General features: G+C 54.0%; 9 protein-coding genes across 16 annotated transcripts; 5 read left to right on the top strand and 4 right to left on the bottom strand.

Moving 5' to 3' along the window:
- Nucleotides 1-4,872: 4,872 nt before the first annotated feature.
- On the top strand, nucleotides 4,873-13,020 carry MKRN2OS (MKRN2 opposite strand). Its single transcript, XM_032958165.2, has 5 exons — nucleotides 4,873-4,983; nucleotides 9,723-9,963; nucleotides 10,074-10,123; nucleotides 10,514-10,745; nucleotides 11,385-13,020. Exons 2-5 carry the CDS (start codon nucleotides 9,746-9,748, stop codon nucleotides 11,869-11,871), a joined length of 987 nt encoding a protein of 328 aa, XP_032814056.2. The 5' UTR covers nucleotides 4,873-4,983; nucleotides 9,723-9,745; the 3' UTR covers nucleotides 11,872-13,020.
- A 160-nt stretch (nucleotides 13,021-13,180) lies between these two features.
- On the bottom strand, nucleotides 13,181-21,979 carry LOC116944482 (alpha-N-acetylneuraminate alpha-2,8-sialyltransferase ST8SIA3-like). 3 transcript variants are annotated; one of them, XM_076068442.1, is made up of 7 exons: nucleotides 20,819-21,930; nucleotides 19,766-19,855; nucleotides 18,727-18,889; nucleotides 18,175-18,356; nucleotides 17,795-17,958; nucleotides 15,779-15,911; nucleotides 13,181-13,631 (listed from the first exon to the last, which is right to left on the bottom strand). In XM_076068442.1, exons 1-7 carry the CDS (start codon nucleotides 21,040-21,042, stop codon nucleotides 13,319-13,321), a joined length of 1,269 nt encoding a protein of 422 aa, XP_075924557.1. In that variant the 5' UTR covers nucleotides 21,043-21,930; the 3' UTR covers nucleotides 13,181-13,318. The 3 variants fall into 3 exon arrangements, with proteins under 3 accessions (XP_075924557.1, XP_075924555.1, XP_075924556.1); XM_076068441.1 differs by lacking the exon at nucleotides 13,181-13,631 and adding an exon at nucleotides 14,815-15,397 and having other exon boundaries at nucleotides 20,819-21,979; XM_076068440.1 differs by lacking the exons at nucleotides 18,175-18,356; nucleotides 18,727-18,889; nucleotides 19,766-19,855; nucleotides 20,819-21,930 and adding an exon at nucleotides 13,730-15,397 and having other exon boundaries at nucleotides 13,447-13,691; nucleotides 17,795-17,933.
- Nucleotides 21,980-42,532: 20,553 nt separating this feature from the next.
- Nucleotides 42,533-64,195, top strand: SGPL1 (sphingosine-1-phosphate lyase 1). Of its 2 annotated transcripts, none has more exons than XM_032958129.2 (14): nucleotides 42,533-43,042; nucleotides 45,880-46,066; nucleotides 47,499-47,566; nucleotides 49,601-49,748; nucleotides 50,799-50,878; nucleotides 51,171-51,299; nucleotides 53,161-53,249; nucleotides 53,920-54,028; nucleotides 55,052-55,150; nucleotides 58,130-58,276; nucleotides 58,885-59,123; nucleotides 60,323-60,469; nucleotides 62,356-62,476; nucleotides 63,129-64,195. In XM_032958129.2, exons 1-14 carry the CDS (start codon nucleotides 43,022-43,024, stop codon nucleotides 63,267-63,269), a joined length of 1,725 nt encoding a protein of 574 aa, XP_032814020.1. In that variant the 5' UTR covers nucleotides 42,533-43,021; the 3' UTR covers nucleotides 63,270-64,195. The 2 variants fall into 2 exon arrangements, with proteins under 2 accessions (XP_032814020.1, XP_032814021.1); XM_032958130.2 differs by lacking the exon at nucleotides 42,533-43,042 and adding an exon at nucleotides 44,631-45,773.
- A 1,160-nt stretch (nucleotides 64,196-65,355) lies between these two features.
- TMEM17 (transmembrane protein 17) lies at nucleotides 65,356-70,401 on the bottom strand. Its single transcript, XM_032958172.2, has 4 exons — nucleotides 70,211-70,401; nucleotides 67,362-67,465; nucleotides 66,593-66,706; nucleotides 65,356-65,782 (listed from the first exon to the last, which is right to left on the bottom strand). Exons 1-4 carry the CDS (start codon nucleotides 70,326-70,328, stop codon nucleotides 65,534-65,536), a joined length of 585 nt encoding a protein of 194 aa, XP_032814063.1. The 5' UTR covers nucleotides 70,329-70,401; the 3' UTR covers nucleotides 65,356-65,533.
- Nucleotides 70,402-75,625: 5,224 nt separating this feature from the next.
- Nucleotides 75,626-80,081, top strand: LOC142925548 (uncharacterized). The gene is made up of 2 exons (XM_076068439.1): nucleotides 75,626-77,455; nucleotides 78,667-80,081. The coding sequence occupies exons 1-2, from the start codon at nucleotides 76,704-76,706 to the stop codon at nucleotides 78,737-78,739; spliced, it is 825 nt and encodes a 274-aa protein (XP_075924554.1). The 5' UTR covers nucleotides 75,626-76,703; the 3' UTR covers nucleotides 78,740-80,081.
- A 4,230-nt stretch (nucleotides 80,082-84,311) lies between these two features.
- On the bottom strand, nucleotides 84,312-94,371 carry LOC116944343 (uncharacterized). The gene is made up of 9 exons (XM_032957904.2): nucleotides 93,899-94,371; nucleotides 90,968-93,089; nucleotides 89,026-89,199; nucleotides 88,105-88,263; nucleotides 86,815-86,941; nucleotides 86,473-86,585; nucleotides 86,133-86,286; nucleotides 85,694-85,876; nucleotides 84,312-84,890 (listed from the first exon to the last, which is right to left on the bottom strand). The coding sequence occupies exons 2-9, from the start codon at nucleotides 93,086-93,088 to the stop codon at nucleotides 84,676-84,678; spliced, it is 3,246 nt and encodes a 1,081-aa protein (XP_032813795.1). The 5' UTR covers nucleotide 93,089; nucleotides 93,899-94,371; the 3' UTR covers nucleotides 84,312-84,675.
- Nucleotides 94,372-94,442: 71 nt separating this feature from the next.
- On the top strand, nucleotides 94,443-121,367 carry HPDL (4-hydroxyphenylpyruvate dioxygenase like). Of its 4 annotated transcripts, none has more exons than XM_032958155.2 (11): nucleotides 94,443-94,528; nucleotides 105,253-105,395; nucleotides 105,779-105,857; nucleotides 106,529-106,636; nucleotides 107,358-107,457; nucleotides 112,495-112,631; nucleotides 112,934-113,055; nucleotides 114,457-114,596; nucleotides 114,736-114,887; nucleotides 120,191-120,315; nucleotides 120,418-121,367. In XM_032958155.2, exons 2-11 carry the CDS (start codon nucleotides 105,262-105,264, stop codon nucleotides 120,599-120,601), a joined length of 1,281 nt encoding a protein of 426 aa, XP_032814046.1. In that variant the 5' UTR covers nucleotides 94,443-94,528; nucleotides 105,253-105,261; the 3' UTR covers nucleotides 120,602-121,367. The 4 variants fall into 4 exon arrangements, with proteins under 4 accessions (XP_032814046.1, XP_075924553.1, XP_032814045.2 ...); XM_076068438.1 differs by lacking the exon at nucleotides 94,443-94,528 and adding an exon at nucleotides 96,322-96,393; XM_032958154.2 differs by lacking the exon at nucleotides 94,443-94,528 and adding an exon at nucleotides 97,326-97,566.
- Nucleotides 121,368-121,551: 184 nt separating this feature from the next.
- On the bottom strand, nucleotides 121,552-127,277 carry LOC116944487 (transcriptional adapter 2-beta-like). The gene is made up of 3 exons (XM_032958128.2): nucleotides 127,028-127,277; nucleotides 124,892-125,259; nucleotides 121,552-124,433 (listed from the first exon to the last, which is right to left on the bottom strand). Exons 1-3 carry the CDS (start codon nucleotides 127,224-127,226, stop codon nucleotides 123,255-123,257), a joined length of 1,746 nt encoding a protein of 581 aa, XP_032814019.1. The 5' UTR covers nucleotides 127,227-127,277; the 3' UTR covers nucleotides 121,552-123,254.
- A 283-nt stretch (nucleotides 127,278-127,560) lies between these two features.
- On the top strand, nucleotides 127,561-138,037 carry DNAAF2 (dynein axonemal assembly factor 2). 2 transcript variants are annotated; one of them, XM_032958107.2, is made up of 6 exons: nucleotides 127,561-128,230; nucleotides 129,804-129,901; nucleotides 131,515-132,059; nucleotides 133,095-133,177; nucleotides 133,394-133,565; nucleotides 135,062-138,037. In XM_032958107.2, the coding sequence occupies exons 1-6, from the start codon at nucleotides 128,073-128,075 to the stop codon at nucleotides 137,174-137,176; spliced, it is 3,171 nt and encodes a 1,056-aa protein (XP_032813998.1). In that variant the 5' UTR covers nucleotides 127,561-128,072; the 3' UTR covers nucleotides 137,177-138,037. The 2 variants fall into 2 exon arrangements, with proteins under 2 accessions (XP_032813998.1, XP_032813997.1); XM_032958106.2 differs by having other exon boundaries at nucleotides 131,515-132,071.
- The last annotated feature ends 928 nt before the right edge of the window (nucleotides 138,038-138,965 follow it).

Below are 138,965 nucleotides of genomic sequence, written 5' to 3'. Positions count from 1 at the left end.
TGTGAGGAGTGAGAGGAGTGAGTGGAGTGTGAGGAGTGAGAGGAGTGTGAGGAGTGTGAGGAGTGAGTGGAGTGTGAGGAGTGTGAGGAGTGAGTGGAGTGTGAGGAGTGAGAGGAGTGTGAGGAGTGAGTGGAGTGTGAGGAGTGTGAGGAGTGAGTGGAGTGTGAGGAGTGTGAGGAGTGAGTGGAGTGAGTGGAGTGTGAGGAGTGTGAGGAGTGAGTGAAGTGTGTGGAGTGTGAGGAGTGTGAGGAGTGTGATGAGTGTGTGGAGTGTGAGGAGTGTGTGGAGTGTGAGGAGTGTGAGGAGTGTGAGGAGTGTGATGAGTGAGTGGAGTGTGTAGAGTGTGAGGAGTGTGAGGAGTGAGTGGAGTGTGTGGAGTGTGAGGAGTGTGAGGAGTGAGTGGAGTGTGAGGAGTGTGAGGAGTGAGTGGAGTGTGAGGAGTGAGAGGAGTGAGTGGAGTGTGAGGAGTGAGAGGAGTGTGAGGAGTGAGTGGAGTGTGAGGAGTGTGAGGAGTGAGTGGAGTGTGAGGAGTGAGAGCAGTGTGAGGAGTGAGTGGAGTGTGAGGAGTGTGAGGAGTGAGTGGAGTGTGAGGAGTGTGAGGAGTGAGTGGAGTGTGAGGAGTGTGAGGAGTGAGTGGAGTGTGTGGAGTGTGAGGAGTGTGAGGAGTGTGATGAGTGTGTGGAGTGTGATGAGTGTGTGGAGTGTGAGGAGTGTGAGGAGTGTGAGGGAGTGTGATGAGTGAGTGGAGTGTGTAGAGTGTGAGGAGTGTGAGGAGTGAGTGGAGTGTGAGGAGTGTGATGAGTGAGAGGAGTGTGAGGAGTGAGTGGAGTGTGAGGAGTGAGTGGAGTGTGAGGAGTGTGATGAGTGTGATGAGTGTGAGGAGTGTGAGGAGTGAGTGGAGTGTGAGGAGTGAGTGGAGTGTGAGGAGTGTGAGGAGTGAGTGGAGTGTGAGGAGTGAGTGGAATGTGAGGAGTGAGTGGAGTGTGAGGAGTGTGAGGAGTGAGTGGAGTGTGAGGAGTGTGTGGAGTGTGAGGTGTGTGAGGAGTGTGATGAGTGTGAGGAGTGAGTGGAGTATGAGGAGTGTGAGGAGTGTGATGAGTGAGTGGAGTGTGTGGAGTGTGATGAGTGTGTGGAGTGTGATGAGTGTGATGAGTGTGAGGAGTGTGAGTGGAGTGAGGAGTGAGTGGAGTGTGAGGAGTGTGAGGAGTGTGATGAGTGTGATGAGTGTGAGGAGTGTGAGGAGTGAGTGGAGTGTGAGGAGTGTGAGGAGTGAGTGGAGTGTGAGGAGTGAGAGGAGTGAGTGGAGTGTGAGGAGTGAGAGGAGTGTGAGGAGTGTGAGGAGTGAGTGGAGTGTGAGGAGTGTGAGGAGTGAGTGGAGTGTGAGGAGTGAGAGGAGTGTGAGGAGTGAGTGGAGTGTGAGGAGTGTGAGGAGTGAGTGGAGTGTGAGGAGTGTGAGGAGTGAGTGGAGTGTGAGGAGTGTGAGGAGTGAGTGGAGTGTGTGGAGTGTGAGGAGTGTGAGGAGTGTGAGGAGTGTGATGAGTGTGTGGAGTGTGAGGAGTGTGTGGAGTGTGAGGAGTGTGAGGAGTGTGATGAGTGAGTGGAGTGTGTAGAGTGTGAGGAGTGTGAGGAGTGAGTGGAGTGTGTGGAGTGTGAGGAGTGTGAGGAGTGAGTGGAGTGTGAGGAGTGTGATGAGTGTGAGGAGTGTGAGGAGTGAGTGGAGTGTGAGGAGTGTGAGAGTGAGTGGAGTGTGAGGAGTGAGAGGAGTGCTGTGGAGTGTGAGGAGTGAGTGGAGTGTGAGGAGTGTGAGGAGTGTGAGGAGTGTGATGAGTGAGTGGAGTGTGTAGAGTGTGATGAGTGTGATGAGTGTGAGAAGTGTGAGGAGTGTGAGGAGTGTGAGGAGTGGGTGGAGTGTGAGGAGTGTGAGGAGTGTGATGAGTGAGTGGAGTGTGTAGAGTGTGAGGAGTGTGAGGAGTGAGTGGAGTGTGTGGAGTGTGAGGAGTGTGAGGAGTGAGTGGAGTGTGAGGAGTGTGATGAGTGTGAGGAGTGTGAGGAGTGTGAGGAGTGAGTGGAGTGTGAGGAGTGTGAGGAGTGAGTGGAGTGTGAGGAGTGAGAGGAGTGAGTGGAGTGTGAGGAGTGAGTGGAGTGTGAGGAGTGTGAGGAGTGTGATGTGTGAGTGGAGTGTGTAGAGTGTGATGAGTGTGATGAGTGTGAGGAGTGTGAGGAGTGTGAGGAGTGGGTGGAGTGTGAGGAGTGTGAGGAGTGTGATGAGTGTGAGGAGTGTGAGGAGTGAGTGTGAGGAGTGTGTGGAGTGTGTAGAGTGTGAGGAGTGAGTGGAGTGTGAGGAGTGTGATGAGTGAGTGGAGTGTGAGGAGTGTGAGGAGTGTGATGAGTGTGATGAGTGTGAGGAGTGTGAGGAGTGAGTGGAGTGTGAGGAGTGTGAGGAGTGAGTGGAGTGTGAGGAGTGAGAGGAGTGAGTGGAGTGTGAGGAGTGAGAGGAGTGTGAGGAGTGTGAGGAGTGAGTGGAGTGTGAGGAGTGTGAGGAGTGAGTGGAGTGTGAGGAGTGTGAGGAGTGAGTGGAGTGTGAGGAGTGAGAGGAGTGAGTGGAGTGTGAGGAGTGAGAGGAGTGTGAGGAGTGTGAGGAGTGAGTGGAGTGTGAGGAGTGTGAGGAGTGAGTGGAGTGTGAGGAGTGAGAGGAGTGTGAGGAGTGAGTGGAGTGTGAGGAGTGTGAGGAGTGAGTGGAGTGTGAGGAGTGTGAGGAGTGAGTGGAGTGAGTGGAGTGTGAGGAGTGTGAGGAGTGAGTGGAGTGTGTGGAGTGTGAGGAGTGTGAGGAGTGTGATGAGTGTGTGGAGTGTGAGGAGTGTGTGGAGTGTGAGGAGTGTGAGGAGTGTGAGGAGTGTGATGAGTGAGTGGAGTGTGTAGAGTGTGAGGAGTGTGAGGAGTGAGTGGAGTGTGTGGAGTGTGAGGAGTGTGAGGAGTGAGTGGAGTGTGAGGAGTGTGAGGAGTGAGTGGAGTGTGAGGAGTGAGAGGAGTGAGTGGAGTGTGAGGAGTGAGAGGAGTGTGAGGAGTGAGTGGAGTGTGAGGAGTGTGAGGAGTGAGTGGAGTGTGAGGAGTGAGAGCAGTGTGAGGAGTGAGTGGAGTGTGAGGAGTGTGAGGAGTGAGTGGAGTGTGAGGAGTGTGAGGAGTGAGTGGAGTGTGAGGAGTGTGAGGAGTGAGTGGAGTGTGTGGAGTGTGAGGAGTGTGAGGAGTGTGATGAGTGTGTGGAGTGTGATGAGTGTGTGGAGTGTGAGGAGTGTGAGGAGTGTGAGGAGTGTGATGAGTGAGTGGAGTGTGTAGAGTGTGAGGAGTGTGAGGAGTGAGTGGAGTGTGAGGAGTGTGATGAGTGAGAGGAGTGTGAGGAGTGAGTGGAGTGTGAGGAGTGAGTGGAGTGTGAGGAGTGTGATGAGTGTGATGAGTGTGAGGAGTGAGTGGAGTGTGAGGAGTGAGTGGAGTGTGAGGAGTGTGAGGAGTGAGTGGAGTGTGAGGAGTGTGAGGAGTGAGTGGAATGTGAGGAGTGAGTGGAGTGTGAGGAGTGTGAGGAGTGAGTGGAGTGTGAGGAGTGTGTGGAGTGTGAGGTGTGTGAGGAGTGTGATGAGTGTGAGGAGTGAGTGGAGTATGAGGAGTGTGAGGAGTGTGATGAGTGAGTGGAGTGTGTGGAGTGTGATGAGTGTGTGGAGTGTGATGAGTGTGATGAGTGTGAGGAGTGTGAGTGGAGTGAGGAGTGAGTGGAGTGTGAGGAGTGTGAGGAGTGTGATGAGTGTGATGAGTGTGAGGAGTGTGAGGAGTGAGTGGAGTGTGAGGAGTGTGAGGAGTGAGTGGAGTGTGAGGAGTGAGAGGAGTGAGTGGAGTGTGAGGAGTGAGAGGAGTGTGAGGAGTGTGAGGAGTGAGTGGAGTGTGAGGAGTGTGAGGAGTGAGTGGAGTGTGAGGAGTGAGAGGAGTGTGAGGAGTGAGTGGAGTGTGAGGAGTGTGAGGAGTGAGTGGAGTGTGAGGAGTGTGAGGAGTGAGTGGAGTGTGAGGAGTGTGAGGAGTGAGTGGAGTGTGTGGAGTGTGAGGAGTGTGAGGAGTGTGAGGAGTGTGATGAGTGTGTGGAGTGTGAGGAGTGTGTGGAGTGTGAGGAGTGTGAGGAGTGTGATGAGTGAGTGGAGTGTGTAGAGTGTGAGGAGTGTGAGGAGTGAGTGGAGTGTGTGGAGTGTGAGGAGTGTGAGGAGTGAGTGGAGTGTGAGGAGTGTGATGAGTGTGAGGAGTGTGAGGAGTGAGTGGAGTGTGAGGAGTGTGAGGAGTGAGTGGAGTGTGAGGAGTGAGAGGAGTGAGTGGAGTGTGAGGAGTGAGTGGAGTGTGAGGAGTGTGAGGAGTGTGAGGAGTGTGATGAGTGAGTGGAGTGTGTAGAGTGTGATGAGTGTGATGAGTGTGAGAAGTGTGAGGAGTGTGAGGAGTGTGAGGAGTGGGTGGAGTGTGAGGAGTGTGAGGAGTGGATGAGTGAGTGGAGTGTGTAGAGTGTGAGGAGTGTGAGGAGTGAGTGGAGTGTGTGGAGTGTGAGGAGTGTGAGGAGTGAGTGGAGTGTGAGGAGTGTGATGAGTGTGAGGAGTGTGAGGAGTGTGAGGAGTGAAGTGGAGTGAGGAGTGTGAGGAGTGAGTGGAGTGTGAGGAGTGAGAGGAGTGAGTGGAGTGTGAGGAGTGAGTGGAGTGTGAGGAGTGTGAGGAGTGTGATGAGTGAGTGGAGTGTGTAGAGTGTGATGATGAGTGTGATGAGTGTGAGGAGTGGGAGTGTGAGGAGTGAGTGGAGTGTGAGGAGTGTGAGGAGTGTGATGAGTGAGTGGAGCGAGGAGCGGAGCGCGCGGCGCATTTGATTTTTGGCGGGAACTGCACACGGGTCACGTGATCGGGGACAGTGAACCGCGGCCGAGGGCCGGTGGCAACAACACGGCGCGTGGAGCGTGGTGCGGGTACAGTGAGTGGTGTACCAGTGGGTGGTGTACAGTGCGTGGTGTACAGAGTGTGGTGTTCAGAGTGTGGTGTTCAGAGTGTGGTGTACAGTGGGTGGTGTACAGTGCGTGGTGTTCAGAGCGTGGTGTACAGTGAGTGGGCACAGTGAGTGGTGCGCAGTGCGGTGGTGTGCACCGCCTATTCAGCTGTGTGGGCGAGTGGTGTGTATGATTGTGTTTGTGGTGTGTATGATTGTGTGGTGGTGTGTATGACTTTGTTGTGGTGTGTATGATTGTGTTTGTGGTGTGTATGATTGTGTTGTGGTGTGTATGATTGTGTTGTGGTGTATATGACTGTGTTGTGGTGTGTATGACTTTGTTGTGGGGGTATGATTGTGTTTGTGGTGTGTATGACTGTGTTGTGGTGTGTATGACTTTGTTGTGGTGTGTATGATTGTGTTTGTGGTGTGTATGATTGTGTTTGTGGTGTGTATGATTGTGTTGTGGTGTGTATGACTTTGTTGTGGTGTGTATGATTGTGTTTGTGGTGTGTATGATTGTGTTGTGGTGTGTATGATTGTGTTGTGGTGTATGTGATTGTGTTGTGGTGTGTATGATTGTGTTGTGTGTGTGATTGCGTTGTGGTGTGTGTGATTGTGGTGTGTGTGATTGTGTTTGTGGTGTGTCTGATTGTGTTGTTGTGTGTATGATTGTGTTGTGTATGATTGTGTTGTGGTGTGTATGATTGTGTTGTGGTGTGTATGATTGTGTTGTGGTGTGTGTGATTGTGTTGTGGTGTGTATGATTGTGTTGTGATGTATATGATTGTGTTGTGGTGTGTATGATTGTGTTTGTGGTGTGTATGATTGTGTTGTGGTGTGTATGATTGTGTTGTGATGTGTATGACTGTGTTGTGGTGTATATGATTGTGTTGTGTATGATTGTGTTTTTGGTGTGTATAATTGTGTTGTGGTGTGTATGACTGTGTTGTGGTGTGTATGACTTTGTTGTGATGTGTATGATTGTGTTGTGTATGATTGTGTTCAGGTGTGTATGATTGTGTTTGTGGTGTGTGTGATTGTGTTGTGGTGTGTGATTGTGTTGTGGTGTGTATGATTGTGTTGTGATGTGTATGATTGTGTTGTGGTGTGTATGATTGTGCTGTGTATGATTGTGTTTGTGGTGTGTATGATTGTGTTGTGGTGTGTATGATTGTGTTGTGGTGTGTATGATTGTGTTGTGTATGATTGTGTTGTGATGTGTATGACTGTTGTGGTGTATATGATTGTGTCGTGGTGTGTATGATTGTGTTGTGGTGTGTATGATTGTGTTATGGTGTGTATGATTGTGTTGTGTATGATTGTGTTGTGATGTGTATGACTGTGTTGTGGTGTATATGATTGTGTTGTGGTGTGTATAATTGTGTTTGTGGTGTGTATGATTGTGTTGTGGTGTATATGATTGTGTTGTGTATGATTGTGTTTGTGGTGTGTATGATTGTGTTGTGGTGTGTATGACTGTGTTGTGGTGTGTATGACTTTGTTGTGGTGTGTATGATTGTGTTTGTGGTGTGTATGATTGTGTTGTGGTGTGTATGATTGTGTTGTGGTGTATGTGATTGTGTTGTGGTGTGTATGATTGTGTTGTGTGTGTGATTGCGTTGTGGTGTGTGTGATTGTGGTGTGTGTGATTGTGTTTGTGGTGTGTCTGATTGTGTTGTTGTGTGTATGATTGTGTTGTGTATGATTGTGTTGTGGTGTGTATGATTGTGTTGTGGTGTGTATGATTGTGTTGTGGTGTGTGTGATTGTGTTGTGGTGTGTATGATTGTGTTGTGATGTATATGATTGTGTTGTGGTGTGTATGATTGTGTTTGTGGTGTGTATGATTGTGTTGTGGGGTGTATGATTGTGTTGTGATGTGTATGACTGTGTTGGTGTGTGTATGATGTGTTGATGATTGTGTTGTGTTTTTGGTGTGTATAATTGTGTTGTGGTGTGTATGACTGTGTTGTGGTGTGTATGACTTTGTTGTGATGTGTATGATTGTGTTGTGTATGATTGTGTTCAGGTGTGTATGATTGTGTTTGTGGTGTGTGTGATTGTGTTGTGGTGTGTGATTGTGTTGTGGTGTGTATGATTGTGTTGTGATGTGTATGATTGTGTTGTGGTGTGTATGATTGTGCTGTGTATGATTGTGTTTGTGGTGTGTATGATTGTGTTGTGGTGTGTATGATTGTGTTGTGGTGTGTATGATTGTGTTGTGTATGATTGTGTTGTGATGTGTATGACTGTTGTGGTGTATATGATTGTGTCGTGGTGTGTATGATTGTGTTGTGGTGTGTATGATTGTGTTATGGTGTGTATGATTGTGTTGTGTATGATTGTGTTGTGATGTGTATGACTGTGTTGTGGTGTATATGATTGTGTTGTGGTGTGTATAATTGTGTTTGTGGTGTGTATGATTGTGTTGTGGTGTATATGATTGTGTTGTGTATGATTGTGTTTGTGGTGTGTATGATTGTGTTGTGGTGTGTATGACTGTGTTGTGGTGTGTATGACTTTGTTGTGGTGTGTATGATTGTGTTTGTGGTGTGTATGATTGTGTTGTGGGGTGTATGATTGTGATGTGTATGATTGTGTTTATGGTGTGTATGATTGTGTTGTGGTGTGTATGACTGTTGTGGTGTGTATGACTGTGTTGTGGTGTGTATGATTGTGTTGTGGTGTGTATGATTGTGTTTGTGGTGTGTATGATTGTGTTGTGGTATGTATGATTGTGTTTTGTGTTGTGGTGTGTATGATTGTGTTGTGGTGTGTATGATTGTGTTGTGTGTATGATTGTGTTGCGGTGTTTTTGATTGTGGTGTGTATGGTTTTGTTGTGGTGTGTATGATTGTGTTGTGGTGTGTATGATTATGTTGTGGTGTATATGATTGTGTTGTGGTGTGTGATTGTGTTGTGGTGTGTGTGATTATGTTGTGATGTGTGCGATTGTGTTGTGGTGTGTAGGATTGTATTGTGGTGTGTATAATTGTGTTGTGGTGTGTATGATTGTGTTGTGGTGTGTATGATTGTGTCGTGGTGTGTATGATTGTGTTGTGCTGTGTATGATTGTGTTTGGTTGTGGTGTGTATGATTGTGTTGTGGTGTGTATGATTGTGTTGTGTATGATTGTGTTGTGATGTGTATGACTGTTGTGGTGTATATGATTGTGTCGTGGTGTGTATGATTGTGTTGTGGTGTGTATGATTGTGTTATGGTGTGTATGATTGTGTTGTGTATGATTGTGTTGTGATGTGTATGACTGTGTTGTGGTGTATATGATTGTGTTGTGGTGTGTATAATTGTGTTTGTGGTGTGTATGATTGTGTTGTGGTGTATATGATTGTGTTGTGTATGATTGTGTTGTGGTGTGTATGACTGTGTTGTGGTGTGTATGACTTTGTTGTGGTGTGTATGATTGTGTTTGTGGTGTGTATGATTGTGTTGTGGGGTGTATGATTGTGATGTGTATGATTGTGTTTATGGTGTGTATGATTGTGTTGTGGTGTGTATGACTGTTGTGGTGTGTATGACTGTGTTGTGGTGTGTATGATTGTGTTGTGGTGTGTATGATTGTGTTTGTGGTGTGTATGATTGTGTTGTGGTATGTATGATTGTGTTTTGTGTTGTGGTGTGTATGATTGTGTTGTGGTGTGTATGATTGTGTTGTGTGTATGATTGTGTTGCGGTGTTTTTGATTGTGGTGTGTATGGTTTTGTTGTGGTGTGTATGATTGTGTTGTGGTGTGTATGATTATGTTGTGGTGTATATGATTGTGTTGTGGTGTGTGATTGTGTTGTGGTGTGTGTGATTATGTTGTGATGTGTGCGATTGTGTTGTGGTGTGTAGGATTGTATTGTGGTGTGTATAATTGTGTTGTGGTGTGTATGATTGTGTTGTGGTGTGTATGATTGTGTCGTGGTGTGTATGATTGTGTCGTGGTGTGTATGATTGTGTTGTGGTGTGTATGATTGTGTTGTGTATGATTGTGTTGTGGTGTGTATGATTGTGTTGTGGTGTGTATGATTGTGTTGTGGTGTGTATGATTGTGTTGTGGTGTGTATGATTGTTTTGTATAGGATTGTGTTGTGGTGTGTGTGATTGCGTTGTGGTGTGTGTGATTGCGTTGTGGTGTGTGTGATTGCGTTGTGGTGTGGGTGATTGCGTTGTGGTGTGTGTGATTGGGTTGTGGTGTGTGTGATTGCGTTGTGGTGTTGTGATTGCGTTGTGGTGTGTGTGATTGCGTTGTGGTGTGGGTGATTGTGTTGTGGTGTGTGTGATTGTGTAGGTGGTAGTGGGATGTGCGTGTTGTCATGTTGCAGTGATGTGGTGTGTGTAGTGTGGTGGTTGTGTTCTGACGTGGTGTTGATGTTGTAGTGTAGGTGGTGGTGTTGTGTGGTTATGACGTGGTTGTAGTGTTGTGGTTGTGACCTGGTGGTTGTTGTTGCATCGAGGTGGTTGGGACGTGGTGATTGGTGGTTGTGTTGGTGTGTGTAGGTGGTTGTGGTCGTGTTGTGTGGTTGTGACGTGGTGGTGGTTGTCGTATTCTGGTTGTGACATGGTGGTTGTGTCGAGGTCGTTTGTGACGTGGTGGTAGTTGCGTGTGGCTGGTTGTGGTAGTTGCGTGTGGCTGGTTGTGGCAGTGTTGTGTGGTTGCGACGTGGTGGTTGTTGCGTCGAGGTGGTTGTCACATGGTGATGGTGGTTGTGTTGTTGCGTGTAGGTTGGTTGTGGGGGTGCGCGGAGATGTCGGCAGGACCCCCCCCGAGTCTCGTGGTCTTCTCCCACTGCGGCCCCCGCGTGGTGGTGGGGGTGCGGGTCCCCCCGCTGTGTCCGCTCTGCGGGGCATCCCTCGGGGGGGTCCCCCTCTCCGAGCCCCCCGTGAGCCTCCGAGCCCCCCTCTCCAGCGCCCACAGCTCCCCACATCAGCTGGCCGTGCGGCCCACGCGGGGGGACTTCCTCACGTGAGCCACAGGGGTGGAGAGGAGGGGGGGTGATGCTTACGATGATGCCGTTGACATTGTTGGTGGTGATGATGATGCTATGTTGATGGCGATGTTGATGTCGTCCACAGTGATTACCACGAAGGAGTGGATCTGCACGTTGGCATCAGCGACTCCCAAGGTGCGACGGGTGATGATGGTTGAAATTAATGATTGTGATGGTGGTGATGAGTGGTGGTGGTGGTGGCCTTATCAATATTTTGCTCCTATAAATTTGTTACACGATAATCCACTTTGTTGAGCTATCGTTTGTGGCCAGGTCGCTTCTGCAAAAAGAAGTGGGATTTACCTGTTAAGATACAAAAACATGTTTAGTTTTATTTGCCTTTTTTTACGATTTGTTTACCTTTCCGAAACTCTGCACTCCGTGTTTTTGTTCTGTTGTTGGAGCGTTCTGACCCCGTGGCCCTCCTGGACATGTGTTCAAAAGAGCTTTATAGCTCACCGGATTCCTCCTGCAGTGATGACGATGTTGCTGCGGCGTTGTTATTGTTGTCGATGTCGTTCACAGGTGGGGTGTTCCACTTCTGGGAGGGGGGCGTTTCTCGCGATGCCTGTGGATGGGGGTCCTGCGTCTGTGTGCCCCTGCTCGATTGCATCGCACCCCAGGGGTCTGAGGAGCCCTGGGGTGGAGGGTGGGGGGCTTGGGGGTGGGGGCTCGGGGGGGGCTGGGGGGCCGGTAACCCCCTCTGGGACTCGCATTTGGAGGCCATGGCCCAGAGCGTGGAGTGGAGCAGCGAGAGGTAAACACTCACGATGCGTGTGTGTGCACACGTGTGTGCGTGTGTGCGGTGAGTGGGGAGCGTTAGTGTAGCGGTTAGCGCACTGCACTATGAACCGGGCAAACCGGGCAAACCGAGTTCGATTCCCGCTCATGGACAACACCAGTGACAATTACTTGAATCGGTTCCAGGCCGCCCCAAGGTCGACCCACCACTGGGGAGACAAAGGCGGCCGGGCGTCGTGTTGGCCACCCACCTCCTTGTGTGCCAGCCTTCATAAGTGCTCGCTAAGAGCACTTGCCCCAACAGTCTGTCAAGGCTATACATGGAACCTTTGCCTTTGTGGTGAGTGTAGGGAGCGGTGGTGTGGCGGTTGTACTGCGCTACAAACCTGGCGACCCGGCCACGACCAGTGACAATTATCTGAACCACTCCAAGGCTTCTCCTAGGTCAACTGGGCCTCAAATGAGTGCCTGGTGCGGTGTCTAAACATGTCTAACGGCAGCCGGGCGTGGCGCTGGCCACCCACCCCCTTGTGTGCCGTGCCGACCTTCGGAGGTGCTACTCCTCGCTAACACCACTTTCCCCAAACAGTCTGCGAAAGGCTACACGGGGGCGGGGGGGGGTGCCGGGGGGAATCTTTGTCTTTGTGGTGAGCAGCTACGAGGAGCTCGCCCACAACTGCTTCGACTTCGCCGTCGCGTTCCTCGCCCTCGTGCAGCAGCGGCTGGCGCCGCCCGCGAGGGGCAGCCCCACGGAGCCCACCACGGGACGCACACAACCCACATCGCGAGAGAGGTGGCGAGAGAGGTGGCGAGAGGAGGAGAGTGGAGGGAGGGGGGTGAGGAGGAGGAGGAGGAGCGAGGAGGGAGTGAGTGACTCGGCGAGTGTGTCGGCGAATGATGCGGCGAGTGACGCGGCGAGTGACGGGGCGAGTGACGCGGTGAATAACACAGCGAGTGGCTCTCTGAGTAACTCTGCGAGTGACTCCTCTGCGAGTGTTCCGGGGAGGGAGCGAGCCAGGCTACGGCTGGTGGAGCGAGTCCTCGTGCCAGCGACACGCCGCGTCTCCCGCTACCTCACCGTGCTCGCCCACGTGCTCGCCCACGGCTACTACCTCGCCTCGGAGCTCCCCCCTGACACGTAACCCCCTGACCCAACCTCCATCCCCCCCCCCCCCCCATCGTCTCCTGTCTCTCCCTCTCTTGCTCTGCACGCGGCGCAAGACCCAGAATTCCCGTCTTGTGTCAGACTTGTTCCCATCTCGCGCGATTTTGCAGGTGAAATGTGAAATTTTGTGAAAGTAAAACAAATGAAACCGCTAATAAGGATGATGATGACCACGATGATAGTAAGAATGATGATGATCATGGTGAGAATAATGACGCATTGGCGAGGTTACTTGACTGAGCGCTCTTTAATCAGACAGCTGCTGTACACGACGAGGAGAGGGCCACAAAAAACCCCCACGCAGCCAAGCCCCCCCCCCCAAAGCTATCCACAGAGTGGGGGGGGGGGGGCAGATGGCGAGCTTGTGGAGGGGGTTGTGCTGCCTCTGCTCCACCCCAACCGTTGCTGCGCAACAATCCATTAAATAATTGGGTGGGGGGTGGGTTGTTACTATCGGTGCGTACAAAAGGAATTGCGATTGGTGAGCAATAGTTAAAAACGCCACCACTACAGCTGTGCCCCCAGGTTGCCCTGGGTAAGCACCCCCCCGCCCCCGCTTCCACGGCCCCCCACAGCCCTGCCCATAGCCCCTGCCCCCCCCCCCCCAGCAGCAGTGTGAATGAATGGCTTTCACCGCAGTGAAGTTTGATCGGCAGGTCCGCAGTATTTGGTCTACTCTTCCACGCCGGCCTAGCGAGTCTCGGTAAAAAGAGGCGGGGAGTTAGCCATACTTGATCCCACCACACGATGGCCGCATGGTGGGATAAAATGTGGGTAACTCCGTGTCCGTGCATCTTTTACCGAGACGCGCTGGCCAGAGTGGAAGAGTAGACCAAACAGCGCTACTCCAGAGGGGCTGTAGAGAGCGACTTGTCTGACGGCGGTGTGTGAGTGCGCACGACTGCGCCTTGCGATCGGTAATTGCGCCCTTCCCTTAGAACAATACAAAATATTCACACCAGCAACACCACATCCAGTATCCAGACTCTCGCCTACAGCTGTGGCTACTACTAATCCAGCCTCGCATCGACCACCCCTCCCCTAGCGGCTCGGCGCTTCACGGCCGCGTCCACGATGGCACGATCCCTAACCCCATGGACTCGCGCGTCCAACCTGCTTCTGCGCTGAGCTTCGCAAAAATTCCACCTCTTAAGAATTAAAATACCGTCGCGCGACGGGGCACCACTCTCGTATGGCAGGGAGCGTGGGTCAGTGCCGCTCTCTGCTGCGTGTGGAGCAGAAGACGCCGGAAGAGAGATCTCGGAGGTAGCCCTCTGATATCCGCTTCCACGGGTTATGTCCTCGAATAACTTTGAGAGGAGCTGCACCGCCGCCGCCGCTGTCCGTGCGAGATTCCCGAATGGATTCCTCGTCCCGTGATGCCGCCGGCCCCCCCCCCACGCCACCGGACTCCTCAGCTGGGTTTAGGAGCCCCCCCCTCGCGCCGCAGGGGGTTGGGCGCAGGCCTCGAGGCGCAGGCGGAGGGCCCCGTGGGCGTGCAGGGAGCGCAGGAGTTGAAACTCGAGGGGCAGCTGGTGCGACTCCTGCCAGCGCGTGCTGAACTTGGCCCCTGGTGCGTCGTAGTAGTGGTAGGGGATGGGGCCACCGGTGCGGGGGTCCCAGGCGAAGGGCCAGAAGCCGTAGAGGTCGGTGCGGTCGCAGAGCGAGGCGCACAGCGACGCCATGAGCAGCCCCGTGCTCAGCCGCTTGGGGGACAGCCCCTTGGTGCGCCAGAACCTGGGACGCGAGGGGAGACACGCGGAGACGTGGGGACAGACGCCCTTGGTGCGCCAGAACCTGGGACGCGAGGGGAGACACCCTTGGTGCGCCAGAACCTGGGACGCGAGGGGAGACACGCGGAGACGTGGGGACAGACGCCCTTGGTGCGCCAGAACCTGGGACGCGAGGGGAGACACGCGGAGACGTGGGGACAGACGCCCTTGGTGCGCCAGAACCTGGGACGCGAGGGGAGACACGCGGAGACGTGGGGACAGACGCCCTTGGTGCGCCAGAACCTGGGACGCGAGGGGAGACACGCGGAGACGTGGGGACAGACACCCTTGGTGCGCCAGAACCTGGGACGCGAGGGGAGACACGCGGAGACGTGGGGACAGACGCCCTTGGTGCGCCAGAACCTGGGACGCGAGGGGAGACACGCGGAGACGTGGGGACAGACGCCCTTGGTGCGCCAGAACCTGGGACGCGAGGGGAGACACGCGGAGACGTGGGGACAGACGCCCTTGGTGCGCCAGAACCTGGGACGCGAGGGGAGACACGCGGAGACGTGGGGACAGACGCCCTTGGTGCGCCAGAACCTGGGACGCGAGGGGAGACACGCGGAGACGTGGGGACAGACGCCCTTGGTGCGCCAGAACCTGGGACGCGAGGGGAGACACGCGGAGACGTGGGGACAGACACCCTTGGTGCGCCAGAACCTGGGACGCGAGGGGAGACACGCGGAGACGTGGGGACAGACGCCCTTGGTGCGCCAGAACCTGGGACGCGAGGGGAGACACGCGGAGACGTGGGGACAGACGCCCTTGGTGCGCCAGAACCTGGGACGCGAGGGGAGACACGCGGAGACGTGGGGACAGACACCCTTGGTGCGCCAGAACCTGGGACGCGAGGGGAGACACGCGGAGACGTGGGGACAGACGCCCTTGGTGCGCCAGAACCTGGGACGCGAGGGGAGACACGCGGAGACGTGGGGACAGACGCCCTTGGTGCGCCAGAACCTGGGACGCGAGGGGAGACACGCGGAGACGTGGGGACAGACGCCCTTGGTGCGCCAGAACCTGGGACGCGAGGGGAGACACGCGGAGACGTGGGGACAGACGCCCTTGGTGCGCCAGAACCTGGGACGCGAGGGGAGACACGCGGAGACGTGGGGACAGACGCCCTTGGTGCGCCAGAACCTGGGACGCGAGGGGAGACACGCGGAGACGTGGGGACAGACGCCCTTGGTGCGCCAGAACCTGGGACGCGAGGGGAGACACGCGGAGACGTGGGGACAGACGCCCTTGGTGCGCTAGAATCTGGGAGACGCGGAGACAAGGGGGGACACACCCTTGGTGCGCCAGAACCTGGGACGCGAGGGGAGACACGCGGAGACGTGGGGACAGACGCCCTTGGTGCGCCAGAACCTGGGACGCGAGGGGAGACACGCGGAGACGTGGGGACAGACGCCCTTGGTGCGCCAGAACCTGGGACGCGAGGGGAGACACGCGGAGACGTGGGGACAGACGCCCTTGGTGCGCCAGAACCTGGGACGCGAGGGGAGACACGCGGAGACGTGGGGACAGACGCCCTTGGTGCGCCAGAACCTGGGACGCGAGGGGAGACACGCGGAGACGTGGGGACAGACGCCCTTGGTGCGCCAGAACCTGGGACGCGAGGGGAGACACGCGGAGACGTGGGGACAGACGCCCTTGGTGCGCCAGAACCTGGGACGCGAGGGGAGACACGCGGAGACGTGGGGACAGACGCCCTTGGTGCGCCAGAACCTGGGACGCGAGGGGAGACACCCTTGGTGCGCTGGAATCTGGGAGACGCGGAGACAAGGGGGGACACACCCTTGGTGCCCCCAGAACCTGGAAGATGCAGAGGACACGGGGGGGGTGGGGGCACAGGGAGACGGGCCGTCGGGGCGCCAGAACCTGTTAGTAGCGATGTTGATGTTGGTGACGTTGATGGTGGAAGTGACGGTGGTGATGGTTATCTCAGTCGACCCGTGGCACCTGCTGGGTCTGCCCCCGTGACCTCCTGCCAGCGGGCGTTCGACACTTCACGTGGCCTCAACGCGCACGTGGTCTGGCACAAGCGTCGTGGCGACGTCACCGCCACTTAGTGGCGAATGGCGGTTGTTGGTGTTGATGGGACCGTACCGGGTGATGTTGGTGACGATGTCGCCAGGCCAGGCGAGGCGAACCCGAATGACGTCTGAGTCGGTGTGGTTGTGGCCATCGTCCGCATCGTCGCCCTGCTGCTCCCCGTCTCCATCGTGAATCTCTCTGTGGCCTGAGTCACACCAGAGAACGTAACTCACCAAAAACAACCACCACCACCACCAGCACAACTGCAACAACCACCAGTACAAGCACAACATCGCGAGCAACAACAACAACCACCAGTACAAGCACAACATCACGAGCAACAACAAGCACAATATCGCCACCACCGACACAACTCCAAGCACAACTCATTCCAATCTACGTGTGGCGAGTGAGTGATGTGGTGAGTGACGTGCGAGTGACGTGCGAGTGACGTGACGAGTGAATGATGTGGTGAGTGCGTGGTGAGTGTGTGGGTGGTGAGTGACGTGGTGAGTGCGTGGCGAGTGAGTGATCTGGTGAGTGAGTAGTGAGTGACGTAGTGAGTGAGTGACGTGGTGAGTGAGTGAGTGAGTGACGTGGTGAGTGAGTGAGTGACGTGGTGAGTGAGTGAGTGACGTGGTGAGTGCGTGGTGAGTGAGTGACGTGGTGAGTGCGTGGTGAGTGAGTGAGTGACGTGGTGAGTGAGTGATGTGGTGAATGCGTGGTGAGTGAGTGACGTGGTGAGTGCGTGGTGAGTGCGTGGTGAGTGAGTGACGTGGTGAGTGAGTGCGTGGTGAGTGAGTGACGTGGTGAGTGAGTGTGTGGTGAGTGAGTGACGTGGTGAGTGAGTGAGTGACGTGGTGAGTAATGTGGTGAGTGCGTAGTGAGTGCGTGGCGAGTCAGTGAGTGACGTGGTGAGTGACGTGGTGAGTGCGTGGCGAGTCAGTGAGTGACGTGGTGAGTGCGTGGCGAGTCAGTGACGTGACGTGATGAGTGAGTGGTGAGTGCGGAGTGAGTGAGTGACGTGGTGAGTGAGTGACATGGTGAGTGACGTGGTGAGTGAGTGACGTGGTGAGTGAGTGACGTCGTGAGTGCGTGGTGAGTGACGTGGTGAGTGAATGACATGGTGAGTGCGTGGCGAGTGAGTGAGTGACGTGGTGAGTGTGGTGAATGAGTGAGTGATGTGGTGAGTGCGTGGCGAGTGAGTGAGTGACATGGTGAGTGACGTGGTGAGTGCGTGGTGAGTGACGTGGTGAGTGCGTGGTGAGTGCATGACGAGTGTGACGTGGTGAGTGAGTGACGTGGTGAGTGAGTGACGTGGTGAGTGAGTGACGTGGTGAGTGCGTGTTGAAGTGCCCGGGTGGCGTGGTGAGTGGGCGGAGTGCGGCGCTCACCGGGCTCTAGGAAGAAGTCGGTGAGTGCGTGGTGAGTGCGTGGTAAGTGAGTGACGTGGTGAGTGAGTGACGTGATGAGTGAGTGAGTGACGTGGTGAGTGCGTGGTGAGTGACGTGGTGAGTGCGTGGTGAGTGAGTGAGTGAGTGACGTGGTGAGTGAGTGAGTGAGTGACGTGGTGAGTGATGTGGTGAGTGAGTGGTGAGTGTGTGGTGAGTGACGTGGTGAGTGGCGTGGTGAGTGAGTGACGTGGTGAGTGGGCGGAGTGCGGCGCTCACCGGGCTCTAGGAAGAAGTCTGTGAGTGCGCGGGTGACGTGGTGAGCGAGTGACGTGGTGAGTCACGTGGTGAGTGATTGAGTGACGTGGTGAGTGAGTGAGTGACGTGGTGAGTGGGCGGAGTGCGGCGCTCACCGGGCTCTAGGAAGAAGTCTGTGAGTGCGCGGGTGACGTGGTGAGTGAGTGACGTGGTGAGTGACGTGGTGAGTGAGTGACGTGGTGAGTGAGTGAGTGACGTGGTGAGTGAGTGACGTGGTGAGTGGGCGGAGTGCGGCGCTCACCGGGCTCTAGGAAGAAGTCTGTGAGTGCGCGGGTGACGTGGTGAGTGAGTGACGTGGTGAGTGACGTGGTGAGTGACGTGGTGAGTGAGTGACGTGGTGAGTGAGTGACGTGGTGAGTGGGCGGAGTGCGGCGCTCACCGGGCTCTAGGAAGAAGTCTGTGAGTGCGCGGGTGACGTGGGCGCTCGTGTGGAAGAGGAACGCCGGCACCCACAGGAGGGCGTGCCCCAGCGCCGCCAAGCGCGAGCGGAACCGAGCGCGGTCCGGCTCCGTGAGCAGCCCCCCGTAGGCGGTCTCCAGGATACTGAGGAGGGGCCGGCGGGCGTGGGCCGGTGGGGGGGGGCATCGAGGGCGGGGGGGGGGGCATCGAGGGCGGGGGGGGGGGCATCGAGGGCGGGGGGGGGGCGGCCGAGGAATGGGGGGAGTGCAGAGAGTCGTGATAGAACACAGGGAGAAGACGACGCGGAGAAGGCGGCCGGTGAGCGGTGAGCGGTGAGCGTGCCAGAGGTTGGCGGCTCACCTCGGATTGAAGGTGGTGAGGTTGGTGAGGTTGCCCACGTCCGGGCCATAGCGGATGCCCCCCGTCGGGGCAAAGTTGCAGCGAATCACGAAGGTGTGGGCGTCGATCTCGCGACCGCAGCCGCTGCCCCGGAGCAGCCCGCTGCTGCCCACCACGGCGCACGAGGGCAGCCGCCCACACGCCTGCACGCGCACACAGGCACAGTGAGTGGGCGGGCGGGTGGGTAGGTCAGTGGGAAGGTGAGTGGGTAGGTGAGTGGTTGAGAGGGTGAGTGGTTAGGTAAGTGGGTGGGTGAGTGGGTGAGAGGGTGAGTGGTTATGTGAGTGGGTGGGTGATTGGTTGGGTGAGTGGGTAGGTCAGTCGGTAGGTGAGTGGTTGGGTGAGTGGGTAGGTGAGTGGGTGAGAGGGTGAGTGGTTAGGTGAGTGGGTAAATGAGTGGGTGGGTGAGTGGGTAGGTGAGTGGTTGAGAGGGTGAGTGGTTAGGTGAGTGGGTGGGTGAGTGGGTGAGAGGGTGAGTGGGTAGGTGAGTGGGTAGGTGAGTGGGTGGGGAACCTGTAGCGGGGGAGTGAGGGGGAGCAGGGAGCGCAGGGCCTGGGAAGCGGGGTACACGTAGCGGGGAGGGGAGTAGGTGAAGTGCAGGAGCTGCCCCTCGCTCACGTCGCCACGCGTTAGCGAGAACCCCCGCACCGCGTCCACGAAGTGAGACAGCTCCTCCCTGGGGGGGGGGCGGGGGGAGGGGCGGACATGTGTGTTGTGGTTGGTGGCTGTTGTGGTTGAAGTTGAGTGCAATGGTGACTGACATATGTAGTGTGGTGGCTGTGTGGTGTGGTGGTGGCTGTGTGGTGTGGTGGTGGTAGTAGTGTGTTGTGGTTGTGTGTAGTGGTGGCTGTGTGGTGTGGTGGTAATAGTAGTGTGGTGTAGTGGTGGTTGTGTGTAGTGGTGACTGTGTGGTGTGGTGGTGGTAATGTGGTGGTGGTTGTGTGTAGTGGTGGCTGTGTGGTGTGGTGGTGATAGTAGTGTGGTGTAGTGGTGGTTGTGTGTAGTGGTGGCTGTGTGGTGTGGTGGTGGTAGTGTGGTGTAGTGGTGACTGTGTGGTGTGGTGGTGGTAGTGTGGTGGTGGTTGGGTGTAATGGTGATGGTGGTAGGAGTGTGGTGTAGTGGTGGTTGTGTGTAGTGGTGGCTGTGTGGTGTGGTGGTGGTAGTGTGGTGTGGTGGTGACTGTGTGGTGTGGTGGTGGTAGTGTGGTGGTGGTTGGGTGTAATGGTGATGGTGGTAGGAGTGTGGTGTAGTGGTGGTTGTGTGTAGTGGTGACTGTGTGGTGTGGTGGTGGTAGTGTGGTGGTGGTTGGGTGTAATGGTGATGGTGGTAGGAGTGTGGTGTAGTGGTGGTTGTGTGTAGTGGTGGCTGTGTGGTGTGGTAGTGGTAGTAGTGTGGTGTAGTGGTGGTTGTGTGTAGTGGTGACTGTGTGGTGTGGTGGTGGTAGTGTGGTGTAGTGGTGACTGTGTGGTGTGGTGGTGGTAGTGTGCTGGTGGTTGTAGTGGTGATGGTGGTAGGAGTGTGGTGTAGTGGTGGTGGTGTTGTTGTGTCTCACCGGAGTTGTTGCACCGCCTGGGGGCTGTGCTGCCAGGGTCGCGGTCTCCGCGCGTGCGGAGTCTCCCATGGCCCCAGGGACATGTGCGGCCTGGGGCATGGGTCACGGCGTGAGGTCAAGGTCAGGGGTCACAGGGTTTGGCTCAGTGTTCACTAATTTTCAGAGGGGGGGGGGCACTTTCGCCGATGAGACATCAGTGCGAGGGCCGCCACACATTTGAAACCATTGTGTTTGACAGCACGACGATGATGGGGGGGTGGGGGGAGGGGGTTTCACATCTGTTTATTGTCGGGGGCCGCATGTCAGTGGCCGCACTAAAGGCCACCAGGGGCCACCAGTGGCCCGCAGGCCTTGCAGTGAAGAACACTGGCCTGGACAGTCTCCGTGGGTTCGTAATGTCTCTCTCTCCAATGGGGATTTTGTGAAATGTTGGTTTCTGCCCCAGGGTTTAAAACCTCCTGGCTTCAACAACAACCACGATAACCAACAACAGTGGGTGCCACGGTGGCAGGATGTTAACTACCTCGCCTGGTACACAGCTGGTTGTGGGGTCCATTCCAACCCTGACACCTGCTGTAGATTTGGAGTTTGCGTGTTCACTCTCCCCGTGGTTGCATGGATATTTCTCCGGGTCCTCCAGTTTTCTTTGCCTTCACATTTAGAAGCATGGGTTTAGAAACATGCTTGATAAGCCACTTCGTTGAGCTATCATTTGTGGGCAGGTCGCTTCTGAAAAAAAAGAGCTGTATATCTCCAGTGGGTTTTTACCCGCTAAAATTTGAAATATATAGTTTAGTTTAACAACCACGACGATAACCACAGCACCACAATGGGTTCCTCCACTCGAAATATTGGGGGGCAGTGGGCGTGGCTAGTGGTTCGGTGGGCGGGGTTATGTAAAAAGTTGGTAGGGGGAAGGGCTGCCAAGTCCACACCACTTGGCCACTGTTGAGCCTCCCAGAAATCCGGAATCTTTGAGGTTTACGACGCTGGGAACGAGGTGATGGGGGTCAGAGGTTGGCGCCATGAGAGGTCAAGTTCACGGCGACCCACCTGAACCCGGAGTGCAGCGCGTAGAGTCGAGAGGCGCGCCCTCTGTGGGGCCCCCCCCCTGCCCCTCCGAGGCCCCCCCTCCGGGCGCCTCCCCCCGGGCCCCCCCCGCCGCCCCTCCGCAGGGCGCCCCCGGGGGCCCTGACGCGCACGTAGGAGACGAGGGAGAGCGCGAAGAGGGCAGCGGTCAGCACCATCACCCCGAGCACGCAGGGGCCGCGCGTCATGGCGCGGGCGCGCGGGCGGCGCCGCTCGGCGGCCGGCGGCGGCGTCGTCGCGGCGGTGGCGGTGGCGCCGCGCGGCGATCCGAACGCGTCCGCGTCTCCGCGAGAGCCGAGTCCGATTCGCCGCTCGCGGCCGACCCGCAAAACGGCAGCGATTGTCTGAACCCGGACGCCGGGCCCCGCCTCGGTCGGCGCGGCCTCAAACGAGCGCCCGGCGCGGTGCGTAAAGCGTGGCCGCTGGGGAGACAAAGGTGGCCGGGCGTGGCCCTGGCCACCGACCCCCTTCGCGCGCCGTGCCGGCCTTCATAGCCGCCGCTCGCGAACGTCGCTCGGCACAAAAGGCCGTGAAGGCTACACGGGCCGGGGGGAATCTTCGTCCCGTGAAGTCACGGCAGGCGGGGAGCGGGTCGGCGTGACCTCGTCGCGGATGCACCGCGGTTTCGCTGCAGGTGGCGACGTCGCTGCGGCTGCGATCGCGGGGGGGGCTTCGACCGAGGCCATGGGAGGACGTAAGCACGTGTATGTATTTGCACGTCGAACCTCTTCTGCACCATACGTAGCCAACCACGCTAATCGGAGGTGCGGCGGCGGGGGGGGGGGGGGGAAGGACCTCGTCGCTCCGCTCGCCCGCCCGCGACTTGGCCCCAGCTCTCTACGCCCCACGAACGATGCCAGGCGGCAAGGCGCTCAGGAGCTCGATGCCAACGTCGAGCTCTGCTGTCACGAGAGGGCTTCCGTAGAGAGAGACAGTCCGTGGCGTTTTGCTGTTCCTCCTCCTCTTCTGTTGAAGGGGCGCAGCGCGCAACGGTTAACCACGCGGGTCCACAGCGAATGTCTTCACGCGACGTCACAACGCGTGAGCAGCGGCGCGTTGGCGTCACGCGCTCATGGGTGACGTCATCGCGGTGTGAGTCTCGGTATGACGTCGCAAGCCTCCCTCCGTGTCCTCCCCTCCCTGGCTCTGTGGTTCCTTACGCTGCCTCACATCCTGCGCTGTGCGGAGGCGTGGGGAGAGACACGGAGAGAGACAGAGAGAGACACAGAGATACACAGACACAGAGATACAGAGAGACACGGAGAGACACAGACACACACAGAGAGACACGGAGAGAGACAGACACAGAGATACACAGATACAGAGAGACACGGAGAGACACAGACACACACAGAGAGACACGGAGAGAGACAGACACAGAGATACACAGAGAGAGACACAGACACGGAGATACACAGAGAGACAGAGAGAGACACAGAGAGACAGAGAGACACGGAGATAGACAGAGAGACACAGAGAGACACAGACACGGAGATACACAGACACGGAGATACACAGAGAGACACAGAGATACACAGAGAGACACAGAGAGACACGGAGACACACAGATACAGAGAGACACGGAGATACACAGAAAGACACAGAGAGACACAGACACAGAGATACACAGAGAGACACGGAGACACAGAGAGACACAGAGACACAGAGAGAGACACAGACACGGAGATACACAGAGAGACACAGAGAGACACGAAGACACACAGAGAGATACAGAGAGACACGGAGATACACAGAGAGACACAGAGAGACACAGACACAGAGATACACAGAGAGACACGGAGACACAGAGAGACACAGAGAGAGACACAGACACGGAGAGACACAGAGAGAGACACAGTGAGACACAGAGAGACACGGAGATAGACAGAGAGACACAGAGAGACACAGACACGGAGATATACAGACACGGAGATACACAGAGAGACACAGAGAGACACAGAGACACACAGAGAGACACAGAGATACACAGAGAGACACAGAGAGACACGGAGACACACAGAGAGATACAGAGAGACACGGAGATACACAGAGAGACACAGAGAGACACAGAGAGACACGGAGACACAGAGAGACAGAGAGACAGAGATACACAGAGATACACAGAGAGACACAGAGACACAGAGAGACACAGACACGGAGATACACAGAGAGACACGGAGATACACAGACACAGACACAGAGAGACACAGACACGGAGATACACAGAGAGACACGGAGATACACAGAGATACACAGAGAGACACAGACACAGAGATACACAGAGAGACACGGAGAGACACAGACAGACACGGAGACACACAGAGAGACACAGACACGGAGATACACAGACACAGAGAGACACGGAGATACACAGAGAGACACAGAGATACACAGAGAGACACAGAGATACACAGAGAGACACGGAGACACACAGACACAGAGATACACAAAGAGACACAGAGATACACAGAGAGACACGAAGACACACAGAGAGATACAGAGAGACACGGAGATACACAGAGAGACACAGAGAGACACAGACACAGAGATACACAGAGAGACACGGAGACACAGAGAGACACAGAGACACAGAGAGAGACACAGACACGGAGAGACACAGAGAGAGACACAGAGAGACACAGAGAGACACGGAGATAGACAGAGAGACACAGAGAGACACAGAGAGACACGGAGATACACAGACACGGAGATACACAGAGAGACACAGAGAGACACAGAGACACACAGAGAGACACAGAGATACACAGAGAGACACAGAGAGACACGGAGACACACAGAGAGATACAGAGAGACACGGAGATACACAGAGAGACACAGAGCGACACAGAGATACACAGAGAGACACGGAGACACAGAGAGACACAGAGAGACAGAGATACACAGAGATACACAGAGAGACACAGAGACACAGAGAGACACAGACACGGAGATACACAGAGAGACACGGAGATACACAGACACAGACACAGAGAGACACAGACACGGAGATACACAGAGAGACACGGAGATACACAGAGATACACAGAGAGACACAGACACAGAGATACACAGAGAGACACGGAGAGACACAGACAGACACGGAGACACACAGAGAGACACAGACACGGAGATACACAGACACAGAGAGACACGGAGATACACAGAGAGACACAGAGATACACAGAGAGACACAGAGATACACAGAGAGACACGGAGACACACAGACACAGAGATACACAGAGAGACACAGAGATACACAGACACAGAGATACACAGAGAGACACAGACACAGAGATACACAGACACAGAGATACACAGAGAGACACAGAGATACACAGAGAGACACGGAGATACACAGAGAGACACAGACACAGAGAGACACGGAGATACACAGAGAGACACGGAGATACACAGAGAGACACAGAGAGACACAGACACAGAGATACACAGAGATACACAGAGATACACAGAGAGACACAGAGAGACAGAGAGAGACACAGAGAGACACAGACACAGAGATACACAGACAGACACGGAGATACACAGAGAGACACGGAGAGACACAGACACAGAGATACACAGACAGACACGGAGAGACACAGACACAGAGATACACAGACAGACACGGAGATACACAGAGAGACACAGACACAGAGATACACAGACAGACACGGAGATACACAGAGACACAGAGAGACACGGAGAGACACGGAGATACACAGAGAGACACAGACACAGAGATACACAGAGAGACACGGAGATACACAGAGAGACACGGAGATACACAGAGATACACAGAGATACACAGAGAGACACGGAGATACACAGAGAGACACGGAGATACACAGAGATACACAGAGATACACAGAGAGACACGGAGATACAGAGATACACAGAGAGACACGGAGATACACAGAGAGACACAGAGAGACACAGACACAGAGATACAGAGACAGAGATACACAGAGAGAGACAGAGATACACAGAGAGACACAGAGATACACAGAGATACACAGAGAGACACGGAGATACACAGAGAGACACAGATACACAGACACGGAGATACACAGAGAGACACAGAGAGACACAGACACAGAGAGACACAGAGAGACACAGAGAGACACAGACACAGAGATACACAGAGAGACACGGAGATACACAGAGAGATACGGAGATACACAGAGAGACACAGAGATACACAGACAGAGAGAGACACAGAGAGACACGGAGATACACAGAGAGACACAGAGAGACACAGACACAGATATACAGACACAGAGATACACAGACACAGAGATCCACAGAGAGACACAGACACAGAGATACACAGACACAGAGATACACAGACACAGAGAGACACAGAGAGACACAGAGAGACACAGACACAGAGAGACACAGAGAGACACAGAGATACACAGACACAGAGATACACAGACACAGAGATACACAGAGATACACAGAGAGACACAGAGATACACAGAGAGACACAGAGAGACAGAGAGACACAGACACAGAGATACACAGAGATGCACAGAGAGACACGGAGATACACAGAGAGACACAGAGATACACAGACACAGAGATACACAGAGAGACACAGAGATACACAGAGAGACACAGAGAGACACAGACACAGAGATACACAGAGTGACACAGAGAGACACAGACACAGAGAGACACAGAGAGACACAGACACAGAGATACACAGAGAGACACGGAGATACACAGAGAGATACGGAGATACACAGAGAGACACAGAGATACACAGACACAGAGAGACACAGAGAGACACAGAGAGACACAGATACACAGACACAGAGATACACAGACGCAGAGATACACAGACACAGAGATACACAGAGAGACACAGACACAGAGATACACAGACACAGAGATACACAGACACAGAGATACACAGAGAGACACAGATACACAGAGAGACACAGAGAGACACAGAGATACACAGACACAGAGATACACAGAGAGACACAGAGATACACAGAGAGACACAGAGAGACAGAGAGACACAGACACAGAGAGACACGGAGATACACAGAGAGACACAGAGATACACAGACACAGAGATACACAGAGAGACACAGAGATACACAGAGAGACACAGAGAGACACAGACACAGAGATACACAGAGAGACACAGAGAGACACAGACACAGAGATACACAGACATAGAGAGACACAGACACGGAGATACACAGAGAGACACAGACACGGAGATACACAGAGAGACACAGAGAGACACAGACACAGAGATACACAGAGAGACACGGAGATACACAGAGAGATACGGAGATGCACAGAGAGACACAGAGATACACAGACACAGAGAGACACAGAGAGACACGGAGATACACAGAGAGACACAGAGAGACACAGACACAGAGATACACAGACACAGAGATACACAGACACAGAGATACACAGAGAGACACAGACACAGAGATACACAGACACAGAGAGACACAGAGAGACACAGACACAGAGAGACACAGAGAGACACAGAGATACACAGACACAGAGATACACAGAGAGACACAGAGATACACAGAGAGACACAGAGAGACAGAGAGACACAGACACAGAGATACACAGAGATGCACAGAGATGCACAGAGAGACACGGAGATACACAGAGAGACACAGAGATACACAGACACAGAGATACACAGAGAGACACAGATACACAGAGAGACACAGAGAGACACAGAGAGACACAGACACAGAGATACACAGAGAGACACAGAGAGACACAGACACAGAGATACACAGACACAGAGAGACACAGACACGGAGATACACAGAGATACACAGAGAGACACAGAGATACACAGAGAGACACAGACACAGAGATACACAGACAGACACAGACACAGAGATACACAGACAGACACGGAGATACACAGAGAGACACAGAGAGACACAGACACAGAGATACACAGAGAGACACGGAGATACACAGAGAGACACAGAGATACACAGAGAGACACAGAGAGACACAGAGAGACACAGACACAGAGATACACAGAGAGACACGGAGATACACAGAGAGACACAGACACAGAGATACACAGACAGACACGGAGATACACAGAGAGACACAGAGAGACACAGACACGGAGATACACAGAGAGACACAGAGAGACACAGACACAGAGATACACAGACACGGAGATACACAGAGAGACAGAGAGACACAGACACAGAGATACACAGACAGACACGGAGATACACAGAGAGACACAGAGAGACACAGACAGACACGGAGATACACAGAGAGACACAGAGAGACACAGACACAGAGATACACAGAGAGACAGAGAGACACAGAGATACACAGAGATACACAGAGAGACACAGAGATACACAGAGAGACACAGAGAGACACAGACACAGAGATACACAGACAGACACGGAGATACACAGAGAGACACAGAGAGACACAGATAGACACGGAGATATACAGAGAGACACAGAGAGACACAGACACAGAGATACACAGACACACACGGAGATACACAGAGATACACAGAGAGACACAGATACAGAGCTACACAGACAGACACAGAGAGACACAGACACAGAGATACACAGATAGACACGGAGATACACAGAGAGACACAGAGAGACACAGACACAGAGATACACAGACAGACACGGAGATACACAGAGAGACAAGGAGAGACAGAGAGACACAGACAGACACACACAGAGATACACAGACAGACACGGAGATACACAGAGAGACACAGAGAGACACAGACACAGAGATACACAGACAGACACGGAGATACACAGAGACACAGACACAGAGATACACAGACAGACACGGAGATACACAGAGAGACACGGAGAGACAGAGAGACACAGACAGACACACACAGAGATACACAGACAGACACGGAGATACACAGAGAGACACAGAGAGACACAGACACAGAGATACACAGACAGACACGGAGATACACAGAGAGACACAGAGAGACACAGACACAGAGATACACAGACAGACACGGAGATACACAGAGAGACACGGAGAGACAGAGAGACACAGACAGACACACACAGAGATACACAGACAGACACGGAGATACACAGAGAGACACAGAGAGACACAGACACAGAGATACATAGACAGACACAGAGATACACAGAGAGAGACAGACACAGAGAGACACACACAGAGATACACAGACAGACACGGAGATACACAGAGAGACAGAGAGACACAGACACAGAGAGACACACACAGAGATACACAGACAGACACGGAGATACAGAGACAGACACAGAGAGACAAGGAGATACACAGAGAAACGGAGATACACAGACACGGAGATATACGGAGACACACAGACAGACACGGAGATACACAGACACAGAGGAACACAGACAGACAGACACGGAGAGACACGGAGAGACATGGAGAGACACAGAGAGACACAGAGAGACACAGACACAGAGATACACAGACAGACACGGAGATACACAGAGAGAGACAGAGAGACACAGACACAGAGAGACACACACAGAGATACACAGACAGACACGGAGATACAGAGACAGACACAGAGAGACACGGAGATACACAGAGACACGGAGATACACAGACAGACACGGAGATACACAGAGAGACACGGAGATACACAGAGAGACACGGAGATACACAGACACAGAGGAACACAGACAGACAGACACGGAGTGACATGGAGAGACACGGAGAGATATGGAGAAACACGGATATACACAGAGAGACACGGAGATACACAGACACAGAGGAACACAGACAGACAGACACGGAGTGACATGGAGAGACACGGAGAGACATGGAGAGACACGGAGATACACGGAGATACACAGACAGAGGAACACAGACAGACAGACACGGAGAGACATGGAGAGACACGGAGAGACACGGAGAGACACAGAGATACACAGACAGACACGGAGATACACAGAGAGACACAGACACAGAGATACACAGACAGACACGGAGATACACAGAGAGAGACAGAGAGACACAGACACAGAGAAACACACACAGAGATACACAGACAGACACGGAGATACAGAGACAGACACAGAGAGACACGGAGATACACAGAGACACGGAGACACACAGACAGACACGGAGATACACAGAGAGACACGGAGATACACAGAGAGACACGGAGACACACAGACACAGAGGAACACAGACAGACAGACACGGAGAGACACGGACAGACATGGAGAGACACGGAGATACACGGAGAGACACGGAGATACACAGAGAGACACGGAGATACACAGACACAGAGGAACACAGACAGACAGACACGGAGTGACATGGAGAGACACGGAGAGACACGGAGATACACGGAGATACACAGAGAGACACGGAGATACACAGACACAGACAGACAAGAGATACACGGAGACACGGAGAGCCGGAGAGACTGAACGAAACAGTGATATGGAGACAGACGCGGAGACGACGCCAAGATATGAACACGGGGCACTGTGAACGCCCCGTGTCTCTGTGTCTCTGTGAACGCCCCGTGTCTCTGTGTCTCTGTGAACGCCCCGTGTCTCTGTGAACGCCCCGTGTCTCTGTGTCTCTGTGAACGCCCCGTATCTCTGTGTCTCTGTGAACGCCCCGTGTCTCTGTGTCTCTGTGAACGCCCCGTGTCTCTGTGAATGCCCCGTGTTTCTGTGAATGCCCCGTGTCTCTGTGTCTCTGTGAACGCCCCGTGTCTCTGTGTCCCTGTGAATGCCCCGTGTCTCTGTGAACGCCCCGTGTCTCTGTGAACGTCCCGTGTTTCTGTGTCTCTGTGAATGCCCCGTGTCTCAGTGTCTCTGTGAATGCCCCGTGTCTCTGTGAATGCCCCGTGTCTCTGTGTCTCTGTGAATGCCCCGTGTCTCTGTGTCTCTGTGATTGCCCCGTGTCTTTGTGAATACCCCGTGTCTCTGTGTCTCTGTGAATGCCCCGTGTCTCTGTGTCTCTGTGAATGCCCCGTGTCTCTGTGAATGTCCCGTGTCTCTGTGAACGCTCCGTGTCTCTGTGTCTCTGTGAATGCCCCGTGTCTCTGTGTCTCTGTGAACGCCCCGTGTCTCTGTGTCTCTGTGAACGCCCCGTGTCTCTGTGAATGCCCCGTGTCTCTGTGAATGCCCCGTGTCTCTGTGAATGCCCCGTGTCTCTGTGAATGCCCCGTGTCTCTGTGTCTCTGTGAACGCCCCGTGTCTCTGTGTCCCTGTGAATGCCCCGTGTCTCTGTGAACGCCCCGTGTCTCTGTGAACGTCCCGTGTCTCTATGTCTCTGTGAATGCCCCGTGTCTCAGTGTCTCTGTGAATGCCCCGTGTCTCTGTGAATGCCCCGTGTCTCTGTGTCTCTGTGAATGCCCCGTGTCTCTGTGTCTCTGTGAATGCCCCGTGTCTTTGTGAATGCCCCGTGTCTCTGTGTCTCTGTGAATGCCCCGTGTCTCTGTGTCTCTGTGAATGCCCCGTGTCTCTGTGTCTCTGTGAATGCCCCGTGTCTCTGTGAATGTCCCGTGTCTCTGTGAACGCTCCGTGTCTCTGTGTCTCTGTGAATGCCCCGTGTCTCTGTGTCTCTGTGAACGCCCCGTGTCTCTGTGAATGCCCCGTGTCTCTGTGAACGCTCCGTGTCTCTGTGAACGCCCCGTGTCTCTGTGTCTCTGTGAACGCCCAGTGTCTCTGTGTCTCTGTGTCTCTGTGAACGCCCCGTATCTCTGTGTCTCTGTGAATGCCCCGTGTCTCTGTGAATGCCCCGTGTCTCTGTGAACGCCCCGTGTCTCTGTGTCTCTGTGAACGCCCCGTGTCTCTGTGTCTCTGTGAACGCCCCGTGTCTCTGTGTCTCTGTGAACGCCCCGTGTCTCTGTATCTCTGTGAACGCCCCGTGTCTCTGTGTCTCTGTGAACGCCCCATGTCTCTGTGTCTTTGTGAATGCCCCGTGTCTCTGTGTCTCTGTGAATGCCCCGTGTCTCTGTGAATGCCACGTGTCTCTGTGAACGCCCCGTGTCTCTGTGTCTCTGTGAATGCCCCGTGTCTCTGTGTCTCTGTGAATGCCCCGTGTCTCTGTGAATGCCCCGTGTCTCTGTGAACGCCCCGTGTCTCTGTGTCTCTGTGAATGCCCCGTGTCTCTGTGTCTCTGTGAATGCCCCGTGTCTCTGTGTCCCTGTGAATGCCCCGTGTCTCTGTGTCTCTGTGAATGCCCCGTGTCTCTGTGTCTCTGTGAATGCCCCATGTCTCTGTGAATGCCCCGTGTCTCTGTGAACGTCCCGTGTCTCTGTGTCTCTGTGAACGCTCCGTGTCTCTGTGTCTCTGTGAATGCCCCGTGTCTCTGTGTATGCCCCGTGTCTCTGTGAACGCCCCGTGTCTCTGTGTCTCTGTGAATGCCCCGTAAATGGCCCCTCACCTCGCGGGGGATGAGGGTGCGGCTCCCGAGGGGCGATTCATTCCTCCCCGTGTCGATCACGGCAGCTCAACATCACTCAACATTACCGCTCTCATCATCCCATCACCACGACATCAACACAACCACCCACATTGTCTACAGACTCTACAACTTCATCACCATCACCACCACTAGACATAGAGACACAGAGAGACACAGTGAGACACGGAGACACGGAAACAGAGAGACACGAAGAGACACGGGAGACACAGAGAGACACGGGAGACACAGAGAGACACGGAGACACAGAGAGACACGGGAGACACAAAGAGACACTGAGACACAGGGACACGGAGAAAGACGCAGAGACAAAGGGAGACGATGCCAATATATGACTCATTGGGCGGAGATGCGCATTAAGGGGCATTGTGAAAGCCCCGTATCTCCGTGAATGCCCCGTGACACCGTGAATACCCCTGTGATTGCTCCATGCCCCTGTGATTGCTCCATGCCCCTGTGATTGCCCCATGCCCCTGTGATTGCCCCATGCCCCTGTGATTGCCCCATGCCCCTGTGATTGCCCCATGCCCCTGTGATTGCTCCATGCCCCTGTGATTGCTCCATGCCCCTGTGATTGCTCCATGCCCCTGTGATTGCTCCATGCCCCTGTAATTGCTCCATGCCCCTGTGATTGCTCCATGCCCCTGTGATTGCTCCATGCCCCTGTGAATTCCCCGTCTCTGGGTGAATGTCCCGTGTCTCTGTGAATATCCCATTGCCCCGTGAATACCCCGTGAATGCTCCATGCCCCTGTGAATGCCCCGTCTCTGGGCGAATGCCCATGTGAATGCCTCGTGTCTCTGCGCATGCCCCGCGTCACTGCGAATGCCCCGCGTCCGTGTGAAATCGCCGTGTCTCTGTGCGTGCCCCGTGAATGCCCCGTGTCAGGGTGAATGCCCCGTGTCAGGGTGAATGCCCCGTGTCAGGGTGAATGCCCCGTGTAAGGGTGAATGCCCCGTGTCAGGGTGAATGCCCCCTCACCTCGCGGGGGATGAGGGTGCGGCTCCCGATGGGCGATTGATTTCTCCCCGTGCCGACCTCGGAAACAACGTCAATCACCATCACTGCTCCCATCATCCCATCACCACGACATCACCACATCATCCACATCGTCTACACAGTCACCATCATCATCATCACCACCACCACGCATAACATCATCATTCACACCATCATCATATCGTCGCATTGATGCATCGCCGCTTTCATTACTCGCATCATCACCACCACATCGTCATCACCACCATCATCACCACCACATCATCATCATCATCGACCACATCCTCATCAGAAGCAGCAGCAGCAGCGCGTTACGAGTGGGGATGGCGGAGAGAGCAGCGCGCATGCGCAGGGGAGAAGGGAGACACGGGGAGGGAGACACGGAGATGGAGACACTGAGATAGGGATACACGGGGAGACTGGGAGACACGGGGAGGGAGGCAAGGGGATACAGGGAGACACGGGGAGGGAGACACGGGGAGACTGGGAGACACGGGGAGACTGGGAGACACGGGGAGACTGGGAGACACGGGGATACAGGGAGACACTGAGATAGGGATACACGGGGAGACTGGGAGACACGGGGAGACTGGGAGACTGGGAGACACGGGGAGACTGGGAGACACGGGGAGACTGGGAGACACGGGGAGGGAGATACGGGGATACAGGGAGATACGGGGATACAGGGAGATACGGGGATACAGGGAGACACTGAGATTGGGAGACACTGATATTGGGAGACACGGGGAGGCACAGAGAGGGACGACACGCCGAGGCGGGGAGACAGAGAAACGGTGGAGACGCGGGGAATACAAAGAAAAACAGGACACACCGGGAGACACAGATACACTGGGAGACACAGATACACGGGGGAAACAGACACACTGGGAGACACAGATACACTGGGAGACACAGATACACTGGGAGACACAGATACACGGGGGACACAGACACACTGGGAGACACAGATACACTGGGAGACACAGACACACTGGGAGACACAGACACACTGGGAGACACAGACACACTGGGAGACACAGATACACTGGGAGACACAGATACACTGGGGGACACAGATACACTGGGGGACACAGATACACTGGGGGACACAGACACACTGGGAGACACGGAAACACCGGGAGACACGGACACACGGGGGACACGGACACACTGGGGGACACAGACACACTGGGAGACACAGACACACTGGGAGACACAGACACACTGGGAGACACAGATACACTGGGAGACACAGATACACGGGGGACACAGACACACTGGGAGACACAGACACACTGGGAGACACAGACACACTGGGAGACACAGACACACTGGGAGACACAGATACACGGGGGACACAGACACACTGGGAGACACAGACACACTGGGAGACACAGACACACTGGGAGACACAGATACACGGGGGACACAGACACACTGGGAGACACAGACACACTGGGAGACACAGATACACTGGGAGACGCAGATACACGGGGGACACAGACACACTGGGAGACACAGACACACTGGGAGACACAGACACACTGGGAGACACAGATACACGGGGGACACAGACACACTGGGAGACACAGACACACTGGGAGACACAGATACACTGGGAGACACAGATACACGGGGGACACAGACACACTGGGAGACACAGACACACTGGGAGACACAGACACACTGGGAGACACGGACACACTGGGAGACACAGACACACCGGGAGACACAGATACACTGGGAGACACAGACACACTGGGAGACACAGACACACTGGGAGACACAGAGACACTGGGAGACACAGATACACTGGGAGATACAGATACACTGGGAGACACAGACACACGGGGGACACAGACACACTGGGAGACACAGACACACTGGGAGACACGGATACACTGGGAGACACAGACACACTGGGAGACACAGACACACCGGGAGACACAGACACACTGGGAGACACAGACACACTGGGGACACAGACACACTGGGGGACACAGATACACTGGGGGACACAGATACACTGGGGGACACAGACACACCGGGAGACACAGACACACTGGGAGACACGGACACACCGGGAGACACGGACACACTGGGAGACACAGACACACTGGGAGACACAGACACACCGGGAGACACAGACACACTGGGAAACACAGACACACTGGGAGACACAGACACACTGGGAGACACAGAGACACTGGGAGACACAGATACACTGGGAGATACAGATACACTGGGAGACACAGACACACGGGGGACACAGACACACTGGGAGACACAGACACACTGGGAGACACGGATACACTGGGAGACACAGACACACTGGGAGACACAGACACACCGGGAGACACAGACACACTGGGAGACACAGACACACTGGGGACACAGACACACTGGGGGACACAGATACACTGGGGGACACAGATACACTGGGGGACACAGACACACCGGGAGACACAGACACACTGGGAGACACAGACACACTGGGAGACACAGACACACCGGGAGACACAGACACACTGGGAAACACAGACACACTGGGAGACACAGACACACTGGGAGACACAGAGACACTGGGAGACACAGATACACTGGGAGATACAGATACACTGGGAGACACAGACACACGGGGGACACAGACACACTGGGAGACACAGACACACTGGGAGACACGGATACACTGGGAGACACAGACACACTGGGAGACACAGACACACCGGGAGACACAGACACACTGGGAGACACAGACACACTGGGGACACAGACACACTGGGGGACACAGATACACTGGGGGACACAGATACACTGGGGGACACAGACACACCGGGAGACACAGACACACTGGGAGACACAGACACACTGGGAGACACAGACACACTGGGAGACACAGCCACACTGGGGACACAGACACACTGGGGGACACAGATACACTGGGGGACACAGATACACTGGGGGACACAGACACACCGGGAGACACAGACACACTGGGAGACACGGACACACCGGGAGACACGGACACACTGGGAGACACAGACACACTGGGAGACACAGACACACTGGGAGACACAGACACACTGGGAGACACAGACACACTGGGAGACACAGACACACTGGGAGACACAGACACACGGGGAGACACAGACACACCGGGAGACACAGACACACCGGGAGACACAGAGACACTGGGAGACACAGACACACTGGGAGACACAGATACACGGGAGACACAGACACACTGGGAGACACAGATACACTGGGAGACACAGACACACTGGGAGACACAGATACACGGGGGACACAGACACACTGGGAGACACAGATACACGGGGGACACAGACACACTGGGAGACACAGATACACTGGGAGACACAGATACACGGGGGACACAGACACACTGGGAGACACAGACACACTGGGAGACACAGACACACTGGGAGACACAGACACACTGGGAGACACAGACACACTGGGAGACACAGACACACTGGGAGACACAGATACAGGGGGGACACAGACACACTGGGAGACACAGACACACTGGGAGACACAGGGACACTGGGAGACACAGACACACTGGGAGACACAGACACACTGGGAGACACAGACACACTGGGAGACACAGACACACTGGGAGACACAGATACACTGGGAGACACAGACACACTGGGAGACACAGACACACTGGGAGACACAGACACACTGGGAGACACAGACACACTGGGAGACACAGACACACTGGGAGACACGGATACACTGGGGACACAGACACACTGGGAGACACAGACACACTGGGAGACACAGATACACTGGGAGACACAGATACACTGGGAGACACAGACACACTGGGAGACACAGACACACTGGGAGACACGGAGGCGATACCGACGAGGCATCAGAGAGACAGAGACACGAATGGACACCGATGCTCCGACAGAGAGACACGGAGAGACACCATCATCACCAACATCAACAAACTCATTACCAGCCACGTTCTATCAACTGCTGGATGGAGATCAATGGGACACCTCTGAGCTGCAATGCGATGTCCTCTCATCCGCCTGTCTCCTCCTCCTACTCGCGTCTCGCAGCTCAATCCTCGTGTCTCGCACCACAGTCCTCGCGTCTCGCAGCACAATCCTGTGTCTCGCAGCTCAATCCTCGTGTCTCGCACCACAATCCTCGCGTCTCGCACCACAATCCTCGCGTCTCGCACCACAATCCTCGCGTCTCGCACCACAATTCCTCGCGTCTCGCACCACAATCCTCGTGTCTCGCACCACAATCCTCGTGTCTCGCAGCTCAATTCCTCGTGTCTCTCAGCTCTCTCCACGCTCTGGCGCGCTCTCGCCTTTGCCTGCCATTCACCACCTGGTGGGCAGGAGGGGGGGGGGGTGTGGAGTGGGGTAGTGTGGAGTGGGGGGTAGGGGGTAGTGTGGAGTGGGGTAGTGTGGAGTGGGGGGGTAGTGGGGGGGGTAGTCTGGAGTGGGGGGGGGGGTAGTGTAGAGTGGGGGGGCGGTAGTGTAGAGTGGGGGGTTAGTGTGGAGTGAGGGGCTTGCGTGGAGTGGGGGGCTATAGTGTGGAGTGGGGTGCTTGGTTGGAGTTTGGGGATATAGTGTGGAGTGGGGGGTTAGTGGGGAATGGGAGGCTAGGGTGGAGTGGGGGGCTTGCGTGGAGTGGGGGGCTAGGGTGGAGTGGGGGCTAGGGTGTGGAGTGTGGAGGTAGGGTGGAGTGGGGGGTTAGGTTGGATTGGGGGGCTATAGTCTGGAGTGGGAGACTATGGTGGAGTGGCGTGCTATAATCTGGAGTGGGGGGCTAGGTTGGAGTCGGGGGCTAGGGTGGAGTGGGGGGCTTAGGTGGAGTGGGGGGCTATAGTGTGGAGTGGGGGGCTAGGGTGGAGTGGGGGGCTAGGGTGGAGTGGGGGGCTTGCGTGGAGTGGGGGGATATAGTGTGGAGTGGGGGGCTAGGGTGGAGTGGGGGGTTAGGGTGGAGTGGGGGGCTAGGGTGTGGAGTGTGGAGGTAGGGTGGAATGGCGGGTTAGGGTGGAGTGGGGGGCTCGAGTGTAGAGTGGGGGGCTTGGGTGTGGAGTGTGAGGCTAGTGTGGAATGGGGGGCTAGAGTTTGGAGTGGGGGGGAGGGCTAGTGTGGAGTCTGGGGCTGGAATGTGGAGTGTTAGAGTTTTGAGTGGGGGGCTTGGGTGTGGAGTGGGGGGCTAGTATGGAGTAGGGGGCTATAGTGTGGAGTGGGGGACTTTAGTGTCCAGTGGAGTTCTTTAGTGTGGAGTGGGGGGCTAGTCTGTGGAGTGGTGGGCTACTGTGGAGTGGGGGGGATACGGTGTGGGGCTAGGGTGGAGTGGGGGGCTAGTCTGTGGAGTGGTGGGCTACTGTGGAGTGGGGGGATACGGTGTGGGGCTAGGGTGGAGTGGGGGGCTAGTCTGTGGAGTGGTGGGCTACTGTGGAGTGGGAGGCTATGAAGGAGTGGGGGGCTAGTGTGGAGTAGGATGCTCGTGTGCTTCGTGGGGTGCTAGGGTGGAGTGTGGGGCTAGGGTGTGGAGTGTGGGGCTAGGGTGGAGTGGGGGGCTAGGCTTTAGTGGCGGGCTAGGGTGGAGTGGGGGGCTAGGGTGGAGTAGGATGCTAGGGTGGAGTGGGGTGCTAGAGTGTGGAGTTGTGGGCTTGGGTATGGAGTGGGGGGCTAGAGTGTGGAGTGGGGGGCTATGGTGAAGTGGGGTGCTAGTGTGTGGAGTGAGGGGCTAGTTTAGAGTGAGGGGGGTAGTTTGGAGTGGAGAGCTATAGTGTAGAGTGGGGGCGTAGAGTGTGGAGTGGGGAGCTAATATGGAGTGGGGGGCTAGGGTGGATTGGGAGGATATAGTGTGGAGTGGGGGGCTAGGGTGGATTGGGGGACTATAGTGTGGAGTGGGGGCTAGGGTGGATTGGGAGGATCTAGTGTGGATTGGGGGGCTGGTGTGTGAAGTGGGGGGCTAGTGTGGAGTGGGGGGTTAGTGTGGAGTGGGGGGCTAGGTTGGATTGGGGGGCTATAGTCTGGAGTGGGAGACTATGGTGGAGTGGCGTGCTATAATCTGGAGTGGAGGGCTAGGTTGGAGTCGGGGGCTAGGGTGGAGTGGGGGGCTTAGGTGGAGTGGGGGGCTATAGTGTGGAGTGGGGGCTAGTGTGGAGTGGGGGGCTAGGGTGGAGTGGGGGGCTAGGGTGGAGTGAGGGGCTTGCGTGGAGTGGGGGGCTATAGTGTGGAGTGGGGGGCTATTTTGGAGTTGGGGATATAGTGTGGAGTGTGAGGCTAGTGTGGAGTGGGGGGCTATGGTGGAGTGGGGGGCTAGGGTGTGGAGTGTGGAGGTAGGGTGGAGTGGCGGGTTAGGGTGGAGTGGGGGGCTCGAGTGTAGAGTGGGGGGCTTGGGTGTGGAGTGTGAGGCCAGTGTGGAGTGGGGGGCTAGAGTTTGGAGTGGGGGGGGGCTAGTGTGGAGTCTGGGGCTGGAATGTGGAGTGGGGTGTTAGAGTTTTGAGTGGGGGGGTTGGGTGTGGAGTTGGGGGCTAGTGTGGAGTGGGGGGCTAGTGTGGATTGGAAGGATATAGTGTGGAGTGGGGGGCTAGTCTGTGGAGTGGGGGGCTAGTCTGTGGAGTGGTGGGCTACTGTGGATGGGGGGCTATGAAGGAGTGGGGGGCTAGTGTGGAGTAGGATGCTCGTGTGCTTCGTGGGGTGCTAGGGTGGAGTGGGGGGCTAAAGTATGGAGTGTGGGGCTAGGGTGGAGTGGGGGGCTAGGGTGTGGAGTGTGGGGCTAGGGTGGAGTGGGGGGCTAGGGTGGAGTGGGGGGCTAGGGTGGAGTGGGGGGCTACTGTGGAGTGTGGGGCTAGGGTGGAGTGGGGGGCTAGGGTGTGGAGTGGGGGGCTAGGGTGGGGTAGGATGCTAGGGTGGAGTGGGGTGCTAGAGTGTGGAGTTGTGGGCTTGGGTATGGAATGGGGGGCTAGAGTGTGGAGTGGGGGGCTATGGTGAAGTGGGGTGCTAGTGTGTGGAGTGAGGGGCTAGTTTAGAGTGAGGGGGTAGTTTGGAGTGGGGGGTTAGTATGGAGTGGGGGCTAGGGTGTGGAGTGGGGGGCTAGGGTGGAGTGGAGGGCTAGTGGGTGGAGTGGGGGGCTAGGGTGGATTGGGGGACTATAGTGTGGAGTGGTTGGGCTAGGGTGGAGTGGGGGGCTAGTGGGTGGAGTGGGGGGCTAGGGTGGATTGGGGGACTATAGTGTGGAGTGAGGGTCTAGGGTGGAGTGGGGGGTTAGTATGGAGTGGGGGCTAGGGTGTGGAGTGGTGGGCTAGGGTGGTGAGGGACTATAGTATGGAGTGGGAGTCTTGGGTGGAGTGTGCCGCTAGTATGGAGTGAGGGCTAGTGTGGAGTGGGGGGCTAGGGTGTGGAGTGTGGGGATAGGTGAATTAGGGGGCTAGTTTGGAGTGGGGGGCTAGGGTGGTGGGGGCTAGTGTGTGGAGTGGGGGGCTAAGGTGGAGTGGGGGGCTAGGGTGGAGTGGGGGGCTACTGTGGAGTGTGGGGCTAGGGTGGAGTGGGGGGCTAGGGTGTGGAGTGGGGGGCTAGGGTGGGGTAGGATGCTAGGGTGGAGTGGGGTGCTAGAGTGTGGAGTTGTGGGCTTGGGTATGGAGTGGGGGGCTAGAGTGTGAAGTGGGGGGCTATGGTGAAGTGGGGTGCTAGTGTGTGGAGTGAGGGGCTAGTTTAGAGTGAGGGGGTAGTTTGGAGTGGGGGGTTAGTATGGAGTGGGGGCTAGGGTGTGGAGTGGGGGGCTAGGGTGGAGTGGAGGGCTAGTGGGTGGAGTGGGGGGCTAGGGTGGATTGGGGGACTATAGTGTGGAGTGGTTGGGCTAGGGTGGAGTGGGGGGCTAGTGGGTGGAGTGGGGGGCTAGGGTGCATTGGGGGACTATAGTGTGGAGTGAGGGTTAAGGGTGGAGTGGGGGGTTAGTATGGAGTGGGGGCTAGGGTGTGTAGTGGGGGGCTAGGGTGGTGGGGGAATATAGTATGGAGTGGGGGTCTAGGGTGGAGTGTGGGGCTAGTATGGAGTGAGGGCTAGTGTGGAGTGGGGGGCTAGGGTGTGGAGTGTGGGGATAGGTGAATTAGGGGGCTAGTTTGGATTGGGGGGCTAGGGTGGTGGGGGCTAGTGTGTGGAGTGGGGGGCTAGGGTGTGGAGTGTGGGGATAGGTGAATTAGGGGGCTAGTTTGGAGTGGGGGGCTAGGGTGGTGGGGGCTAGTGTGTGGAGTGGGGGGCTAGGATGTGGAGTGTGGGGATAGGTGTATTAGAAGGCTAGTTTGGAGTGGGGGGCTAGGGTGGTGGGGGCTAGTGTGTGGAGTGGGGGGCTAGGGTGTGGAGTGTGGGGATAGGTGAATTAGGGGGCTAGTTTGGAGTGGGGGGCTGGGTGATGGGGGCTAGTGTGTGGAGTGGGGGGATAGGTGAATTAGGGGACTAGTTTGGAGTGGGGGGCTAGGGTGGTGGGGGCTAGTGTGTGGAGTGGGGGGCAAGGGTGTGGAGTGTGGGGATAAGTGTATTAGGGGGCTAGTTTGGAGTGGGGGGCTAGGGTGGTGGGGGCTAGTGTGTGGAGTGGGGGGCTAGGGTGTGGAGTGTGGGGATAGGTGTATTAGGGGGCTAGTTTGGAGTGGGGGGCTAGGGTGGTGGGGGCTAGTGTGTGGAGTGGGGGGCTAAGGTGTGGAGTGTGGGGATAGGTGTATTAGGGGGCTAGTTTGGAGTGGGGGGCTAGGGTGGTGGGGGCTAGTGTGTTGAGTGGGGGGTTAGGGTGTGGAGTGTGGGGATAGGTGAATTAGGGGGCTAGTTTGGAGTGGGGGGCTAGGGTGGTGGAGGCTAGTGTGTGGAGTGGGGGGATAGGTGAATTAGGGGGCTAGTTTGGAGTGGGGGGCTAGGGTGGTGGGGGCTAGTGTGTGGAGTGGGGGGCTAGTGTGTGGAGTGGGGGGATAGGTGTATTAGGGGGCTAGTTTGGAGTGGGGGGCTAGGGTGGTGGGGGCTAGTGTGTGGAGTGGGGGGCTAGGGTGTGTAGTGTGGGGATAGGTGTATTAGGGGGCTAGTTTGGAGTGGGGGGCTAGGGTGGTGGGGGCTAGTGTGTGGAGTGGGGGGCTAGTGTGTGGAGTGTGGGGATAGGTGTATTAGGGGGCTAGTTTGGAGTGGGGGGCTAGGGTGGTGGGGGCTAGTGTGTGGAGTGGGGGGCTAGTGTGTGGAGTGTGGGGATAGGTGTATTAGGGGGCTAGTTTGGAGTGGGGGGCTAGGGTGGTGGGGGCTAGTGTGTGGAGTGGGGGGCTAGTGTGTGGAGTGGGGGGATAGGTGTATTAGGGGGCTAGTTTGGAGTGTGGGGCTAGGGTGGTGGGAGCTAGTGTGTGGAGTGGGGGGCTAGGGTGTGTAGTGTGGGGATAGGTGTATTAGGGGGCTAGTTTGGAGTGGGGGGCTAGGGTGGTGGGGGCTAGTGTGTGGAGTGGGGGGCTAGTGTGTGGAGTGGGGGGATAGGTGTATTAGGGGGCTAGTTTGGAGTGGGGGGCTAGGGTGGTGGGGGCTAGTGTGTGGAGTGGGGGGCTAGTGTGTGGAGTGGGGGGATAGGTGTATTAGGGGGCTAGTTTGGAGTGGGGGGCTAGGGTGGTGGGGGCTAGTGTGTGGAGTGGGGGGCTAGTGTGTGGAGTGGGGGGATAGGTGTATTAGGGGGCTAGTTTGGAGTGGGGGGCTAGGGTGGTGGGGGCTAGTGTGTGGAGTGGGGGGCTAGGGTGTGGAGTGTGGGGATAGGTGTATTAGGGGCTAGTTTGGAGTGGGGGGGCTAGTGGTGTGTGACGTCACTCTGTTTATTTAAATCCACTTCCGGCCGGTTTCCTACGTCCGCCTTTTAAAACCCGGCTCGTGGGAATCCATTTTGGAATCGACTCATCCCAGAATCGAATCCGCACACCTCCGTGCGCGTTTAGGTGGGTGCCGGGAGTGAATCGCCCACGGGAATCGTCATATAACCGAAAACTGAAAATCGATTCTCCTGCCGGCGTCGACCCCCGCGATTCGCGTGCAGCTGGGCAGGAGTGGGCAGAGGAGAGTCGTGGGGAGGAGAGTCGTGGGGGGTAGAGTCGAGGAGGGTAGAGTCGAGGGGGTAGAGTCGAGGGGGTAGAGTCGTGGGGGGTAGAGTCGAGGAGGGTAGAGTCGAGGGGGTAGAGTCGAGGGGGTAGAGTCGAGGGGGGTAGAATCGAGGGGGGTAGGAGAGACAGAGTGGAGGTGTAGCGGAAGATAGAGACGAGGAACTAGGAGTGTCGAGGTGAGAGTGCAGCAGCAGCAGGAGAGTGCAGCAGGAGAGTGCAGCAGGAGGAGAGAGCAGCAGGAGGAGAGTGCAGCAGGAGAGAGCAGCAGGAGGAGGGTAGAGCAGCCCGAGAGTGCAGCAGCAGGAGGAGGGGAGTGCAGCAGCAGGAGGAGGGGAGTGCAGCAGCAGCAGGAGAGAGCATCAGCAGCAGCAGGAGAGTGCAGCAGCAGCAGGAGAGTGCAGGAGTAGAGTGCAGCGGCAGGAGGAGGAGAGTGCAGCAGGAGGAGGGGAGTGCAGCAGGAGGGGAGTGCAGCAGCAGGGGAGTGCAGCAGCAGGAGGAGGAGTGTGTGGGCGTGAATAGAGGGAAGTGGAGGAGAGGTCAGCAGCGTGTGGAGAGAGAGACCTCATCAAGCACTTGCCATGGAACAGCTTGTGACGCGGGTGAGTGTGAGGCGGGTGAGTGTGAGAGGGTGAGGGTGAGTGTGAGAGGGTGAGTGTGAGAGAGTGTGAGGAGGGTGAGTGTGAGAGTGTGAGAGAGTGTGACGCGGGTGAGTGTGAGGGGGGTGAGTGTGAGAGAGTGTGAGAGAGTGACGCGTGTGAGGGTGAGTGTGAGAGTGTGAGGGGGGTGAGTGTGAGAGAGTGTGAGAGAGTGTGAGGGGGGTGAGTGTGAGAGAGTGTGAGAGAGTGTGAGGGGGGTGAGTGTGAGAGGGTGAATGTGAGAGAGTGTGAGGGGGGTGAGTGTGAGAGAGGGTGAGTGTGAGAGAGTGTGAGGGGGGTGAGTGTGAGAGGGTGACGAGTGTGAGGGTGAGTGTGAGAGAGTGTGAGGGGGGTGAGTGTGAGAGAGTGACGCGTGTGAGTGTGAGAGAGTGTGATGGGGGTGAGTGTGAGAGGGTGACGAGTGTGAGGGTGAGTGTGAGAGTGTGAGAGAGTGACGCGTGTGAGCGAGAGAGTGACGCAGGTGAGTGTGAGAGAGTGTGAGGGGGGTGAGTGTGAGAGAGTGACGCGTGTGAGTGTGAGGGAGTGTGAGGGGGGTGAGTGTGAGGGGGGAGTGTGAGAGAGTGTGAGGGGGGTGAGTGAGGGAGTGTGAGATAGTGTGAGGGGGGTGAGTGTGACGAGGGTGAGTGGGAGAGAGTGACGAGTGTGAGGGTGAGTGTGAGGGAGTGTGAGGGTGAGTGTGAGAGAGTGTGAGATAGTGTGAGGGGGGTGAGTGTGAGAGAGTGACGCGTGTGAGGGTGAGAGAGGGTGCGGGTGAGTGAGTGTGTGAGTCTGTGAGGGTGAGTGTGGGAGTGTGATGGTGAGGGTGAGAGAGTGAGGGGGGTGAGTGTGAGAGAGTGTGAGGGTGAGTGTGAGTCTGTGAGGGTGAGTGTGATGGTGTGGGTGTGTGATGGTGTGGGTGTGTGATGGTGAGGGTGAGTGAGAGTGAGGAGGGTGAGTGTGGGAGAGTGTGTGAGTCTGTGAAGGTGAGTGAGAGTGAGGGTGTGTGATGGTGAGGGTGAGTGAGAAAGTGAGGGGGGTGAGTGTGAGAGAGTGTGAGGGTGAGTGTGAGTCTGTGAGGGTGAGTGTGAGTCTGTGAGGGTGAGTCTGTGAGGGTGAGTGTGGGAGTGTGATGGTGAGGGTGTGTGATGGTGAGGGTGAGAGGGTGATGGTGAGTGAGAGAGTGAGGGTGAGGGTGTGAGCATGTGTCACTGTGAGGGTGTTGTCTCTGAAGGTGTTGTCATTGTGAGTGTGAAGGTGTTGCCATGGTGAGTGAGGGTGTTGTCTGTGAAGGTGTCACTGTGAGGGTGTTGTCACAGTTAGGGTGTTGCCACTGTGAGGGTGTTGTCACTGTGAGGGTGATTCCACTGTGAGGGTGTTGTCATTGTTGAGTGTGAAGGTGTTGTCATGGTGAGTGAGGGTGTTGTCTGTGAAGGTGTCACTGTTAGGGTGTTGTCACTGTGAGGGTGTTGTCACTGTGAGTGTGTTGTCACAGTTAGGGTGTTGTCACAGTTAGGGTGTTGTCACTGTGAAGGTGTTGTTTGTGAAGGTGTTGTTTGTGAAGGTGTCACTGTGAAGGTGTCACTGTGAAGGTGACACTGTGAGGGTGTTGTCACTGTGAGGGTGTTTGTGTGGCTGTTGTCAAGATGTTCCCCATCGGGTGTGATGTTTTTGCTTCTGTTGGAGGGTTTTTGTCGTGGTGGTTGTGTTGAGGTTTATTTGTAATTGTTTGTTCTGTTGTCGTGGTGGTTGTGTTGTGATTGTTGTGCGTTGTGTTATTGTAGCATTGTCATGTGACGTGTTGTGTTGTAGTCGTTGCGATGTGCGATGTGCTGGGTTGTTGGGCGGTGGTTGTTGTTGGTTATATTGCCGCATTGTGTAATCTAATAGGTTGTGTAATGGGTTGTTGTGGTGGTTGTGTTTATTAAGTTGTGTTCTGGGTTGTTGTGTTAATTGGTTATCATGTTCTGTGATGTGTTGTGCAGTGTAATGAGTTGTGGTGGTTGTGTAATGTGTAGTGGTGGTTGTATAGTGTAATGTATAGTGGTGGTTGTGTTGTGTAATGTGTAGTGGTGGTTGTGTTGTGTAATGTGTGGTGGTGGTTGTGTTGTGTAATGTGTAGTGGTGGTTGTTTTGTGTAATGTGTAGTGGTGGTTGTGTTGTGTAGTGGTGGTTGTGTAATGTAATGTGTAGTGGTGGTTGTGTTGTGTAATGTGTGGTGGTTGTGTTGTCTAATGTGTGTTGGTTGTGTTGTGTAATGTGTAGTGGTGGTTGTGTTGTGTAATGTGTGGTGGTGGTTGTGTTGTGTAATGTGTAGTGGTGTTTGTGTTGTGTAATGTGTAGTGGTGGTTGTATAGTGTAATGTGTGGTGGTTGTGTTGTGTTGTGTAATGTGTAGTGGTGGTTGTGTTGTGTAATGTGTAGTGGTGGTTGTGTAATGTATACTGGTGGTTGTGTTGTGTAATGTGTAGTGGTGGTTGTGTAATGTGTAGTGGTGGTTGTGTTGTGTTGCATAGTTGCTATGCTCTCTGGCCAGTGACGTGGCTGGGCTGGCAGCAGCTGCTGTTATTGTTGTTGTTGTGTAAACCGCGGTGTGTCATCGTGAGACTCATCCTGGCAACAATCGCGAGAGAGGCAACCACTAACCGCAACAACTAACCACGACCACCACATCAGTAACCACAACCACAGGTGTAGAGGTACATAGATGTATAGTGTACACACGTCCCCGCCCCCAACCCATTTTTCCTTGTGTCTCAGTGTTTCATCTCCCCGTGTATTTGTCCCCACGTGTGTCCTGTTTAGGTTTGGTCTCTGCTGGAGGCCACGGGCCTGGGCCCCCACGTGCTGCACATCACCGCGCTGGGCCACAGGGTGCTGGAGGCCGTCGACTCTTCGTGCGCGGACCTAAGGCCTTGGCAGCTGCTGCTGGTGTCGTGCGTGTGCACGCTCGTCCTCGTGCGCGCTTACAGGATAGTCCACCAGCCTGAGAGTGAGTGAGCGTGGGTGCGAGCGGGTGTGAGCGATGGGGTCAAATGGGCACGGTACGGGCTGGAGAAGAGATGGAGCTGATGCGGTTCAGGAGGATGTGGAACTGAGTGGATTTGCCCATGACCGGTACCAGCGGTGTCAAGATCGGCCTCTGTGGAGGATGTGCGTGAAGGATGCTTCTGGGCCGTCGGCGGCAGTCGCCTTCCAACAACAACAACAACAACGGAGAGCGGAGGAGCGATGCTCACAACAACGAGCGGAATGGCGGGTGGTTAAAATACCGCAAGGTGGCACAGTGGGGAGCACAAGTGGGGCATCTATTGGCCAGTCATCTCAGTCAGTCAACCCACAGCACCTGGGTCTGCCCCGTGACTTGCCAGCGAGCCTTTGACACTTCATGTGGCCTCCACGTGCACCTCTCCCGGCACAAGTGCTGTGTTGACGTCACCGCCACTTATTGGTGAATGGTGGCTGTTGTTGTTGTGCACTGTGCTAAAACCCCAGAGTTTGTTTCCTGCTCATGACCAATAACAGTGATAGGGAATATTTGAACCGGTCCTGGGCCTCCCTTGGGTGTACTCAGCCTTAAAGGAGTATAGTACCCGGTGCAATGTATAAACATCAGCATTGGGGAGACAAAGGTGCTGTGCTGGCCTTCATGGGTGCTATTCACTAACACCACTTTCCCCAAGTCAGTTAAGGCTCTATGGGGGGGGGGTGGTCTTTGTCTTTTGTATGACTGAGGTCTTGTGGGAGGGGTAACCCCTCAGCTCAGATAACATCAAGGTAGGGATAACCCTGCTGAGGCTACCGTGCCTCAAATAATATAAGTAGTGGAACCACCTTGTGAGTGGCTGGCTGACGTGCCATCTGCTGAGGAAATTCAGCGAGCGATCCACAGCCTGAGCCCAGGTAAAGCGAAGTGCTGAGGGAGGGTGACGTTTGTGTGCAGGCTGCCCGGTATGATCTCATCATCACAGCCGACTGGTGCTGCCCAGAGGCGTGCTTCGCAGCTATTGGAAGGATGCCCCGGTTGTGAGAAAGGGGGGCCACACTGATTGTAAACAACAACTACAGGGTGGGATCTCCATCCTCAGCGTGCCGGGGGGAACAAAAAAAAAGGCGTGTCTAGGATTGTGTTCCACGGTTGTGACTTGGGCCTGCTGCCGTGCAGATTTTTTACGTGCGGGCATGCCAATCCTCACATGCATTACTCATGTTCCCCTGCAATCAGGTTACCGGTTCCTGACTTGAGAAAACGGTATCCGGTTCACACCAGCTACTATGTAATGGGATTGCACTGCGCCCGTTTGCTCTCGATCAGGTCACTTGGGGCCTATTGATGTGCAATCGGATTACACGGGAGATGGAAGGGGGTGTGGTGGGAGGGCGCACGTGCGAAGTCAACGGATTTGGCTGCGTGTGCCCCGCAGGTCTCCACTCCAGGGTGAAGAAGGCGTTCTTCCGCATGGTGCGTCGCCTGCCCTACCTGAGCACGACCGTGAGTCCACCCACAGCTCCACCCAATACACCCAGAGCTTCACCTACTCCACCCACAGCTCCACCCACTCCACCCAGAGCTCCACTCAATACACCCAGAGCTCCACCCACTACACCCAGAGCTTCACCTACTCCACCCACAGCTCCACCCACTCCACCCAGAGCTCCACCCAATACACCCAGAGCTCCACCCACTACACCCAGAGCTTCACCTACTCCACCCACAGCTCCACCCATTACACCCAGAGCTTCACCTACTCCACCCACAGCTCCACCCACTACACCCAGAGCTTCACCTACTCCACCCACAGCTCCACCCACTACACCCAGAGCTTCACCTACTCCACCCACAGCTCCACCCACTATACCCAGAGCTCCTCCACCCACGCTGCAGTGTGGTGGTTGAACACGGCCAGTGTCTGGCATAGAGTGAGTGCTGAACACGGGCAGAGGAAGGTGATAGGATCTGTAACCATGGTGGCTGTAGCGGCGGCGAATAAAGCTGTGATTAGAATGATTGAAGGGATCTCGGCGGTAGCTCTGTGATATCCTCTACCACGGGTTTTCCGCTCTCTAATAACATGGAAGGTTGCAGTTAACCGCGGGAAATCGGCACGGACAACAAATTAGTTGCCGCGGTTACCGATCTCGGAGGCGTGGCGTTAATGAGTGAGTGACGCCTCCCGGCCTCCGTGTGGGGCCGAAGTCACCACGGCGACCCCGTGCCTCCACGTGGCGCTGCCATCACGACCCCGTTATCTCTCCTCTCTCCCCTCGTTATCTCCCCCCTCGTTATCTCGTCGCTGTGTTATCTCGCCACATTATCAATCGCCCTCTACCCCCTCACCCACCAACACCACCGTTAGCTCGCTCCGCTAGCTGAACTTCGCTCTACGAGAAACTGCAACATCAAGTGTCCCCTTTGCACTTGGACCCATGACCCCCCTCCTGGGACGACGGTGGTGACACAGTGGCCCAATGGTAGCTCAACGGTGGGCCAGTGGTGGGCGAGCGGTGGGCGAGCGGTGGGCGAGCGGTGGGCGAGCGGTGGGCGAGCGGTGGCCCGGTGGTGGCGCGTTGTCCACTTGTTGTGCAGGCTCGCGGGTCGAGTCGGGCGGTCGCCCGGGTTAATGCTGCGCTCGTGCGCGGCACTAGCCGTGACAGTGCCACTGCGCACAGTCTGCTTCACTTGCAAAGAGGAGGCCTTTGTGTGCCGGCGTCACGAACCAGATTTTCCAACATTTTAAAATTTCCACTGCACGCACAGCAGCAGTCATCGCTCCACCCCCCCCCCTGTACTGGCAGCAGACTCATGCCCCCCCCCACTACCAGACCCCACCCCCCACCCCCCCCCGTCCACTGTCGGGGTCCGTCGGGGCCCATCGGGTTCAGGTGGGGTCCAAGCCACAGTTGCGTGTCCTTACTGGGTGGTCCTGACCGTGCTCTCGGCGTCGTGACGCGGTTTACCCGGCGAAGTCTCCTGACTTTTTTTTTAAGGAGGTTCATGGCAAGTGTTTGTCCCAACAGTCTGTGTGGGCTACACGGGGGATCTTTGGTACATCCAGGGCCGTGTGGAGCACATTCTGTGTGGCTGTGTGTTCATGTGGTGGTGAGGTCATGATAACGCGGTTGTGGTGGTTGTGGTGCTTGTGATGATGGTGGTGGTTGTGGTTGTGGTGGTGGTTAGATCCAGGGCTGTGTGGACCACGTGTGTGTACGTGGCTGTGTTGGTGTGGTGGTTAGGTAGTGGTAACACGGTTGTGGTTCTGGTGGTGGGGAGCGGTAGTGTAGCAGTTAGTGCGCTGCACTACGAACCCGGCAACCCGATTTCGATTCCTGCTCACGGCCAACATCGCCAACAATTATCTGAATCAACCATGGGCCTCCTCCTAAGTCGAATCGGCCTCAAATGAGTGCCTGGTGTGACGTGTGAAACTTTGTCACTGGGGAGACAATGGTGCTCGCTAACAGCACTTGCCCCAACAGTGTGTTAAGGTTATACGGCGGATCTGTGTCTTTGTTTGGTGGTGGTTAGATCCAGGGCCGTGTGGACGACGCCCTGCACGAGATGTCCAAGTCGCTCGTCTCCCTGCCGCCCGGCAGCTCCTACCTCACTCGGCTGCCCGAGCAAGGCCTGTCAGCGGAGGCCGTCATCTCCGCCCTCCGCCCATACAAGGAAATGGGTGCGGGTCACCGGGGTCACTACGTCACCCGGTCACTACGTCACCCGGTCACTACGTCACCCGGTCACTACGTCACCGGGTCACTACGTCACCCGGTCACTATGTCACCGGGGTCACTACGTCACCAGGTCACAGTATTGACAGGTTACTGGGTCATGGGGCTACCAGGTGGTGGAGTCACAAGGTTAGCTGGGTCACTGGGTCGCAGGGTCATCGCAGCGACTAGTTACGGTGTGTTGTACGTACCGCATTGTATATAGCATGGTGTATGTACCACGTCTCCTTGTCGTACTCCCCTTCCGGGGTGGAATATGTGGTATATTTTTCCATGTGTTCTCAATGTACGTGTGTTTGCAGTCTGTGTGTGTGTGTGTACATGTGTAGGGTAGTGGTAAGCACCCTGCGCTATGAACCCGGCAACCCGAGTTTGATTTCCGCTCACGGGAATCACCAGTGACGATTATCTGAACCGGTCCTGGGCTGACGAGGCCGACTCGGCCTCAAATAATACGTGGTGCGATGTGTAAACATTGCTGTTGGCGAGACAAAGGCAGCCGGTCATGGTGCTGCTGGTTAACCACCCCCTCGTGTGTCATGCCGGCCTTCATAGGTGCTGCTCGCTAAAAACACTTGCCCCAACAATCTATGCTATACGGGGGATTTTTGTACGCACATGCACCTATCTTTGTATATGTGTTTATGAGTGTGTGCGTCTACGCCTCTTTGTGTGTGCGTGTGGGGAGCGGTGGCACGTTTTTAGCGCGCTGCGCTATGAACTCGGCGACCTGAGTTCGATTCCCGCTCACGGCCAACATCGGTAAGAATGATCTGTACCGGTCCTGGGCTTCCCCTAGTGTCGAATCAGCCTCAAATGAGTACCTGGTGTGATGTGTGAAACATCGGCACTTAAGAGACAAAGGCGACTGGGCGTGGTGCTGGCCACGCACACCCTCGTGTGCCATGCCGGCCTTCATAAGTGCTCGCTAACAGCACTTGCCCCAACAGTATGTTAAGGATATACGGGGTATCTTTGTTTGTGTGCGCACACAGGCAACGCTGATTGGAAGCAGGGCTTTGTGTCCGGCACTGTTTACCATGGGGAGGATAAACTCACAGAGCTCCTAGTCAAGGTGAGTGCATCAGTGCTACCCGTGATGAGTGGTTGACGCATTGCCGTGGTGCCTGGTTGCCATGGTGAATGGTTCTGGCGATTTAGTGGTTGTCATGGTTACATGTTGTCGTGATGATGAGTCATTGCCGTTGTCATGGTGAGGGATTGCACTGGTGAGTGGTTGAGGCACTCCCATGGTGACTGTTACCATGGCAACTCATTGCTGCGGCAAGTGGTTGTCGTGGTGGGTCGTTGCCATGGAGGGTGGTTGCCGTGGTGAATGGTTACCATGGTGACGTGCTGGTTGCTAGGCGTACGGGGAGTTTGCGTGGTCCAACCCGCTGCACCCGGACGTGTTCCCGGGCGTCCGCAAGATGGAGGCCGAGATCGTGGCCATGAGCCTCGACTTGTTCCACGGAGGGCCCGAGGCCTGCGGCACGGTACCCTCCCCCGCCCTCCCCCTCTCTCCCCTGCACTTGCCTGCACTCCCCCACTCGCACTCCCCCACTCGCACTCCCCCACTCGCACTCCTCCACTCGCACTCCCCCACTCGCACTCCCCCACTCGCACTCCCCCACTCGCACTCCCCCACTCGCACTCCCCCACTTGCACTCCCCCACTCTCCCCTGAACTCCGCCACTCTCCCCCACTCACACTCCCCCGCTCTCCCCCTCTCTCCCCCGCTCTCCCCTGCACTCCCCCTCTCTCCCCCACTCACACTCCCCCGCTCTCCCCCACTCACACTCCCCCACTGTCCCCCACTCACACTCCCCCAATCTCCCCCACTCACACTCCCCCACTCACACTCCCCCGCTCTCCCCCACTCACACTCCCCCGCTCTCCCCACTCGCACTCCCCCACTCTCCCCCACTCACACTCCCCCACTCACTCTCCCCCACTCACACTGCCCCACTCTCCCCCACTCACACTCCCCCACTCACACTCCCCCACTCTCCCCCACTCTCCCCCACTCACACTCCCCCACTCTCCCCCACTCACACTCCCCCACTCACACTCCCCCACTCTCCCCCACTCACACTCCCCCCACTCACACTCCCCCACTCTCCCCCACTCACACTCCCCCACTCTCCCCCACTCTCCCCCACTCACACTCCCCCACTCACACTCCCCCACTCACACTCCCCCACTCTCCCCCACTCACTCTCCCCCACTCACACTCCCCCACTCTCCCCCACTCACACTCCCCCACTCACACTCCCCCGCTCTCCCCCACTCACACTCCCCCACTCTCCCCCACTCGCACTCCCCCGCTCTCTCCCTCTCTCCCCTGCACTCCCCCGCACTTGCCCGTTCTCCCCAGCTCCCCCCTCTCTCCCCTCTCTCCCCCGTACTCGCCTGCCATCTACCGTGACGTCACCGCACCTGGGAGCGAGCCTGACGCCATGCCCGCCACTAGTACCTCTACATAAGTACCTGGTGTGGTGTGAGTCGGGGACGTGCGGTCAGGGGAGGCAGGGGAGAGGCAGAGCCTCACCTGTCATACTCCAATGAAAATAGCTGTTACGAAAAGTAAAAAATAATGAAATAAAATATTTTTTTCCACTGATCTGTGTCATAAATGTAGTTTCTGTACGATTCCAATAATTTTTTGCCAAAATCGCCAGATTTGCAGAGCTCTGCTGCAAATAATGCAGGAAGAGACGAGAGGTGAGGCAGCGACGAGCTCAGCCTCCCCTCTGATTGCGCAACGCCTCAGTAACTGGATGGAGCGCGGGCAATAAACGCGTGCCTGTTACTATCTCTCTGTGTGATTACATTGGTGACATATTTTGGCTATAAAAATGATTGGAATGATACAGAAATTACACAACACACATCAGTGGAAAAATCTGAATACAGTAAAACCTTGGATTTCGAGGAGCATAGTTCGTTCCGGAAACGTGTTTGTAATCCACAGCACTCGTATACCAGTTGTGATCACGTGACGCTCGGCAGATGAAGCGTATACGTACACTGCTCGTATTGCAAGACCCTCTCGCTCGTTTATCAAATTAATATTTATTTAACATTTTTGCTCGTCTTGCAAAACACTCGCAGACCAAGTTACTCGCAATCCAAGGTTTTTATTTGTGTAATTTTTTCATTGCAGTATGACAGGTGAGGCTCTGCCTCCCCTGCCTCGCCTGACCGCACGTCCCTGGTGTGTGAGCAATAGCACCAGGGAGACAAAGGCGGTCCGGTGTGTCGCTGGCCACCCCACCCCCCTCATAGGTGTATCACTTGCTCCAACAGTCTTGCTTGGGCTACACGGGGGACCTTTGTCTTTGTCTGTGTGTGCAGGTGACGTCAGGTGGCACCGAGAGCATTCTCATGGCATGCAAGGCGTACAGAGACATGGCGCTGGCACGCGGGGTCACCCAGCCCGAGATGTACGGCAACAGCGGCGCTTGTGCCAGGCTAGGTGCACTTTGAAGCCATCACGTGAAGTGTCAAAGGCTCGCTGCTGGCAGGGGGTCACAGGACAGACCCGGGTGTCATGGGTTGACTGAGACAACTTGCACATGTACCAGCTGTGCCCCCTACTGTGCCAACTTGCTTCGTTTTAGCCCACCCCGTGCTCTGATCGTTGTTGTGAGCATCGCACCTCCGCCCTCCGTTGTTGCTGAGGGCGACTGCCTCCAACTGCCCAGCAGCGTCCTTCACGAGCCGCCTCCTCCATAGAGGCCGATCTTGACACTGCTAGTACCAGTCATATGCAGGTCCACTCAGCTCCACATCCTCCTGTACTGCATCAGCCCATCTCTTCTCTAGCCCATGCCACGCTCATTTAGCCCCAGCTCTGCAGTCAAACAGAAACTCCTTAGGCATGTCGTGGCTGGACATGCGAGTTACGTGACCGAGCCATCGCAGCCTCACCTACAAGAGGAGCCCACCAATGATGGGACTGTGTCTCTGCCCTGTGTGGTGTGTGTGGTGTGTACGTGGTGTGTGTGTGTGTACGTGGTGTGTCTGTGTACGTCGTGTGTTGTGTACATGGTGTGTGTACGTGGTGTGTGTGTACGTCGTGTGTTGTGTACATGGTGTGTGTGTGGTGAGTAGTGTTGCCCCGGAGAGCTGCCATGCTGCATTCAACAAGGCCGCTCACTACTTTGGGATGACGCTGAGACACGTGCCCCTCGACCCACGCACCATGCAGGTGGACATCAGGGTGAGCACAGCAACCACCACGGTGTGCGCGGTGGTGATGGTTGTGATGATTGTGCTCTCGATGGTGACGGTGGTGGTGGTGATGTCTGGTAGTGATGATGGTGGGTGATGTATGTATCGAACTATGCTAATCGGAGGTGCGGGGAAGGACAACAAGCTAAACACACGAAGCAGTACGAAAGACATTAGTTTACAATCTAGATGATTAAAGGGCATAACTCTTCCTGTGGCTTCATAATATCGGAAGGAAGATCATTCCGGAAGGCTGGCCAAAAAAGCCGCTGCGAGGATGACCTAAGTTCCCTTGATGGTTTATGCCCCTTGACGAGATCGGCAATGTATTGTGGGTCATTTATGACAAGCACAGTGTGTCATGAGTGCGACCTTATAATGCAGATCTGAGTTACACAAGCATGTTTACGTACGGCGCGGTATGGATGGCGAGTATCGGTGGTGTGTTCGTTACTTGGGGTGCGTGCGTTACTCGCTACGGCAGTGAGGAGCCGGAGCGAAAACGTACACGCAAACCGTGACGACGTTCTTTCGCGAACAGACTTCAAGGGTTACTGTTATTGCGCTCATTCGCCCAGGGAAACCTCGCCGAGTCTCGTGGCTCTCTGTCAGGAGGGCCCTGCCGTGTGTTCACGGCAAGGAGGCGATGCTTGCTGTTGTGCGTGCGATCACAATTGAGTACATTTGCAATGTCACAGAAACAAAAATTTACATTCTTGATGCTGGCACGCAATGGCCTACTCGCGCAAATGACGTCACGGGATCTTTAACATTCCCGATTTTTTTGCAGTTAATTTGGACCGCGGCATTATTAACCAAGGTGGCCGCTGGGATTGAACCGCTAACCTCTGCAACGAGCGGCGAGCGCGATGTTGCCGGGCTACCGTGTCACCGCGCTTCATGGCAGTGGCGGCATTTGTGTTGTAGTTGTGTTGAAGATGTTGTGTGCTGTTGGTGGTTGTGTTTTGGTGGTGGTTGTAGTGGTGGTTGTGGTGGTGTTGGTTGCGTGCAGGCTATGCGGAGAGCTATCGGCAAGAACACGGCCATGCTGGTTGGTTCAGCTCCGCAGTTTCCGCACGGGATCATCGACCCGATTGAAAAGATCTCTGCAGTGCGTGAATACACACAAACACACATGTATACGCGCAAAACAACAACAATCGCCATTCGCCACTAAGTGGCGGTGACGTTACCACGACGCTTGTGCCAGGCTATGTGCACGTTGCGGCCACGTGAAGTGTCGAACGCCCGCTGGCAGGAGGTCACGGGGCAGACCCAGGTGCTACAGGTCGACTGACTGAGATGACTGGCTGATGCACCACCTGTGCCCCCTACTTGCTGTGGTTTAGCCACCTGGCGCTCCGCTCGTTGTTGTGAGCGTCGCTCCTCCTCCCTCCGTTGTTGTTGGAGGGTGACTGCCTCCAACTACCCAGTAGCATCCTTCACAAGCCTCCTCCACAGAAGCTGATCTTGACACCGCTAGTACCAGTCATTAACAAGTCCACTCAGCTCCACATCCTCCTATACCACATCACTCCATCTCTTCTCTAGCCCATGCCACGCCCATTTAGCCCCATCTGTCCGGCCGAACAAAAGCTGTTTCGGCATGCGGTGGCTGGGCATGCGGGCTACATGACCTAGCCAACGCAGCCTTGTTTGCCGGAGGGGCTCACCGATGGGACTTTGTCCAGATCTTTCAAGGATATGTGAGCTCCTCACACAATGCAGCCTGGTTAAAACCAGGATTGATCATAGGCAGGCCAGCCTAAATGTTTCTATCTGGCGAAGATGTAAGCGTAGAGAAGGGAGGGAATGACTGTGGCCGAGAAGACCTGACGCTTCGTGTGGAGTGACAGACCAGGTAGCTTCCACGCAGCGCTACGCAACCGGTGAAAAGATAATGCCGCTCGACTGATTCGGAGTGAGACATGCTGTCAAGCCGGAGCCGGTCATGAGCACACTGCCCAGGTATGGGAAACTCTCCACTCTCTCCACAACTACCCTATCACCAATTTGGAGTTGTGGCGGTGGAGTGTCCGATGGTACAAAATTCCCAGGCAGGTGCTTAGTTTTGGTGGGGCTGATGGTAAGTCCCCACCTCTTAGTGGCAAGCTCCAGGTTCAGCAGCAACTCCTCCTCTGAGGGAGCAGTAATTACCAGATCATCGGCATACATAACGTGGTTGAGCAATAGGGAGCCATTCCTTGACCGCACCGGGGCATCGATCAGCCTCCCATTGTATCTGTACCAGATGGAAATTCCTCCGGTACAGCTATTGGAGGCTTCGCGAACTATGTGGACGAAATTGATATTCTTGGTTTTTTCGGTTTTGTCACGTAGATAGAAAACAAAAATCAAAATCGCAACACAACCGGTCTTCGTCAGGTGGAGAGAAAAGAGGGGGCAAGCCTCCAAATGTAGGCGCTTAAAAGTGCTCCAGAGTGAGTGGGCGGGGGAAAGGGCTGCGCAAGAGACAGGGGGAGAGAGATGGGGTGGGGTAGAGATGGGAGGAGGGAGGAATTGCACCTCGGTACACCCATCAGACAATGAGTGGGGAGGATTGGTGATACACAACTCCAGAGTGAGTGGGCGAGGGAAAGGGCTGCTCACGCAGGGGGGGGAGGAATGGGGATACACAAATTCCAGTGCTCCAGAGTGAGTGGGCGATGATGAAATTCTCGCTTCCAACATTCATCAGCTAGCTGAGACCATGCCACTGGGTTTGAATGGGGTCCTGGGTGTACACCCACCACCAGAGTGGAAGAATGGCAGGCGCATCTTTCAGATGACAAGTCGATGGTCAGTGGGCAGATCAGCTCCACGGTAGGTCCTGGTGTCAAGGACATGGGCTCGCATCCGCTGTTCCATCACTATGTCGTCCAGCAGATGTTCTTGCTTGGACCCGGCATGCATTCATGATGTGTGGATGCGCCGATGTCGGAACAGCGTTTTGGTAATTGCAAGCCCATGGGCTGCACAAAAATCTAGCAGCCTCCTACCGTTGTTTTTGAGCTGATCTGGCCCATGTCTTCAAATCACTCCAGACCAGGTGCTAGCATCATGACCAACTTGGGCATTGAAGTCACCCAACAAGATGACTCTATCCCGAGAGGCCACTTTCGCCAGCACCTGTGACAGGAGGTCATCGGCCTTGCCTGCATCCCTCCACGGTTGTTCGTCTTTGGTGGGGACATAAGTAACCACGACCACCACTCCTCGCCTCTGGTTGATGGGGTCATGTGTACGTAGCTGGTTGTTGTGGTCGTGTGTGTGTGTAGCTGGTTGTTGTGGTCGTGTGTGTGTGTAGCTGGTTGTTGTGGTCGTGTGTGTAGCTGGGTATTGTGGTCGTGTGTGTGTAGCTGGTTGTTGTGGTCGTGTGTGTGTGTAGCTGGGTGTTGTGGTCGTGTGTGTGTGTAGCTGGTTGTTGTGGTCGTGTGTGTGTGTAGCTGGGTGTTGTGGTCGTGTGTGCGTGTAGCTGGGTATTGTGGTCGTGTGTGCGTGTAGCTGGGTGTTGTGGTCGTGTGTGTGTAGTTGGTTGTTGTGGTCGTGTGTGTGTGTAGCTGGTTGTTGTGGTCGTGTGTGTGTAGCTGGGTGTTGTGGTCGTGTGTGTGTGTAGCTGGTTGTTGTGGTCGTGTGTGTGTGTAGCTGGGTGTTGTGGTCGTGTGTGTGTGTAGCTGGGTGTTGTGGTCGTGTGTGTGTGTAGCTGGGTGTTGTGGTCGTGTGTGTGTGTAGCTGGGTGTTGTGGTCGTGTGTGTGTGTAGCTGGGTGTTGTGGTCGTGTGTGTGTCTAGCTGGGTGTTGTGGTCGTGTGTGTGTGTAGCTGGGTGTTGTGGTCGTGTGTGTGTGTAGCTGGGTGTTGTGGTCGTGTGTGTGTGTAGCTGGGTGTTGTGGTCGTGTGTGTGTGTGTGTGTAGCTGGGTGTTGTGGTCGTGTGTGTGTGTGTGTAGCTGGGTGTTGTGGTCGTGTGTGTGTGTAGCTGGGTGTTGTGGTCGTGTGTGTGTGTAGCTGGGTGTTGTGGTCGTGTGTGTGTGTAGCTGGGTGTTGTGGTCGTGTGTGTGTGTAGCTGGGTGTTGTGGTCGTGTGTGTGTGTAGCTGGGTGTTGTGGCCGGTGTTCCCGTGCACGTGGACGCGTGTCTCGGGGGGTTCCTCATCGTCTTCATGGATGCGGCCGGCTTCCCCCTCCCTCCCTTCGACTTCCGTCTGCCTGGGGTCACCAGCATCTCTGCTGACACGCACAAGGTCTGGCCACAACACTGCCTCACCCGAACGCGGCCTCACCACAACACATTAACACAACAAGCACAATGTATATGAATGCATACGTGTGTGCATGTGGGTATGTGCGGAGGCAGGGGCGGTGGGGAGGAGTGAGGGGTGACGCAGTGGTTAGCCCGACTACGAACCCCCGCCCCCAAGTTCAATTCCTGCTCGTGGCCACCAACATCGGTGACGGCACTTTCCCCAGTGGCCCGTCGAAGGTGCCACGGTGGCTAGGAGATGTTAACTACCTCGCCTGGTATACAAGGAGGTCGTGGGTTCGATCCCGACCGTGACGCCTGCTGCTGCTGTTGTATATTTGCGCGTTCTCCCCCGTGGTCACTTGGATTTTTCCCTGGGTCCTCTGGTTTTTCCCTCCACACTTAGAATTAACATCACGCGTCCGGAGTATTTGGCTGCGATAAATTCCCACGTGATGATTCGCCACTTTGTTGAGCTGTCTTTTGTGGCCAGGTCGCTTCTGATGTGATTAAGAGCTATATAGCTCAGTGGGGCTTTCCTGGTAAAATAAAAAAAAAATAGTTTATAAGAAGGCTACATGGGAGGTCTGTGTCTGTGTCGTGTGGCAGTATGGCTATGCTCCCAAGGGCTCCTCAGTCGTCCTCTACTCGTCCCCGCTCATCCGACACTTCCAGTATTTCGTGGCCCCCGATTGGATGGGGGGAATCTACGCGTCGCCCAGCATCGCGGGGTCGCGACCCGGCGCCATCATGGCCGCTACGTGGGCCGCCATGGTGCATCATGGGAGGTCGGGATACGTGGAGGCGACTCGCAAAATCGTCACCACGGCGAGGCTGCTGGGCGAGCGGTGAGCGAGCTGGGCTGTATCACTCACCCCTCATCACTCGCCGCTCTTCGCTCGCCGCTCACCACTCATTGCTCACCGGTCACAATTCACCGCTCATCACTCGCCGCTCATCACTCGCCACTCACCGCTCACCACTCACCGCTCATCACCTACCGCTCATGACTCGCCATTCATCACTCGCCACTCACCACTCATCAATCACTTACCGCTCGTCACTTACTGCTCATCACCTACCGCTCATCACCTACCGCTCATCACTCGCCATTCATCACTCACCGCTCACCACTCACCGCTCACCGCTCATCACTTACTGCTCATCACCTACCGCTCATCACTCGCCATTCATCACTCACCGCTCACCGCTCACCACTCATCGCTCACCACTGGCCGCTCATCACTTACTGCTCAACACCTACCGCTCATCACTCACCATTCATCGCTCACCGCTCACCGCTCACCACTCACCGCTCGCCACTCGCCGCTCATCACTTACTGCTCATCACCTACCGCTCATCACTCGCCACTCATCACTCACCGCTCACCGCTCATCACTTACTGCTCATCACCTACTGCTCATCACTCGCCATTCATCACTCACCGCTCACCGCTCACCACTCACCACTCGCCGCTCATCACTTACTGCTCATAACCTACCGCTCATCACTCGGCACTAATCACTCACCATTTACCACTCGCCGCTCACCGCTCGCCGCTCACCGCTCGCCGCTCACCACTCGCCGCTCACCACTCATCACTCTCCATTCACCACTCGCCGTCACTACGGCGAGGCTACTGGGCAAGCGGTGAGCGAGCTGGGCTGTATCACTCACCACTCCTCACTCACCACTCCTCACTCACCACTCATCACTTAATGTCACCAAGGCTAGGCTGCTAGGCAAGCGGTGAGTGAGGTAGCGTCCACCGCTCACCGCTCATCATCACCACTTCAGTTCAGCTTGAGCCCACGACTAAATATCTGAACTGGATCTGGGCATCTCCCCTAGGTCGACTCGGCCTTAAATGATTACCTGACGTGGGGCGTTGTAAACATTGGAAGACAAAGGCGGCCGGCCATGGTTCTGGCCACACCATCTCCTTGTGCGCCAATGCCGGCCTTCATCGGTGCTGATAATCGCCAAAACAGCACTTGCCCCAACAGTGTGTGAGAGGCTTTGCGGGGGACCTTTGTCTTTGTGAAGGCTGCGCACGGTGCCTGGGCTCTATGTGTTCGGGGAGCCACTCGTCTCCGTCGTGGCTGTCGGCTCGCATGACTTTGACATCTTTCGCCTGTCGGACGCGCTGATGGTGCGAGGATGGCACCTCAACACCCTGCAGTTTCCCTCCAGGTACACAGACTCGAACACACACACACACGCAGCACCCTGCAGTTCCCCTCCAGGTGCACACATGCAGCAGGTACACACACACACACAGCACCCTGCAGTTCTTCTCCAGGTGCACACATGCAGCAGGTACACACACACACACACAGCACGTGTGCACACACACACAGCACCCTGCAGTTCCCCTCCTGGTACACACCCACAGCACCCTGCAGTTCTCCTCCAAGCACACACATGCAGCAGGCACACACACACACAGCACGTGTGCACGCACACAGCACCCTGCAGTTCCCCTCCAGGTGCACACATGCAGCAGGTACACACACACAGCACCCTGCAGTTCTTCTCCAGGTGCACACATGCAGCAGGTACACACACACACACAGCACGTGTGCACACACACACAGCACCCTGCAGTTCCCCTCCAGGTACACACGCATGTAGCCTGTACACATACACGCAGCCTGTACACACACATATACTCACACCCTTCTCGATGTCCTTCCCCCACACCTCCAAATAGCACGGTTGGCTACATACGATCCAAAAGAGTGTTTAACATACAACGTTCAAGATACATACATGTTTTTGTGACCACATTACACACAGATGGACGGACAGAACGACAGATGGATGGACGGAGGGACTGAGTGACAGACGGACAGGCGAATGGGCTGACGGATGTGTAGTGGATTCAGCTGAGTCGCAGACTTTCTCTTTGGAGGCAACACACATTTATTATTCACCAACACATGACACGGAAGGGTTACTGCCCTTCCACCAGATAACCTACGGTGGTGGACCACCAGGCTAACTACGCTAACACACGGGGAGTTTAGCTATCACGAACGAGACCCAGGCTTGGGTCCTCGCCACATGTTGGTGACTTCTTCTTGGACGAGGTAGAACGTAGATCGTAGATCTTCAGATGACAGTAGCAACGCTGAGCCCCGGGTCCCCCCCGGGGATCGCGCTTAGATGCTCCCGGGCCGTGACCGGCCCCGCCCTTGGCTACGCCCACCTTCGAGAGAGCTCTGGCTCGCTCTCTCAACCGTTCTCGTTGGATCTTACCCAGTCACGTGAGCACCCCCTAGCCCCCACTTGGGGCCTCTGTGTAGATCTTACTTGTCACGTGACTTCCAAGGCTAACCAGAGGTGCCATGGTGCAGGGCAACCTCTACCCGTGGCTGACACTCTCTCACTCCCTGCGGTGGGAGTCAGCGCTGCGCGCCGCGCGTGGTGCCCGTGCGCGATCCCGGCGCTCTCGGAGCCGCCTCTAGGGCTGGTGCTACACCCACCTACGGCGTGCCCGCGATGCCGGTGCATCGCACGCCGTGCCTCGCTCGAGCCGGCGGCATCACTAAGTGACACTCACGGCGTCGCCACGTACGTGATGCCCGCGATGCGAGTACATCGCACGCCGTGCCTCTCTAGTGCCGGCATCGTGCGGTGACATTCGCGACGTCACTACAGATGGATAGACGGGGAAAGTTATGGACGTATGGATGGATGCATACTCTTTGGTTCTTTCGGTAAAGTCACGTAGGTATAAAATAAAATCAAAGAAATCACGACGTTTCGGGCGCAACACAAGCGTCGGTCATCGGGTGGAACAACCACAGCAAGAAACAACTGCGCCCGAAACGTCGTGATTTAATTTAATTTATTTTATACCTACGTGACTTTACCGAAAGAGCCATAGAGTATGGATCCCTGCAGTCGCGAAAACTTCAAATCTAGATTGGATAGATGGATGGGCAAATGGACAGACAGGCAGATGGACAGACCAACAGACGGATAGACGGATGAAGTGACGAACAGATGGACAGATGGAGACGGACAGGCGGACGTACGGATGGACGGACAACAATTAGTTGTTTTTCCCGCAGCATCCACATCGCGGTGACGCTGCTGCACACGCGCCCCGGCATCGCCGAGAAGCTGCTGGGTGACATCACGAGCTGCGTGGCCGAGATCATGCTCACCCCTACCGCCAAGACCACGGGCAAGGTGCGTCCTCCACTACCGCCACGAGCATCACCACCATCACTACTGCCACCACCAGCACCATCACTACCATCATTAATACCATTACTACCACCACCATCATCATTACTACCACCAGCACCAACAGCACCACCATCACTACGACCACTGCTATCGCTACCAGCACCGCCACCAGCACCACAATTACCTCCATCATCACGGTCACTCACACTGACAGCACCACCATCACTACGACCACTGCTATCGCTACCAGCACCGCCACCAGCACCACAATTACCTCCATCATCACGGTCACTCACACTGACATCGCCACCATCGCCAGCACGACCACAACACACACACCACCACCACCACTTGGTTTGTCTTTGTCAGAGGAGTGACGCAGCGCTTCGTGCACTGCTCTACAAACCCGGCAACCCAAGTTTTATTCCCGCTCACGGCCAACACCAGTGACGATTACCTGAACCGGTCTTGGGCCTCTCCTAGGTCGACTCAGCCTCAATTGAGTACCTGGTGCAGTGTGTAAACATTAACACGAGGGCGACAAAGGCGGCCGGGCGTGGTGCTGGCCACCCACCCCTTTGTGTGCCGCTAACAGCACTTGCCTCACCAGTGCGTTGATGGCTACGCGGGGGATCTTTGTCTCTGTGCCCAGGGAGCCATCTATGGGATGGCCCAATCGATCCCGGACCGCTCGCTCATCACCGAGATCACGCACGGCTTCCTTGACTGCATGTTCTCCACCCGCCTCCCCGAGCCTTCTCAGCGCCTCCACAACTCGCCCGGCACTCAGTGACACCCAGCGACACACCACCCATCGATGGCACACCCAGCGATGGCACACCCAGCGATGGCACACCCAGCGATGGCACACCCAGCGATGGCACACCCAGCGATGGCACACCCAGCGATGGCACACCCAGCGATGACACACCCAGCGAAGGCACACCCATCGATGGCACACCCAGCGATGGCACACCCAGCGAAGGCACACCCAGCGATGACACACCCAGCGATGGCACACCCAGCGACAGTGACACACCGACACTCAATGGCACACCCAGTGACAGTGACACACTCATTGACCGGGACTCAGTGGTACATTCATTGACACAGTGACAATCAGTGACACACTCGGTGATGCATAGCATCAAACGCACAACATACAGCACGCGACATGGGGCGCACGCAACATGAAACTCACAACGCGGGACGCAAGAGGAAACTTGACTCTCACCCCTACTTGACTGTGGGTGAATGTGGGGGGGGCTGTGGGCGAATGTGGGGGCCACTGTAACCACTTTGTATGTGGGAATTGAACCACTGAGCAGGTGAATTGGTCTTGGCGTCAGTGTGGGGGCCACTTGGGAGGGCAGGAACCCCCACCCCTTTTCACGGTACGTGTCGCTCTGTGACATTTGACCTTTAAACGATTAACCCCCTGCGCTGCTGCCCCCCTGCTCTGCTGCTTGAATGAAAACCCTCGCAACCCTGACCCGCTAATCTTTATTCCTAAACCCCCCCTCTGTATCCATGAGCCCTAATCCGTGACCCCGAACACCTGGACTGGTAAATCCCTATCAATGACCATTAAACCCCCGTCCCTATTCAACCCCGATGTCTGACCCCCTTAGCCCCTAGTACTTATTTTAACGTTTATGTCACGATGGAACCACGAGGCTTGATTTTGTGTTTTGTAATTACAGCTCGTTTCTCAATGCACAGGAGCGTGGCGTGTCCGTGTGTCCACGTGTGCCTGTGTGCGTGGTACTCTGGGCGTGAGTCGGAGAAAGTGGAGGCGTCTCCATACCTGGGTTTGGCAGCAGAGGTCTCACTCCGAATCAGTCGGACGGCATCACCTTTTCGTCAGCTTTATGTATGTTTGTTGAACTTCTTTCAAAACATATGTAGCCAACCATGCTAATCGGAGGTGCAGGGAAAGGACAACAAACTAAACACAAAAAGATGCATAACTCTGTATGGAAGCTAGCTGGCCTGTTGCTCCACACGAAGTTTTGGTTATTTTCAGCCAGTCATGCCCTTCCCTCCCTTTGTGAAACATGGATCCCTCTGAAAGAACACCTGCACCAGTGTGAAACATTAATCCATAATACAGGTTTTTTAGGTTATATCGTGTAAATATAAATGTGTTGTTAAACCCGCCACCACCCGACACAGCCAATTAGTAAAGTTTGTCATGTAAACAGAACATGCCAAGTCGTTCTAATACAGCACACCGGTGTACGACGTTTTGCCAGTAATTACAACGAGCATCATCAGGCGGGATAGCCTGATGATTCAGGCTAGCCTACCTATGATCCATCCTGGGTTTAACCAGGCTGGAGTGTGTGAGGTGCTTGCAAATCCTTGAAAGATCTGGACACATTTCCATCATGGAGCTGCTCCAGCAGGCGAGACTGCGTTGGCTGGGTCATATCGCCCGCATGTCCAGGCATCGCATGCCCAAGCAGCTTTTTTTTGTCTGGTTAGAGGAGGCTAAACGGACACAGAATGGGCTAGAGAATAGATGGGCCGATGTGGTACAGAAGCATGTGGGGCTGAGTGGACTTGCCGATTACTGGTACCAGTCATCGGCAAGTGGAGGAGGCTCGTGAAGGATGCTCCTGGGCAGCTGGACGGAGGACAGATGGTGCATCTGCCATTCATCTCGGTCAACTCATTGCACCTGGGTCTGTTCTGTGAGCTGCTAGTGAGCCTTTGACACTTCACGTAACCTCGGTGCACCTAACCCGGCACAAGCGCTGTGGTGACATCACTGTCACTTAGTGCCGAATGGCGTTTGATATATGTGTTGTGTATGGTGTGGGTGGTGTATTCTTGCCTGCTGTCCCCAAGAAGAGACCTCAGAAAGCTGCAGAAAGTTTACGCTCAAGTGACTGATCTTTATTACAAAAAACCCAACAACTCTTAGAATAAAAGTAACTTTCCATGGGGCATGGGGGGGAGCTCATAATGGGCATGGGGGGGGAGCTCGTGATGTGTGTGACGTGCTATGCGTTGAGTGCGACGTGCGGTGTGCTACGCGTGGTATGCTGCCTGCTACGCGTGGTGCTCGTGGAGTTGCGACGTCGCAGCCACGTGGAAGTGCGTGGCCCTGCGCGCCGTCATGCAGCGCAGCGTGGTGAAGGCAAGAACGAGCTGCGTGGCCAGCAGCAGAGCGAGCACGGACAGCACCCCGACCTGAGCCCCATGCAGAGGCACCGTATCCCTGCCCAGCAGCAGCTGCAGCAACAGCAGTGGCGTCTGCAGCAGTAGGGACAGCAGCCAGAATCCAGCCAGCTCGGGCACCTACACACACAGTATACCACACCGCGGGATGAGCACCTCACCACTCACAGCACATTACAGCACATCACACCGTGGGATGAGCACCTCACCACTCACAGCACATCACACCACATCACACCAAGGGGTGAGCACCTCACACGTACAACACAACACCAAGGGGTGAGCACCTCACAGCATACCACACAACGGGGTGAGCACCTCACACGCAGCACACCACACCAAGGGGTGAGCACCTCACACAGCACACCACACAACGGGGTGAGCACCTCACACGCAGCACACCACATCACACAAAGGGGTGAGCACCTCACAGCACACCACACAACGGGGTGAGCACCTCACACTCGCACCACACCAAGGGGTGAGCACCTCACACTCGCACCACACCAAGGGGTGAGCACCTCACACTCGCACCACACCAAGGGGTGAGCACCTCACACTCACACGCAGCACACCACATGGTGAGCTTCCGACACACACAGCACACACCAACACCACACCACGGGGTGAGTACCTGGCACACCGCACTCCCATGCAACACTCTCAAGCGGTTCAGGAATGTGCTGGTATGCGACTGCGACGCCATGCCAGCACTTCTCAGAACGAGAAGCAGGCCGAAGTAGGAGGATGCAGGGTGAAGCAGAAGGAAGCAGCAGCTGGGAGAAGTGGCTGAGAAGAGCGAGAGGAGCCAGCAGCAGGAGGGAGGAGCAGCAGGAAGCAGCAGCAGCAGCAGGGAGAAGTGGCAGGGTGGAACAGGAGGGAGCAGGGAGGAATTGAAAGCAGGTAGTGGCAGGGAGGAGCAGCGGGTACCTTCTCGCCCAGGTTCCCCGCGTAGCCCAGGTAGAGGCGGCTCATCTCGATGACGGCCATGAAGACGAGCACCGTGGTGAGCACCACAGCGTAGTGCGTGGCCAAGTATGGGTACTGTACACACACACACACAAAGGTCCCCCCCGTGTGTAGCCTTAGCTGGCTGTTGGGGCAAGTGCAGTTAGCGAGCACCGCTGATGGTCATTAGGTTGTTCACTGTGGTAATAATTCCCCGTCGTGGGAGTGATAATGATGTTAGCATCGCTGATAGACCAAACCAATCGCAGCGGAAGAAGTTTGGCAGGCTGGAACAAACCGATTTAACCACAAGAAAGATGAGGCGCGTCACATCTACAAACGCGCTCTCGGCCTAGATGCAGACCACCAGCTCAAGAGAACTGAACATGTTGCAAACATTGGTGACTGTACTGATGAGTCATAATTACGCTGAAACCTATCAACAATTGTCCGATGCACTGCTGCCTGTTGTTGGGATGGCCACGTGTTCTCATCTCTGAGTCGGTGGTTCGAAACGACATTGCCACGCCTCCAGTTCCGTTGAGCTGGTGGTCTGAATAAGGCCGAGCGAGAGCCGTTGCGTATGCAATGCTGCGCACACGCATGTGCGCGTTGAATCTGTTGCCGATGAGCGCCAATGTGTGTGGCAATTATCGTGCAACGCCTCCGACGGTGTCGGTGCCGGTGGTGAATTTGATGGGCTGCGATTGTCGGGTGTTGGACGGTGTCCGGTGTCTGTTGATGCCATCACCTTGGTAGCCAGCATCACGGCCTCCGAGGTCACCCAACACGGATAATAGAACGCGCTGAAGTATAGCGACATCTGCAGGGGCAGGCTGCTCACGACCACCGTGCCTGGGCAAGGGCGGCACGGCACACCACATCACGTAGACATCCAGCTACGGACTGTGGCTACTCATAGTCACAATATTCGGCGATCATTTGAGCGCTGGAACATGAGAAACGCATGTTATCTGAATCTGGTCTTAAATCATGAACTGCGGCAAGTTGTTCAGGGCCTCGCACAGTCCCGCTGTGGCGTAGTCACGACATTCGCGTATCAGGTGGAGCCTCAATAATGTACAGTATTGTGATTTATCTCGCAAGTTTGCACCTTGAGGCTATTATACATCGCGGCTCGTCTTGCCTCATCGCATCATTGTTACGCTCGCGGTCCCGGACATTTAACGCTTTAGGCGCGCTCCGTCTTCGCAAAATGCAGCCACTACAGATCCTTCGTTGTACCTCTGTGCAATGTAATTGACGCGTATGGAATGAAATCAATATCTACGTGAAATATTTTTTTTTAAATGAATTTGAACCGCGTTTTAAATACGTTTTTGTTCCTTTTGCACTGTGGTTGAAAACAACTCACTGTTGTTGAAAACATCTCACTGTGATTGAAAACATCTCACTGTGGTTGAAAACATCTCACTGTGATTGAAAACATCTCACTTGTTGAAAACATCTCACTGTGATTGAAAACATCTCACTGTGATTGAAAACATCTCTCTGTTGTTGAAAACATCTCACTGTGGTTGAAAACATCTCACTGTGGTTGAAAACATCTCACTGTGGTTGAAAACATCTCACTGTGATTGAAAACATCTCACTGTGGTTGAAAACATTTCACTGTTGTTAAAAACAACTAACTGTGGTTGAAAACATCTCACTGTGGTTTAAAACATCTCACTGTGATTGAAAACATCTCACTGTTGTTGAAAACATCTCACTGTTGTTGAAAACATCTCACTGTGATTGAAAACATCTCACTGTTGAAAACATCTCACTGTGGTTGAAAACATCTCTCTGTGGTTGAAAACATCTCACTGTTGAAAACATCTCACTGTGGTTGAAAACATTTCACTGTGATTGAAAACATCTCTCTATTGTTGAAAACATCTCACTGTTGTTGAAAACATCTCACTGTGGTTGAAAACATCTCACTGTGGGTGAAAACATCTCACTGTGGGTGAAAACATCTCACTGTGATTGAAAACATTTCACTGTGATTGAAAACATCTCTCTGTTGTTGAAAACATCTCACTTTTGTTGAAAACATCTCACTGTTGTTGAAAACATCTCACTGTTGTTGAAAACATCTCACTTTTGTTGAAAACATCTCACTGTGGTTGAAAACATCTCACTGTGATTGAAAACATCTCTCTGTTGTTGAAAACATCTTACTGGTTGAAAACATCTCATTGTGGTTGAAAACATCTCACTGTGATTGAAAACATCTCACTGTGGTTGAAAACATCTCACTGTTGTTGAAAACATCTCACTGTGATTGAAAACATCTCACTGTGGTTGAAAAATCTCACTGTGGTTGAAAACATCTCATTGTGGTTGAAAACATCTCACTGTGGTTGAAAACATTTCACTGTGGTTGAAAACATCTCACTGTGATTGAAAACATCTCACTGTGGTTGAAAACATTTCACTGTGGTTGAAAACATCTCACTGTGATTGAAAACATCTCACTGTGGTTGAAAACATCGCATTGTGGTTGAAAACATCTCACTGTGGTTGAAAACATTTCACTGTTGTTGAAAACATTTCACTGTTGTTGAAAACATCTCACCGTGGTTGAAAACATCTCACTGTGGTTGAAAACATTTCACTGTTGTTGAAAACATCTCACCGTGGTTGAAAACATCTCACCGTGGTTGAAAACATCTCACTGTTGTTGAAAACATCTCACTGTGGTTGAAAACAACTAACTGTGGTTGAAAACATCTCACTGTGGTTGAAACCAACTAACTGTGGTTGAAAACATCTCACTGTGGTTTAAAACATCTCACTGTGGTTGAAAACATCTCACTGTGATTGAAAACATCTCACTGTGATTGAAAACATCTCACTGTTGTTGAAAACATCTCACTGTGGTTTAAAACATCTCACTGTGGTTTAAAACATCTCACTGTGGTTGTCAATGGAGCCCCAGCTTTAGCCACCAGGGGGGGCAAGGCACCCCCAGCCCCCACGCAAGTTACGCTACTGGGGCCCCCACAATGATCTGCGGACGGGAGAATGAGGGCCCCACGGGGCATTCTCCGGGAACCTCTGAGCGGACCTGACATCATTATCACCACTACTACCACCACCATCATCACTTCGGCCACAGCCATCAACTGTGCACCACTAGCAACACCATCACCCACGCACCGCCACTACATTTACACCACCATTACGAGATGCACTGCCCTTATAATCCTAAAATGACGGTAACTCTCCACGCGCCACACAGGGTCCTCGCCCACCATCCAAACCGAGCCCCGCGCGCCTGAGCGGGCATCGCCAGTAGGCCGCAGGGGGTTGGGAAGCGAGTGCGGGGGTCGCAGCCGGGCCCCTCACACACCCCGTGCCGCGTTGCTCTCTGTACCTCTCCGCAATTCCCGGCTCTCATTCCTCCCACTGACATCGCAAAAAAAGGATCGGGGGATTAAATCCCACGGGGAAGAGACTCCAACCGTGACACCCCCACCCCCTGCAGCCTAGTGACGCTGCCCAGGGAGTCAAAGGCATCCCGGTAGGAAATCTAGGCGAAGGCGGTGAGGCAGGGGGCGGGCGAGGGAATGAGAGACGCCGTCTGGTTACCGGCACGCTCCGGGGATGCGGTCTCCCTGCCGCTGAACACCGCGTGGCTGAACGAGGTGAGGCGCTCCCGGACCCGGCTTGGTAACGGCGAGTATGGGATTCCCGCATTCGCGGCCATGGCTGGGTACCCCGCGCCCAGCTGACGCGCGGCGTCACCGTGGCGACGACGGGGCCGCGAGCGGCCTCGATTATCGCGATATTGCGATTATCGCGATGCTCATACGGCGTCACGATATCGCGATTATCGCGATATTCTAACGGTGTCACGATATTGCGATTATCGCGATATTCAAACGGTGTCGCGATTACCGCGTTATTCGACGGTGTCGCGCTTATCGCGATATTCGAACGGTATCGCGATATAGCGATTATCGCGATATCCAAAACGATGTCGCGATATTGCAACTATCGCGATATTCAAACGGTGTAGGGATATTGTTATTATCGTGATATTGCTATTATCGCGATATCCAAACGATGTCGCGATATTGCGATTATCACGATATTCAAACGGTGTCGCGATTACCACGTTATTCGACGGTGTCGCGCTTATCGCGATATTCGAACGGTATCGCGATATAGCGATTATCGCGATATCCAAAACGATGTCGCGATATTGCAACTATCGCGATATTCAAACGGTGTAGGGATATTGTTATTATCGTGATATTGCTATTATCGCGATATCCAAACGATGTCGCGATATTGCGATTATCACGATATTCAAACGGTGTCGCGATTACCGCGTTATTCGACGGTGTCGCGCTTATCGCGATATCCGAACGGTATCGCGATATTGCGATTATCGCGATATCCAAAACGATGTCGCGATATTGCAACTATCGCGATATTCAAACGGTGTAGGGATATTGTGATTATCGTGATATTGCGATTATCGCGATATCCAAACGATGTCGCGATATTGCGATTATCACGATATTCAAACGGTGGCACGATATTGCGATTGTCGCGATATTCAAACGTTGTCGCGATATTGCGATTATCGCGATACTCAAACGGTGTCGCCATATTGCGATTATCGCAATATTCAACGGTCGCGATATCCAAACGGTGTCGCGATATTGCGATTATCGCGATATGCAAGTGGCACGATATTGCGATTATCGCGATATTCAAACGGTGTCGCGATTACCGCGTTATTCGACGGTGTCGCGCTTATCGCGATATTCGAACGGTATCGCGATATAGCGATTATCACGATATCCAAAACGATGTCGCGATATTGCAACTATCGCGATATTCAAACGGTGTAGGGATATTGTTATTATCGTGATATTGCTATTATCGCGATATCCAAACGATGTCGCGATATTGCGATTATCACGATATTCAAACGGTGTCGCGATTACCACGTTATTCGACGGTGTCGCGCTTATCGCGATATTCGAACGATATCGCGATATAGCGATTATCGCGATATCCAAAACGATGTCGCGATATTGCAACTATCGCGATATTCAAACGGTGTAGGGATATTGTTATTATCGTGATATTGCTATTATCGCGATATCCAAACGATGTCGCGATATTGCGATTATCACGATATTCAAACGGTGTCGCGATTACCGCGTTATTCGACGGTGTCGCGCTTATCGCGATATCCGAACGGTATCGCGATATTGCGATTATCGCGATATCCAAAACGATGTCGCGATATTGCAACTATCGCGATATTCAAACGGTGTAGGGATATTGTGATTATCGTGATATTGCGATTATCGCGATATCCAAACGATGTCGCGATATTGCGATTATCACGATATTCAAACGGTGGCACGATATTGCGATTGTCGCGATATTCAAACGTTGTCGCGATATTGCGATTATCGCGATACTCAAACGGTGTCGCCATATTGCGATTATCGCAATATTCAACGGTCGCGATATCCAAACGGTGTCGCGATATTGCGATTATCGCGATATGCAAGTGGCACGATATTGCGATTATCGCGATATTCAAACGGTGTCGCGATTACCGCGTTATTCGACGGTGTCGCGCTTATCGCGATATTCGAACGGTATCGCGATATAGCGATTATCACGATATCCAAAACGATGTCGCGATATTGCAACTATCGCGATATTCAAACGGTGTAGGGATATTGTTATTATCGTGATATTGCTATTATCGCGATATCCAAACGATGTCGCGATATTGCGATTATCACGATATTCAAACGGTGTCGCGATTACCACGTTATTCGACGGTGTCGCGCTTATCGCGATATTCGAACGGTATCGCGATATAGCGATTATCGCGATATCCAAAACGATGTCGCGATATTGCAACTATCGCGATATTCAAACGGTGTAGGGATATTGTTATTATCGTGATATTGCTATTATCGCGATATCCAAACGATGTCGCGATATTGCGATTATCACGATATTCAAACGGTGTCGCGATTACCGCGTTATTCGACGGTGTCGCGCTTATCGCGATATCCGAACGGTATCGCGATATTGCGATTATCGCGATATCCAAAACGATGTCGCGATATTGCAACTATCGCGATATTCAAACGGTGTAGGGATATTGTGATTATCGTGATATTGCGATTATCGCGATATCCAAACGATGTCGCGATATTGCGATTATCACGATATTCAAACGGTGGCACGATATTGCGATTGTCGCGATATTCAAACGTTGTCGCGATATTGCGATTATCGCGATACTCAAACGGTGTCGCCATATTGCGATTATCGCAATATTCAACGGTCGCGATATCCAAACGGTGTCGCGATATTGCGATTATCGCGATATGCAAGTGGCACGATATTGCGATTATCGCGATATTCAAACGGTGTCGCGATTACCGCGTTATTCGACGGTGTCGCGCTTATCGCGATATTCGAACGGTATCGCGATATAGCGATTATCGCGATATCCAAAACGATGTCGCGATATTGCAACTATCGCGATATTCAAACGGTGTAGGGATATTGTTATTATCGTGATATTGCTATTATCGCGATATCCAAACGATGTCGCGATATTGCGATTATCACGATATTCAAACGGTGGCACGATATTGCGATTGTCGCGATATTCAAACGTTGTCGCGATATTGCGATTATCGCGATACTCAAACGGTGTCGCCATATTGCGATTATCGCAATATTCAACGGTCGCGATATCCAAACGGTGTCGCGATATTGCGATTATCGCGATATGCAAGTGGCACGATATTGCGATTATCGCGATATTCGAACGGTATCGCGATATTGCGATTATCGCGTTATTCAAACGGTGTCGCGATTATCGCGATATTCGAACGGTATCGCGATATTGCGATAATCGCGAAATCCAAACGATGTCGCGACTATCGCGATATCCAAACGGTGTAGCGATATTGCGATTATCGCGATATTGCGATTATCGCTATATTCAACCGGTGGCACGATTATCGCGATATTCGAGCGGTATCGCGATATTGCTATTATCGCGATATTCAAACGATGTCGCGATATTGCGATTATCGCAATATTCAAACGGTGTCGCGATATTGCGATTATCGCGATATTCGAACGATGCCGCGATATTCAAACGGTATCGAGATATTGCGATTATCGCGATATTCAAACGGTGCCGTGATATTGCGATTATCGCGATATTCAAACGGTGTCGCCATATTGCGATTATCGCAATATTCAACGGTCGCGATATCCAAACGGTGTCGCGATATTGCGATTATCGCGATATTCAAACGGTGGCACGATATTGCGATTATCGCGATATTCAAACGGTGTCGCCATATTGCGATTATCGCAATATTCAACGGTTGCGATATCCAAACGGTGTCGCGATATTGCGATTATCGCGATGTCGGTTTGCCACGAGATCGGCAGTACGTTGAACTCCGATTTAAAGCTTTCGTGACCGCAGGGATTCATATTATTGGTTCTTTTGGTAAAGTCACGGAGAAGGGAAATAATAAAAATAAAACAATAAAACAATAAAATTCTCACGACGTTTCGATTGCAACACAAGCAATCATCATCAGGCGTGAAAACCACAGCAATATTTTTTTTTTAAGTGGCGTATTATTATTTTCCTTCTACGTGACTTTACCGAAAGAACCAACAAGAGCACGTTGAACTCCGTTCGTCCTTTACGTAACAAACCGCGCTAATCGGACGTGCGCGGGGGATGGAGGGGCACAACACACCAAAACACGAAACTCGGCTCTAAATAAATGAAGGCATCGACCGAGATGATTTAAAAGCGCGCCGTCGCTCCAGTGCCTTTCCTCGTATCGGAAGAGCGTTCCAGACGGCCGCATCTCGTTCAGCAGTGGCGTTTGCTTGGACCGAATGCCAGTCGCTGAATGTCGAAACCCGGGTCAGCTGCTTGCGTTGAACCAAAGCTGCTGAGACCCACACTGCAGCAGCTGATGGGATGTGTAAAATACTTTAGGGGCCCGTCCATAAATGACGTCACGCGATTTTGGAGGATTTTTGACCCCCCCCCCAACTTCGTCACACGGCGTCACAAAAAGTCAGAGCCCCCCCTCAAATATGACGTCACAAAGCTCTGCCTCCCTCCCCCCCCCAAAACAATAAAACGTGCTTCAAATCGCTTTAAACTATCGTCATTGTAGTGCGGTATTTAATGTGGCGCTGTACTCTAATGTCGTAGGAGAAAACATTTATAAAAAAAAGTATATTTAATTAAGTGGAACGTGTTTATATTTATTTAAAGTTGAGCTTTTTGATGTGACGTCACATTTCTCAGACCCCCCCCCCCCCATCGTCACAAATGTCTGACCCCCCCCCCAGGTGCGTGACGTCACTTATGGACGGTCCCTTATCGGGGAGCGGTAGTGTAGCAGTTAGCGCGCTGTGCTAGGAACCCGGGTTCGATTCCCCGCTCACGGCCAACACCGGTGACGATTACCTGAACCGGTCGTCCCGGGCCTCCCCTAGGTCGACTCAACCTCAAATGAGTCCCCGGTGCTTTGTGTAAAAATACCATCGCCGCGAGGGAGACAAAGAAGGCCGGGAGTGGTGCTGGTCACCCGCCCCCCTCACGTGCCGTCCCGGCCTTCATAGGTGCTCCTCGCACTCAGCACTTGCCCCTCCAGTGTGTTGAAGGCTACGCGGGGGATCTTTGTCTCTGTGCGGTTACGGACAGCCATGGTGCGGTCATCGTCGCTGGGGAGTTTCGTAGCGGTGGTGGCAATGCCAATGCGGGTAGTGGTGGTGGTGATTATACGAGTGGTTGGTGACCGTCAAAGTTGCTCGCTCACAGCACTTGCCCCAACAGTCTGTTCAGGCTGTACGGGGGATCTTTGGAAAGCTGTATACGGTACTTGTGTGCGTGTTTTTACGTGAACTTGTTGTTGAACCTCCCCCCCCCCTCCTCCCCCTCTCGTACAACCCGACATGAAGTTTAACTCGACAACAAGGCGCGTGCTTAAAGTTTATTGAAACGCGAGGCGAGAGACGCCATCGCAACAGCGCTCACAGCCGCATGCAGCTGTTCGGTGCGATGGTGACATCAGGCGCGCGATGGTGATATGAAGGTGGGTATATGAAGGTGAAGATGGTACGGTGGGTTTACGGTGGTGGGTATGTGGTGATGGTGGTGGGTATATCTGATGATGGGTATATGTGATGGTGGTGGGTATATGGTGATGGTGGTGGGTATATGTGATGATGGGTATATGTGATGGTGGTGGGTATATCTGATGGTGGTGGGTATATCTGATGATGGGTATGTGGTGATGGTGGTGGGTTATGTGATGGTGGTGAGTATGTGATGGTGGGTTACGTGGTGGTGGGTTATGTGGTGATGGTGGTGGGTATGTGATGGTGGGTTATGTGGTGATGGTGGTGGAATATGTGGTGATGGTGGTGGAATATGTGGTGATGGTGGTGGAATATGTGATGATGGGTTATGTGGTGATGGTGGTGGGTTATGTGACCATGGTGGTGGGTGATGGTGGTTTTTGCGGTTGGTTCAGTGATGGCTGTGCAGGTGCGACACTCGCAGGACGCTGTTGTGGCTGCGTCTCGCCTGATTGCCTCGATGACCGCGGGGATGGTGGTGGTGGTGGTGATGGAGGTCCAAGTGGACACGATGACCATGTTGGTGATGGCCGTAGTTGTGGTAGTGAAGATCAAAGTGGGGAAGATCAAGGTGGTGAATATTATGGTGGTGAAGATCGTGGTGGTGAAGATCGTGGTGATGACCGTGGTGATGACCATGGTGGTAATAATGGTTGCGGTTATGGACAGCATGGTGATGATCGACGTGGAGATCTTGGTAGCGGTTGTGGGAATGCCAGTATGGGTAGTGGTGATGTCCGCGGTGGTGGTCGTGGTTGTACGAGTGGTGGTGGTCGTGCACCGCTACGGGGGAATAGTGGTTGTGCGGGAGCGGTGGCGCCGAATAGTCGTGGTGGTTGTGGCGGTGGTCAAAGTGGTTGTGGCGGTGGTCGAGGTGGTGGGAGACGTGGCTTATTGAATGGCGCCTGCGGATGGGGGTGCGCGTCTTCTTGCAGTCAATCGGAGAGAAATGTCGGCACAAATCATCGTGGTGGTGGTGGTGGCTGGTGTGGCGGTGATGCTCGGAATGGAGATGGTGGTGGTTGTGGTGGTGGTTGTGGTGGTGGCGCAGGTCCGTCAAGGAGTGGTGGCGGTGCACTATGGTGGGCCCGTCACGGGGCTCGCTGTGACCCCGCGCCGACGCAGCGTGATCACGGTCAATGACCGAGTAGTGTTGGCACAGATCGTCGTGGTGGTGGTGGTGGAAGTGGTGGTAGTGGAGCTGCTGCTGCTGCTTGCTCTGCTGCTGCTGCTGGTGGTGGTGGTAGAGGCGCCCCCGCTCGTCCTGACCGTGACTGCTCGGCAGGGGGCCCTCACGCACCCCCTCGTCCACGTGGAAGCAGTCGGCGCTGCTGCCGCAGCGGCTCAGCGGCGTCGTCTTCATCATCATGTTCTCGGACCCGAGGAGCAGCGACGACTGCGGATAGCGCTCCACCATCACCACCACGGGGGGGCCACCGTGCGCCCCGCCGCCCGCAGCGGGGGTGGTGGTGGTGAAGAAGTCGTGGGGGTGCTCCATGGCGGAGCGCGGGTGGCCGAACTCGTTCCACGCCACGGCGGCGCCCGTCGCCTGCTGCCGATGCCTCGGCGGTGGCAGCGCCGGCTTCATGCTGCTGGCGTGGCTGTAGCTGGGCAGCCTCACAGTGAGCTGCACCACGGAGCGGCCGTGAGGTTGGTGCGAGGGGGCCGGGGACAGCGGTAGGGCCGGAGGTTGGGACGCTGGTGGGACCGGAGGTTGGGACGCTGGTGGGGCTGGTGGGGCCGGAGGTTGGGACGCTGGTGGGGCCGGAGGTTGGAACGCTGGTGGGGCTGGTGGGGCCGGAGGTTGGGACGCTGGTGGGGCCGCCGGTTGGGTTGGTGGAGGCGGTTGGGTTGGTGGAAGTTCTTCGTCGGTCGGTGGCACTACCGGAAGTGGTTGAGGTGGTGGTGGCGGTTGGGTTGGTGGAGGCGGTTGGGTTGGTGGAGGTGGTTGAGGTGGTGGTGGCGGTTGGGTTGGTGGAGGCGGTTGGGTTGGTTGAGGCGGTTGGGTTGGTGGAGGCGGTTGGGTTGGTGGTGGCGGTTGGGTTGGTGGAGGCGGTTGGGTTGGTGGTGGCGGTTGGGTTGGTGGAGGCGGTTGGGTTGGTGGAGGCGGTTGGGTTGGTGGAGGCGGTTGGGTTGGTGGTGGCGGTTGGGTTGGTGGAGGCGGTTGGGTTGGTGGTGGCGGTTGAGGTGGTGGTGGCGGTTGGGTTGGTGGAGGCGGTTGGGTTGGTGGTGGCGGTTGGGTTGGTGGAGGCGGTTGGGTTGGTGGTGGCAGTTGGGTTGGTGGAGGCGGTTGGGTTGGTGGAGGCGGTTGAGGTGGTGGTGGCGGTTGGGTTGGTGGAGGCGGTTGGGTTGGTGGTGGCGGTTGGGTTGGTGGAGGCGGTTGGGTTGGTGGTGGCGGTTGGGTTGGTGGAAGTTCTTCGTCGGTCGGTGGCACTACCGGAAGTGGTTGAGGTGGTGGTGGCGGTTGGGTTGGTGGAGGTGGTTGGGTTGGTGGAGGCGGTTGGGTTGGTGGAGGCGGTTGAGTTGGTGGAGGCAGTTGGGTTGGTGGAAGTTCTTCGTCGTCCGCCATCCTGGAGGTTCAGCAGAGTTCCTGTGGGGACAGTTAACCCCGTTACCATCATTACCCCCGTTACCATCATTACCCCCGTTACCATCATTATCCCCGTTACTAGAGTTATCAAGTTACCATCTTTGCACAAGCATTGAGACCCCGCCTCGGGAGCACGAAAATCCACACACTCGCCCCCTCCTCACTCCCTCTTCCTCACCCTCCCCTCTTTAACTCTGACCTCAACTCACCCCCACCACCTCACCCCCAACTCCTCACCTCCTCACCCCCAACTCCTCACCTCCTCACGCAGGTCACACTGCACGACGGGGCCAGGCAAAGCCAAGCAAGCAGCCTTGGTTGAGTCACGGAATGGGGCGATGTGAGTGGACCCGGGGCTTGCCAGGTGCTTTGCTGCAGGCAGCACGCAGGCAGCGGCACACCGAGGAGGATGAGGAGGCGGTGATGGAGGATGAGGAGGCGGTGATGGAGGATGAGGAGGCGGTGATGGAGAAGGAGGAGGCGGTGATGGAGGAGGAGGAGGAGCAGCAGGGTGGTCGTGCTTGCTCCGCTGGTCGAGGCGGTTGTGGTGGCGGTTCTTGGCGTGGTCCGTTAACGGCACCGGTCCTCACGAGAGCGGTCACGTGGCTCCCTCCCCCCCTGTCAGCCCCCCCCCCTGTCAGCCCCCCTCCCCCCCCCTGTCAGCCCCCTCCCCCGTCAGCCCCTCCCTGTCAGCCCCTCACCCCGCACGTGGCGCACCGCCCAACGGCCCCGGAGGCCCAACCCAGTGAACGTGCAACGGTGGTGGTGGTAGTTCAACGTTGGCATGTTGGTGGTGGTGATAGTTCAACGTTGGCATGGTGGTGGTGGTGATAGTTCAACGTTGGCATGGTGGTGGTGATAGTTCAACGTTGGCATGTTGGTGGTGGTGATAGTTCAACGTTGGCATGGTGGTGGTGGTGATAGTTCAACGTTGGCATGGTGGTGGTGATAGTTCAACGTTGGCATGTTGGTGGTGGTGATAGTTCAACGTTGGCATGGTGGTGGTGGTGATAGTTCAACGTTGGCATGTTGGTGGTGGTGATAGTTCAACGTTGGCATGTTGGTGGTGATAGTTCAACGTTGGCATGTTGGTGGTGGTGATAGTTCAACGTTGGCATGGTGGTGGTGGTGATAGTTCAACGTTGGCATGGTGGTGGTGATAGTTCAACGTTGGCATGTTGGTGGTGGTGATAGTTCAACGTTGGCATGTTGGTGGTGGTGATAGTTCAACGTTGGCATGTTGGTGGTGGTGAGAGTTCAACGTTGGCATGTTGGTGGTGGTGATAGTTCAACGTTGGCATGTTGGTGGTGGTGAGAGTTCAACGTTGGCATGGTGGTGGTGGTGAGAGTTCAACGTTGGCATGTTGGTGGTGGTGATAGTTCAACGTTGGCATGTTGGTGGTGGTGATAGTTCAACGTTGGCATGTTGGTGGTGGTGATAGTTCAACGTTGGCATGTTGGTGGTGGTGATAGTTCAACGTTGGCATGTTGGTGGTGGTGATAGTTCAACGTTGGCATGTGGTGGTAGCCCAACGTTGGGATGTGGTGGGGGCCAAACGTTGGGATGTGGTGGGGCCCACCGTGCCTCGTTAACTGGGTAGCTGCTGATAATCTTGATGATTATGACGTTGACAGTGATGATGATCATGTCAGTGGTAGTCATGTTAATAAAGATGATGTTGATAACGATGTTTATGACGATCGTTTCTTTACCAAGATGTTTAGAGTGATGATGGCAATACTTAAGAAGTTGATAGTTTGCATCATAATCACTAAACGGCTTGTTCATGATCAACAATGTTATAATGAGCTAAACATGTCTCCCTAATGATTGGCGTTATCATAATCACCACCACCACGAACAGCTGCGTCACTGTCGTCACTATAAACATCTTAAGCATCATGTAAACACCAACACCGTTTTCATCACTAGCTGGGGAAAGCTTAATGATCATGAGGATGAGTGGCATTAAACATGTCAATAATACACCACTTAATTGTTGAACCGGTTCTGGTTATCACCTAGGTCGACTCAGCCTCAAATTAGTACCTGGTACGGTGTGTAAACATCACCACTGGGGAGACAAAGGCGGTCAGGTGTGGTGCTGACCCACCCACTCCCTCGTGTGCCGTGCCGGCCTTCATAGTTCCGACTGGCGAACAGCACTTGCCCCTACAGTCTGTGGCTCAACGGAATTCGTTGCCTGTAAATGTGTACATGGTATTGACCAACACTCCAAACGGCCAGCGACAAGCAGCACTCGGTAGTGTTCAAGGCAAGAGTTGTCACGTGTCTTGCATTGGGCAACGGCAGGTCGGCTGCAGCACGGTGGTCAGATTCTGCGCTGCCTCGGCGAGAAGGGCCTGGGTTCATATCCTGACTGCTACCTCTGTGTGTGGAGTTTGTGTTCTCCCTGTTCTGTATCATGAGTGTGGAGTTTGTGTTCTCTCTCTATTCGGTATCATTAGTGTGGCGTTTGTGTGTTCTTTCAATGTTCTGTCGCGTGAGTGTGGAGTTTGTGTGTTCTCTCCCTGTTCTGTAGAGTGTGGAGTTTGTGTTCTCTCCCTGTTCTGTAGTGTGGAGTTTGTGTGTTCTCTCCCTGTTCTATAGAGTGAGTGTGGAGTTTGTGTGTTCTCTCCCTGATCTGTAGAGTGTAGAGTTTGTATGTTCTCTCCCTGTTCTGTAGAGTGAGTGTGGAGTTTGTGTGTTCTCCACCTGTGCTGTTGTGTGAGTGTGGAGTTTGTGTGTTCTCTCCCTGTTCTGTAGAGTGTGGAGTTTGTGTGTTCTCCCATTGTTCTGTAGAGTGTGGAGTTTGTGTGGTCTCTCCCTGTTCTGTAATGTGAGTGTGGAGTTTGTGTGTTCTCCACCTGTGCTGTTGTGTGAGTGTGGAGTTTGTGTGTTCTCTCCCTGTTCTGTAGAGTGAGTGTGGAGTTTGTGTGTTCTCCACCTGTGCTGTTGTGTGAGTGTGGAGTTTGTGTGTTCTCTCCCTGTTCTGTAGAGTGAGTGTGGAGTTTGTGTGTTCTCTCCCTGTTCTGTAGAGTGAGTGTGGAGTTTGTGTGGTCTCTCCCTGTTCTGTAATGTGAGTGTGGAGTTTGTGTGTTCTCCACATGTGCTGTTGTGTGAGTGTGGAGTTTGTGTTCTCTCCCTGTTCTGTAGAGAGTGGAGTTTGTGTGGTCTCTCCCTGTTCTGTAATGTGAGTGTGGAGTTTGTGTGTTCTCCCCCTGTTCTGTAGAGTGAGTGTGGAGTTTGTGTGTTCTCTAGAGCGTGTGAGTGTGGAGTTTGTTTGTTCTCTCCCTGTTCTGTAAAGTGTGGAGTTTGTGTGTTCTCTCCCTGTTCTGTAGCGTGAGTGTGGAGTTTGTGTTCTCCCCCTGTTATGTAGAGTGTAGAGTTTGTGTGTTCTCCACCTGTTCTGTAGAGTGTGGAGTTTGTGTTCTCCCCCTGTTCTGTAGCGTGAGTGTAGAGTTTTTGTGTTCTCTCCCTGATCTGTAGTGTGTGGAGTTTGTGTGTTCTCTCCCTGATCTGTAGAGTGTGGAGTTTGTGTTCTCTCCCTGTTCTGTAGCGTGAGTGTGGAGTTTGTGTGTTCGCCACCTGTTCTGTAGAGTGTGGAGTTTGTGTGTTCTCTCCCTGATCTGTAGCGTGCGAGTGTGGAGTTTGTGTGTTCTCTCCGTTCTGTAGTGTGTGGAGTTTGTGTGTTCTCTCCCTGTTCTGTAGCGTGAGTGTGGAGTTTGTGTGTTCTCTCCCTGTTCTGTAGTGTGAGTGTGGAGTTTGTGTGTTTCTCCCCCTGTTCTGTAGCGTGAGTGCGGAGTTTGTGTGTTCTCTAGAGCGTGAGTGTAGAGTTTGTGTGTTCTCTCCCTGTTCTGTAGCGTGAGTGTGGAGTTTGTGTGTTCTCCCATTGTTCTGTAGAGTGTAGAGTTTGTGTGTTCTGTAGAGTGTGTGAGTGTGGAGTTTGTGTGTTCTGCCCCCTTTCTGTAGTGTGGAGTTTGTGTGTTCTGACCATGTTCTGTAGTGTGGAGTTTGTGTTCTGCCCCTGTTCTGTAGTGTGTGTGGAGTTTTTGTGTTCTCTCCCTGTTCTGTAGAGTGGAGTTTGTGTTCTCCTGTTCTGTAGTGTGGAGTTTGTGTGTTCTCCCTCTATTCTGTAGTGTGGAGTTTGTGTTCTCCTCCTGTTCTGTAGTGTGTGTAGTTTGTGTGTTCTGACCATGTTCTGTAGTGTGGAGTTTTTGTGTTCTCTCCCTGTTCTGTAGAGTGGAGTTTGTGTTCCCCTGTTCTGTAGTGTGTGTAGTTTGTGTGTTCTGACCATGTTCTGTAGACTGTGTGTGTAGAATTTGTGTTCTCATTCTCCCGACTTCCTCCGACAGATGAACATATTCATTGGAACTGCTGCTGACGAAACCACATCCCCAATGCTGAGACATCTCCTTCAAATCACTCGATGGGAATCACGCAGCAGCAACATCGCCCCCATACTGCCGTGACAAACGTAGCAGGGTCCTTGCTGAACGTGAGGCTTGAGACTCGGCAAGGCTCTCACGGGTGAACGAGCAGACTGGTCATTGTTCAGAGTTAGGACTTTGGCTTAGAAAAGAAAACCAAGCTGAAATGCCCATAGACTAACACTGCCCATCGACCTACATTGCCCATAAACGTACATTGCCCATAGACTAACACTGCCCATAGACTTACATTGCCCATAGACTAACAATGCCCATAGACTAACACTGCCCATAGACTTACATTGCCCATAAACGTACATTTCCCATAGACTAAAATTGCCCATAGACTTACATTGCACATTTACTTACATTGCCCGTAGAATTGCATTGCCCATCGACTCATATTGCCCATGAGACTCGTGTATATCCTCGTCTGTCCACACAATTCCCCCTCTATCTGTTTAACGATTCTGTAACTCGGTGCTGTAAATGTGCCCCGATCGGTCTCAACATCATCGGCCTGAGGCGACTCGCATTGCAGGAGGGGGGGGGCACCCCATTCTACAACACAGCTGTGCGTGGGTGCGATTCGCTCGCTTCTTCTTTGGTTCTTTCGGTAAAGTAACGTAGAATGAGAATAAAATAATAAAGCAATAAAATTCTCACGACGTTTCGGCCACAACGCAAACGGCCGTCTTCAGGTGAAAGGTACAGACCTGTCGGGACGGCAGAGCTTCGTCGTCCCGACAGGTCTGTACCTTTCACCTGAAGACGGCCGCTTGCGTTGTGGCCGAAACGTCGTGAGAATTTTATTGTGTTATTTTATTATTTATTCTCATTCTACGTGACTTTACCGAAAGAACCAAAGAAGATGAATCCTTGCAGTCACGAAAGCTTTAAATCGAAATCTCTCGCTTCTCTCGCAACGTGACGACGCACTCGTGTTTTCGTGCCGATTGCTATTTGCATCGTTGGCGTAGCTTCATTTCGTTTCGGTTTTGTATTCCTTCTGACCCGGGTCACTCTTGACAAATCATGGTCTCCCCACCCAGAGTGGTAATACGGCCATCTATTTTGTGCGTGTCGATGGCTGCGACTCCTGCATTTGGGGATGGGCCTCAAAGTGCACCTAGCCTGGCACAAGCAACTGCGGTCACGTCACCGCCACTTAGTGGCGAAGGGCAGCTGTTGCTGTGCGGAGGAGTAGGTGGCGCAGTGGTTCGTGCACTGCATGAAGAACGTGGGCAACCAAAGTTTGATTCCCGGCCACGGACAACATTAGTGGTGAATATCGAAACCGATGGTGGGCTTCCTCTAGGTCGACTCGGCCTTAAGTGAGTAATCCTGGTGCGGTGTGTAGCGAACATCAGAGCTGGGGATACAAAGGCGGCCGCCGGGCATGATTTTGACCACCCCACCCCCTCGTGTGCGAGGTACCAGCACTTGCCTCGGCAGTTGTTTTCACCGGCACAATGAAGGCCTCCGAACAACAATCAACGTTTATTGTGTCGGGGGACAGAACTTACAAGGGTCGAGTTGACATTGTGGGTCATAACCACCTGCATTGAGTTCGAGAGGTGAGAATTACATTTGTGTCAGTTCAGGGGTCAACTTCCAAGGGTTGAGGTCAGAAAGTACAAGTAAGCCAAATTCCAGGATTGAGGTCAGATCAAGGTGCACTGTCAAAGTCGAGGTCCAATTTAAGTTGAAGCAATAGATCAAGGCTCTCAGCGCCGAGTTTAGGGCTCTTAGGATTGGTGTCAAGAGGGCAGGGCGATAAGATCACGTGTTATGAGCCCAAGAGGTCAGGGCTGTCAGAGTCAAAGCCATTGGGGGGTGGGGGTTGTGGTCAGAATTCCCACATGGACTCGATGTCGGGTTTCTCCCCCGTGGCGCTCAACTCCCCGTGGGCCGCCCCCTTTACGAGCGCCCCCCCCGGCGCCACCAGACACAGCCGGTGGGGGGCATGCAGCTGCACCAGGAATGGGGAGGGGGGGCTTGGGCCCCCCAGCACCACCGCCGCATCCTCCCCACGCACCACCCAGCCCCCTTGGCCTCCCTCACCTGCGGAGGGGCGTGGGGGGAGAAGCTTGTTAGGTGATCTGTGTGTAAGTGCGTGTGTGTTGGACACGTTGCCTTAACATGCACCTAGCCTGGCACGACAGCCGTGGTCACGTAACCGCCACTTAAGAGGGGGCGAATGGCGGCTACAGTACCGTGTATGTACAATGTGGGTGTGTAATGTATAAGCAGTATATTAGTCTGTATGTGTATATGACTGTACAGTATACTGTATACAATGTGGGGTCGGTGGTGTAGCGATTAATTTGATAAACGAGCGAGGGTCTTGCAATACGAGTAGTACGTATACGCTTTGTCTGCCGAGCGTCACGTGATCACAACTGATATACATTGTGCTTTGATATACGGGTGCTTTGGATTACAAACACGTTTCTGGAACGAATTATGCTCGCAATCCAAGGTTTTACTGTGTATCTACCCAACGTCTGTCCTGCCAAGCAGTTTGAATTCACTCGGATGCGTCTATGCGGTCAGACGTGGGACAACATTGTGTGCACTGCACGCGATACTCGACACAAAGCTGTCTCGTGCAATTTCACTTTTTTGCTCTGTTTTTTTTTGGAATGCATCTACCGCATGAAGCGAGGAAAACCTGTGTTTTGGTGGAGAGTGGGAGTTGCATCTTACCAGCAGAATGGCTTCAACGCAAGCAAAAACTCGGGACTGGTTTCGACATCGAGTGGCTCATCAGCAGCAGAATCGGCTTTGCCGGTGAACTGCCGAGTGTTTATAGGCAAGGAGCGAAGAGAAATCTGTGAGGAGGAAGTGGTAGGAGTGGTGAGTACCTGTGATGAGGTGGTAGGCCCCGTCTCCACAGGGCAGCAGTTGGAAGGCTGTGAAGTCCGCCTGGTCGCACCGCAGGGTCCCCTCACCTTCTCCTCCCCCCTGAGGCCCCACGAACCCCCGGGGCCCCTGCAGGATGAGGCGCGGCCGGTTCTCCAAGCGCACCGTGAACAGCTCCTGTGGGCCTGGGGTGAGGGGCGAGTGACTGGGTGAGTGGATTTGTGGTCGGGTGGGTGGGTGGGTGAGTGGGTGAGCGGCTGGGTGAACGAGCGGCTGGGCGAGTAGGTGAGCAGGTGGGTGGGTGAGCATGGGAGAGCAGGTGAGTGCATATGACCACTGTGTCGAGAGGCCGCGAATGGCCGTGATGGCCCCGGGAGAGGGGGGCCTTGATCCAGCAGTGGATAGATACTGGCGGCTGACGACGGCGGTGGCGACGCTCACTTGGTAAGGTGGCTGAGGCCACGATCTGGCCGATGGGCCTCATGGTGACGTAGAGGCCGGAGGGGGCGCGCAGCAATACGCAGGGCCCTCGCCAAGTCACCGTGAAACCGCAGTCTCCATCACCGTCGCGGACAACCACGTTACCACCCTCTACCTAAAAAACAAACATCACCGTACACACGCCATCACCGTACACGTTACCACCACACACCATCACATGCACCAGGATCACACGTACCACGGGACGTCATGTTACTATGCTCCACATTTGCCACTTTTCCAGGTATGGGTGCAGCGTGGGCGTTGTGTGGCGCGGTGCGGTGTGCCGTGTGCCCCATACCTGCATCACGTGGAGCCCTTGGACGCTGCTCAGGTGAGCGACATCTCCGTCCACGCGGAGATGGAACAGGGATTGAGGCTCCACCTTGTTGCCCCGTGCATACAGCTCCTCCCCTGCATGTGCGCGGGTACGCACATACATACACGGGTACACAGAGGCAAGTGCTGTTAGCAAGTAGCACCTCTGAAGGCTGGCACAGCGTAGGAGGGGGTGGGTGGCCAGCACCACTTCCGACCGCCTTTGTCTTCCTAGTGGCGATGTTTACACACCGCACTAGGACCGCTTCAGATAATTGTCACTGGTATTGGCCTTGTCTCCCCGTACCTCCCCGTGTCTTCTCACCGTGAGCGATGGTCACCACGTGTCCCCTGTGTGTCCACAGAGACACCACGGCACCCGCACGTCTCGGCTCCAGCAGGGCGTCCCGTATGGCCTGGGATGAGCCGGCGCTCACAAGGAGACGTGGGCCCTGACACACGGAGTGGCGCGCAAGGAAGACGCAGCGCAGGTGAGACATGCAGGGAGACACGGCACAGGTGAGACATGCAGGGAGACACGGCACAGGTGAGACATGCAGGGAGACAGCACAGGTGAGACATGCAGGGAGACGCAGCACAGGTGAGACATGCAGGGAGACACAGCACAGGTGAGACATGCAGGGAGACGCAGCACAGGTGAGACATGCAGGGAGACACAGCACAGGTGAGACATGCAGGGAGACACGGCACAGGTGAGACATGCAGGGAGACAGCACAGGTGAGAGACGGGGAGACGCGGCACAGGTGAGACATGCAGGGAGACGCAGCACAGGTGAGACATGCAGGGAGACGCGGCACAGGTGAGACATGCAGGGAGACACGGCACAGGTGAGACATGCAGGGAGACACAGCGCAGGTGAGACATGCAGGGAGACACGGCACAGGTGAGACATGCAGGGAGACACGGCGCAGGTGAGACATGCAGGGAGACGCAGCACAGGTGAGACATGCAGGGAGACGCGGCACAGGTGAGACATGCAGGGAGACACGGCACAGGTGAGACATGCAGGGAGACGCGGCACAGGTGAGACATGCAGGGAGACGCGGCGCAGGTGAGACATGCAGGGAGACACGGCACAGGTGAGACATGCAGGGAGACACAGCGCAGGTGAGACATGCAGGGAGACGCAGCACAGGTGAGACATGCAGGGAGACACGGCACAGGTGAGACATGCAGGGAGACACGGCGCAGGTGAGACATGCAGGGAGACGCAGCACAGGTGAGACATGCAGGGAGACACGGCACAGGTGAGACATGCAGGGAGACGCGGCGCAGGTGAGACATGCAGGGAGACACGGCACAGGTGAGACATGCAGGGAGACACAGCGCAGGTGAGACATGCAGGGAGACAGCACAGGTGAGACATGCAGGGAGACGCGGCGCAGGTGAGACATGCAGGGAGATGCGGCACAGGTGAAAGATGGGGAGACACATGGAGACAGCGCGAATGAGAGACGGAGAGATGGGGAGACACGCAGGAAGACACAGGGACGTACTCCATTTATCACACCACACACAACCCTTGGCAGTGGCGAGTTTGGATACCTGTACCCTGTGGATTAACTCTGTGGGTGTACCCCGTGGGTAACGTACCTGTGGGTAGAGGAGGCGCCCCTGGGTGTCCCGCAGCGCCAGCACGCCGTGAGTGACGTGCACGGCGCTGGCCACACCGTCGGTGGCCATTGTGGAGCACGGCACGGCCCCACACGTCACGCACACTCCCGTGTCCGTCTCCACGTGGTAGCGCCCGCTCTGAAAGCAAAGGTCCCCAGTGTCGTAGCATTGTATAGGCTGCTGCGGCAAGTGCCGTTCAAGTGAGCACGTGGTTGAGCGTGTGCGCTTGAGTGAGTAGTGGCAGTGTAGCGATTAGCTAGCATGTTTTGCTACAAACCCGCCGAACTGGGTTCGATTCCTGCTCATGGCCAACGCAAGCGATGATTACCTGAACCGGTCCTGGGCCTCCTCGAGTTTGACTCGGCCTCAAATGAGTACCTGGTGTGGTGTGTAAACATCACCACTGTGTTCTTTGGTTCTTTTGGTAAAGTCACGTAGAATGAGAATAAAATAATAAATTAATAAAATAAAATAACACAATAAAATTCTCACGACGTTTCGGCCACAACACAAGTGGCCTTCATCAGTCTCGTCCCTTCACCTGATGAAGGCCACTTGTGTTGTGGCCGAAACGTCGTGAGAATTTTATAGTGTTTATTTATTAATTTATTCTCATTCTACGTGACTTTACCGAAAGAACCAAAGAAGATGAATCCTTGCAGTCACGAAAGCTTTAAATCGAAAAATATCACCACTGTGGAGACGAAGGTGGTCAGGCGTGATGCTGGCCACCCACCCTCTCGTGTGCTGTGCCGGCCTTCCCCCAATTGTCTCCCCCCAATTGTCTACTCAGGCTATGCGAGGGATCGTTGTGGTTAAGCGAGAATGTCAGCGTATGGTTGAGTGGGTGGACGAGTGAATCAGTGAGTGGAGGGTGGGCGGGCAGGCGGAGGGGCTCACCGAGAAGTGAACCGTGAAGACGCAGCCGGGGCTGTGTGGCACCGCGGCGTCTGCGTAGAGCTGGGCCCCCCGCGAAGCCGCTCCCGGCATCTCCGCACGCACGTAGCTCCCCCACGCCCGGCTCCACAGCCACACGTGGGGGTGCAGCTCCACGTGGGGCCACCATGTGGTCACCTGCGGGACCCCCCCCCCCCGCCCCACCGTACAGCACCCGCCCATCAACCCCGGTCTGTTTACAATGAAGCCCCCCTCCGGTAATCATCGCTCGTTCCCGATACCGCTCACCGCTAACATACACCCCTCGCTCACCGTGTCGTTCACCGCTCACCCCGGCACCTCTGACCGGTGAGAAAGATCCGAATACAATTCGTGTCACGCGTCACGATTGTGCTGCTCTCGACACACGACGAAGGGTCCCCTCGGAACTCTCGCAGAGCGGTGCAACGCTCGCCGCTTTAACCCGCCAGGCGTTCTGTTCGTTATCGTGAAAAGCGCTCATTCACCCTCCGTTTTTGGCCCAGGGTGGCCACTGCCGTCTCTAACTTCCCAGTCGCTACGAAGTGCGCCAGCATGGCACCAGCATGGCACCACCCAATGGTGTCCTTCAGGAGCCTCCTCCTCCTCCTCTACAGAGGCTGATCTTGACACCACTGGTACGTATGTGCGTTGAACTTCTTTCGCACCGTACATAGTCAACCGTGCTAATCGGACGTCCGGGGGAAGGACAACCAAACTCAACACAAAAAGCAGTTCGAGGGAAATGAAGGTATCAGTCATCAGCAAGGCCACTTAGCTCGAGACCCTCTTGCAACTGGTCACAGGATCCAGATTGCACTTTACACCTCCTCCGCACAGCCAGCCAACGAGCAGGGCCCCCATGTTTACTTCGTTGGGCTCAGGGGTTTCCACCCCCCCCCCCCTCCCAAGACCTCACAATATGCTCTGAAAAACTTGCAGACGTGGTCCTGGGCTTCAAAGGTCGAATTACCATTCTTTCCCTTAAGGACAGTAATCGGTGTGACATTGCAAGTCACTTTTTTGACGTAAAGAGTGATTTGTGATCGCGAGCTGCCGAGGCAATTTCAGCCTCTTGCACCGGTGCCCGTTCGAACCTCTGAGCGTTGGCTGCGGTAAGCGTCCTAAATCTTCGATGTGGGATGTTGCAGATGAGAGTGGGCCTGCAGCTTACTTTCAGCTAGCTGGAACACCTCCTCAATCAGCCAGGGTCTCTGCGGAGGTGTGGACCCTGTACCCAATGCAGCCATAACAGCATGAGTCGCAATCATGAACCTCGCTCATTTCCTCTCGGCGTCAGAAGGGAGTTGGGGGACAATGTCAACCCCAGCTGCAAGCGATGATCAAATTCTCACTTGTAACCTTCATCATTGAGCCGAGACCAGGTTATTTCTGGTTTGGATGGGGTCGTAGGTGGATGCCCACCACCGCAGTGGAAGAATGGCAGGTGCATCTTACAGATGACAAGCCGATGGGTCAGTGAGGAAGCCCAGGACCGGTTCAGACATTTGTCACCGATGTTGGGCTTGAGCAAGAATTTAACTTGGGTCACCAGCGTCGTAGTGGTGTTCCGACTACCGCTCATGACAAAAACTGACTCACATAAAGACAAAGATCCCCCGAATAGCCTTTATAGGCTCTAAGGGCAAGTGCTGTTAGCGAGCACCTGAAGGCCGGTATGGCACACGGGGGGGTGGGTGGCCAGCACCACCTCGTCCCGCCTTTGTCGACCTAGGGGAGGCCCACGACCGGTTCAGATAATCGTCACTGGTGTTGACCGTGAGCGGGAATAGAACCCGGGTTGCCGGGCGCTAATCGCTACACTACCCAGATCAACACACACGACTGGGTGTACACTTTGGCAGCGATCGGTCACCCTGGTTCGCCTCTCACCGCAACCGTGTCGTCCACCGAGCCCTGTACTCACGCTCTGATTGGCCAGCCCGTCGCACGTCACCTCCCCACGCGGCCCGCCCGCCGCCAGGTAGCGCTCGCGGGCGACGGCGCGCAGCCGCCACGCCCCGCGAGCGCCGACGGCCTCCACTGCCAACACAGTGCCGGCTCGGCGCTGAGCCGCGTCGCACGCCAGCCTCCCGCGCTCGTCCACGCGGGCGTACCCGCCCCGCGCCTCGCTCCTCAGCAGTGCCAGCGACGCGCCGCCGCTGCCGCCGGCCTCCTCCGCCCTGACCGCGTCCAGCCGCCAGCGCTGCTCGGGGCCCGTGCCGCGTGGCGCGGTGACGACGGCGCTGTCGGAGGCCTCGCACGATAGGTAGCGCCCGCCCACGGACACGAGGCCCAGGCACAGCGAGGCGGCGCCGCGGCCCTCCTCCTCGTCGCCGCCGGCGCTCTCGTCCAATGCCGCCGCCGCCGCCTTCGTGTTGGCTCCGGGAGGCCGCTGGCCGCGGGGAACCAGCGGCGACGCTAGCGGCACGCTGTCCGGTGCGCCGCAGTGCTGATGACGGGGAGGGTCGTACGCATGGCCGAATACGTAGGCCTCGTTGTAGAAGACGCTGCTGCTGTACTCGCTGCTCTCATTGCCGACACCGCCGCCCGTCGCCACGGTGACCCGCGTCCCCGTCGCGCCGGGTTGCTCGCTCAGCAACCGCTTGAACTGGCTCCGCGTTGCCTCCACTTCCTCCTCCTCCTCCTCGTCGTTGTTGCGCGCTGGCGGCCGGGACTTTGGGAGGCCATCTCCGTCGCGGTGCGTGGCCACGGCGACGCTGCGGCTCGCCACACCAGCAGCAGGGCCAGCGGCGGCGGCGGCGGTCGACGGTGCCCTGCGTGGCTCAGGGCCGTGCGAGGAGCGGCGCCGGCGCGGCCGCCCCTCGCCGGCTCTTTCGCCGCCATCTTTCCCGTTGTCGGTCCCATCGTCTTCGACGGGGCCGGCGGTGCGGCGGCACGGGCCACGGCCGAGTTGGGATTCGTCGCCCAGCGCCCGCCCGCGGCTCCGCGCGCAAGGGCGCTCACCGCAGCGAGGGGAGGCTCCCTCCCGGCCGCGGGGCTCACGCGTCGGCCGCTCGCGACCGGCGGCGTCGTCGTCGCACGCTACTCCGAACCTGTTCCGGCGGAGCTCCTCCAGGAGGGCGTCACCGTCACCATCCGGGCTCTGCTGGCGCCGTGCGTCCCTCCCCCCCCCCGCCGCCACGCTGCGAGCACGGCGGCGCAGCGCGGCGGCGGCGGTTCCGCCGTCACGGCGCCCTCGCGGGCGCGGGTCGTCATCCGCCTCGCTGTCGTCCGACAAGAACGGCTCCGCGCCGCCCCCGCTGCTGCGGGCGCGTCGGTGACTGCGCCTGAGGAGCCCCGCCACGGTGTTATTCGGCGCCGCCCACGCCGCCAAGAAGGAGGAGGAGGAGTCGGGCCCCGGGTCCCCCTGGAGCGTCTTGAGCTCCTCGTGCCGGTCCCGGCGGCGGCGGATGAGCTCCATGACGTCGTGCACGCGCTGTGGGTTGCGCGACGGCCGCCCGCCTCCTTCTCCGGGGTGCCCTGGGCGAGACCTCGCGCCGTCTTCCTTCGGCGGCGCCACCGGCGTCGTCGCCGCCGCCGCCGATGGCCTGGACACGTCGCGATCGTCGTCGCCGTCGGAGAACGGGCGCCGGCGCGAGAGGACCCCGTGGGGGAGCCGCCGCCGCTCACGGCTGCGGCCGCTGTCTGGTCTCGGCATCCTCCCGGCGTCGCGCTGGCGCGGGGGCCGGCGGAGGCCGAGGATATCTGCCGTGGAGGTGGAGCAGAGGGGATTGCTGTTGCCACCGCGGTCGTCGTGGCGGTCGTGGCCGTCGCGGTAACGGGGACGCGGGGATAGAGATCGGTCGTGAGACTGCAGAGTTGGGAGGTCGAGGCGAGTTGGGAGGTCGCGGCGAGACGAGGGGAGGTCGCGGTAGGTGGAGAGGTCGCGGGGAGGGTCGCGGTGCGAGGAGGGGAGGTCACGGTGGGTGGGGAGGCCGCGGCGAGCGGGGGGGTCGCGTTCAGAGGAGGTGAGCTTGCGGGAACTGCGAGGCATGGCGTCCCTGTTCGTCCACGCGGTGTCGCGCGTCAAACGGGAGAGCGGCATCCTTGGGAGACAGAGAAACAACATCGCCATCGTTAGCCGTGAAGCGTTTCACACCCGTGGGCTATTCGAGGAAAGGTCGTGGTCCACGGTTATGATTCTGGAATACTTGCTACATCGAGCTGCCGCAGGTAGGATCTGTATCACTGTCAATAACACGGAATGGCCTTCAGTGGAAACACAATGGGCGACGTTTCGGGCAATAGCCCATTATAGCCCACACGAGCGACCCGCCATCAATCACCCAACACCATGCGCTGGTTGTACTGTACCGCTATGCCCCCTCACACGGTCCGCGCCTTCACCACCGCCACCACCAAACCAAGCCGCGATGGACCAGCGCTGTAGGTATGGTTGTTGTGGTTGTTGTAGGTATGGTTGTTGTGATTGTTGTGGGTATGGTTGTTGTGATTGTTGTGGGTATGGTGGTTGTGATTGTTGTGAGTATGGTTGTTGTGATTGTTGTGGGTATGGTTGTTGTGATTGTTGTGGGTATGGTTGTTGTGGTTGTTGTAGGTATGGTTGTTGTGATTGTTGTGTGTATGGTTGTTGTGATTGTTGTTGTGGTTGTTGTTAATTTAATTATGGGTGACCGCGTCCGCCTACCGTGCAGTGGGCGACGTCCCCGAATAAACGACCCTGGCGGCGCGCGCCGCTGAACGTTACACAAAGCTGCAGGTCCCCCGTGTAGGCTCGCCAGGCGAGCCGGGGCAAGTGCCGTTAGCGAGTGTGGCATCTGACACGACACACGATGGGGTGGCTGGGTGGCTGGCAAGCAACTACGCCCGGTTACACATCGCGCCAGGTACTCACTTGAGGCTGAGTCGACGTAGGGGGGGGGATGGGAGACCCAGGACCGGTTCAAGATAATTTTGTCGCCGGTGTTGGCCGTGAGCAGGAATCGAACTCGGCTCTGCCGGGTTCGTAGCGCTAACCGCTACGCCACCGCTCTCTACAGTACGTGTACGCACACACAACAGACTGTTGGGGCAAGTGCTGTACTATCAAGACCAGCACGGCACACGAGGGGGTGGGTGGCCACACACACACACACGTGTACAACACACGCACGCGTGTACACACACGCGTGCAACACACACGCGTGCGTCCACACACGCATACAACACACACACGTGTACACACACACGCACACGTGTACACACACGCGTGTAACACACACGCGCGCGTACTCCACACACACGCGCGCGTACTCCACACACACGCGCGCGTACTCCACACACACGCGCGCGTACTCCACACACACGCGCACGCGCGCAACAGTTGCGAACCGCCGACTCTCGCGCTGTACACAAACGCACGTGGTCGCGCCTGTCATTTAAAATCGCGCTCCTCCCCCCACCCCTTCCTCGTCGCCACCCGTAGCCGGTCTCTCACCGACCCAGCATCGTTTTTGAACGCGGCGGCGCGCACGTGTTGACGAAGGTGATCGGGTCAGGAGGTGGGGGGCACTGGGGTGGGGGGGCACTGGGGTGGGGGGGGCAATGGGTGGGTGGAGGGGGGGCAATGGGTGGGTGGGGCAATGGGTGGGTGGGGGGAGGCAATGGGGGGGTGCAATGGGTGGGGAGGGCAATGGGGGGGGTGGGGGGCAATTGGGGTGGGGGGCAATTGGGGTGGGGGGCAATTGGGGTGGGGGTGGTTGGAGGGGCACTGGGGGGTGGGGGGCAAGGGGTGGGGGGTGGTAGTGGTGGAGGGCAGAGTGGGAAGAGCGATGCGAATGAATGGTGTTCGATACGCTCTGATTCTTTCGGTAAAGTCACGTAGCTAGAAAAATAATAATAATAATAAAGGAAACACGACTTTTCGGTCGCAACACAAGCGGTCCGATCGAATGGTGTTCGAGTTGAGGATCGTTGAAGTTCAACGTTGCGTGACCAGGCGAGGATAAGTCGGGGGACCAGGTGAGCGGTCTCGTTTGGTCTGCAGGGGGGAGCGACGATTTCTGCAGTGGTGAGTAATCCCTGGTGAGTAATCTCCGGTGAGTAATCCCCGGTGAGTAATCCCCGGTGAGTAATCCACATGGCAATAAGACGGATTTACATTGTCGGTCACTGCATCGCGCGCTTTTAGTTACTTTCTTCAAACTCGATTTTTTTTGCGCGTCCAAGGACGGGTGTATATTGCGGTAAATCTGAAATATTGATTTGAAAAATTGTTCAGCTCATGATTATTAATGAGGGGGGGGGGGTTGCCCCTATGTCGAGTGACGTCATCCACTAATGGTTATTGGGGAGGGGTGCAGCATGTAGAGTGACGGGCGTGATGACGTCAGACGCTGGGGATGTGAGGCGTGATGAGGTCAAGAGACTGGGAAGGTGAGGGCTGTAATGACGTCAAGAGAGGCTTGGGGAGGTGAGGGGCGTGATGACGTCAAGAGACGCTGGGGAGGTGAGGGGTGTGATGACGTCAAGAGACGCTGGGGAGGTGAGGGGTGTGATGACGTTAAGAGACGCTGGGGAGGTGAGGGGGCGTGATGACGTCAGACGCTGGGGAGGTGAGGGGGTGTGATGACGTCAGACGCTGGGGAGGTGAGAGGTGATGACGTCAAGAGACGCTGGGGAGGTGTGGCGTGATGACGTCCAGAAATGGGAGGTGAGGGGCGTGATGACGTCGAGAGACGCTGGGGAGGTGAGGGGCGTGATGACGTCAAGCGATGGGAGGTGAGGGGGCGTGATGACGTCGAGAGACGCTGGGGAGGTGAGGGGGCGTGATGACGTCAAGATACTGAGGAGGCGAGGGGGCGTGATGACGTCAAGAGACTGGGGAGGTGAGTGGCGTGATGACGTCAAGAGACGCTGGGGAGGTGAGGAGCGTGATGACGTCAAGAGACGCTGGGGAGGTGAGGGGCGTGATGACGTCAAGAGACTGGGGAGGTGAGGGGGCATGATGACGTCAAGAGACTGGGGAGGTGAGTGGCGAGATGACGTCAGGAGACTGGGGAGGTGAGGGGTGATGACGTCAAGAGCCGCTGGTGAGGCGAGTGGCGTGATGACGTCAAGAGACGCTGGGGAGGTGTGGGGTGATGACGTCAAGAGCCGCTGGTGAGGCGAGTGGCGTTATGACGTCAAGAGAGACTGGGGAGGTGAGCGTGATGACGTCAAGAGACGCTGGGGAGGTGTGGCGTGATGACGTCAAGAAACGCTGGTGAGGCGAGTGGCGTGATGACGTCAAGAGATGCTGGGGAGGCGAGGGGCGTGATGACGTCAAGAGACGCTGGGGGGGCGAGTGGCGTGATGACGTCAAGAGACACTGGGGAGGTGAGGGGCGTGGTGACGTCAGACACTGGGGAGGTGAGCGTGATGACGTCAAGTCTGATTAAAAACTCGCGCGTCGTGTCCTGGGGCCACTGCAGTCAACCGAAAATCAGTAACGTGTTATAAATAACTTGTTATAAATAAACAACTATTAACTTGTTATAAATAAAAAAATTGTAATAAATAAACCACCTCTACGGGGATGTTTTAAGTTTGTTTTCTCTCTGTGTGTCTCGTTGTTGTCTCTCTCTGCTTGTGTCTGTCTTTGTGTGTCTGTCTCTCTCTCTCACATTTCACACTTAACTTCTAATTGGGCAATCTTTTGAAGAACGCAATAAACAAAGGCCATGCGTCAATTGTGTGTTGACCGACTCTCTGTGTGTTGCATTGCATTACATTTCCAAATTTTACTAAGTTTGTTTGATTTAGTGTGGCTTCTCTCTGTCTCCCCTCGGTTGTTGCTCTCTCCTCCAGCAGTTGCGCCAGGTCTCTCTCCTTTATTACGATCAGAGGAAACAAGAAGATGCTCGACCCCCTCTCTCTACCCTCTCTCTCCTTTATTACGATCAGAGGAAACAAGAAGATGCTCGGTGTAGTCGGCACTTTGCTTCGTTCATCATTTCGTTTTTTTTATTATTGTTTTTTTATGCTTTGCTTTATGTAACCCCCCCCCCCCCCTTTAAATGAAAGACCCAACAAAATATTATTTCTTTTTTTTCTGCTCTCCTTACCCCTTCCCTCTCTCTCTGCCCCCCCCGTCTCTCTCTCTACCCCCCTCTCTGCCCCCCTCTCTGCCCCCTTCTCTGCCCCCCTCTCTCTCTGCCCCCCTCTCTCTGCCCCCCCTCCCCTCTCTCTCTGCCCCCCCTCCCCTCTCTCTCTGCCCCCCTCTCTTCCTACGCCATTTCGCCCTCTCTCTTTACAACTACGACAAGTGCTGCACCTGCACGCAGCCCTTCCCACAGTCAAACGGCCTCCGACGGGTAGCTCAGATCTGCAGGATCTCTCATGGACATGCTAATTCCTCTACCCCCCACCTCTCTACCTACCTACTTAAGGCATCGACACAGAGGCGTTGTTTCTCTGTGTGCCCATGCGCGTGTGTGTCTCTGTGGCTCCTCTCTCTGCTTATGTGCCTGTATATGTGTCTCCGGTTCTGTGTCTTATCTCTCTCTTAAATCTAGCAGCCTTTGGAAGAACGCAATCAACCAGGTAGGGCGTTGACTGTTATGTTAGCCGACTGTCTTGCGCATGTATTTGCATTGTTATTTCTAAGTTTACTGGGTTTGTTTTTCTCTTTCATTTGTACCCGATGATGATGATGATGATTGCTTAGCGTTGCAATCGAAACGTTGTATGCTATCATGTCATTTATTAGTTTCTATTTCTACGTGACTTTACCCAAAGAACCAACGCGTCGCACGTTGCTTCCTCCCTTCTCCTCCTGAACAAAACGACAAAGTTTGAGACGCGATAATAGTGCGGAGCCGCGTCTTCTAATCTCCCATCGCAGTCCCCCGGTGTTGATATCAAGGCTTCGTCGCCGTGCCTTTCTTCTGGTCGTCCGTCGACGGCAAACTTTATTTTTAATTTTATTCCAAATCCTCGCTCGCTCGTGCTTTCGTTCGTTCGCTCGCATCACGCATTGCAACGACGCAGACGTTCTGGGCACCGTATCGGTAACATCGGACTCATCATCGGACTCATCATCATCATCGGACTCATCATCATCATCGGACTCATCATCATCATCGGACTCATCATCATCATCATCGGACTCATCATCATCATCGGACTCATCATCATCATCGGACTCATCATCATCAGACTCATCATCATCATCATCGGACTCATCATCATCATCGGACTCATCATTATCATCGGACTCATCATTATCATCATCATCGGACTCATCATCATCATCGGCCTCATCATCATCATCAGAGAAAGTGGATGAGGGGCGTTGGCCGAGGTCATCGTCGTTGTGTGTTCGTGTATTTCAAAACCGGTCCAAGTCTTGTGGTTCTGTCGGCAAAGTCAACGTAGGGATGCGACTTTACCTACGTGATGACTAAGGTTCAGGTGTTTAACAATGGTCGAAAGTTCAGGTATTTAAGACTGGTCTAAGGTTCAGGTGTTTAACATTGGTCCAAAGTTCAGGTATTTAAGACCGGTCTAAGGTTCAGGCGTTTAACATTGGTCGAAAGTTCAGGTATTTAGGACCGGTCTAAGGTGTAGGAATGGGGACCCCATGTCCGGTGTGTATTATTTTTCTTGTTTCCGAGCTCAAAGCCTCAGACGCTTCAGTGCTGAGATCTGGGGCCTTAATGAATTCGGCCATTGAGTGTGGCAGGGGGGGAGATTCGTGAATCTTCCTCGTACTCAATGTGGTTTTGCTGGCCGCTAATAATGAAAGTCCTTAACGAAACGTTCTTGTTCCACGAATCACGGACCCCAAGTCGCTGTGCGTTTCTTAAAGTTTGATTCTCTCTCGCGCTCTGTCCCAGCGTTTACCGCAAACAATTGGGTCGATTGTTTTGGTACTTGCTTATAGTTTTGTTATCGTTACAATGGATTGTAATTGAGATAAAATTGTGGATTAGAGGGGGTGTATGGTTAAATGTAATCATGTAAATTACAATCGATTATGTTAATCTGAAATATGCAGTATCATGTTACCGATTGGGTTAGTTACAAGTTAAATGAACATGATGTAACCTGAATAGGCATGCAACTGAACGGTGTATTACTTATATATTCTTAGTTCTTTCGGTAAAGTCACGTTGAAGGGAAACAACAAAATAATAAAAATATATAAAACAATATATTTTATTATTTTGTTGTTTCCCTTCAACGTGACTTTACCGAAAGAACTAAGTATATGGTGTATTACTTGTTTCACGATGTAACACGATTTTTGTTTCTGGGTAGTAAGTGTTATTTTCTAATTGCTTATGCCTCAAAAGTATATAAAATGGCTTATTTCCCACAAACTTTGCTTTTGTGGCCAGGACTTTGTGAAGGAATGACAAATGCACACCACGTTTTCTCATTGAAAATTGGTTAAATTTCAAAATATCACTGTCCTGGTCACAAAAGCAAAGTTTGTGGGGAATAATAGACATTTTCTGTACTTTTGAGGCATAAGCAATTGGAAAATAACACTTACTACGCTTCCAAGCAGCACTGAGCCTGTTTAATATGTTTTTTATTAATCAATTTCAACAGATTCTCTAATTATTCTTGGCCAGTATGAAATAGTTTAACACAATACATCAATATTATCAACATTATTTGAATGTCCTTGTTGGTAATCGTGATCTGCAGCTCCCGACTGTTTGTGAGTATTTAATATTTCTTTGGCGTGTTTTATTCATGCTAATCTTTTAGTCCTGTCTGATCAACATAACATTGGCTACGGTAGCAATGATTCCGGTACACACCTTCTGTTAATTGCTTAGTTTTTGTATTTTATATACTATGCCAAATCTGACTTGGATTTTTAGTTTTTAAAAACAATCCGGCTAGTTTATCAGTTACTCCTGCAATGTATGGTATTTTAAGAGTTTTAATAACTCGATCAATTTCAACATTTGTGCTATTCCGTTTAGTTTTGGCATTCAGTGGTCTGTTAATTTGTGCGTTATTGTAACCGTTTAATTGCAGTGCTTTAATATGTTTAATCTCAACTCCTTTATCACGAATAATATTGGTCGCAAAACCCTACCCGTTAATTCGTGAATCGTAATTTAATTTCACCATAGTAGAAATCATCAGTTCATGAAATCATCAGTCTGTACGTAATAGTAGCTGTGAGGGTGAGTGGGGTGTGAGGATTTGTAGAGTGTAATAACATTGATCTACAGCTAAAATGCTTCTGAAATAAATGTAGTCCAACTTTACTAATTCTGGGTCACTGAGAATGAAAATGATGCTTCAAATTGTTGATTGCCTTTAGTTTTCAAGATATGTTATCCGGGTCAGTAGAAACGATCCTTGACTCGGGAATGGCGGAGGATAAGTGAGTTATAAATTTAAACCAGAAATTACTCAAATACATCTTTGACTGGATCTATGAATAAATATATGACTGGGTTTGGACAGTGCTTGCTTTTTGAGCCAAATAATGAATGATGCAATCTGAACCTGGTATTGCATCATACATGATATGAATTGCATCATGTTATTCCTAGAAGTCATGGATGATGCAATCATAATTAGCCTTACACCCCTCTGCCGAACAAATTGCCCAATAGCAGCTCGAGAAATCATACAGTGTCGTGCTCTCTTATTTGTCAGTGTTTGATTTTGCAAACAGACACATTTCTTATTCTTAGCTCTTTCGGTAAAGTCACGTTGAAGGGAAACAATAAAATAATTAAAAGTATATAATTATTGTTTCCCTTCAACGTGACTTTACCGAAAGAGCTAAGAATATGAATTACTGCAGTCACGAAAGCTTTAAATCAAAATTTAGACACATTTCTGTTTAGCCAAAGTGAGCAGAGATTCCTCGTACTTGTGTGAACAAAGCAGATAACTTCTGCTATGTTTGTGGTGAAGTGACTTTTGCATCACAAAAGCACAGTATAACCACGATGGTTAAGAAAGCCTATCACCTTTATTTTGGCTGCAAAATTGGAGATCAGGACAAGATATGGGCCCCACACATATGCTGCAACACTTGTGCAACAAATCTTTGCCAGTGGTTGAACAGATAAATAAAATCTATGCCTTTTGCAGTGCCAATGATTTGGAGAGAGCCAAAAGATCATATCAGCAATTGTTACTTCTGCATGGCACCTCCAGTTGGGAAAGGTGTGTCAAAGAAGAAAAAGTGGACTGTGCATTATCCAAAAATTCCATCAGCTATACGTTCAGTACCCCATGGAGAAGGACTGCCGGTTCCTGATGCACCAGAATCATTCTCACTTGAATCAGACGAGGAAGAGGATTAAACTTCTGGTCCTGAACCATCAAAGTCACATGACCCAGATTTTCTCCCATCCTCCTCCTCTGAACCACACCTCATAAATCTTGACTTAAAGCTTTCGTGATTTAACCGCCTCTACAGTGAAGGGTTCCACACAACTATTAGATCATTTCCTGATGACGACCGCTTGTGTTGCGATCAAAACGTGTCGTTTTTTGTTATTTTCTTTGAACCCATCTACGTGACTTTACCGAAAGACCCAAATAATATGCACACCTCATAACACAAGGTGAACGGAAAGACCATGTCAGGGATTTGGAACTACCCAAGAGTAAGGCAGCAGAGCTGTTGGGCTCCAGACTGCAGCAGTGGCATCTCCTGGCAGGTGATGTTAGGGTTTCCATGTTGCGCAACCATCAAAGAATCTTGTCCCATTCTTCTTCATGGAAGTTGATCTTGTAGCCTGCAACAACAGTGATGGTTTGATGGCAGACCTCAACATTGTTCATGATCCAGATGAGTGGAGACTGTTAATTGATTCATGGAAGATGAGTCTTAAAGCAGTTTTACTGCATAATGGAAATGTTTTGCCGTCACTTCCAGTTGGTCGTGCAGTCCATATGAAGGAAACCTATGACAACATGAAACAACCTTTGAGGTGCATAAACTGTGACCAACATCAGTGGCAGCTTCGTGGCGATTTGAAGGTTGTTGCTCTCTTGCTTGGCCTGCAGATTGGATACACAAAGTACTGCTGCTGTTTTCTCTGCGAATGGGATAGTCGTGCGAGAGATTCCCACTTACATCAAGGTTAGATTGGCCACTCCGACAGTCATTGGAGCCTGGGAGGAAAAGTGTTCAGCATCCACCACTTGTTGAATCAAGGAAGATTTTGTTACCACCCTTACACATCAAGCTGTGTCTGATGAAGAACTTCGTCAAAGCCTTGGACAAAACACAAGCAGCTTTCAAGTACTTCTGTGGAAAATGTCCAAGGTTAGGTGAAGCTAAGATAAAGGAAGGTGTCGTTGTTGGTCCTCAGATTCGTGAACTTCTTCGAGATGATGCATTTGACAGTCCGCTGCGTGGCAAGGAAAAGACGGCATGGAACGCCTTCCAGTTAGCGGCAACACATTTTCTCGGAAACAACAGGGCAGACAACTACGCGGAGTTGGTGGAAAACCTCTTCAAGGCATACAAAAGGCTTGCTTGCAACATGTCGCTAAAGATACATTTTTTGCACTCTCATCTAGATTTTTTCCCACCGAACTGCGGAGCAGTGAGCGAAGAGCACGGCGAGCGATTTCACCCAGGACATTGCAACAATGGAGAAACGCTATCAGGGCAAATGGAGCCCATCAATGCTTGCAGACTATTGCTGGGCAGTGACAAGAGATGCTCCATTGAATGAATGCAAGAGACAAGCCAAGAAGCACCGATTAGACACTGAATATAAGGACTAAAATATGTAGTTATATATACATTGCCTTTTGTTTCATAATACATTTTGTTTATATAACGCTTCTGCTGATTTTTTAAGTGTTACATGAACAAACAGGTGACATGTTATCATGTAAAGCAACCAGAAACACATGAAAAGACCTAGGTTTACAATTTATGAGTAAAACTCTATCTACACAATATACATAGACGTAAAATGTAAAAAAAACTTAAATATCTTGGGAACAGTAGCCAATCAGTTGTTTTAATTGTCATTTGAATTCAGCACGTCAAAATCCGTAATAAACAGCACATTTAATCTCTGAAGCAGACATGTAAAAGATTCATATTCTTGGTTCTTTCGGTAAAGTCACGTAGAAGGGAAACAATAAAATAATAAAAATATAAACAATACAATTCTCACGACGTTTCGACTGCAACACAAGCATTCATCATCAGGTGTGAAAACCACAGCAAGAAAATGTGAAAAAAGTCGCGGGTATTTTTAACATTAGCACCACTGAGAGCGATTTGACAGTTTGTTCAGATGGACGAGCCCATCTGTGTTCGTGGCGGTTAAAAATAACTGCCACTTTTTAAACATTTTCTTGCTGTGGTTTTTACACCTGATGATGATTGCTTGTGTTGCAGTCGAAACGTCGTGAGAATTTTATTGTTTTATATTTTTTTATTTTATTGTTTCCCTTCTACGTGACTTTACCGAAAGAACCAGTAATATGAATCCCTGCAGTCACGAAAGCTTTAAATCAAAATGTAAAAGATTGTCGACCAGTGTAATAAGTCGCCACTATCCCTGCGTGTGAGGGCAGCAGCAGTGTGGTTGAGGAGCTCGATAACCACCAGGGTCGAGGTTTGCTGCTCGCCACAACGAGAGGGCTGCAGCAAAGAGAGTCCCCGTCCACCTTGATGGAGGGCAGACTACAGTCGTTTACTCTACCGTTTTCTATACTACAGCTGGTTTACTACTATATTGTCCGTAGTTTTGGCTGCACCAATCTGGCTGTCGCCTGATGAAGCCAGTTGTAATTACTGGCGAAGCGTCGTACTCGGATTGTAAATGTTGAGGTTTGGCTCTCCAACACACCGGTGTGCTGTACTAATAACGAATTGTCACGTTCTGTTTACATGACAAACTTTACTAATTGGCTGTGTCGGGTGGTGGTGGGTTTAACGACAAATATATTTACGCGATATAACCTAAAAAAACTTGTATTATGGATACTAAACTATTCAACTAATTTTTTTGTGTTTCCCATGTAAGAAGGCCGATACAGTTGATGCGTCCTAGCCGTAAATTCCACCTACTGTTTGGCAAGGTCGTGGGGTCGATTCTGCCCCAACACCTGAATATTTGGAGTTTGCATGTTCTCCCTGTGGCTGCGTGGAATTTGCTCCGGGTTCTCCGGATTTCCCCCCCCCTCATTTAGAAACATGCATTTTAGAGTTTTTGGTTGCTATAAATTTCCACGTGATAAGCTACTGCTATGAGCTATCATTTGTGGCCAGGTCGCTTCTGAAAAAGGGCTGTATAGCTCTGTGGGCCTTACCTGGTAAAATAAAAAATCGTAAAAAAATTGTCTGCACGCCACATCAGACTGTAGCGGTATTCAGTTCGGTATTTTGTTTCCTTCAGTCGAGTTGATAGCAGACCGTGAAATTTCAGTGGAGTCTTAGGCTATTCATATTATTGACGTTACAACGCCGCGAATTAAACACCCTCTCAACAGTCATGATCGTGGCCACATTCGTGGCCAGGTTGGTGTCACTGTGGTCGCTGTTGTGGGAGTTCACATTGCTGGCGATGGTGGCCGTCTTGGTGATTACACTGGTCTCAGTGATGGCATCATTGGACATGTTGGTAGTAGTGGTGGCCATGTTGGTGATCACACACACCATTGTGTCAGTGATGATGTTGTTGGAGGTCATGGTGCTTGTGGGTAGTGGCGGTGTAGTGGTTTGGCACACTACGCTACAGATCAAGCGACCCAAATTTGATTTCTGCTCACGACCAAAAACAAGTAGCAGTGAATATTCGAACTGGTCTTGAGTCTCTCCCAGGTCGACCCAGCCTTAAATGAGCACCTGGTGCAGTGTGTAAACACATCAGCACTGGGGAGATGAAGGCGGCCGGGTGTGGTGTTGGCTACCGGCCTTCATAGGTGCTACTCGCTTACAGCACTTGCCCCAACAGTCTAAAGTCTACACGGGGAATCTTTGTCTTTAGTCATCGCTCTGTGGCCATGTTGGTGGTCACGGTGCCCCCCTCTCTGTTTTGCAATTTGTACTTATATACTTTATGTAATTTAATCATTTATTTTTAGTGACTGTCTTACCTTTCCTGTACAATACTTTGCATGCCTATCATTCTTTTGTATTGTTTACTGTTGTAACTGTCTGACCCATGCCTACTGGATATCTGTGAAAAAGAGCTTCATAGCTCATCAGATTCCTCCAGGATAAATACATATTCTGATTCTGTGCCCCACCTCCACTGTCCCCCGCAGGTTGCCATCATGATATCGAACGTGGTGTCCCGTGTCGTGTCACGTGTTAGCCACCTGGGCTTGCGAGCGCGAGACGCACGCGCCGTGGCCACGGACCTCGTGACCAAGTACTGCTTCCACGTGACCGGAGCACGAGCTGCCAGGCAAGCCGGGATGTGGGAGACGGGGGTGGGGTGGTATAGAGAGGGGAGGGTTTGAGTGGTGGATCTGAGAGGGAGGGCAGTAGGGGGGAGGGGGGGGGTCGTGGTGGGGGTCAAGTGTCAGGTTGATTCTGGGTGAAAACTCAAGAGGCCACGAGAGGAGTCTTTAACTGCACGAGTGCACACTGAACAAATCAAGTGGAGCAATGGAAAGCAAATAGAAATCATCGGGGGAAACAACCGTGTTGAGGAATCACGTGGTATGTGTGTGCGCGCGCGCTGTGACGTGGTGAATGTTCTGTGACGTAGTGTGCGTGCTATGACATGATGTGCGTTTGCTCTGTGATGTGGTGGGCGCTGTGTGACATGGTGTGGGTGCGCTGCAGGACTGGGATGGGAGTGTGCCGTCAATGGGCACTGAGGCAGGGAGATGCCGCCTTTATTATCAGCGATGTCAACTCAGAGGTGAGAGAACTCGCGCTACACACACACCACACACACACACCAAACCATACACGCTGCACACCACAGCACGTACACACCACACATCATACCATACACGCCAAGGATAAAGATCCCCCGGATAGCCTTCATAGACTATTGGGGCAAATGCTGTTAGTGAAGTAGCACCTATGAAGGCTGGTACGACACACGAAGGGGGGTAGCTGGCCAGCTTCTACCCCCGGCCGCCTTTGTCTCCCTAGTGGTGATGTTTACACATCACACCAGGTACTCATTTATGGCTTAGTTGTCCTAGGGGAGGCCCAGGACCAGTTCAAATATTCTCCAGTTGTTGGTTGTAAGCGGCAATCGAAATCTGGTTGCCGGGTTTGTCGCGCTGGGCGCACTAACCACTGCACCACCGCTCCACACACCACACACAAGCACCACACACAGTATACACGTTACCAACGCCATACACATCACATGCACTGTACACACACACATCACACATACCGTAGATGCTTATGCACAGGACAATTTAATTTTTTTGCCTGTGTCGGGTGGTGTAGGGTTAACATACGACACAAATCCGACCAGATCACCAGAAAGTCAACGATGAATCATAACAGTACTGATGGCAGCAGCAGCAACGTATTTGTGTTGAACATGAGTGTGCACCTATCCTGGCACAGGAATCGGTGCCAAACGCTTACCCCGAGGATGGTGAGGAGGGTCTCCTGTACGACGCGCTCACCCCACTCACCTCGGTCACCGGCTCGGTGTCAAACATCGCCCTGGAGGTGAGAATATCACCACCACAATCATCATTACAACCAATATCACTATCATCATCACTACCACCACCACCACCAGCATCATCAAAGACAAAGTATAGCGTTAACAGACTGTTGGGGCAAGTGCAGTTAGCGAGCACCCTTGAAGGACGGCACGGTGCACTAGGGGGTGGGTGGCCAGCGCCACACCTGGGAATTTTTTTTCTTCCTAGTGGCAATGTTTACACACAGCATCAGGTACTTATTTAAGGCTGAGCCAACCTAGTGGTGGCACAGGACCGGTTCAGATTTCCAGCACCGTTATTGGTCCTGAGTGGGAAGCAAACTCGGGTTTGTAGCGCAGTGCCCTAACCACTACGCCACCGCTCCCACACACACAACCTTTGTGTATTACAACAGCCTATGTGTGTGTGTGTGGGAAGCGGTAGTGCAGCAGTTAGTGCTGCATTACGAACCTGGTTAACCAGAGTTCGATTCCCGCTCACGACCAATAACATTGACGGCGATTGTTTGAACCAGGTCGGAGCCCCTCCCAAAGGTCTACTCGGGCCTCCAATGAGTGCCTCATGCGATGTGCAAACATCGCCGCTGGGGAGAAAGGCGACCGGGCGCGGTTCTGACCACACCAACCTCTCGTGTGCCATGCCAGCCTTCATAGTTGCAACCTGCTATCCGTACTTGGCCCAGCAGCATGTGTGGGCTAAACGGGGTGCCTTTATCTTTGTAGGTGTGTGCAGGTGTGGATTTATGCTCCCTCGTACGCTCCCTGGAAAACTCCGGGGTTCAGGTTCTGGTTCAGCCCCGCGCCGCCTCGGCCACACACCCAGGTTTGTGTCGCTCACAGCACGAGTGTGTCGCTCACAGCATGCGTGTGTCGCTCAGAGCATGCGTGTGTCGCTCGCAGCATGCGTGTGATGCTCGCAGCATGCGTGTGTCGCTCGCAGCATGCGTGTGACGCTCGCAGCATGCGTGTGACGCTCGCAGCATGCGTGTGTCGCTCGCAGCATGCGTGTGTCGCTCGCAGCATGCGTGTGACGCTCACAGCATGCGTGTGTCGCTCACAGCATGCGTGTGTCCGAACAACAGCAACCGCCGTTCATCAATTAATTGTGTTGAGCGTGAACACGGCGCTTGTGCCAGGCAGGAGGTCACGGGAGAGTACCAGGTGCTGTGGGTTGACTGGCTGGAATGATTGGCAGATGCACCAGCTGTGCTGCCCGACTGTGCTAACTGCGCAACACGGTGGCGAGATGTTAACTACATCGCCTCATATATGTAGTAAGTTGTGGGGTCGATCTCGACCCTTATGCTTCTATATTTGGAGTTTGTTTGTTTTACCATTGGTCACGTGGATTTTTCTCTGGTTCCTCCGGTTTTTTTCCTCCACATTTAGAAACATGCTTTTAGATTACTTGCCTTCTATGAATTTCCACGTGATAAGCCACTTCGTTGAGCTTTCATTTGTGGCCAGGTTGCTTCTGAAATAGAGCTTTCTAGCCCAGCGGGCCTTACCTGGTAAGATAAAAAATAGTTTACTTTAGTTTCAGCTTAATTTGCTGCATTTTAGCTGCTTGGTGCACCGCTCATTATGAGCGTCGCTCCTCCGCCCCTCCATTGCTGCTTGAGGGCGACTGCCTGCAACTGTCCAGAAGCATCCTTCATGAGCCTCCTCGACGAGCAGAGGCGGAGCCAGAATTTTCAGGTAGAGGGGGCAACCCCTCCAGTGATAAGAGTTGTTCGTAAGTAAGGACTTGTCCCTTGCTTTTTATTCGACGCGTGTGCGGCGATGGCGCATGGCCTGGAAGTATCACGTGATTTCATTGTTCGTCACCGTCGCAGCAGTCTCCTTCTCGACATACAGCAGCATGGCGTCATTGAGGTAGTCGGAGCCCATTGCGGTGCGCAAACGCGTCTTGATGATTTTCAGGACGCCGAAGACGCGCTCAGCCGTGGCTGTCACCACCGACAACGTCAGTATCAGCCGCAGCAATCGGTATATAAGGTGGTAGCCGGCCGTGGCCTGGCCGGTCTGCACCAGCATGACCGATAGTTCAGGGAGCGTGCCCACATTCTTCAATTGCTCGTCCTTCTCAATCTCCCTGCCGAAGTGGACCAGCTGCTCATCGAGAAGCATTAGGTCGACGTCAGGAGAGTCGATCATGTAGAACTTGCGGGCCAGCTCCACGAGCTTGTCGACATTGAACGAGGCGGACTGCTTGCGTGGCGAGATACATGCTGCTAGGCGGAGCATCTCCATCGACTCGGCGCTGAATCTGTAGGCGAACTCGGCCAGCATCTTGTCGATCGCTGCGTAGAACAGGTCGACACAGAAAACATGATCATTGGTGTTCATGTGTCCATCGCGACGAGGCCGGCCAGGTCGGACGAAGTTGGCGGTCATATCGGGCACCTCGATCTTGTGGGTCTCACAGAACTGCCGCACCTTATGGAGCAGGTCGCCGTAGCCGGTAACGCGCATCTCCGTCAGCGCTTCGACGACGCCATCGACCAACCGCAACGCACTGATGATGTCCTGGTCCTTCGTTTGCAGCGCCTGCGACAGGTCATGCGTGATGAGCAGCATCTTCGCCATTAGGTGCAAGATGAACGCAAACGTGAACGTGCACGTGCCGTTGAGCAGGCGCGTCGCCTCTACCCGCTGCTCCGACTTGCTGCCGTCCGTCTCCACACGCTGGGTGACTTGCATTCTCGCGCCGAACATGTCGATCAAGCGACGCAGCGCGTGCCGGAACGATGACCAGCGCGTGTCGCCTGGGCGCACCAACGCCGTCTCCTGGTTCAGACCATGGCCCGTCTCGACCAGCAGCTCGTTGATCAACTCCAGCAAGATCTTCTTCTGCGTGTTGATGAGATCGTCGTTGCGTGTGCAGGAGCTCGTCGCCACATTGACGATGTCATTCACCAATACGAAGAACAGGCCGATGTCGGGAACGCCATCTTTGCAAGCTGCAACCAGCGCGAGTTGGAGCTTGTGCGCCCAGCAGTGCCCGTAATAGGCCACATCGTTCAGCTGCTTGATCGGGGCTTGCGAACCGTTGATCTCGCCGCTCATATTGGACGCGCCATCGTAGGCCTGCCCCCCGCGGTAGTTGGCGATCGGGCGACCGCGATTGGTCTGCATGCCGACAATGGAATCGCGGAGCGTGGGGGCGCACGTCTCGGTGACGTGCTTCAGGTCGACGAGATGCTTGCGCAGCACGGCAGTCTTGATCTCAACGAAGCGGTTAACGACAGCCAGTTGCTCCTTCTTGCTCGCATCGCGCGTCTCATTCGCCACGAAGCAGTAGAAGGCGTCGGCTTGTTCATCATCGAGGAGCTTTCTGACGATCTGGGCATGGGCATGGATGATGTCCTTCTGGATGTCGGGACTAGTCATGGTGGCGTTCTGCGGGGCGTTGTCGAGCGCGACGCGGGCCAGCTCGACGTCGCGTTTGCACAGGAACTGAAGCAGCTCGAGGAAGTTGCCGCGGTTGAGCAACTCGTCCGGCTCATTGTGGCCTCGGCAGGCCAGCCGCTGCTTCATCAGGAATCGAATCGCATCGACTGATCCCTCCAATCGTGTCCGATTGTCGGCGATCGCCTGGGCCGTCTGCTTCTCCAGGCCACGCTTGCCTGTGATGATGTGCATCTCCGTGTTCATCATGTCTCTGGCCTTCTGTACCGCCTGGTTGTGCAGCGACTGCACGCCGCCTTGATGTTGGAGAAGGCAGCAATTGTGGCCGCCCACCTTATTCCAGGCCGAGAACTCGTCCGCGACGAACGCGTCCGAGCGATTGCGGGACGGGAAGAGGAAGCATGGGAAGCAGTAGACCGACTCGGTGTGGAACGGGTATTCGAGCCAATCGTACGTCTCAAACCACGATGGCTGCGGGCGGCGCTTTTTTCGCCCCATCATCTTTGACGGGTACATGCTGCCATCCGACGAACGGGTGCGTGGAACGAACCGGCCCTGCGTCAGATACGAACGACAGATCTCATTGAAACTGTTCGGATCGTACGTCGAAATGGCGGGTCTCGTCCCGGGATCCCGATCGACGGCGCGCACCCCCGCGGGGCAATGGCGCTGGAGGCGGGGAGTTGGCTAGCGTTTCTGCTTCCGATTCATCAGCTGCCGCCGTTGAAGAAAGAAAGGGTCAGGAGATCGCGAATGGCGACGCTGAGCTGGAGGACGCTCTGGCGAACGACTCGCCGGGCGCTTCTACAGCCATCGATCGAGGGTCGAATTTGAACCGTGTGTGATCGGCATCGCGCTCGCTGAAGGTGAACGTCTTCAGGGAAATTTAAATTTTGATTTAAAGCTTTCGTGACTGCAGTAATTCATATTCTTAGTTTTTTCGGTAAAGTCACGTTGAAGAGAAACAACAAAATAACAAAATATATATAAAACAATAAAAAATTCTCACGACGTTTCGACCATAACTCAAACGGTCATCATCAGGTGATGATGATGATCAAACGGTCATCATCAGGTGATGATGATGACCGTTTGAGTTATGGTCGAAACGTCGTGAGAATTTTTTATTGTTTTATATATATTTTGTTATTTTGTTGTTTCTCTTCAACGTGTCTTCAGGGAAGTCGTGTCCTGCATACGCAACTGCGCACAATTCTGTGAGTCACTTATAACCGCTTTGCCGTTACTTATTGCCAATTATGGACTCGGACTATTGTCCTATCATCTCATAGGGTCCCTGGCACATAATAATATGCTACACAGTGGCAGTGGGGGTCACAAAATGCCGATTTATTACTAATAAACCCCAATGATCTGATCGAAATTATGGATTTCGATCGGATCATTGGGGGGGCACTTGCCACCCCAACCCCCCCACTGGCTCCGCCACCGTCTGCGTGCCTCCTCTACAGAGGCCAATATTGGTACCAGTCATCAATAAGTCCATTCAGCTCCACATCCTCATGTACCACATCAGCTCATCTCTTTAGCCCATGCTGTGTCTGTTTAGCCCCCTCTGTCCGGCCAAACAGAAGCTGCTTGGGCATGCAGTGGCTGAGCATGCGGGCTACGTGACCCAGCCATCCCAGCCAACCCTGCATTGTCTGCCAGAGGAAATCACCGATGATGGGACTTTGTCGAGATCTTTCAAGAATCTGTGAGCTCCTGACACAATCCAGCCTCGTTAAACCCAGGATAGATCGTAGCTAGGCCAGCCGGAATGTTTCAAACCAGCGCAGATGTTCTTTCAGAGGGCTGCATATTTCGCTGCAACGTGTACACAATTATTTAGCACTTGTCATGACGGATACTGCTAGATCCGACCATGTCTGTCCGGTGCTTGCTTAGCCGCATTGGCTTCCGTTTTCCGAATGAACGCATTATACGGTTGCACTCATTACACACACAGTGCTTGCCGCAAATGAACCACAATACCTTGGTGATCTTGTCAAGGAGCATGAACCATCATCACCCTCGCAGTGGCTTTTGGCTAACCGTCGAACAAAGATGGTCACTGCATCGTGCACTTTCAGATGTGCTTCTGTGGCCATCTGGATTGCTCTTCCTTCCGATATTAGGAAGTCGCTGGAGCTCTGAACTTTTAGATCTAAATTGAAAACTCGTTTCTTTAGAACTGCTTTTTATGTTTAATTTGTTGTCCTTCCCTCGCACCCCCTTTTAGCACGGTTGGTTATATACGGTTCGAAAGAAGTTCAACACAGAGAAGGGAGGGCATTGCTGTGGCTTAGTAGACCCGAAGCTTCGTGTAGAGTGGCAGGCCATGTGGCTCCCACAGCGTTACAGAGCCGACGAAAAGATAATGCCGCTCGGCTGAATCGGAGTGAGATGTGGCGTGTCATGTTGGGTTGTGGTGTGCCGTGGTGTGCAGATGTGCGCTATGCCGTGGTGGCGTCGTGCGTGGGGGGCGTGCGTCACACGCTGCTCTCGCGCCCCCCTTCAGACTCCCCCACGGCCACCCTCCCCGGGTTTACCTTCACCCCCGAGTGGGCCCACATACAGCGACCGGTACGGGGTATACGCAGGGGGGACACACGGGGGAGACACGAGGGATGGGACACGGGGGGTGGGACATGGGGGATGGGACACGGGGGGGGGGGGACGGGGGACGTGAGGACACGCGAGGGCGGGCACGTGGGGATGATACGTGGGGACATGTATTGGTAATGTGTTGGTAACGTGACACTAGCATGTTAACATGTTGGTAGCGTGTCGATATCGTGTTGATAACAGGTCTGTCGTGTGTTGGTAACGTGACACTCGCGTGTTTTTTAGCGTGTTGTTAACGTGTTGGTAACGTATTGGTGCAGGCTGGTGAGGACCACTTGAGCCACGTGGATCACGTGACCTTGGCGTGTGCTCATGGGTCATCGCGTGATGCCATGGCCTGGTACACCACCCACCTGGGCTTCCAGAGAACGCCCATCAACAAGTGAGTATCAGAGTGTGAGCGAGTGTGTATCGGTGTGAGTTTGTGTGATTTGTGAATGTGTGTGGTGTATGTGGTATGTCCGTGTTATGTGTACCGTATTTTCCCGCATATAGCCCGCATACGCATATAACCCACAGACGCATATACCCCGCAAAAATAGAATTTTGTGTAAAACAAATTTCAGATAGCCCGCACCTCCATATACCCCGCATGCATTCATATATTTAATGTCGTTACCGCAGCTTAATTCCATCATATTAATACGAAGTTTACATTTGCAATACATTACACTATCAATTGTTAGCATTAAAAACATAACGTGCACAAAAAAACAAACTAACTGGAAACGAGTGAACATAAAACATTAAATAAGTAACAGAGGTGACTATCCAATAAATAAGTAACACATAAATGGTAGAAGTAAGTACAGTTTTAGCACTGGTAGATTGCGCACTGCGCAGATAATAGCGGCACTACGGTAAGGCCGTCGCCTCGCCCCCCACCTCTCTCTCCCCCCAGCTGCCCCACCCCCAACCCCCACCTCTCTCCCCTTAGCTGCCCCACCCCCCAACCCCCACCTCAGTCTCCCCTTAGCTGCCCCACCCCCCAACCCCCACCTCTCTCTCCCCCCAGCTGCCCCACCCCCCAACCCCCACCTCTCCCTCCCCCCAGCTGCCCCACCCCCCAACCCCCACCTCTCGCTCCCCCCAGCTGCCCCACCCCCCAACCCCCACCTCTCCCCCCAGCTCTCTCGTCGCCGGTAAACAGTGCACGCACTTCAAACATTGTCGTTTAATTGTACAAACAATTCATTTAAAACGTGATAACATATGCAATTTTAGTGCGAGTGGTTTAGTCAGCAGTTCTTTAGTCAAAGGTAAGTGTTGCATAGTTGATAGTCCTACCCTGAACAAATGTAACGAGTTATGACATGTCATACGTGTAAAACAAATTTGGAATAGCCCGCACCTCCATATACCCCGCAGGGTCTTGTTTTGTTTGTAAAAAGTGGTATACCCTGGGAAAATACGGCGATATGTAGAAATAAAAGGTGGATGGGTGTGGTGCTGGCCAGCTATTCCCCCCTCATGTGCCGTTCCGGCCTTCGTAGGTACTCGCTAACAGCACTTGCCCCAACAGTCTGTTTAGGCTACACGTAGGTTCTTTGTCTTGTGCGAGTTGCGTGACAGTGTTTGAGTGTGAGAGTGCGCGAGTGGGAGAGAGTGAGCATGAACGTGGTGTGTATGAGAGTGTACATGGTGTGTATGAGTTGGGCAGGTAAGCGAGTGGATGTGGTGTATGTGTATGTGGATGTTGTGTACGTGTGGTGTCCGTGGCGCGCGTGTGTGCGTGTGTGTGGATGTTGTGTACGTGTGGTGTCCGTGGCGCGCGTGTGTGCAGAGCGGACACGGAGCAAGGCGGGTTTGTGCTGGACGGCGGGGGCGTGGGGTTGAAATTGAGGGCCATCGACCTCGGAGTTGGGGCCGCGCAGGAGGAGCGCGTATTCAAGATGGTGTTGAGCGAGTCGCTGCCTGGACACGGTGAGCTGTGGCTTCCTGGCCACACCACCACCATCACGGCGACGGCCACGCAGCCACGGTGACAGCCACATCACCGCGGCGTGGTGTGTGTAATGTGTGTGGTGTGGTGTGGTGTGTACCGGGGTGGCATGGTGTGCAGGCCCGAACCAGGTGGACGCGTTCTTGGAGACGCAGGGCGGCCCTGGTGTACAGCACGTGGGGCTGCACACGGCAGACATTGCACGGTGCGCACGCGCGCTCAGCGACAGCGGCGTGGCCTTCTACAGCCCGCCCCCTGCCTACTACTCGCACGTACGGGCGGCCACACCACACAGCACACATGGCCAGACCACACGGTTCACTCCTCGCCACTACATCCACAGCACACCGTCCACAGCACACCACACCGTCTTCTCACCACACTGATGGCGAGATGCTCGCCTGTTACGCAGGAGGTCGTGGGTTCGATCCCCGCCCCTGACGCCTGCTGTATCGTTAGGAGTCGGCGTGTTCTCTCTCTCTCTCTCCCCGTGGTCGCGTGGATTTTTCTCTGCGTCCTCCGGTTTTTCCTCTCCACATTTAGAATCGGCATACGTTCAGATGATTTGGTCGCTGTAAATTTCCACGTGATGAGCCACTTCGTTGAGCTCTCATTTGTTTGCCAAGTCACCTCTGAAAATGAGCTGATAACTCGGTGGGCTTTCCCTGGTACATAAAAGTCCCCTCCTCCTCTTTTCCGAACATAGATGGACTCGTCCATCTGAACAAACTGCCAAATCGCTGTCCGTGTTGAGAACGTTAAGAAAAAAAACCGCCACTTCATTCAAATTTTCTTGCTGTGGTTTTCACACCTGATGATGATTGCTTGTGTTGCAGTCGAAACGTCGTGATAATTTTATTGTTTTATAATTGTATTGTTTCCCGTCTACGTCACTTTACCAAAAGAACCAAGAATATGAATCCCTGCAATCACGAAAGCTTTAAATAAAAAAAAAATAGTTTAGTTACGTTCACTACACACCACTCAATACACACCACAGACACCATACTGGGCAAACCGCTCACGAGCCACCATTCACAACACACCAAACCTTATGCACGCCACTCGCTACACACCACACTATACACACCGCACAATACGCACCATCCCACAGACACCACACACACCATCCCACAGACACCACACGTACCACTTACTACACAACACACTATACACACCACATTATACGCACCATTCCACAGATACCACTTACAGCACACTTTACAACTGTCTGTTAGAGGCCATATGGGGGATGTTTGTCTTTATTTTATGTTAAAGTTTAGCTTAGCACAAGTGCTGCAGTAACATCACTGCCACTTTGTCTGTACAGTAAAACCTTGGATTGCGAGCATAATTCGTTCCGGAAACGTGTTTGTAATCCAAAGCACTCGTATATCAGTTGTGATCACGTGACACTTGGCAGACAAAGCGTATATACTTGCTACTCGTACTGCAAGACCTCGCTCGTTTATCAAATTAATATTTATTTAATTTTTGCTCGTCTTGCAAAACACTCACAGACCAAGTTACTCGCAATCCAAGGTTTTACTGTATATGTGTGAGCGCAGTGGCAGTTCAACGGTTAGCATGCTGCGTGCTCTGCACTACAAAGCCGGCAACCTAAGTTGGATTCCCGCTCACGGCCGACACCAGTAACGATTATCTGAACTGGTCCTGGGCTTCCCCTTGGTCGACTCGGCCTCAATTGAGTACCTGGTGCGATGTGTAAACATCGGCACTCGGGAGACGAAGGTGGCCGGATATGGTGTTGGCCACCCATCCCTTCGTGTGCCGTGCCAGCCTTCATAGGTGCTCGCTAAGAGCACTTGCCCCAAAAGTTTGTTCAGGCTATATGGTTGAATATTTGTGTTTTTTTTTAGTGTGTGTGTATATATATGTGGGGACGTCCAGTGGACTGGTTCTGGCTCCAGTTTACCATGAGGGGAGCACAGTCCTCTACATGGGGCAGGAGACAGCCAAACAACAGGGAGTGGCCCTTTTTCTGAACAAAATAATGCAGGGGGCATGAGAGTGGCGGTGAGGTGTGGGGAGCTGTAAGCCCCAGGCTACTGTGGGCTGACCTGATCAATGGGAGGTAAAGAATGGTGGTGGTTGCTTACGCCCCCTCCGAAGATGAACATCAGTGGAGGTATGCAGGCAAGGCCGATAAGTGAGATTCCTTCTATGGCCCCTCGGGATAGTCATCCTGTTGGGTGACTTTAATGCCTGAGTAGGTCATGACACTGGTACCTGGGCTGGAGTGATTGGGAGGGCTGAACGATGAATCGATTTCAAATCGAAATCGCAAATTGAAACAATGCGATTAGCAAATCGCAAAGGCTGTGATTTGAAAAGTCCTATTACTTTCTTATTGGAAGTGTTTTATTATTTATTATTATAACTTTATTTAACTTAACAATTGTTCTATTTTGATTGTTCTATTTCAATTAAAACATTTTTATACATGTTGCATTAGAATATATAGAGAAGTTCGTATGTTGATGGTATCACGTGGTAATGCTCCATCACGTGTTTTAAATCTATTACACAGTGAATATTGAACTGAAGCTTGACTTAAAAAATGTAATCGCAAATCAGATCGCAATATCTGTCAGAAAAATCACAATGAGATGTTTTCCCCAAATCGTTCAGCCCTAATGATTGGAAGGAATGGGCCAGATCAGCTCAGTAACAACAATAGGAAGCTGCTAGACTTCTATGCATCCCATGGGCTTGTACTTAGCAACACGCTGTTCCGGCATCGGTGCATCCACAAAAACACTATGGATGCATGCCAGGTCCAAGCAAGAACATCTGCTGGACTATATGATGCAGGCCCATGTATTTGACACCAGGACCTACTGTGGAGTTGATCTACCCACTGACCATCGACTTGTCATCTTTAAGATGCGCCTGCTATTCTTCCACTCCGGTGGTGGGTATCCATCTAGGACCCCATTAAAACCCACAGCGGACTGGTCCTCAGCTAGCTGATGAAAGTTGAAAGCAAAAACTTAATCATCGCCTGCACCTAGCACCCTCTATGCGGCCGAACAAAAGCTCAACATGCCAAGGGTGGAGGTTTAGGACTGTGGCTCATGCAGCTGCAAAGGCTCCTCTGGGTACGTGGTCCACACCTCCTGAGAAACCCTGGCTGATGGAGGTATTCGGGCTGGCTGACAAAAGCAACAGGCCAACTCCCATGTCGGAGAATGAGGCTGACTGCAGCTTTCGCTCGGAGGTTTGGAGAGCCGTGTGGCGCTGCAAATATGAGTGATGGTCACGGGTTGCTGCGGAGATGGAATCTGCCGCAGTAGCCCGTGGTCATAAATCACTGTTTAATGCCATAAAAAAGTATCACCATCCTTAGGGGGAAAGAAAGGTGATCTCATCTCTGACCCCCAGGAACAAGCTTTCAGGTTTGGCGAGCATTTCTGTGACGTCTGGGGGGAGGGGAAATTCCTCAGTCCAGAGAACATCATGGGGTAAAGTGGGGATGATCCGGCTGAGGCTGCGGTGCCTCAAATATTGGAAGAAGTCACCCCCTGTGAGTGGCTGGCTGAAGTGCCATCTGCTGAATTACAGTTGGCGATCCAGAGTCTGAGACCAGGACAAGTGCCAGGCAGAGATGATCTCCCAAGCAAACTGCTGAGGGAGGGTGGCATTTGTGGGCAGATTGCCTTATATGACATCATCATAACAGTCTGGACCACTGGATGGGTTCTGCAGGATTAGAAGGGTGCCCCGGTGGTCCCCCTCTTTAAGAATGTGGAGTGCAAAGACTGTAAGAACTACAGGGGCATCTCCTTCCTCAGCGTGCTGGGAAAGGTCTTGGAAATGATTATTCAACATCGCCTTGCCAGGTACGCTGAGGAGAGGCTTGCGGAGCCCCAATGTGATTTCGGGCCAGGGCAGGCCTGCACAGATGCCATATTCTCTGTCCGTCTGCGACAGCTCATATGGAAGCAATTCCAAAACGACTTTCATCTCTGCTTTATTGACCTGGTCCTATGGTACCAAATCTTGACTTAAAGCTTTCGTGACTGCAGGAATTAATATTCGTGACTTTACCGAAAGACCAAAGAATATGCCTTTGGTACCATCAATAGGCCTGTGCTCTGGGTTGTTCTTCGTGCTTTCGGAGCCCCTGACTCTCGGCTCATAATGATTAATGACCTTCATGATGGTGGCCAGGCCCAGGTACGTAGCCGAGAGTCTAAGCCATTCCTTGTTTATCTTGGGGTGCAACAGAGAATTGTTTCTGGTGCCTACATTGCTTAACATTTTTCGAGCACGGAGTGCAAGAAGCTTTCCATGGCTGTACTGGAGGAATCTCCATCTGGTACAGATATAATAGGAGGCTGACCGATGCCCGGGTACGGTCAAGGGATGGCTACCTATTGGTCAACCATGTTATGTATGCTGATGATCTGGTGTTTGCTGCTCACTCAGAAGAGGAGTTGGAGGTGCTGCTGCTTGACCTGGAGCATGCTAAGCACCTGCCTGGGTATTTTGCATCATCAAACACTCCACCCCCTCAACTCCCCCATTGATGATGGGGTAGTTGTGGAGAGTGGAAAAGTTTCCATACCTGAGCAGTGTGCTCATGACCAGCTCCGGTTTGACAGCAGAGGTCTCACTCCGAATCAGTCGAGCGGCATTATCTTTTTATCTGCTACATAACGTCGTGTGTAAGCTACCTGGTCTGTCGCTCCACAATAAGCTTCGGGTTTTCTCGGCCACAGCCATGCCCTCCTCTATGCTTGTGAAACGTTGGGACCCCCCTTATGCAACATCTTCGCTGGTTAGAAACATTCAGGCTGGCTTGCCTACGATCCATCCTGGGTTTGACCAGGCTGTATTGTGAGCTATATTTCCACATACAGGTAGTCCTCTACTTACGATGGAGATGCGTACGACGACCCCATCGTAAGTAAAAAATATCGTAAGTCGAAGATGGCCTAGCCTACCCAGGAGTTTTAAAGAATGGTGATAATTTAGCAAAACAGAGCAATTTACAGTACCGTACTGTATAAAATATATACTGTATGTATTTATTAATTACAATACTGTATTGCACAGTAAAATGTAAAGTAAAAAAAGGTCAATTCTTAGCCTACCTATATGAACTGCAATATAATAGAAAGGCGGGAGACGCGTAAATCCCGGCAGCGTCCCAACGTACAGTATCGTACCTCGTATGCTGCTGTGTTTGCCTGCCGCGCGAAATTTAAAATATTTTTCAATTTTTTCGTATCGCTATCGCCATCGTGAGATCGAAATATCGTAAGTCGGACCATCGTAACTCGGGGACTATCTGTACACACACGAGGTGGCACAGTGGTTAGTCCACTGTGCTATAAATCTAGCGACCCAAATTCTATTCCCGTTCACGGCCACCATAGATCGACTATGCCTGAACTGGGGAGGCAAAGGCGGCCAGGCCTGGTTCTGCCCATACCACCTGCTCATGTGCCGTGTTGCCCTCTTCAAAGTGCTCGCTAACAGAACTTTCCAGAAAGAGTCTGTTCAGGCTATACGGGGGACCTTTGTCTTTGTGTGTGTGTGAGAGCAGCTGAGTGGAGTGGACTTCTCGGGCCTGGAAATGGATCCACTGAAATCTCACGGCATTCTCATCGACTCCTCTGAACCCTACAACGACAACAACCACACCACCACCGCCACCACAATGTCCTCCCAGTGAGTATGAGGTGGTGGTGGTGCGGGGGTAGTGATCACGACGACGATGATGCTGATGATCAACCTTGACCCTGTCTCCCCGTGCTGTGTCTTCGGGCACAGGTATCTGCTGCAGGTATTCTGTCTGCCACTGTTTGGGCCGGACTCGTGCTTTCTGGAGCTCATCAGTCGCCACGGAAACCGCGGATTCGGCGAGGGGAACATCCGCGCGCTGTGGCGGTCGGTGGAGCTCTCCCGCACCTTGTCAACATCGTCGGTTGCAGCCTCGTCATCAACCACGGCTTAACGCATGCTGGTGTTCCCAGCCGATATTGGGGTTCATAATTAAGTTTTGGTTTAGGGCACGGAATGTTTGTGAGGGTAGAGTGGGTCGGGTGAACGGTAAAGTTTGTTACGGTCGTGGGGGGTGGGGGGGGGAGCGGTTAATGTTTGTTAGTAGTGGTGGGAGTGGGTATCTATATTTTCGTATTCAGGAATCTAACGGCGGCGACCGCCCAGCCACTCGCATTGCTGGTACAGCGTCTCCGTGTCTGCGGCGCGTACGATCAGTTAAGCTGCGGGGAGCCCGGCACCGGCCTCGCTTATGATTTCCCTCGGCTTAGCTGGAGGCCACGGCTGCTGCTCAAGAAGCGTAATTTGGAAGCAATGGCCTGAGCAGACTTTTAGGGAAAGTGCTGTTAGCGAGTACCTATGAAGGCCAACGAGGGGATGGCGGGGGCTATAGGTGTCCAACACCATACCCGGCCACCTTTGTTTCCCTCGTGGCATGGTTCATATTCATTTGACCCACGCTCTCATCCACTCGCGCACACACACCACACTGCAGTTCACGTCTGTCTGCGTTTTCCTCAAGCTGCTCCACTTTGGGAATTCCTCTCGCCATCATCCTGTTTGCCAAACCCTTACAATCATAACCATGCTCTGTTCAAGAAACGTGTTACAACTCGTGAGAGTGCTGTTTGTTCCTGGCAGCTTGATGTTTGGGCCCCTTTGAGCCCACTCAATTTGTGATACAATTTATTTTCTAATAAATCTTCAGCCAGGCCTTGCAACACTCGCTACTCAGTGTTGGATTAAGGTTTGTATATGTGTAGGTGTCTTGTGCATGTGTTAACGCATGGATACAGATGATGGTGCAACTAGCCTGGCACAAGCGCTGTGGTGGAATTGCAGTTGAATATTGTGTCAGTGTGTTGACATTGAACACTCAACAATATCTAACCAAGAAGAACAGTCTGCTGAAACATCTAAATCATCCTTTATTCTTATTAACTGTACAAAAACCTCTTATTTTACATATCGTTATTTCTCTGCGTTTAAGTGTGCACGTGTGTAGATCTTTGTATAAGCAGCGGGGAACGGCGCAGTGGTTAGCGCACCGCACTCCCAAACAAGGTGGCGAGAGTTCAATACCTGTGACATCAGAACCAATCTACCCCCGAGGTCGGCTCAGCCTTGAAAGTAGTACCCGAGTGTGGTGTGTAGTAAACATTTCCGAGGAGACACGTGGCAGACCCGGGCATGGTGCTGGTCACACCACCCCCACTCCTCGTATGTGCCGCACCGCGCATGCCTTTGCCCAGTGCTCCTCGCTAAGAGCACTTACCCCAGAAGCCTGTGTACTTGCGCGCACGGTAATAACATAAAGCCAGCTGCCCGTTCTCCCCCCCCACCTGCTTTAAAAACAAAATCGAGCAAAGGTCACAAGCGATGCACAATCAAATAGCCGTGGCGGAGAGAGGACGAGAGGGTGGCCGGGGAAGATGACCTGGACGTTGCCAATCAAAACCCCGTCACCAGTAGGGGACGGTCACTTGCGTCAGGGCCCTGTAGTGGACGTAGTGCAGGCTCCCAGCTCTCTCTTATCGGTGTGCTATGATCAAGTGTCGTTTCCCTGGAACGTCACCTATGATATATATTTAAGGCCACAACAGGGTTGCTCGTGATTAAGAAGTCGAGATTTGGTTACGGGTAAAAAATAAACTTTGACCTCTTGTGATAATCGTCAAGCTCTCTCACTGCGAACGGTTGTCGTGGTTGAAGGGTCACGGGTATCTATGTACAGTGTGTATGAAACGGGGGAGTTCGATATTTAAATAAATATTCTGGCAGGAAATTAACCGTTTCAACAAAACGTTAACGAGCAAAATGATACTCGCCATTACACAACGCCAATTTTGCAAAACGGACGACGTGCAGAAATTCGACATTCCTATGATGCACGCAAAGCGGTGCTCATTTTTTTGCCCCCCGAGGGAGGGATGATGGGGTGTGTGTAATATAGTTAACAATTACAAATGTGTAAGTAGATGACATGCCTCAAGAGTAATTTGTGATTTGCAAAGTGGCCGCAAGGCGAAATCCATGGGTAGCGAGGGTAGCTAACAGTTTTTGCGAAAGTGGTAACTGCGTCACAGTAATCGGTTAATACCAGTTTGCCAGTACCACACTGATTTCTAATAACAGATACCCTTTCCCATAACTGATTTCTAATGACACTCACCTATCCTGCTGTGCCACCAGTGCTGTGACTTCCATGGTGAGTTACTGAGAAGCAAGAATTATGAATGAGAGATGGGTCTCCTCTCTCACGCACGTGTGCCGCGCGAGAGCAGATGTTTCTCTGCGGCGCTCGGTAAATCGCTCTGGGTCTAGCGGAGGGCTCCAGCGGGAAGATTCGGAGACTCGCGTTGAACAGAACTCGGCAGGAGGCCTCGAGTGGCCTGAACGCGGCGACCGCCACAGCTGAGACGTTGAGGCACGGGGATGCGGAGATGCGGGGGGACACTGGGTAGGGGGTAGGGGAGGGCAAGGAATTTGGGACAGAATTGTTTAAAATGAGTCCATCTCACGTCCTCGCTCCGCGTCTTCATCCCTGTGTGAGCGAGGGAGTCGTGTCCACTCTCTTCTCACGCCCCCCCCAACCCCTCGTGCCCCACTTACAGCACCTCCCTGCCCCCCGCCCCTCCTCCGACCCAGCCACTGCGGCCGAGGAATCCCATGAGTTTCTTCCTCACGGCTTTCTCCAGCAGCATCGGCAACGCTCCTTGTCCCAGTGGCACTGCTCCCTGCGAGCGGCCCTTGCCCTGCTGCTGCTGCTGCTGACCCAACACCTGCTGCTGCGCCTGCTGCTGCAGCCTGCGCGCGTGCCTGTGCGTGGAGCTCTGCAGCAGGGCGATGGTCTTGGCGGTGACATACCGCGCCGGCGACAGGTTCATAGAGGAGCACAGCGCTGACTCGCGTTCCGACAGCGCTCTGGCGTAACCGCAAGCGTCCTCCGCCTCCGTGTCGGTCGCCGCCGCGTCCGCTCGCTCGCGCCCATTGTGCCCGCCGGCGCCCGACCCGGCTCCCTGCTGCTGCTGCTGCTGCTGCTGCGCCTGTCCGAAGCGGCGCTTGTTCCGGCGCAGCGCCGCAAAGTCGTCGAGTCGGCGCACCCCGCTGCGGGCACGCGCACGCTGCAGCTCGCGCACGCGCTCCCGCAGGCAGCGCTCGCGCCGGGCGCCCTCCAGCAGCTCCACAAACTCCCGCGCCGGCACGAGGCGGCACAGCGGCCGCAGCTTGTGCAGCAGCTCCTTCTCCTCCTTGGCCATCTTGCGCTTGGCTGGCGGCTCCTGCGGCTGAGACGCCGCCGCCGCCGCCGCTTGGGTCCCGCCGCTCGAGGCCGCCGTGGTAGGGCTGGCGCCGGCGCCCTGCGCGGAGGTGGCGGCGTAGGCGGCCTGCAGCGCGCACGGCCGCCCGAAGAAGGCCTGCACTAGGCCGTACTCGCGCGCTGCCGCCTTGCGCAGTTCGCGCTGGTGCAGCGCGCGTACGTAGGCACACACCACCGCCATCTTCAGCTCCAGCTCCAGCAGCTGTGCGCCGTCGTGGTGATCGAGGGCTGCTGCTGACGACGAGGATGAGGAGGAGCGGGCCGCCTCCGTGACGAGCGCCACCTCGTCGGGCTCAAAGGAGGGCAGCTCCGACACGGGCGTCTCGGCGTGCGGGAGGAACTCCATCTCAAAGTCGTCGCGCAGCGGCATGTACCCCAGCGTCTGCTGCTCCTCCGCGGAGATGGGGGGCACCGGTGGCGGCGGAGGGGAGCTCGAGCCACCACCCCCACGGTCCACAGGGGGCTCAGGCTGCAGGGACACGCACAAGGAGACATCGTCGTCATTGTCGTTGTCCCTGTGTGTGTCTATGGGTCCCTGTGTGTCTGTCGGTCCCTATGTGAGTCTATGGGTCCCTGCGTGAGTCTATGGGTCCCTGCGTGAGTCTATGGGTCCCTGCGTGAGTCTATGGGTCTCTGCGTGAGTCTATGGGTACCTGTGTATGTCTGTAGGTCCCTATGTGAGTCTATGGGTCCCTGTGTGAGTCTATGGGTCCCTGCGTGAGTCTATGGGTCTCTGTGTGAGTCTATGGGTCTCTGTGTGAGTCTATGGGTCTCTGTGTGAGTCTATGGGTCTCTGTGTGAGTCTATGGGTCTCTGCGTGAGTCTATGGGTACCTGTGTATGTCTATAGGTCCCTATGTGAGTCTATGGGTCCCTGTGTGAGTCTAAGGTTCCCTGCGTGAGGCGGTGCCGCCGTGGCTCCACCCACCGCAGTGTGGTCGGTCACACGGTTGGGGATGACCTCCGGCACGCAAGCCCTCCCCACGCTGCCGTACACGTAGGCCGCCATGAAGTGGCGCGCCACGTCCGCGGACGAGCGGGCGCCGGGCCCTCCGCCTGACGTGGCCCCCGTCGGGGCCCCCCCTCCCCCGCTGCCTCCTCCGCCGCCCACGCCGGGGCCGGGCCCCCCTCCCCCGCCCGTGCCGGCGGGGCCCCCCATCGCGGAGCACCAGGCGGCGTTGACGTGGGCCCCCACGTCGGCCCAGTTGCCCAGCCCGTGCTGCTCCACGGCCTCCAGCAGCTGCTGCTCCTCTAGGCACGACCAGGGGGGGGCGCGGGGCCCCGGGGCACCGGGGTCTAAGCACACGGAGTGGGGGGGGGGGGCAATAGGAGATCGTGAGAGGCGGCGGCTTGGACAGGCCTTGATCCAGCAGTGGATAGACCACAGCTGATGATGCAGTGACAAATGGCTGTCAAGGGAAACCAATCTCGCGACTTTTATCGGACGAGAGGACACGAAAGATTTAGGAGCGTTTCCACGTGTGTGTGTTATGGATCCCTACATCAGTTCGCTGTGTTCAATAACATTACATTGTGTCTTGACAGGAAACCAGGTTTAATAAAATATGCGCAAAACCCCATCGTCTCCACGTGTAAATACAAATGTTTCAATCCACCAGCCTATTGGTTTTCAAGTCCAGCTTAGATATTGATCTCATCAGCAATAAGGCTTGTGTTTTATCATGTGCTTGTTTATCCTGGAAGACCTCACCGAGTCCCAAGACTATTTCAGGAGGGTGGTGCCGAATTGTGCTTACTGCTGTAATCCCAGTGAGTAATTCAAACAAGGGCGCCGAGGTGGCGAGACGTTAACTATCTCGCCTGGTGTAAAAGATGTCGTGGGTTCGATCCCGACCCTCAAACCTGCTGTGTATTTGGAGTGTGCATGTTCCCCACGTGATCGCGTGGATTTTTCTTCGGGTCCTCTGGTTTGTTTCCCTCAACATCTTAGAAACATGCCTTTGGAGTATTTGGCTGCTATACATTTCCACTTGATAAGCCACTTCATTGGGCAATCATTTGTGGCCAGATCGGTTCTGAAAAATAGCTCAGTGGGCCTTACCTGGTAAAAAATTTAAATGCCGCTCCGTGTAAACTTTGGGGCCCCGCTCAACACAACACCGCACGCAGACTCATCATGTGATTCCAAATACACGCCAAAAATCCTTGTACGAGTTTACTGTGTGCAACGTAGCAGCAATATCAACACCCCGGGCCGCAATTTTTTTATTGACAGAACCCTTCTGAGGCCTGCATGGGTGAAACTTAGAATTAGCTCGTGAATTGTCCAGTGACAGGATTCTTGGCATCTTCTTCTATACCAGCGTACAGGACTGAACTATATTTCGATTTAAAGCTTTCGTGACTGCAAGGATTCATCTTCTTTGGTTCCTTCGGTAAAGTCACGTAGAATGAGAATAAAATAATAAATTGATCAAATAAAATAACACAATAAAATTTGCACGACGTTTCGGCCACAACACAAGCGCTTGTGTTGTGGCCGAAACGTCGTGAGAATTTCGTGAGAAGACAAGCTTGTGTTGTGGCCGAAACGTCATGAGAATTTTATTGTGTTGTTTTATTTTATCAATTTATTATTTTATTCTCATTCTACGTGACTTTACCGAAAGAACCAAAGAAGATGACCGAACTATGTTTAAGTGACATATATCCAAGTCTGATACTGGTAGGAACGAAGTTGTAATAAACTGAGTGTACCAGCCTGCAATAGATGAATGTGTCCGTCCGTCCGTCCCCTTTCAATACTTTAACGAAGTGAAATCTCGTGCTGTTGGGGTGTAAAAATAAAATTGCGCAAAATTCCAATGTTCCTACCAGCCCACCCTGCAGGGACCTGTTATTACGACACCAGAAAGGTCTTCAGCGACACCTAGCGACTTGCCTCGGTTATTTTTTGACGGCTCTCCGCTTCAAGGAGTTATCAGCGCTGGGCTACTCTCCCCACCCTCCCACCGGGCCGGGTCCCCTCGCCAAACAGGCGGCCGACCCGCTCAGGCAAGGCGGGGGGGGTGGGGGGAGAGGACGCGGCGCGAGCAGGCCTCACCGTCAAAAAGCGGGAAAGTGCCCGCGTCCTCCAGCCTGAAGGCGTGACCGCGGCGGTGCGTGCCCAGCTCGGCCCCGGACGCGAAGCACTCGAGGCAGAGCTCGATGTCGGGGCAGTCGGCGCAGCGGACGCGCACCGCGGTCGCGTCCGCCAGGCAGTTCACGCAGTACTTGCGCTTGGGCGCCATCGCGTCCGCCATCTTAGCGCGGCCGCGCCACTTCCGGGCTGCACCGAATCCCGGAACCCTGGGGGAGGGGGGCGGGGGCACAGGGGGGGCACGGGGGCTGACGGGGGGGGCACAGGGGCTGACGGGGGGGGGGCACGGGGGATGGCGGGGGGGGGCACGGGGGATGGCGGGGGGGGGCACGGGGGATGGCGGGGGGGGGGGGCACAGGGGATGGCGGGGGGCGGCACAGGGGCTGACGGGGGGGGCACGGGGGATAGCGGGGGGGGGCACTGGGGCTGACGGGGGGGGGCACGGGAGCTGACGGGGGGGGGCACGGGGGATGGCGGGGGGGGGCTGACGGCTTTGTGAGCTCTGCACCGCCACCTGGTGACGGCGTCACGACGCCTCTTGGTTACCGGGGCAACGGAACGCGCGGCGTGGGGTGAGGGGACCACGAGACGGGACCCAGAGAGAGACCCCGTCACGGGAACAGGGACCGAGAGGAACCTCCAGAGACCCTCGTCACGGAAACAGGGACCAAGAGGGACCCCCAGAGACCCTCGTCACGGGAACAGGGACCAAGAGGAACCCCCAGAGACCCTCGTCACGGGAACAGGGACCAAGAGGAACCCCCAGAGACCCCGTCACGGGAACAGGGACCAAGAGGACCCCCCAGAGACCGATAGAACTTCCAAGGTGGGATCAGAAAAACTAAGGAACCACACCACCGCCCCCCCTACCCCCCTACCCCCCCATATACCTGGAAGAGGTATCCCCTTCGATCCCTCAGACAGGATCAGGTGACGCTTAGAGAGCCCGGGGGAGCTTCAGGGGACCAAGCTCGAACTGTGGGACCCCGAGAGCCGAGACCTGAGGCGCATGGGGGCCGCGGTGGGCCCGTGGGCCGGCGTGGAGGCGCTGGGGGGGGTCACGGAGGAGGAGGCCGCGCGCCTAGGCCGCGCCATGCAGGACGAGGCCTTCCGCGACCTCCTCATGGAGCACGCCCGTGAGCTGCAGGAGCCGGCAGCGCGTGCCCGGTCAGAACCCTCCTCACCGTCAACATCGTCATCATCATCGTCACCATCGTCAACATCATCATCCTCACCGTCAACATCATCATCATCGTCACCGTCAACATCATCATCATCGTCAACATCATCATCGTCACCGTCAACATCATCATCGTCATCATCGTCACCGTCAACATTATCATCGTCAACATCGTCAACATCATCATCATCGTCAACATCATCGTCACCATCTTCAACATCATCATCGTCAACATCGTCAACATCATCGTCAACATCATCATCGTCGTCATCGTCACCGTCAACATCATCATCGTCAACATCATCATCAACGTCACCATCGTCAACATCATCATCATCGTCAACATCATCATCGTCACCGTCAACATCATCATCATCGTCAACATCATCAACGTCACCATCGTCAACATCATCATCGTCAACATCATCATCATCGTCACCGTCAACATCATCGTCATCGTCGTTATCAACGTCAACATCGTCAACACTCATCATAATCACCGTCGTCAACACTCATCATCCACATCGTCAACACTCATCATCCACATCGTCATCTTCATCATCGTCGACATATCCAACATCATCGTTATCAGCCTCCCAACAAGCACGCGCGGGACCGGTGTGTACTCGTGTACTCGTACACGGTGTGTGTACACACGTGGTGTGTACTCACGGTGTGTACTCGTGTACTCGTACACGTGGTGTGTACACACGGTGTGTACTCACGTGGTGTGACTCACGGTGTGTACTCACGGTGTGTACATGTGGTGTGTACTCACGGTGTGTGTACTCACGGTGTGTACACACGTGGTGTGTACTCACGTGGTGTGAGTACACGTGGTGTGTACTCACGGTGTGTACTCACGGTGTGTACACACGTGGTGTGTACTCGTACACGGTGTGTGTACTCACGTGGTGTGTACTCACGGTGTGTGTACTCACGGTGTGTGTACTCACGGTGTGTGTACACTGTGTGTACTCACGTGGTGTGTACTCACGGTGTGTACTCACGGTGTGTGTACTCACGTGGTGTGTGTACACGGTGTGTACTCACGTGGTGTGTACTCACGGTGTGTACTCACGTGGTGTGTACTCACGGTGTGTACACGTGGTGTGTACTCACGGTATGTGTACACGTGGTGTGTACTCACGGTGTGTACACACGTGGTGTGTACTCATGGTGTGTACTCACGGTGTATACATGTGGTGTGTACATGCGGTGTGTACTCACGGTGTATGCAGCTCGTGGTGTGCACACACGTGGTGTGCACTCACGTGGTGTGTACTCACGATGTGTACACGTGGTGTGTACTCACGATGTATACTCACGGTGTGTACACGTGGTGTGTACTCACGATGTATACTCACGGTGTGTACACGTGGTGTGTACTCACGGTGTGTACTCACGGTGTGTACACGTTGTGTGTACACGCGGTGTGTACTCACGGTGTGTGCGGCTCGTGGTGCCACGTGGTGTGTACTCACGGTGTGTGAGGCGCGTGGTGTCACGTGGTGTGTTGTAACATTGTGCGCGTGGGCTGCGTGCGATGTCTCTGTGAAGCTACGAGCAGGAGATGGCCGAGCTGGAGAGGGAGAGGGGGATGGACGTCACCTTCCTGCACATCTCTCCAGGCTACGTCCTCAAGGGCTTCATACGAGGTGCCCCCCACAACCCACCGGGCCCCCCCACACGCACCCGGGTACTCACACCAAGACCCACAGACTCACACCGAGACCCACAGACTCGCAGAGACCTATAGACTCACACCGAGACCCACAGACTCACACCGAGACCCACAGACTCACACCGAGACCCACAGACTCACACCGAGACCCACAGACTCACACCGGGACCCATAGGCTCGCAGAGACCTATAGACTCACACCGAGACCCACAGACTCACACTGAGACCCACAGACTCACACCGAGACCCATTGACTCACAGAGAGACCCATACTTACAGAGAGTTTCAGTTTTCAGTTTCTTTATTTTGGTATAGCCCTGTGAGCCATTTGGCTCTTGAATCGGGTTCAACCACAACAAACAAAACAACAAAAACACGAACAAGAAAACATCTTAAAGTGACTTTGTGTGACTGTGCAAACAGAAAATCCATGAAAAAAAAACAGCAAAATATTCCTGAAAAAAGCACCGTACACCAACGCTGTGTGCAAAAAATCCCAGTGGGATGCAAGTCAAACAACAACAACAACCATAAGAAAACTTAGATTAAGGCAATCAGTCTAACTCCGTACTACAACAAAACAAACGTCCAAACCAAAAGACGTTTTCGAAATCACCAAAAAATAAAGCCATAATTGCAACGTAACAGTGATCATAGGGACTGTGACCGAATTTTTATAATAAACTACATAAATAACATGTAACACCAAATCCTAGAGCCATAGCTGGCTGCATGAGTTACTCCACAACAACAGAAGCATCAGTCGAAGTATCAAATTTTTCAATGCACCTTTAAGATCAGCATGCTAAATCAAAATACAGATAATACTTTGCAGCGTCATCCGGAGCGAAACATTTTATTTTATTTTACGCCAATGAATAGCAGTGGCAGCTAGGGGTGTACAACTCCTCTAGAGCAGTTTTGAGAGAAGATCTCATTGGTAGCGATTCAAGTTGCAGTTTATTGGCAATAGCATTCCAGACCCTGGGGGAGAGACCCATACACTGAGACCCATAAACTCGCAGAGACCTATAGACTCATACCGAGACCCATAGACTCACACAGAGATCCATATATAATCACAGAGAGACTCAAAGATTCACAGAGACTCCAATACTGTACAGTACTCACATAGCAACCCATAGTTACACACATAATATATCTGCTTGCTTAGAGACACATACTCCTATAGAGACCCATAGCCTCAAAGACTTACATAGTGACTCGATGACTACCGCTATTAACTAAGTTAAATAAATGTGGTCTTGAGATGCGGCTGTTTTTGGGTGAGGCCCCGTGGTGGTTGAGCTTCATGGCAACATCCTCGTGTCATTCACCCTCCACCACCCGACGACGTCGTTACGGTCACACAAATATCATGATTATTTACACGCGTGATCAAATGTATCGATCGGATTCTGACCAGCACGGCTGCTCTTCCTCACCGGCGGTGGAGGTGGCTGGAGACTCCTCAGGGGAATTCAACATCAGCAAATTCGCGAGCGACCGCGCGGCCGAAATTTTCACTCCAACCCGGGAGCTCACTCGCAGTTCGTGATTGTGCTGTGCTCTTGCTATCCTTCACAGGGGACGGTGCAGCAGCATCAGGAGGGAGCCACGGTGACGAGAGCGGCGGCACCAGCACCGCCGCCACCATCAAGGCCTTCGTCAACGTGTGCTGGGTGGACACCGGGCTGGAGCCCCCCTCCTCGGAACACTCGCCGGCCCGGCCCGGCGGCGTCACGTGGCGGCTGCCGCACGCGGTGCTGCCGCCGGCGCGGCGCGACGTGGACGGGCGCGGCGCGCCGTGCGCCGTGCACGACGTGGCCTTCCACCGCGACGCCGCCGCCCTCGCCGCGGGCCCCGACCCGCGGCTGCGCGCGCTGCTGGACGACACCGCGGCCGCCGCCGTGGAGGACGCGCTCGGGGTGCGCTTCGTGAGCCGGCACAACCGCGGCGGCGGCGCGGCGAGGACCGGCGCGGCGAGGACCGGCGCGGTGCGGCGCATCAAGGCGACGTACAAGGGAACGCCACCGCTGCGCTCCCCCGTGCTGCGAAAACCAAGGGCCGGAGCTGGAGAGGGGGCGGCGGCGGCGACAGACGGCGGCTTTCCCTTCCCGCCGGGACTCGAGGTGCTGTCCAAGGTCATCGTCTGTGTGCGCACTCCAGTCCTCCTGCTCTCCTCTCTCTTCTCCTGTTCCTTCTCTTCCCCCCCCCCCCCCCCACGACTTCTCCTCCTCCACCCACTCCCTCCACTCCTCACTCCCTCCTCGTGTCTTCTTTCTGAACCAGGTGTAGCAATCAGATTCGCGGTGGTGGCATTCCAAACTTCCAGGGTGGTGTATTATCATCTTGTGCTAATTCCAAGCGTTGTTAGTGGTGTGTTTTATGCTCATTTCCTTTGTCAAGGCGTTTTCTGTTTACCCCCTCAGCTTAAAAGGAGGCGACCTGCGCTTGGCTTTCTTCACTCCAACGCTGTCCGCTGGACAGTTTGTCCCTTCACCTGATGAAGGCCACTTGTGTTGTGGCCGAAACGTCGTGATTTTTGTTTTTTTATTTTTTACCTACGTGACTTTACCGAATAGAACCAAAGAGTAAAGAGCGCGAGAGTCAGAATAACGACCCAGGATCCACGTCTTTTGACCTGAAGCTGCTTGGCGCAGTTTCATTGAAACGCCGCGTATCTATTTTGCTCAATTTGGCCGCGGGAAGAATTGTTCTCGGACTCACCGCTCAGTGAGCTGAAACGATCATAACTGGACAAGGCGCTAAAAGTTTGTACACGTCAACATATCATTTGTTTGGCCGTGTCGGGCGGTGGAGGGTTCCACGACACAAATATGACCCAGATCCGTGGTTGATGACCTGCGTAGGATGTGGGTGGAGGCGTAGAATGCGTCCGTTTCATTTGCTTCTCAAAGTAATCGGATTACTTTCCAAGAAGCCGTGTTCGGGGCGCCGAGTGAGCGACCCACGGCGAGTGAGGAGCAGCCCACGATGAAAGCAACGAGCGTGGTGACGGTTCGTTCATCTCTCTGCCGGCTCCGTTAACGCCATCAAAACCCAAGCGTCGTCATCAAGTCTCGCGTCTTTGGTGGTAAAAGACCCTGAGAGTAGGGGTCACACCCCCCCCCCCCCGCCCGCCCCTGCTGACCTCTCTCCTACAGATGCCGTACCCATACTCAGGCGCCACCACCACCACCACCACCACCGGCGCAACCGCAACCAAGATTCACGGCAACCGCAACAGGTATGGGTAGTGACGCGGTGGCACATCGGTGGCACATCGGTGGCACATCGGTGGCACATCGGTGGCACATCGGTGGCGTGTTCGAATCTCGGACATAGGTGGTAAGTGGAGTAGTCAGAGCTGTACTCCCTGCTGCTGTCACCTTGAAACGACGGGGACGGCGTCGGAGGGGCGCGGAGACAGCGAACGCAACGGAGAGCTTTGTTTTCCACCCAGGAGGCGCGACGGAGGTGGAGGTGGTGGAGCGGGAGGCGGAGTCCCGGGCTCGAGTACGTGTGCCAGCGAGTCCCCTACCGTTACGCAGGGGCAGCCCGCCGCAAAGGATTGTGGGAAAGCTGCAGGGGGGCTGCAGTACACCGTGACGCACAGAACGTACTCCGACATGCAGGTGCGTGCGTAAGGGGTGTGGGTCCGTGTGTACGTGGGGGTGTATATGGCGTCTGCGTGTGTGCCGTGGTACAGTTGTCAGCGTCCTGTACTACGAACCCGGTGACGCGAGTTCAATTCCAGTTCACGGCCTACGTCGGCCACCGATATCTCAACTGATCCCGCGCCTCCACAAAGGTCGACTCGGACTTAAAACGGCTGCCTGCTGCCGAGTATTGAACATCAGCACTTGGGGAGACAAAGGCGGCCGGGGGTGGTGCTAGACACGCACCACCATCGCGGGTGCTCCACGCCCGCCTTTGTAGGCGTTGCTCGCTAACAGTACCTTTGTAGGTGTTGCTCGCTAACAGTACCTTTGTAGGTGTTGCTCGCTAACAGTACCTTTGTAGGTGTTGCTCGCTAACAGTACCTTTGTAGGTGTTGCTCGCTAACAGTACCTTTGTAGGCGTTGCTCGCTAACAGTACCTTTGTAGGTGTTGCTCGCTAACAGTACCTTTGTAGGTGTTGCTCGCTAACAGTACCTTTGTAGGTGTTGCTCGCTAACAGTACCTTTGTAGGTGTTGCTCGCCAACAGTACCTTTGTAGGTGTTGCTCGCCAACAGTACCTTTGTAGGTGTTGCTCGCCCAACAGTACCTTTGTAGGTGTTGCTCGCTAACAGTACCTTTGTAGGCGTTGCTCGCTAACAGTACCTTTGTAGGCGTTGCTCGCCAGCAGTACCTTTGTAGGTGTTGCTCGCTAACAGTACCTTTGTAGGTGTTGCTCGCTAACAGTACCTTTGTAGGTGTTGCTCGCCAGCAGTACCTTTGTAGGTGTTGCTCGCTAACAGTACCTTTGTAGGTGTTGCTCGCTAACAGTACCTTTGTAGGCGTTGCTCGCTAACAGTACCTTTGTAGGCGTTGCTCGCCAGCAGTACCTTTGTAGGTGTTGCTCGCTAACAGTACCTTTGTAGGTGTTGCTCGCTAACAGTACCTTTGTAGGTGTTGCTCGCCAGCAGTACCTTTGTAGGTGTTGCTCGCTAACAGTACCTTTGTAGGTGTTGCTCGCTAACAGTACCTTTGTAGGTGTTGCTCGCCAACAGTACCTTTGTAGGTGTTGCTCGCCAGCAGTACCTTTGTAGGTGTTGCTCGCTAACAGTACCTTTGTAGGCGTTGCTCGCTAACAGTACCTTTGTAGGTGTTGCTCGCTAACAGTACCTTTGTAGGTGTTGCTCGCTAACAGTACCTTTGTAGGTGTTGCTCGCTAACAGTACCTTTGTAGGTGTTGCTTGCCAGCAGTACCTTTGTAGGTGTTGCTCGCTAACAGTACCTTTGTAGGTGTTGCTCGCTAACAGTACCTTTGTAGGCGTTGCTCGCTAACAGTACCTTTGTAGGTGTTGCTCGCCAACAGTACCTTTGTAGGTGTTGCTCGCCAGCAGTACCTTTGCCCCAACAGCCCGCGTGGGCTACGCGGGTGACCTTTGCGTGCGCGTCTGGCGGCGGTGTGGGTGGCGCGTGCAGGACTTCGCGGTGGATGCCGCCCCGCGGTGCGGAGCTGCCCCGCACGAGCTCGTGGTGCGCATCGACCTGGCCGGGGCGTGCGCCCGCTGCCTGGCGCAGCCCGGCGCCGTGCGTCTCGAGGTCGGCCACGCGGCCATGGAGCTCACGCTGTCGCACGCCGCCGGAGAACGCCCTCGGCAGCAAGAGCACCGGCCGTGCGCACACCTGATCGTGCCGCTGCCGCTGCCGGTCGTGGCCGGCGGTGGGCACGCCGAGCTCAACCGCGACAGCGCCACCCTGACCATCACCGTGGAAACGCTCGCCAGGAAAAACGCCCCGTCGGCCGGGCGGCGCGGGCGGCGTGGCGCGCCGCCCGCGCGGGAGGTGGGGCAGGCGGGCGCACAGGGCAGTCGGTCAGACGGACAACAACCAGACACTGACGCAGATGAACAACAACCGGACACTAAAGCAGATGAACAACAACCGGACACTAAAGCAGATGAACAACAACCGGACACTGACGCAGATGAACAACAACCGGACACTAAAGCAGACGGACAACAACCGGACACTGAAGCAGACAAACAACAACCGGACACTGAAGCAGACGAACAACAACCGGACACTGAAGCAGACAAACAACAACCGGACACTGAAGCAGATGAACAACAACCGGCCACTGAAGCAGATGAACAACAACCGGACACTGAAGCAGATGAACAACAACCGGACACTCAAGCAGACGGACAACAACCGGACACTGACGCAGATGAACAACAACCGGACACTGAAACAGATGAACAACAACCGGACACTGAAACAGACAGACAACAACCGGACACTGAAGCAGACGAACAACAACCGGACACTGAAACAGACAGACAACAACCGGACACTCAAGCAGACGAACAACAACCGGACACTGAAACAGACAGACAACAACCGGACGCTGAAACAGATGAACAACAACCGGACACTGAAACAGACAGACAACAACCGGACACTGAAGCAGACGAACAACAACCGGACACTGAAACAGACAGACAACAACCGGACACTCAAGCAGACGGACAACAACCGGACACTCAAGCAGACGGACAACAACCGGACACTGAAGAAGATGAACAACAACCGGATACTGACGCAGATGAACAACAACCGGACACTGAAGAAGATGAACAACAACCGGACACTGAAACAGACAGACAACAACCGGACACTCAAGCAGACGAACAACAACCGGACACTGAAACAGACAGACAACAACCGGACGCTGAAACAGATGAACAACAACCGGACACTGAAACAGACAGACAACAACCGGACACTGAAGCAGACGAACAACAACCGGACACTGAAACAGACAGACAACAACCGGACACTCAAGCAGACGGACAACAACCGGACACTCAAGCAGACGGACAACAACCGGACACTGAAGAAGATGAACAACAACCGGATACTGACGCAGATGAACAACAACCGGACACTGAAACAGACAGACAACAACCGGACACTAAAGCGGATGAACAACAACCGGACACTGAAACAGACAGACAACAACTGGACACTGAAGCAGATGGGCAACAACCGGACACTGAAGCAGACGGACAACACCCGGACACTGACGCAGATGAACAACACCCGGACACTGAAGCAGATGGACAACAATCCGACACTCAAGCAAAACAACTAGATACTCAACCAGAGCAACTGGACACTGCACCAGATGAACAACAATTGGACACTCAGCCGCATGAGCAATCAGAAAAACAAACGGACACTCAACTAGAACAAGCAGATGCTAAGCCAGATGAGCAACCACCAGACACTCAACCAGATGAACAACTACCAGACACAAAATCAGAACACCCAGACACTAATCCAGAATACCCGGATACTCAATCAAAACAACCAGACACTCAAGGAGAACTAGACACTCAACCAGATGGACAACCGGGCACTCAACCAAAACAACTCCTCACTCAACCAGATCAACAACCGCGGACTCCACCAGATGAGCGAGGGGGTGACGTTGGTACCCATGGGTTAGAGATACTGAGCAGCGACCCCGGCGACCATGTGACTCGCTGTCCAATCCAATTCCAGAACGACCTGCTGTTTGAGCTGGACTGAGCGGGCCAGCACAACCCTGCGTGGAGTTTGTGTGTTCTTCCCCTCTTCTGCATGGGTTTATTCCGGGCTCTCCAGTTTTCTCCCATAGATAACCCCCCCCCCCCCACACACAAGTGGAACTAACATTGGTAAAAATAAAATCACAATCCAATGCTGAAATATCACCTGCACATCACTCAATTGGGATCACGCAGCAGGAGCTGTATGGTGCCCGCCACCCTCCTTCCAGGTCTTGAGACTCAGTGGGGCTTTTCTATTTATACTATTTTTATCTTACCAGGTGAGGCCCACAAATGATAGCTCCACGAAGTGGCTTATAATTGCGTGGGAATTTATAGCAGCCAAATATTGTACAGCAGTGTTACGCAAACTTTATTTGGCCCGTGGACCGCTCAGCCTAATGCAGACATTTCCGCGGGTCACCCAGCTCCCCACCCCTGGTGACAAAACGCATTCACGTGTCTCTAAATACCAGTACAGGGACTCCTCTACTTACGAACGAGTTGCGTTCCAGAGGTCCATACTCTTTGGTTCTATTCGGTAAAGTCACGTAGGTAAAAATAAAATGACAAAAAATCACGACGTTTCGGCCACAACACAAGTGGCCTTCATCAGGTGAAGGGACTGGACTGTCCAGAGGACAGCGTTAGAGTGAAGACAGCCAAGCCCAGGTCGCGTCCTTTAAGCTGTGTGGGAGGAAACAAAAAACGCCTTGACAAAGGAATTAGCATAAAATGATGTACTGGACCGGCACGGTGGGGGGGGGGGGGGGAGTTTACGTAATGTTGGTGTGAAGGCAAATAAGCTGCTGTGAAAGTTTGGAATACCACTACTTGAATAAATATACTGTACCATTGAAAATTAGTTTGATGTTTGGTTTGATTTAGAACATCTTTCCAATGATTGTAAGTCGATCATCGTAAGTCGATTTATTCTGAAGTTCAACAACTTGACTCTTGTCCATTCCAAACATCCTATAGGGCATGTACACTAATAGCTTTAAAAGTTGAATAATCTGGCGATGCAGATGCTACTGGTTTTTTCACGTTCTGCAGCTGTAGATGCCACCACCGCCATCGGTTGCGCGGCGGTTGAACTTGCGACTCTCGGTCAGAACAGGCAATTGGACATACGGACAGGTTTGTTCGTATCTCTGAAGGTTCATAAGTCGAATGTTCCTAAGTAGAGGAGTCCCTGTGATACAAAATGATTCATATTACCGGAACGTAAAAACATTTTTGTTCAACGCAGCTATAAGTTTTTTTTGGGGTGGCATTTAGATCTTAGGGTTAGGGTAGTTTGATCAGGACAATTTACCTAACTTAATTTGTAAATTAAATACAATTAAACCTTGGATTGCGAGCATAATTCGTTCCCGAAACGTGTTTGTAATCCACAGCACTCGTTTATCAAAGCACAACGTATATCAGTTGTGATCACGTGACCCTCGGCAGACAAAGCGTATACACGTACACTGCTCGTATTGCACGACACTCGCTCGTTTATAAAATTAATATTTATTTAAAAATTTTGCTCGTCTTGCAAAACACTCGCAGGCCAAGTTACTCGCAATCCAAGGTTTTACTGTATAAGTAAAATATAAATGAATGCCTTAAACTAAGGGTATAAAAAAAACGTAGTCTTCATATGAGGATCAACCTTCGTTTGCATCAGAGTTCCGCGGACTACCTGGAGGACTGTCGCGGACCACCGGGGACCGCAGTCTGAGAACCACTGCTCTAGACGCATGTTTCTCAATGATGCGCAAACTAGCATCATAAAATAACAG

The sequence above is a fragment of the Petromyzon marinus genome, chromosome 21, assembly GCF_048934315.1.
Source record: "Petromyzon marinus isolate PM22_M1 ecotype Great Lakes invasive population chromosome 21, UKy_Petmar_22M1.pri1.0, whole genome shotgun sequence".
NCBI classification, from domain to species: domain Eukaryota; kingdom Metazoa; phylum Chordata; class Hyperoartia; order Petromyzontiformes; family Petromyzontidae; genus Petromyzon; species Petromyzon marinus.
Note: the sequence above shows the minus strand (reverse complement) of the source record. Positions and strands in the feature narration are given on the sequence as shown.

What these genes read in the sequence shown, in the direction of transcription:
- LOC116944487 (XM_032958128.2), bottom strand. Translation starts at nt 127,226, where the DNA reads ATGGCGGACGCGATGGCGCCCAAGCGCAAGTACTGCGTGAACTGCCTG. An exon ending in CACTTTCCCGCTTTTTGACG is followed by an intron (nt 125,260 to 127,027) that starts GTGAGGCCTGCT and finishes CCGTGTGCTTAG; the next exon opens with ACCCCGGTGCCCCGGGGCCC. An exon ending in GTGTGACCGACCACACTGCG is followed by an intron (nt 124,434 to 124,891) that starts GTGGGTGGAGCC and finishes GTGTCCCTGCAG; the next exon opens with CCTGAGCCCCCTGTGGACCG.
- LOC142925548 (XM_076068439.1), top strand. Translation starts at nt 76,704, where the DNA reads ATGGCGCCTGCGGATGGGGGTGCGCGTCTTCTTGCAGTCAATCGGAGA. An exon ending in CACCACGGAGCGGCCGTGAG is followed by an intron (nt 77,456 to 78,666) that starts GTTGGTGCGAGG and finishes CTCCTCACGCAG; the next exon opens with GTCACACTGCACGACGGGGC.
- TMEM17 (XM_032958172.2), bottom strand. Translation starts at nt 70,328, where the DNA reads ATGGCCGCGAATGCGGGAATCCCATACTCGCCGTTACCAAGCCGGGTC. An exon ending in CGCATCCCCGGAGCGTGCCG is followed by an intron (nt 67,466 to 70,210) that starts GTAACCAGACGG and finishes GCCCTTGCCCAG; the next exon opens with GCACGGTGGTCGTGAGCAGC. An exon ending in CGGGGAACCTGGGCGAGAAG is followed by an intron (nt 65,783 to 66,592) that starts GTACCCGCTGCT and finishes CTGTGTGTGTAG; the next exon opens with GTGCCCGAGCTGGCTGGATT.
- SGPL1 (XM_032958129.2), top strand. Translation starts at nt 43,022, where the DNA reads ATGGAACAGCTTGTGACGCGG. An exon ending in GATAGTCCACCAGCCTGAGA is followed by an intron (nt 46,067 to 47,498) that starts GTGAGTGAGCGT and finishes TGTGCCCCGCAG; the next exon opens with GTCTCCACTCCAGGGTGAAG. An exon ending in TGCCCTACCTGAGCACGACC is followed by an intron (nt 47,567 to 49,600) that starts GTGAGTCCACCC and finishes GGTGGTGGTTAG; the next exon opens with ATCCAGGGCCGTGTGGACGA.
- DNAAF2 (XM_032958106.2), top strand. Translation starts at nt 128,073, where the DNA reads ATGGGGGCCGCGGTGGGCCCGTGGGCCGGCGTGGAGGCGCTGGGGGGG. An exon ending in CCTCAAGGGCTTCATACGAG is followed by an intron (nt 129,902 to 131,514) that starts GTGCCCCCCACA and finishes TATCCTTCACAG; the next exon opens with GGGACGGTGCAGCAGCATCA. An exon ending in GAACGTACTCCGACATGCAG is followed by an intron (nt 133,566 to 135,061) that starts GTGCGTGCGTAA and finishes TGGCGCGTGCAG; the next exon opens with GACTTCGCGGTGGATGCCGC.
- HPDL (XM_032958154.2), top strand. Translation starts at nt 97,363, where the DNA reads ATGGACATGCTAATTCCTCTACCCCCCACCTCTCTACCTACCTACTTA. An exon ending in CGCCTCGGCCACACACCCAG is followed by an intron (nt 107,458 to 112,494) that starts GTTTGTGTCGCT and finishes CGTGGTGTGCAG; the next exon opens with ATGTGCGCTATGCCGTGGTG. An exon ending in GCCACCACAATGTCCTCCCA is followed by an intron (nt 120,316 to 120,417) that starts GTGAGTATGAGG and finishes CTTCGGGCACAG; the next exon opens with GTATCTGCTGCAGGTATTCT.
- LOC116944482 (XM_076068440.1), bottom strand. Translation starts at nt 15,893, where the DNA reads ATGGAGACGGGGAGCAGCAGGGCGACGATGCGGACGATGGCCACAACC. An exon ending in ATCGTCACCAACATCACCCG is followed by an intron (nt 15,398 to 15,778) that starts GTACGGTCCCAT and finishes CTCGCGTCCCAG; the next exon opens with GTTCTGGCGCACCAAGGGCG. An exon ending in TGTCTCCCCTCGCGTCCCAG is followed by an intron (nt 13,692 to 13,729) that starts GTTCTGGCGCAC and finishes CTCGCGTCCCAG; the next exon opens with GTTCTGGCGCACCAAGGGCG.
- LOC116944343 (XM_032957904.2), bottom strand. Translation starts at nt 93,088, where the DNA reads ATGCCGCTCTCCCGTTTGACGCGCGACACCGCGTGGACGAACAGGGAC. An exon ending in TCTTCACGGTTCACTTCTCG is followed by an intron (nt 88,264 to 89,025) that starts GTGAGCCCCTCC and finishes CTTTGCTTTCAG; the next exon opens with AGCGGGCGCTACCACGTGGA. An exon ending in GGCCTCAGCCACCTTACCAA is followed by an intron (nt 85,877 to 86,132) that starts GTGAGCGTCGCC and finishes CCCTCACCCCAG; the next exon opens with GCCCACAGGAGCTGTTCACG.
- MKRN2OS (XM_032958165.2), top strand. Translation starts at nt 9,746, where the DNA reads ATGTCGGCAGGACCCCCCCCGAGTCTCGTGGTCTTCTCCCACTGCGGC. An exon ending in ACGCGGGGGGACTTCCTCAC is followed by an intron (nt 9,964 to 10,073) that starts GTGAGCCACAGG and finishes TGTCGTCCACAG; the next exon opens with TGATTACCACGAAGGAGTGG. An exon ending in TGGCATCAGCGACTCCCAAG is followed by an intron (nt 10,124 to 10,513) that starts GTGCGACGGGTG and finishes TGTCGTTCACAG; the next exon opens with GTGGGGTGTTCCACTTCTGG.